Below are 131,144 nucleotides of genomic sequence, written 5' to 3'. Positions count from 1 at the left end.
CATCAGTAAACATTTCTCAAAAGACGACATACAAATGGCCAACAAGTTTAAAAAAATTGCTCAACATTCCTAATTATCAGGGAAATGAACATCAAAACCACAATGAGATATCATCTTACTAGAATGGTTATTATAAAAAAGACAAAAAATAATAGATGCAGGTAAAGATGTGGAAAAAAAGAAAACTCTTTTACACTGTTGGTGGGAATGTAAATGAGTACATTCATTATGTGAAACAGTATAGAGATTTCTCAGAAAATAAAAAACAGAGCTACTATTTGATCCAGTAATCCTACTTTGGGTATTTATTTAAAGGAAAGGGAATCAGTATATCAAAGGAATAGCTGCACCTTTATGTTTATTATAGCACTATTGACAATAGCAAAGATATGGAATCAGCCTAACTGTCCATCGGTGGACGAATGAATAAAGAAAATATGGTATATATACACAATGGAATACTATTTGGCCATAAAAAGGGATGAAATCATGTCATTTGCAGCAACATGAGTGGAACTGGAGGTCATTATGTTAAATGAAATAAGCCAGGCACAGAAAGACAAATATTGCATGTTCTCACCCATATATAGGAGCTATAAAAGTTGATCTCATGGAGATAAAGAATAGAATGATAGCTACCAGAGGCTGGGAAGTGCATGTGGGTGGGAAGGAGGGTGATCAAGAGGGATTGGTAAATGGGTACAAACATACAGTGAGTTGGAATAAATAAGTTCTGATTTTCAATAGCAGAGTAGGATGACTATAGTTAGCACAATGAATGTATTGTGTATTTCAAAGTAGCTGCAAGAGAGGACTTGAAATGTTTGTGACACAGAAATGTTACTCAAGGAGATGGATACCCAAATACTTTTACTTGATCATTACATATTCTATGCATGTAACAAATACTCACATGTACCCCATAAATAAGTAAATTATTATGGGGTCAATAAAAATGGGAATGTTTACCACAAGACTTGACTAAATTAACTTTATTATGTGTACTTAAAGAAGAAGAAAGTGGCCTTGGAATGACAGTCTGAGATACATGAAAGAATATGAGTAAAGAAATTGGTAAAACATATAGACAAATTTAAACAAAAACATTCTGCCTTTAATAATAATAGCATTTTAATTTTATGGTTTGAAAAGGAACGAAATAAAATACCTGACAACAATAGCCTGTCATTTAGGAGCAGAGGATCTTAGTCACACATTGTTGTACTTGGCTTTTTATATATGCATCTTTGTTGCATATACACTCAAGATGAAAAGTGCAAGAAACTGGGTATATTTGGTTTTCAGGTGGGATAGCATCTAGGAGATTATGGAGAGATGTGTGGAAGCCACTGCCTTTGTGGAAGCTTCTACCTATGCAGGCCAGGAGCCAAGGGCTTGGTGGTGTGCTTGGGGGTGGAACTGAACAGTGACTCTGTGGAATTGAACAGCTTGACTCTGTGTCCCCACCCAAATCTCATCTCGAATTATAATCCCCATAATCCCCATATGTCGAGGAAAGAACCCAGTGGAGTTGATTGGATCATAGAGGTGGGTTCCCCCATGTTGTTCTTGTAACAGTGAGTGAGTTCTCATGAGATCTGATGGTTTTATAGGGCAGTTTTCCCTGCTTTTGCTCTCTCTCTCGCCTGCTGCCGTGTAGGATGTGCCTGCTTTCCCTTCTGCCATGATTGTAAGTTTCCTGAGGCCTCCACAGTCATGCAAATCTGTGAGTCAATTAAACCTCTTTTCTTTATAAATTAAATTACCCAGGCTCAGGTATGTCTTTATAGCAGTGTGAAAATGGACTAATACAAACAATGAAGCCAGCAGTTGATATAAGCTCAGAGTAGGAAAGTAAGGATCGTCTGTGACCCACTGAATATGTTTGTGTCTGTCCATTACCATGTCTGACTGCTGTGACTTTCTGAGAGTAATAACTTCTGTGTGGTGCTTGTTTCCAAATGCTGCACAATTTCTTTCATTGGCCAATTCTAACCCTATAGAGAAAGGGATTCTGGGATGTGTTGTTTTCACTCTGTGTGGGGGTCCCCAAGACTATTCCAGGTGTGATGATTTGGCTAGCAGGACTCACATGACTCAGCATACAGTCATACTCATGGCTATGATTTATTACAGTGAAAGGATTCAAAGCAAAACAAGCAAAAGGAAAGGGCACAATGAGTGAAGTCCAGAGGAAACCAGGTACAAACTTCCAAGAATTCTTCTCCTGTAGAGTCACACACATACTTAATTTCTCCAGCAACAGTTTATGACAGCATGTTTGAAATGTTGTTTCCTAAGTCTGCGTGTTAAAGACTTAGTACCCGAGTTTTTATTGAGGGCTGGTCACATAAGTACCCTCTGCCCAGCATGAACCAACATTCCAGACTTCCAGAGTAAAGCAGATGTTCAGCGTAAATCATATTGTTTGTACAAGCAGTCTAGGCACAGCAAGCCACTCTTATCAGTTCTGGGAATGGTGGAAATCCTCTCAAAATCCAAGTCCCCAGACACCAACCCAAAGCCAACTTTTCAAGCAGGATTTTTTAAGGCAGCAGTTTCAGGTCTGCTGTGTTAACTATTTTCTGCACAGGGCCTTAGACCTGGTGCTTTACTGTCCAAGTCGAAACAGACAATCCAGCACATGGTGCTAATAAAAAGAGAGATTGGGTGCCTAGTGGCCAAAAATACCAAATCTTCAATACAGAGGTGATTATTATGTTCACTACAATTTGAGAGCATTAGGTGGATGCCACATTTTCTTCTGTGGGTTTGGAGGTATACATCATGTTCAGGAGAAAATTTCTCTGTTCTTGTAAGTACCCATCTGGTAAGCTGGGAAATGAAATTTACAGATATTGCTTTAAAAGTTGAAGTAACCAAATATTTAGCAGTTATGCCTATCTCAGCTATGTGCTTTTCATTTTGTTGTGACAGAGCTAATCCCCTTCATTGCAGGGTGGTGTTGGTAACCCACACATATATATGAGTTTCACACACTTTCAGCCAAAACAAGTAGTTGGGACTGAGGCTTTAAGTCCCAGTAATGTTGATGCTAACTTAGTAATGTTATGAGAAATTATGACTCACCTTTTAAAATACTTTCTTCTTTCACTGATAATAGTGCAACTAATCCAAAAATGCCTGGTGAAAATGTGAATAGGTATTATTTTTTTTACTTTTCAAATTTAATCCATTTTAAAGTATGTAAAGAAATACCAGATTCTTTGATAAACATGATCACAATTGGCCATTTGTTGTGTTGGATCTCTGCCTTTGTAATGTCTCTGACAAGTAATTTTTTTGCATAATTGTATATTCCTGGTGAACTTCATTTGGTTGGAAATTGCCTTTCATTTAATTTCCTTTTTTAAAAAAGGAAACTGGAAATTATCCTTTAAAATGTTTTTGAAGCAACATTGCCACATAAAAAAGTACTTAAAAATTAGCTTACACAGTGAAAACAGCTGTAGAAGTATCAAAATAATGTAACCAAGAAGAAGGAATTTCATTTCATTCTCTTTTAATTTGGCTTATATTTGTAATGACTAATTTCACATGACAAAATACACTGCAATAAGTAATTTAATAACCTGTAATTGGCCAGGTGCGGTGGCTCACACCTGTAATCCCAGCACTTTGGGAGGCCGAGGCGGGCGGATCATGAGGTCAGGATATCGAGACCATCCTGGCTAACACGGTGAAACTCCGTCTCTACTAAAAATACAAAAAATTAGCAAGGCGTGGTGGCGGGCGCCTGTAGTCCCAGCTACTCAGGAGGCTGAGGCAGGAGAATGGTGTGAACCCGGGAGACGGAGTTTGCCGTGAGCCGGGATTGCACCACTGCACTCCAGCCTAGGTGACAGAGCGAGACTCCATCTCAAAAAAACAAAAACAAAACAAAAGCAAAAAAACCTGTAATTAGAGTCATAATGTCAAATGCTTGTGATACAGGTACCTGGAAGTTAAAAAGATATTGGGACATCTGAATCCAACACTTCAATGGAAAGGCTACCATGAAAGACCTTCTGATATACAAAATATCTAGTAATGCAGGAAAACACATAATAAGCATTTCTTTGAATGTATGGTTGATATCATAAGAAAGGAAGGGAAATCCCCCGGGGCTGAAAGACTGGCTTCTAGGGAGAAGAATGGAAACCAGAATGGTTAGCTGCAGCGTACATGATGACTTCCCAGGGTCTTTTGACGATGTTGACGTTCAAGAGACTTGTGTTTTAAAGGTAGTTGGGGAAACATAAGATTTTGGGTCTATGCAAAGGTGGGAAATTGAAAGTAAGACTTCTCTCACAGATAGAGCCTAAGATCTGGAGGGACTGTATCTTCAGGAAAAAGGTGAATTAGAATAAATTATCATTCCAGCCAAGGGACATGTTGAGGTTTCCCCTTTCTGTCCAGTTTCGGACTCTGAGTGTAGAAAGAAAGGCTCCCTTGAGGATTCAAGCATACTGTCGCGGAGTTTTAAAGTTCCCATCTACACTTACTGGCAAAGTCTGGGAAATTCCAAGTAAATATATTTTCTTAAAGTCCTGCATTAGTATAACTGGGACACCCAGAAAATGCAGAGATAAATCTCTGGAAAATGCACCCTCGTCCCAGACATCACAGGATTTCTTCAGAAAAGGCCCACCCAAAGGTGAGCAAGAATCAGCAGAATCACAAAAGAGGAGAATGATACTCCCCACCAAGAATTTCAGATAATAAAATTATTACATACATAATACAAATAATGATGTTAAAATGTTTAAGAGAATAAAAGATGGACTAAAAAACTATGAATACAAAACCAGCAATTGAAAAGGATCAGATGGATTTGAGAAGTAATCAAGTAGGCATTAGGAAAAATATATAAAATTAAAAACCCAATGGATAGGTACTTTAAAATCTACCTGCAATAACAATATCTATCTTAAATGTTTTATTTATATTTACTTTTATTTTTTTGAGACAGGGTCTTACTCTGCTGCCTAGGCTGGTCGAGTGCTGGGTTTAAATAGTTTTATAAGTAAATTGTATCAAAATGTATAAGAGGCCGGGTGTGGTGGCTCATGCCTGTAGCAATTTGGGAGGCCAAGGCAGGAGGACCGTTTGAGGCCAGGAGTTAGAAGTCAGCCCAGTTAATGTAATGAGACACTGTAAAAAAAAAAAAAAATGTTAGCTGGATGTGGTGGTGCATGCCTGTATTTCCAGCTGCTGGGGAGGCTGAAGCAGGAGGATTGTTCGTTGGTAGAGAGGTTTGGACCAGTCACTAAATGGCCCGGAGAAACTATTTATCTGCTTATTCACACTGGGGTGAGGGAGGGAGGAAGATCTACATTTCTGGGTGGTTCAAAGAACTTAAAATGAAAAGTAAAACTGTAAAACTTTAGAATAAAATACAGGATAATATCTTCATGAGCTGGTGAAAGTAAGTGTTTCTTAAACAAGACACAAAAAGCCATTTGGCACTATCTATTCAAGTGGAGGATGTGCAGACCTGCGTACCCTACCCTTTAGTAATTCCCCTCCTGGGTGTATGACATAGAGAGAATTTCATCCATGAGTCCTAGGAAATTCTGACATGAACATTCAGAGAAACATTCTTTAGGATAGCAAAAATATTGGGAACAATCTAACATGGCCTTCAATTGAAAAATAGAAATATCTGTAGGTTAGTAATTCAATAGAATGAGATACCTTTTCCAAACATAAGGAGGAGCAACAAAAGCAGGATGCAGAAAAGTACATACAGGCTGGGTGCAGTGGCTCACACCTGTAATCCCAGCACTTTGGGAGGCCAAGGCAGGCAGATCACTTGAGGTCAGGAGTTCAAGAATGGCCTGGCCAACACGATGAAACCCCATCTCTACTAAAAAATACAAAAATTAGCTGGGCGTGGTGGCAGATGCCTGAAATCCCAGCTACTGGGGAGGCTGAGGCAGGAGAATCACTTGAACCCTGGAGGCGGAGGCTGCAATGAGCTGAGATCATGCCACTGCATTCCAGCCTGGGCGACTGAGTGAGACCCTATCTCCAAAAAAAAAAAAAAAAAAAAAAAATTTAAAGATAAAAGAAAACTACATACAATATGATACTAGCTATATAAAATTTTTTAAAACACCAACAAAATAATACTGATAAATTTCCATATGTAATGAAAACATAAATAAATGCATGGAAATGATAAACAGTAAAATTGGATGCTGGTTTTCCCTAGGAAGGAGGGAAAGAGGAAACAAAGTGTAATTGGATGAGGTACACAAGTAGCTTTAAATGTATTCGTAACGTTTTATTTAACAAGATAATTATTTTTTAAAAAGTGGCTGATGGAGACGGAAAACTGTTGTACTATTATTATAAATAAAAAAATAAACATTCAATCAAATTTATCTTCCAATACTAAGAAAGGTTAGGGGCAGTTTATGATAAACAAGAAACTATCATTAATATAAGGTCACAGCTTAATTTCACAAGAGTATTGCCTTGCTTGTTCACCCACTTTATACATCATATGTGACTCCGAATGGTTTTTGGCCGTTTGCAAAAATAAAATCTACTTTCAAAGGGTAAGCATTTATTATATTTTAGTAATGAAGATATTAAAAATCAATTTTCCTTAAGTACTAAAGGCAAATTTGAAGATACAATCTCTCTGCACCCCCTTTTTTGGCATAATAAGAAATCCTAATAATTTTTATTGATACGTAATATTTGTACATATTCATGGGGTACATGTGATATCTCGATACATGCATGGAATGTGTAATGATCAGGTCAGGGTGTGTAGGCTATCCATCACCTTGAATGTTTATGTCTTTGTATTGGGAACATTTCAAATCTTCTCTTTTGGCTATTTTGAAATATACGATGAATTATTGTCAACTATAGTCACCCTACTGTGCTATTGAACATTAGGCATTCCTTCCAGCTAATTGTATGTCTGTACCCATTCACCACCCTCTCTTCCTACCCTTCACCCCTCCCAACACACCCTTCCCGGCCTCTAGTATCTATCATTGTACTCTCCACCTCCATAAGATCAACTTTCCCAGCTCCCACATATGAGTGAGAACATGCAGTACTTGTCTTTCTGTGCCTGGCTTGTTTCATTTAATGTAATAACCTCCAGTTGCATCCACCTTACCACGAGTGGCAGGATTTTATTTCTCTTTTATGGCCAACTAGAGTTTCATTATGTATATATACCACATTTTCTTTATCCATTCATCCACTGATAGACACTTAGATTGATTCCATATATTTGCTATGGTGAATAGTGCTGTAATAAGCACGGGTGTGCACTATCCCTTTTGTTTTTTGTTTTGTTTTGTTTGTTTGTTTAGAGACAGGGGTCTCTGTCCTCAGGCTAGAATGCAGTGGGTGTGATCATAGCTCACTGCAGCCTTGAACTCCTGGGCTTTAGGGATCTGCTTGCCTCAGCCTTCCTGAGTAGTTGGAACTACAGGCGTGCCCCACCATGCCCAGTTAACTTTATATTTTTTATTTTTAGTAGAGACATGATCTTGCTATGCTGCCCAGGCTGGTCTAGAGCTCCTGGCTTCAAGCAATCCTCCTGCCTTGGCCTCCCAAGGTGCTGGGATTACAGGCATGAGCTGTAGCACCTGGCCAGGTATTCTTTTGATATGCTAATGAATCCTAATTTTATGCAAAATATTGAAATAGGTATACATCCCCTCATATTGACTACTTTGGAGGGAACAATACTATTCTGGATATGTAAACTTAGATAGGTTTGCTGAACAGTCAATCATACCATGTTGTCATCATTTTTCTTCAGTTATTTTAAACAGTATAGCTCATAATACCAAATTTATCTAACGTTAATTAAATGTATATATATTAAATGTATATATTAGATACCAAATTTATCTAACGTTAATTAAATGTATAATTAAATATATATTAATCTAACGTTAATTAAATGTTAATTAAATGTATATAATGTTAATTAAATGTATATAACTTCCTTTCTTAAAACTAGGCATTCGACCTCATTTAATATTATTTTTATTCTGATTGCCATCTGTATCATAATAAAAAAGAACTAACAATTTTCCTAATTTCTGCCTTCCTTGTGTCTCACTGATAATTTTCAAGCTTTTGTTTGTTGCTTATTATTATTATTTAGTGAGATAAGGGAGAAGTGTGTATCATATATAAAATGAAAGCAGGATATCACAATTAAGACCTTGTGCACAGGGTGTAAGCCTTATTGGCTTTGTAATTTGGGCAAATCATATATCATCTCTAAACCTCATTTTTTTCTTTTTTTTTTTTTGAGATGGAGTCTCACACTGTTGCCCTGGCTGGAGTGCAATGGCACAATCTCGACTCACTGCAACCTCTGCCTCTGGGGCTCAAGTGATTCTCCTGCCTCAGCCTCCCAAGTAGCTGGGAGTACAGGTGCCTGCCACCACGCCCGACTAATTTTTTTTTGTAGTTTTAGTAGAGACGGGGTTTCACTATGTTGGCCAGACTGGTCTCGAACTCCTGACCTCGTGATTCGCCTGCCTCAGCCTCCCAAAGTGCTGGGATTACAGGCATGAGTCACCACGTCTGGCCGCCTCATTTTTTAAAATGACTGAGTGGGAGGGTATAAAAGCCCAGCTCCCTTGCCTCAAGGTGACGTAATTCAGTGATGCCTTTCTTGCTGTAGAATCAGGTGAGACTGGGCTTTAGCTGCCTCTACGTGTTTGTCTAACTTCTCCTGTGCTCTCCTGCTTCCTCACTCCTTACGGGTTTCTCCTGAGAGCACACCCTTAACAAATCCCTTGCACAAGAATTCCTGTCTGGAGCTCTGCTTCTAAGGAACTGGACTGTTGTGGACTGATTGCTTGTGCTCACCACACCTCCAAGTTTCATATGTTGAAACACAATCCTTAATGTGATGGTATTTGGAGGTTGGTTCTTTGAGAGGTTGGACCTTTGGGGACTTAGGGATTGTACTGGGAGGTTGAGTCTTTGATAGTGAAACCCTCATGGGTGGGATTAGTGTCTTTATAAGAAGAGGCCAGAGAGCTAGCTCACTCTCTGCTGTAGAGTGAAGACAAGAACTAGGCAGTCTGCATTCCGGAAGAAGGCCCTCCCCAGAATCTGACCATGCTGGCACCCTGATCTTGGGCTTCCCAGCCTCTCCAGAACGGTACTAAACACATTTCTATTGTTTATAAGCCACCCAGTCTGTGGTACTTTGTTATAGCAGTCCAAATGGATGAAAACACCAACCTAAGATATCTTCCTAGTAAGTCTACTTCTGTAGATAGATACATTATGAATAGTGGAGATCTTTGGTTGTTGTTTCTCCTCTAGATGAATGCACAAACACCTATATGTGTTCTTTAATACCTTATGGTTTTGGTTTTCGTAGTTCTGCACATTTATTTAGATCTTGGAAGTTAGGTAGCCACTATAGCTTAGTGCACCTCTTTTAGATCCAGACATATTAAAGATGAGAAGCCAAAAGAAAACTCAGGTCCCCTGAGGCATGTGGGAGGATTTCAGTGCTTTACTTAACAGAGCTTCCACCATTTAGGGTGAAGTTCTGACAAACATATTGAATTTGCTTAAGTATAGTAACCTAAATTTCAATCCTAACTTAAAAAAGATTCCCTTTAGTACTGCTGCTAGAGACATGATGGAGAGCTAAGCTTTCATGTATGATTACATATGTGTTGAGATCATCAAGTTGAAAGGGAAGATGTGGTTTACATTACTAAATAATGAACTTAATATAAAGTTTTTGAAAAATATGACAATATTTCAAAGATCTATTTCCAAGAACCGAGATGAGAGGGCTTACATTGGTGGTCATTGCAGATATTTCTTCACTCTCCTTTGTTGATAACAACCTGGCCTCAGACAGCCTACATTATTATGAGAATATTATTCTCAGTTGAGCACATCCCAAACCACAGTTTGACTTTAGACTTCTGTTTAGTTTCAGGTGAGGGTATTTGCAACATTTCAGATGCTGAAGAATGTTGTGCAGCCACATTACTTTTTATGATCATATTCTTATTAGATCACTCAATGGCCTTTGGTGCTACTAAAAGCGATGGAATCTGGCTATTATAGACACTAAATACATCTTGTCCATCACTCATCTGTACATAAAGTTTCCACAATATTGGCAGGGTTGGATAGCTAGAGTGGCCTGTCCTTCATCTGATTTATTTCTTATCATAAATGGCAGAGGTTGCAGACTAACTGCGTGGGCCAAATCTGGCCTACGGAGATATTTTTTTTGCTCTGAATAGTGCATTTAAAAAATTGAATTTACGATAAAAACAAGTGGAATTTTTATATATAAACTTCGATTTCAGCTTCTCTTGAAAAGGAGGAGAATCAATACTGGGTTCACAACTCATCAGAGCTGAGTCATACATACATCAGCAGGACCTACGTGGGAAACAAATAGCAAACTCAAATTGGGAAATTTGAGGAAGGTTTCATTCAGTGATTGTTTACAAATGTGTGAACAGTATGTCAGGAAGCCACAAAGTAAAACGCAGTACCCTAGGGCTGGTAAACACAGGAAATGGTTGCAATCCTGAAGGGGCAAGTCCAGGGAGAAGCACTGGAACCTAGAGAGCCAGCACAATGTGGAAAAGCCTGTCCAACAGAGCTGTGGCCTTTGAGTGAAGGACACCGCCAGCTTGTAAGGATTTCCCTGAGAGGATGCTGAAAAAATAAATATCCAAACTTCACTCCCAGTCCCTCTCATTGAGTGCTATTGCTCCCCCATGGGCCCAGTGAAACTGGCAGCTAGAAGTCAAGGGAACCTCTTGAGTCCAGTCCATAAAGGTTGGTCTCAAGAGGCACAGAACAGGATGGAGAAGGTTGGAGAGGGGGAATCCAGAGGGCCAAACAGAAGATACCCAGCATAATTAGCAACTCATTCCCATGGACAGAGCTTATATTCTACAGTTTGCCACAGGCCCCTACCTTCTCTACTGTCTCCATACCAAATTACCATTTATCATCATGCCAATACGATGTTTCTCACAGGACAAAACTAATTTTCTACCAATATCTGTATCAAAAGTGAGCAAGGAATGATAAAAGACCAAATTATTCAAGAAGACTGAGGGAAAACAATACATCAGAGAAATATTAATATGTGTTTAATATGTAAGCAGAATATACCTTGATCTTCTTTTAAAATATTTTTGGTTGGTTCTGGTGGCTCATGCCTATAATCCCAGCACTTTGGGAGGCCAAGGTGGGTGGATCACTTGAGCCCAGAAGTTCAAGACCAGCCTGTGCAACATAGTGAGACACCCATCTCTACAAAAATAAAAAATTAGCCAGGACTGGTGGCACATGCCTGTAATCCCAACTACTGGGGATGCTGAGGTGGAGGATTGCTTGAGCCTGGGAGGTCAAGGGTGCAGTGCGCTATGATGGCACCACTGTACTCCGGCCTGGCCAACAGAGTGAGACTGTGTCTCAAAAAAATTTTTTTTATATACCCTGTTTCACTCATGAAGTCAAGTTTGCTTTCCCTGAATTTTTTTATTTTTTGAGGCAGAGTCTTGCTCTGTCGCCCAGGCTGGAGAGCAGTGGTGCGATCTCGGCTCACTGCAACCTCCGCCTCCTGGGTTCAAGCAATTCTCCTGCCTCAGCCTCCCAAGTAACTGGAACTACAGGCACATGCCACGACACCCGGCTAATTTTTTGTATTTTTAGTAGAGACGGGGTTTCACCGTGTTAGCCAGGATGGTCTCAATCTCCTGCCCTCGTGATCTGCCCGCCTTGGCCTCCCAAAGTGCTGGGATTACAGGCGTGAGCCACTGTGCCCGGCCTCCCTGAATTTTTTATTGGGAAATTATCTTTCCACCACTAAGTGTAGTCTTGTTTGGGAGGATAATTCTAGGTGACTTTTTGCTACTATGGGAGCTGAAGGGTTAGAACCCTCCCTTCCCCCACCACATGGTCAGGCACATGACTCAAGCACAGTCAATGGAGTTCTCTCTGCAGGGACTTTGACTCATGAGTAAGTTACTTAAGGGCAATAGTAAATTTCTCTTGCTTGCTGCCAATCATGAATAATAACTGAATCATTATCTAAACTGAGGAGGGAGACCATTAATAGGTTGATATTTAAATATACTTTCCAACATTTTGGAAACTTTTCTAACTCAGTAGGCTGTGGAGAGAGTTATAGAGGAATTGCTGGTTGCAGATGAACCCCCAAAGATGAGAAGTACCTGTTGAGCATTTATTCATTTCTCAAATTTGCAAATAAAGATGAAGATTGTGCTTATGCTCCAGACTACTTTAGGAGAATGTACATATAGCCTACTGTTTTCCTGGAGAGAACAGAATGGAAACTGTTCATGATTGTGCAATGTCATCTTGTACAGGTCATGACCTTCCCAGGATGGCCCACAGATAACCACGAGCAAGGCAAAGTCACAAAGGCTGGCTGTGTTGGCCTGAAGGACAATAAGTATTTGGCCGCATTTACTCCAGAGGCCCCAGTCTGGTCGGCTGAATTTTTGTCAGGCTTGCATCATGTTCAATCTCTTTCTCTGACCAATCTTGCCTCCTCCCCTTCCTTTCACAGATATTGATCCTTAATAGACATCTCTTCCCTCAAACTCTATCCCATCTGTTTCCAGAAAGCCTGATGAGCGACATCATTGCAATCAGCTTGGTCTTGATTGCTTCAGTGAATCTTTCTCAGGTGGCCAATGACTTACATGTTGGTAAATCAAATAGAGATTTCTTGGTCGTCAATTTATTTAACCTCTTATGGCATCTGAAATAGTAATTAAGAAAAAATTACAGTGGCAGCCCACAGGATTAACACAGTCCTTGCAGACACATCATTCATTGATTCTTTAATTATTAAATATATAATGAAGGGCTTCAAATATGCCATAAAGTAAGAAATATAAAAACAAATAAAACAAAATCATTTGTTTTCTAGGAGCTCTGTTTAATGATATTTCATCAGATAGAGAGTAAAAGAGGAGAAAGAGAGCAGCCTCCATGTTTTGAGCTTGGATGACTGGATGATTCAGATGTCACTGAGGTAAAATCTATAGGAGGGATAATTAGTTTTATGGGGAAAGAGAAAAGGTTCCTTTCTGAGTTCCATGAGTTACAGGTACCTGTGGGATATCATGTAGAGATGACTTTAGAGTAATCGTAGCAGAGATCGAGTTGCAGTAAGTTGACGATTGAATATACCCTGAGCATATGGCAAAGGATGAACAGGGATGGGAGATTCTCAAACGTGGCTGAGCATTAAACTCATATTTAGAGTTAAGGAAAAATGAACTCCAAAGTTTCTTCCCTAGAGATATTTATTTGTTGATCTGCAGAGAAAAAAAAAATGTGTATTTTTACAAACTCTTCAGATGTCCTGTGTTCAGTTTGGATTCTCTGGAAAGCAGACACCAAGATGGAGTGAAAATGGGAGGGGAGGAATACATGTGTGGGTGGGGAAGAATACATGTGTGAGAGAAAATGGGAAGGGAGCTGGAGAAGGCTGGAGGAGCTGACAGACTGCTATGCAAGTCTATACCAATAAAGGCAGGAGGGAGGATGGTTGGAAGTGTCTCAGAGCACTCTGCAGGTTTAGCAAGCTTGTCAGGGAGTCCTCAAACTGAAGTTGGCCATGTGAGGAGTTCTGTGTCTTTCAGGAATAGGCCTGCCTCAGTATCCCTGCAACACTCAGTCGTTAGCTAGAGCAGCCTGATCTTGGCACAAATATTGCGATGGATTTCAGAATGCAGCAGCTGGGGCTTTTGGACAATTAAATGCCCCATAGTTGGAGGTCTTTGAGGCACATTCTCCTGGCTGCCACATATACCCTGCCATTTTAAGACAATGAAATGAGGGAAAAAAAAAATCCAAACGGGCTGTAGCTGGACAGGTTTTTGGGCCCAAGGCAAAGTTTCACGTTGCTTTTTAGATGGGAAAGATTTCAGTGTTTGTAAGCCTAGAGAAAGGAATCTGTACAGTGGGAGAACTTAAAGATAAAGAAGAGGGATAGCCAGAGGAAAGCAGAAAAGGAGAAGGAGAATGAGAAAGAATGAACTGTAAAGGACAAACACTCCAGAAAAGGCAGGAAGAAGTGGGATCCAAAGGTTATGGCTTTGAATTTAAGGCATGACATCTTATTCTCTGGGACAGTGTCTGGATATGGGTTAAGGTCAAAGGTTGTAGGGAATTGAAAGGAATTGCGTTTAGTTATCTTAATTTCTGACACAAAATAGGAGTCAAAGTATTAGGAGCCTTGGTAGAAGGTTTGGTCTTGAAGAGGAGATATCCCGTCTTCTGAGGCTGAAGCTAAAGAGTCATAGTTGGATGCAGAGAAAGACTCTTTTGTAGATGTAGGATCAAGTTAAGGGAGAGGAAGCCTGATGGCCTCAATATTAAAAAAAAGTCTTTATTTCTTTTTGTTTGAGGCAGGGTAAATTTTTTTTGAGACAGTGGCACAATCATGGCTTACTGCAGCCTCGACCTCTCAGGCTCCAGTGATCCTCCCACCACAGCCTCATAAGTAGCTGGAACTACAGGCATGTGCCCCCACACCCAGATAATTATTTGTATTTATTGTAGAGACAGGGTTTTACCGTGTTGCCCAAGATGGTCTGGAACCCCTGGGCTCATGAAATGTGCCCTCCTTGGCCTCACAAAGTGCTAGGATTACAGATGTGAGGCACCGCATCTGGCTAGCCTCAATTTTTTTAACGAAGTAGGAGGCAAGGTTATCCATTGAAGGTATTATTTATTTGCAGCTCATCTCCAGTGACAAAATTCCATACAGAAGACTATAACAGAAATCATATTTAATATATTAAAATTAATACTTCAAATATATCTTTCACATTAAGATGATTATCTATTGTGTAAATCTTTCCTAGGTGTGTGTGTCTGTTTCTTGATGTGTAAACCAAAACTCTGAAATATTCTCTTGATCTAACTTTGACTTTTAAAAACTGACATTGTATTGAATTTACATAATTCTCAATCAGAAAAAAAATTACTGTCAGACTGCAATGCGAGTCTGCCCCAATGAAGGCAGGAGGAGGGATGGCTGGAAGTGTCTCAGGGCACTCTGAAAGTTTAGCAAGCTTATCAAGGAGTCCTCAAACTAAAGCTGGCCAAAAACTTCAGCATAAAAACTATCCTGTCTGTGTATTATATATATTTACTACCAAATTTAATAAACAAAAACCACTTTTGATCCAGGTAATTTTATCTAGTGTGAAAAGAAATTCATCACATGGTCATATACTGGCTAATGCTCTCTAAATTAGACATTAAAATATTTCATAATTGGAGGGAATCTTTGGAGATTAGTGGCATCTAATCTTGGGGCCTCAGACACCCAAAATCTATATATTGACCAGTGGAAGTTGATGATTTGTTATCAAATTTCAAAGCACCTAATGGAAACCCCACTTCATCTCTGTGAAGATTTTCAGTTCCTTTACAGTTATTTGAAATTATTTCAATTCTGTGGAGCCACTTCAGAAACTCCAATGGGCCTTTGCAATATTAAAATGTGGAGAATGCATTAATCATTATTTAATCAATGAGTTTAAAAAATAGACAAAAGCTTCTGAAACATGGGACTGAAGTAGGGGGAGCATTATAAAAGCCTAAGGTAATTGGTAGTGAAGAGTTGGGAAAACTTACTTAGTCTAATATTGTCATTTACAGATGAGGAAACTGAGAAGATAAATAATTTATTCAATATCACTCGATGGTTCATTAGGAGAAGAGCCAGCATTATGATGTGCTCATTTTGTACTCTAGGAGTTGTTAAAAAGCACTTAATATCTTCTTTTCTTGGGTGTTAGCATTTTTCATTTTTTAAATCATGCTATTTAGTGTTCTTAACATTTGAAACCCAAATGGTTCACATTTTGTTTTTGGATTGCTTTGGGAATGAGTATGTACTGTTAGAGAAGAGCCCAATCCAAACACTAGAATTGTAATAATTTCTACTCCCTCTGCTGGCCAACTTTCCAGTAAAATGGATTTTAAAAAAAGAGAAAAAAAATCTAGCGGTAATTGAAACAAAAACAAAAACTTTAAAAAGTGTCTTCATTATAAAGAGGTGCCATGCATAAAAGCCTAGGTAGTTTCAAGGTCCATTCTTCCATTCCTCATGATTTTAGGGTTATCCTCATTCAGATCTACTCTAGTTATAATAGTACTTTAAACAGAGCACAGAATTAAACCATTAGCATGTGAATCTGCAAAAAGAGAACTTGTTTTAGACTCTTCTACAGTTTAGACTTCAATGTGCATACTAAATGCATAACATTTGTATCAAATAATTAACATTTATATACAATTAACAAATAAGGACAAATTTTATACAAAACTTCTACTACTTCTATAATTTTTGAAAACATTTAACCCACCAGCAAGAGGTAAGACAGCACTGCCTTTTTAAAAGACAGGTCACTTGAATAGAGAATATAAGATATAACCATAAGTAGAAGTATAAACAATAATTTTTCTTCTTGTGGAATGTTTTAAAATTTCCTTTCTTATATTATTACTCTCCCTTAGGTTTTTTTAGACAGGTCATTTCTTCTTGAATGATTTTCCTTTTTCTTTTCTTTTTATTTTTTGAAGGAGGATTATTTACTGATGGTCTAAAAGAAGTACTTTCAAATTCTTCATAATTGTAGCCAAAGCGGAAATGGAATATTTAATAATTCTTACATCTCACTGATATAGTCTTCTGAGATAACAATTAAGCAGAGAGATCATTTTCTATGTTCAAACTTTAAACACTTTGTAAAGATAATTGGGATTTCATAACAAATGATAAGTGGTTTTGTGCATTAATTTTCTTGATACCCAATAACATGCCAATTAAAATCCAGACTTCACACTGGCACCTAATGAACACAGCAGAATGACCAAAGTTGAGTGCTAGTCATTGTCATAGATGCAACCTGAAAGGAAAAAATACAAATTTAAATATAGTTATTAAAAACATATTCTCTAAGTATTCCAAGTTTGGAAATGTGGGTGATTCATACTCTCCTGGTTAAGGATTAAAAAAAATAGAACTGGCTCACTTTATAAAAAATGAGTAAAACGGAAGATCATATATTTAACTTTTATTATTTAGTATGTAATTCAACAAAATTTCTGGACAGATTTATTCTCTATTAAAATGAGACTCAAGATTATTTTATGTGGCACTTAATCATATACTTTTTGGTAGTCACTCTGAACGAGGTTGAAGATATTAAAGAGCAAGACTCGTAAGTTTCAAAGACTAAAGGAAATCGTGATCAACACTATGCATCATTTCAGTTAGATTAATTTTTTAGATTACAGTTTGGAACTATATGATGCTTAGAGAATATTGGTATTACTGGTTATGAAATAAGTACCTATTTATTTGCCAAAAATGTTTATTTGCTTGGATAAAAGAAATTCTTATTATGAGTCACAGTACAATAAAAAATTTCCCAAATATTTTTATACTTCTGTTTTCAAAGAAATAAATGAGGTTTTTCCTTAATTTTCCATCTTGTGGGAAATGCGGTATTTTCCCCCCATTATGCCAGGGCATTTACCTTTTCTAACATTTTCAACTGATTCAAATTCTGATCAGATTGGAAGTCTCTAATCCAACAAGCTATTTTTAGCATTTATAAAAACAGTAAATTCACCATGACTGTTCTCTGGGGTGGTACTACGTAAGACTTACCATCAGCAATATCATCATAGATCTCTCCATCACTGTAAATGTAAAAAAAAAATTTTATTTTAAAGAAACTATGTTCTTGGCATTAGAGCAATATATAGAAGAATAGAGTAACAGTATAATTTTATATGACACAATTAAGACTTTTAAGCATAGTATGCATTTATAAGTAGAAATAAATTTGATATTCATTATCTCTTCTTTCATTGACTTAATCTAGTCCTCTGTTTCATTTTACATACAGAATAATTAAAACATGCTTCAAGAGCATAGACTATGCCTTACTCATCTTTATAAGACATGTTTGTTAACAATGTACTAAACATCATGGTACAATACTCCCATTGCGGACGTTAATTCAAAGCTGCAATGGACTTTTATGTCTGTTAATATCAGATTCACACTTTCACTTGAATTTCGAATGGTTAATTAAATACAATAATAATTGGCATAGGAAATGGTTGCATCATTTTCACATGTTTCTAATTATAACTCATACATATAATAAAATATATAAATATTAGTTACAGAATAAGTAGCCAAGATATGATTATTATGGTGATTCTTATGTAATTTTAAAACTATTACTTATGATTATAGGCAGCATCCATAATAGCAATTTTGGTACTTTTACACATTTTAGGTTTTGCCTGGACCTGAATCTTTGTGATATTTTTCTATCCGACAAACATACTGAATCCCTTCTATGTACCAGGAGACATAAATTTGAGTAAGAGACAAGCTTTGCTTTTAAGTACCTTATAATCAAACAGGAGATTATATAAGAAATAAAAATAGAGAGCATTATAAACATGAACATTGCCTTGAAATGTAAGATATACTTCTAAAATTCAGAAATGTAAGGTGGCTTTGTCACTTAGACCAGACCTACTCTTTGCTGTACAATCTCTGTGCTTTATCATGGAAGCAGCAGCAGGCCCTTCAAACTGCTGCCAACTATGGCAGATGCTGTGAGTTCCCTATGTCTTCTGTTTGGATCTTTTCTCTGAGATGGAGGGAGGGTTTGGCTAACGGAAATCTCATCCAAATGCAAGGAGGACAGATTTTTCTGTCATTTATACAATAAACATTTATTAAGTATTCGCTTCAATAGGTGGTGAACCAACAATTACTTACAGAGTATGCTTTCTAAATTCTCTCAATCAGCCTGTAATAATCACTGATGGAGATGTTGTCCTATTATTTGCCACACATTCTGTCCTTAAAATTTGTATCTTTCATAGAGCAAAACCTATTGAAAGTCTCTTGCCTCCCACTGTGATTAATGTGCTCAGGAGAACAAAGGTATTATGATTATTTTTCTTTGGCCTTTACTAGTTTGCCAGCAAAGTTCTTCACACTGATTTGTGTTTTTCTGATTGGTGTCAGGTTGTTGATGGGTACACAGTTTGTGACTCCTCCTGGATCTTTTCATTGTGCTAAATTCTGTAAATCTTTGCATTGGCATGTGACCTAACCTGATAATGGAGTTCGTTTCTTGCACTGGGTTACTTGGGACAGAATCTTATGTTTCGGGGGACTCCAAAGGCACACTAGTACCACACTGTGACAGACTGTGACAATGTCTTATTCATAAGAATAGAAGAATCATTGATGACTGTCTTTTTTTCTGGCATGCTTCCAAAAAAGGCAACATAGTACTCTACTATGCCTAGTGTGAGTGAAGCAAAGCCCTTAATTAAGGGCTAAATTATGAACTGTTAACAGGTGATATTAGCACCTACTGTGAAGTCACTAATTGGTCCCAAATTAATTCCATTCAATCAATTGCATTAGCAAGTAAAATGCAAAATATTGATGAAAAGGTTACTGGCTTTGACATGTCTTCAGTGTTTGCTGAGAGCCTAATGAATATACAAAACTATTAACTATGAGCTGTACAATTTTAAATGAGAAGGGCTCCTCGCCTATTTAAAAGAGTAGCACTTCATGGAAACCTAAACTTTATTACGGATACTAACATGTTAACATTAGTATAGCATATTGTTTTTAAATTTATTTATGATAGTTGAGTAGGTTACATTATTTAAGTAATATTAGAAATATTTTAAAAAGAAAGGCACAAAATTCTTTTCACGAGCATAGTAGTAGAAGAAAATGGGCTTACTTGTCCGCTAGGTTACTCCGAAGGACATAACCATCTATGAAGGAAAAAGGAAATAAATTGTATCAATAATACAGGTTGAAAAATCTTTAGTACTTTTTTCAGGAAATCAAAACACAAGAGAGTAATCATAGTATATTGAATAATTCTATCTATCTCTGGCAATGACCCATTTTTCTTACTTGTGTCTACTTTTGTGTCCTTCCTTTCTTCTCCTTTTCTCCCTAACTTTTCTCTTTCTCCAGTATGTCTCTTTTTTCTCCAATTTCAATCTTTCGTCCTTTCCCCTTTAAATAAAAAAGCAACTTTTTCATTAAGCTACTGTAGGCTGTAGCACAGAGTTCAGTGTGTTACCCCCATGATCCAGTTTTAGGAAGAATTTAGTAAGCATAGATTATAAAAGTCGTTTATTGGTAAGTATTTTAAATACCGCGAGATCTAAGACTTACTTTCTAAAATTTTATTATATTGAGCAGAGAGAGAACTGTATTCAACTCCCCTTTCAGATCCCAGCCAGCTATTGACTACTAGGGGGACTATGCATTGTAAATAGTCTCAAACAGGTCTCTTTTACTCTGTATGGAAGAAATTCCTCTACTGTTTTGCTATTGGACAGTATCAACATTTGCATTTCATCACTCATGGAGCAAAAGCATTATTGGAAGAACACATACTATGGATTCTATGATGCCTGGTTAAGTAGAAAATAAGCCATATTTTATGCAAGAAAGCTAAGTTTTGTTGTTGTTGTTGTGTGAGGGGCACCTTATATTTGCCCATCATTGTGCAAATGTTTCTCAGGAAAAATATGAACTATTTTTCTTAAGAAAATGCCTGCTGATATCTAATTAATATTACTAATCTTTGGAATTGTTAGTTTTGTGTTAGTGCCTAAAATCTGTTGTATGCTTGAGATTAGTACCATTTATTGCTTCCTCAATACAATCTCTAAATAATTTCTCTCAGTGAGTCAATCTATTGGTTTTGGTCCACTTTAGATCTAATTTTAGTTCTGAATCAAAGCAAATGTGTTACAAATTATAAGGAGAAAGCTCATAAGCAAAAATTAGTAATACAAATGATAAACTTACTTAAATGTATTGATGTCATATTGCCAATGATTAAACATGAAAATATTTTTTGAAAGTTGGAATCATAAAACTGAATTTATACATTAAAATTTAAGAAAATGAACTTTCCCTTGAAGTGTTATAGGGTTAAAAAAACTCCACTAAAATATTTTATCAAGAAGCTCACTACTTTTTAATAAAAACAATTTATAAGTATCATATTTGGGAAAGAAAGAATCAAAGTTATCCTTGAATTCTCATAGTAGGAAAATAATGAGACATGTGCCAAGAGAATAAAAGCACAATAACATATTACTCAGAGTATAAAAAATTAGAAGTAGGAAAAGTAATGAAACACTAGGAAAGTAGGAAAGTAATGAAACATATGTCAAGATAATAAAAGCACAATAACATATTACTCAGAGTATAAAAAATCAGAACACGTTGCACCTTCCTTTATATTTCAATTAATGCAAAAGTAGCAAAAAGTATTAATGTAAGAACACCTACAATTAATATCTATAGTCCGTGGGTAGGCTTTGATATCACAGTTCATTTCATGTTAACAGACTTTCTTTTTAAATAAGGTATACATAATAATTTAATGTAATTTTTAAAAAGGGATAAGCTCATGTCCAACAAATTCAATTCTACATGTGTCTCTCAAAAGAGAAAAATCTGTGCAAATAACAAGCTTTTAGAACAAATTGTGGATTTTGTATCAGGGTTCTCATAACTGAAATAACTCTTTATCTGTACCTACATAGGGCTACACTAAAATTTGAACAGTTTTCTGCAGATAGTAATAGTCATTGACTTCTTTTTATCAGTTAAAATTGGGGGTTCTGCTTTCATTTTGGATTTTTTCCTAAAACAAATTGGAAAATAACACAATAGCAAATGTTTCCATAATATACTCATGTTGATGTTAATAATTTAAAAATAATGATGTATATGAACTGAAGCTTTCAACACTGAAGTCAATCTCATATGATTTGGTAGGGATTCATACAGTCTCTGAGCTAAAATTGGAAGATAAATTAGAAAAATATATAAGAATTATAAACTGTTGTTAGAGACTGAAGTTATTCTGGCATCAAATATAAAGTTCAAAATGAAGAGAATGTAATCACCATTTTTAGAAATTAAAGATCTTTATTTGCTTACGCTTTTAGGTAATCTATTTTTTAAAACTCATTTATGCTAAAATGTTGCAGGTTTGGATAAAACACTAAATGAAAAGAGAGCTAAAACAGTGCTTTACATGACCAAAGTTAATCATTCATGATAGACAGCTTAATACTTACTCCAACTTTACAAATTACTTATAAAAAACACATTCTCTTAGATTCTCAACCTGTATTTCCATTCCCTCCTGTATCTGTGTGTTCAAGAGTTCTAAGGAACAGCCTTCTCCTGTGTTGAACACTTTGTTGCTGTTGTTGTCTGTTTGTGTGAAATACATAAACATCAATAATTGGGATTATTATTTAAGAAAAATGTATTAGGGAGATGGAGTGTGAGATGGCACTGTGCTGCAAAAATGATGTGATAACACGGGGCTTGTTAGCTATAAAATCACAATTATATAGCATTTTTACAGGGTAAATGACTTTTAATACAGCACAGATTTTGCTGTCTAGTACCTTTAAAAATCTCAGCTAAAACTTCACTCTATTAAAAGCATGATTCATGACAGTGTCAAACCAAGCGACTTACCATAAATTTTTATAGAATCTCTCCATTATAGGTCCTAGAAATATATATATTTTTTGCGGTAGGAAAATCTCTTTGTTCATGTTACACGTGTACATTTATTATAGGGAATGTTAGTGAAAAATATAAACACATGAAATAACAACAACAACAACAACAAAAATCTCATCATGGTCTGTATCATGTAGAAGGGCAGCTATGTTTAGCGCTGTAATATTGTGAGTGCGGTCACACCAGGGATTCTCACATACAATATGAAATTATTATTTGGAAACCTCACATTTATATAGCAGAACATAATGGCTTGAAACAAATGTTTTGAAATATGTGGTGGGGTAGAGCTAGTTAGGAAAATAACACCCACCCCACATATGTGCCAGTTAATTTCTTCCCCAAACGTTTGCTTGCTACAGTGCAGATGTGTCTCAGGATGAATGACTCACCTTTTAGAAGGGTATTGTGAATACAGATTAACCAAGGAAATAGAAAATAATCTTTGGAAAAGTGGAAATTATCTTCACTCTAATATTTTCAAATTTTTTACTTAATAAAAATGACAACATACTATTTCATCATTATTTCATTTGTTGTGGGTAAATCCAGAAATAAAGTTAAATGTACTCAATTTGGCCTCATGCAGTTTAAAAACAAGAAAATCATATTGCGTAGATTTACCTAGGCAAGTGGAACAATGTCCAATTTCAGTGGAAAATGCTCGTAATATAATAAAAGAAAAAACAGAGCGTTGTGTATAATACTGAATATAAATTATTATCCTAGTTTTATAAAAAGGTTCACTCTTCCCCTCTTCTCTGTTTATATTGTTATTTCTGGGGCTTCATATTTGGACGACATTTTAACTCTCTAAATTTTAAAAATTTTCTTTCAGTGTGCATGTGTTGTTTTAAAATTGAAAAAAAAAATATGTAAGTTAAAAAAAAATGATCAATTGGATTTGGGAAGATCGAAAGCACTTTTAAAATCCCTTGGTCTTTGATGCCTAAAGAAAATGGAGAGCATTTTGGCCACAAATAACTCAGACAAAAAGTATCTTATTCTACATCTTTTGTAGAAAATTTTTTTCAGTGACAGGAGGTGGGAAAACTCACAGCTTATGAGACATAGAGTTGTGGAATACGTATAAATACTAGCAAGAAACTCTAAACATTTGGAAATGTGCCAGAAATTTATATTTAAGAGTTCAACGCCTACACAGTAGGAGCTTCTACAAGTCAATGGGTGAGACTTGATCGAATGTGATAATGCCTGTAAAAGTGGCTGATGTCCCACTGCGTAATGGTAAGGGATTGTTGTTCTTACTTTAGCCTTTAGTTGCTATCATTATGAATTTAGGTTGAAGTAAGCTATGCGTTTCTTTCTTTGATGGATTAAAGAAGAATGGAGGGTAAGGATAACATTAGTTTCACCATGGTGCTGGGTTACAAATGCAAAGGCATTTGTAATCAAAGATGCAGAAATAAGGAACCAAAAGATTCAGAGGCTCTGCAATGGCATATAACAAGCTAACTACATCACTAAACCCAAGGGGAGAATGTCTGTCTTCTAACCAGTTAAACTATTCAGCAGACTTCTTTCTGTGAGTATCTGTATGTCAGACTTTCATCTGGCTATCCAACTGCAGTTTCCAAATTGTTTCATTCAATCCAGCAAGCCCCACGCAAGGTGCAAGGCATTGTGTAACGTGCTGACACTACGATGTTGAGAACATTTCATTGAAGTGACTCTGAAGCTCAGAGTCTAATAAGAATAATAGATTGGTAAAACAATAATGACAATGACAGTAGCAAAAGAAGTATCATGGTAGATTTGGGGAGACATTAATTGTGATGGTGTGGCTGGGAGTAGGTACTGGGGGTGCTTCTAATTTTAGATGACAACTGAATTGTTTTTAATAGAGAATCATGGGCATTCTAAGTTGAATAAAGTAGCGTAGTAGGATGAAACACATAATTTTTTTTTGTTTGTTTGAGATGGCGTCTCGCTCTGTCACCCAGACTGGAGTGCATTGGCGCAATCTCGGCTAACTGCAAACTCTGCCTCCTGGGTTCAAGCAATTCTCCTGCCTCAGCCTCTCTAGTAGCTGGATTACAGGCATGTGCCAACATACCTAGCTACTTTTTGTATTTTTAGTAGAGATGGTGTTTTGTCATGTTGGCCAGGCTGGTCTCAAACTCCTGACCTAAAGTGATCCGCCCACCTCCGCCTCCCAAAGTCCTGGGATTACAGGCATGAGCTACTGTGGCTGGCCAAAACACCTAATTTATTCAGGGAATGACAAGTAAATAGTTTATATTTCTGGAGTGTCAGTTGTAGATGGAAAACAGCAGTGGATGAGGGTAAGCCTGGATGATCAAAAGTTTTATGTGCTTGCCTAAATACTATATTTTTAAAAATAATATTTGGGTAACATTGTGGGGAAGTTGATTCTGAGTGTAAGGGCAAAGATAGACATATCACTAGAAAGGCTATTGCAATCATCTAGGAGAGGGAGGGTTAAAAAATCTTATAGAGGTGTGCCAAGAATGAATTAGCTATTTTTAAAAATTGAGAATGTCAAGGACCCAGTCCATGGAAGGAGTAAGCAGATTTGTACAAATTAAGAAAGGCAGGAAGTTAGGAAAAATAAAAATGACATTAAGCAGATAAGGTGATTGAATCATGAAATAATACTTAACCCGAAAGTCAGTAACATGCTCCTGGTGCCTCTCCCTTACACCCGCATCCTTACCACCTGAGTACTTGCAAATCCAGCTGACAGTACTTGCATGTAAAAATTTCTTCACTGATGGCTTTTCTCGGGCTTCTGGAACTCTGTCAGCTTGCTGAATATCCTGAATTACTCCCTACCTTCCCAGGAATAGACTTCAGCTCCTGAAGGACAGGAGTTGGTGTATAAATACCCCAATTTGTTTCCCACTGGATGGGATAACACTGACACTTGGAGGTCTCCAGCATGATCAAGCTCCAATAATCCAAGTGGTAACTTTTTTGATAATAAGTCTTTATTGGCTGCCTTCGCTTCTCTATCTCATTCACTTGCCACTGGCATTTTTGCAGAATCACTTTATGGGGAAGCCAAACTAAGACAAAATCCAGCCCATAGAAACTCTTTACATAAAAAGCAACATTTATATAAGTGCTACCATATAATCGTGTGGTTTCCATCCTGTCTGAGATGTACCCCAAAGCCATCTAAGAATTTAGGTAGTTAACGATGAACTTGGAAACTGTAAAGTGCATTGGTACTGCAGCAGAAAGAAAAAAGATATTTACATGAAACTCTTGATTGTAATCTATCAGAAGTTTATGAAACATTTTCACCTCTCATTCTTAGAAGATGACACATTCTAAGAGGACAGGAGGCCTGTAGTATTTGTAATAGTATGTAGAATTATTGATGTTCAAATAGAAAATGATATTAGATTATGCAGTTATTCTGAATGGCTACTTATTCTTAAGGTCAGCTTGTTCCTAGGAAGATAAGAGTCTCTTCTCTGAATTTCTCTCACTGGTGCCGTATCTATTCCTGTCCATCTATATCCATACATGTTTGTTGATGAGATCATAACATCCTTGTTACTCAGGATATGTGAAGATCTATGCTGATCCAAAGACCAGCAGCATCAATTACCTGGAAGCTTGATAAACTGTAGAATGTCATGCCATTTTTATAAATGTAAGGTGGAAAAAAATAAGCAAAAAAAAAAAAAAAAAAAAAAGAATGCCAGACCTCACATCTGCATTTTCAACAAGATCCCCATTGATGTGTATGCACTTCAAAGTTGGAGGAGTGTTGCTTTAGATAAGATTTGCTGCTAAGCATAGGAGACTTAGGTCACTATGGCAAGATTTTCTTCTACCATACCAAGGGCAAGATATGTAGAAGCTTCAGCTTGTGCCCTGGAGAGAGGTCTGTATGACAACTACTAGGACAATTCTCTGTTGTAAAAAATGTGAAATTATTTGGAAAGTAGAGGGCAGAAAATATATCATTCAGACTCATCACCTTATTGAGACTGATTCCTATTTTGGTATTTAATTATTTTTTAAGTTTAGCTTCTCTTATTTGCATGATTTTATAACATGGCTATAAATCCTACACCAAATTAAATAGCTTTCTTACTTTTTCTACCATATGTCATGAGAGATTCATCATATTACTATCATAATTTTCAATTAGAACATTCAATTGGGTGTATTCATCATAACATTTAATAATTTAAAAATCTTTGAACTTTTAAACATTTTTTGATGAACTTTTGATGCTTATAGATCTTCTAGCACTTATGGCTATTCCTTAAGGTAGATCCTCGCAAATCCTAGTCTGAATGGGGGTTTTCCTTGTCCCCTGGGTATCTTTCTACACATTATCTTCAGTGAACTTCCAATCTTAATATTACACTGCCACTGCCCTTTATCTTTTGTACCCACATTCTGTATTTTCCTTTGAAAAGCCAACCACACCTCCTCCGTGATAAACTTTACATCCATTTCCTCCACCCTTGAGTCACTGTGTTTTATTCTTGAAACTCCATTTCAATTCCTGTCCCTGAGTCACCTTCCTCCCATTAAAATTAAACTTAGAGTCCATGTTTTCCATGTAGATTGACCAAGCTGATATGGGGCAGCTGTAGTGGCTATCCAGTTTCAAATATAAGACAATGTAATTTTGAATTACTCTTCTCGGGATTTAAATAAGCTTTCCTTTGAAATTTGACAAAAATATTTCCATCTGTCAGCTTTCTTTTATTTTCTGTTTTTTTTTCTGTTTGTTTGTTTCTTGAGTCAGGGTCTCACTCTGCCACCCCAGCTGGAGTGTAGCAGTGTGATCATGGCTCACTGCAGCTTGGAACTCCTCAGCTCAAGTGATATTTTTCTGCCTTAGCCTCCCAAGTAGCTGGGACTACAAGGCGCACACCACTACATCTGGCTAAATTTTCTTTGATTTTTAGTAAAGACTAGGTCTCGCTGTGTTGCTCAGGCTGGTCTCAAACTCCTGAGCTCAAGCAATCATCCTGCCTCAGCCCCGCAAAGTGCTGGGATTACAGGCATGAGCCACCGCACCTGGCCCCCATCTGTCAGCTTTAATAGCTGATAAAGTCAAAGGAGACGGGAACTTTTTTGGATTTATTTGGAATAGTATGTTGCACTAAGTGTGTTCAAATAGGAAATGAAAACAAGTGAATTTGTAAGGTAAGAAAACTGGAAATTCTAGGTGTGAAATATCCAGAATTCTACACAATTCTGTATAATTTGATATTCTCCATAATTTTAAAACCAGGCCAGAGCAAGAGACACTGTCTACTTTAGCACAGTGGTTCTGACTTTAGTGTATACATGAACAAGCTAGGGAAAAAGTTATCATCACTGTTTTTACCTGATTTCTAGAACTCATGTTTCAGCAAGTCAAGGGTGGGTACAGGAAACTGTGATTTTAATACACACACAAGGGCTTTCTGATGCTGATGGTCTGTAGTACTGCATTTTGAGAAGCAGTAATTTGGCATTATCGTTGACACCGAGTATATAGATAGTATATGGTAAATAAAAAGACATTAAAATACATTGATTTCAGCACAGCATAATGACCAACTTCTGAACGTTTGCCACAATTTACAAAGGATAGAGCAAAAAGATAGATAAGAGTTAGTAAACACAGAGTAGTCACTAAAACTTGTTTGGTTGTTAAATTCTGGAGTGACATATATATGCACATATTATAGTATAAGCAGTGACTTACATTTCCCTTCTTCATTTCTGCAGAGAACTTTTGTGTCATCTGTGTTTTGTATAACTTCTAGAGATTCACCAGGTTTTACCTGTAGATCTCTGGTTCCCCACTTTTTAGAAGTTATGGAAGTTGTAACTTTAGTTGAATATAGGACTCTAATTTCACCATCATACTAAAAAAAAAGAACAATATTTAAATTATTGGTTTATGTGCATTATTGAAACAACTTATTTATGGATGAATTTATTAAAAAGGTATTTGCTAAAGAGATAATTCAGTGTTTTCAAAATATAATGTAGGAATATTAAAGAAAATGTTGAGGGGCAAACATCATTCATAACCTCACCAACCTAATATAATAATTATTTTTAGTACATTCTTATTAAGGTTCAAAGGACAGCTAAATTTAGGTGATTATCACAGTGTGAATACTGTGCATATTATAGCTTGCTTAATCTTTTATAAAAATAAATTTAAATCTAAAATAAATTTTGTTCAAAATAAAACAGTTATAATGGCTAACTGTAATATTGATAATTACACTTTAAAGTGTGCATTTTGGTACTTAAAAATCATTGGATTTTTCAATAGTGCTTTGTACTTTGTATAATATTTAGATATGACATACTTTAAATTTTTTCCTGAAGTCTTTTTCTTCTTTTTCCTGCTTTTTTAGCTTCTTAAGGTCCTTTTCTTCTGTCTTAGCTTTTCCAACATTAGTTCCTTGACTAGGACGGCAGAACACACATAAAACAACACTTTGTTTAGAAAATTAAAAAGAATAGTCCATAACAGAGACGATTCATAACATTATATTTTTAACTTTTTGTTTCAGTTAATTCTTTTTGTTAGAAATCCAGTAACTGTCATTGTAATAAATGATGACATTCCATAATGTAGGAGGGTTTCCTCAAGCAAATATAGATTATGAGAATTAAGATGGAAGTGAGAGATTAGATTCGTTCTTATACTGAACCATATAAAATCACTGAGTCATGGTTTAAACTTGGTTGCATGTCAGCAGTTTCATATGACTTAATCTATTCTCAAACCTCCCTAAATTATCAACCCTTTCTAGATAATTATGTAGCTTGGCCAATGTCATAAGAAAGGCTTTTTAAAAAAGAAGACTTCAAAAAACAATCAATTTTTATGGTTTATAACATTTATATGTTGTTTTGTTCACATCTACTTAAAATGCAGCTAGAGTTTTGGTTAATAAAAAAACAAGTAAAAGTTAAGATTTTAGATATTATAAGAAGGAGCTTTTTAAAAAAGATGGCTATTACTGATCTTTATCTTCATCCCTTTATCAATTGTCTGTGTGTGTGTGTGTGTGTGTGTGTGTGTGTGTGTGTGTATGAAAGAGAGACAGAGGCAGAGAGGAGGAGAGGGAGAAAGTAAGAAAGATAAGCACATCCTAAGTGTTTAGATCAGTTAATGGACTTACTTTTTTTAAAACTGCTAGGATCCAAGTATAGAAATCCACTATATTTTGTAGATACCAATTACCCTAATATAAGTGAACAAGCCTAAAACAGTGATTTTGTAGCCTGTCCACACACAGGATCACCTGGGAAGCTTTTAAAGCATACTACTGCTCTTGCCCAATTCCTGGACATTCTAATTTAAATTAATTTTAAAATTTAATTTAGTCTGAGCAAGGTCCAGGTAGTGACGGACACATTTTAAGAGCTTCCCGCATGATATTAATTTGTAACCAAGGTTGAGAACCATTCACTAGCGTTAAATTATGGATGGTAGGGAAGAGCTATAGATATCTTTAGTGAGCATTTTAAAAATTAGAATATATTAATTTTTATTTAGATGATCTAAGATAAAGTTTTGTTTGTAACCAATTTATTTTAAATGTTTAATTCTCAATTTTGGAATCTTAGATTTTAGTTCATTCATTGTGGAGAGAATTAGCACAATATCTATCTCAGGTTCTGCGTCTGCCCTCAGTACTGCCTGCCTATGGTAGTCTGCGCATTTGTGGAATTACTGCCCCAGATTAACTCTCTGGGGCAATCAGAATGTACGTGAAAGTTAGAAATGCCCTACAAGCTATATTTTAAAAAATTTATTGAAGTTTATTTAAAAATAGAATATGACATTAGAGAACACAAACCTGCTTTAAACTCTGAAAATAAGCAAAATGGGGAAGAAAATTGTCCATATCACATAAAGCTTAGTTAGCTGGGGTTTATTTTGTTTGAAGAATAAGGCCAGGATGTGACTCTTGGTTCCTAGAGAGTGATTTTATGGAATGTGATGTACAGTAATGTAAAGCAAAAAAAAAAAAAAAAAAAAAAAGCATTAACAACTGTCAAGGGTTGAAACACCACTAGTGAGAAATAGTAAAACCTGAACATATTACTGAAGATTCCATTTTTGTTTCATGGAGAATTAAAAAAAGGGCAACGGCTCTCTTTTCATCTTTCTTATTTGTTTTGCCTGTGGAACTTGATCTTCATATATGAATGATGGCATATTTTCCCTTCAGAGTCTTTGATCTTGATACTCTCTCTAGTTCAATAAAATTAGTTTAACAATTTTAGTAAAAAATAAATACTTAGCGTTTACTCATGCATTTTTACCAGTACAGCTCAGAAGACACAACCTACTGTGTTCCATTTATGTTACTTTCATCCTTTAATCAAATACAGGATCTTTTGAATCATCTTTCTTTTCTCTTGAAAAAGCTAGATAGGTGTTCTTGCTTTTATACTCAGTATGTATCAAATCATTTCATGTATTTATTGGATTATGAGAAAGCAACCTACCATGTTATTTTCTATTTAAAAAAAATTCCAAAAGGCACTCCTTTTGTATTACTTGATCTGAACTGATTTTATACAATTTTAGCCTAAAATTAATTTTTTAAGATTTGAATATAACCTACCTAAAAGTCCTTTTAAAAAAATAAATCTTTTTTTTCTTTTTTTTCATAAAGGAAACTATCTTGTAGAAGACGGAGGTGGCTTGAACAAGATGGGTGAGTGCTGAGATGTAAGCTAAGAAGTATATTCAAGAAAAAAAAGGTTTGGGGAAAACAGTATGAATAAAGAGAGGAGAAGAATCAGTGAGACTGGTTGTGACCAAGATCTTAAACATATTTCCCCAGTGAATGAATGAATAAATAAACCAGACATCAGTGAGTCACAGGCCCAAGGTTAATCAGGAAACAAGAAGCAGAACCAGGGGGATGGAAGAGAATGAGGGGAGGAAGGGGTGGAGGTGGGGGCAAAGGATTTGGCCTATCTACTCACAAACCTCGCAGGGAGGGTAGAGCTGAGATCGGAAGGAAACATAGCTTTAGAGAGGAGGCCAGAGCCAACAGGATCGCACACAGTAGACACACATCCCACTGGGTTTTTATTTCAGTTGAATTTTCTTGAGTATTCTCATTTTCATTACTTCATTGTAATGAAAGCATTTTAATTACCTCATCTCTGCTGATGAAACAGGGAAATCAGAGGTATCCACATCATCGTAAACTTCATCTCCCATGTCTAACAAAAGACAGAATATCAAAGGTTGAAACACTGTTAGTTTAGATTTTGATATGCGCATTCAATGATGTTTTTTATATAAAGATTGCTTCAAGGACAATAAAAGAAGTTTTCCTAGTGTCTCGGTAAATTTCTCCCGGAAGCATTGTCTGCTTCTGAAAGGGGAGAGGTTATTATTTGCCAGAATGCATGTGTTAAATTATCCTCAAAAAACCAGTGACCATAATGATAATCACTGTTATCTGGAAAAAAACTCATGGAACAGTGACTATGATTATCTGAAGATCTACAAGTGCAATGAATGTCAGGAGTGGCAAATTGCTGATAAACAAATCAACATTACTGGCCACTGGCAGCATGAAGTAGAGACAGAAATTGAGATTCTTATGGGATTTAGGGTGCTGTGATAATATATATCATCCTATTTAAATGTCCCTCTCCTTCCTTCCTCCTTTCCTTCGCCTCACTGATCTGTTTCCCGTTACCTTTTACCTTACAGTGATATTAGGAGTGGCACCACCTTTAAATGGAAAGATTATTTCTTTTAATTAAATACTTCTGTTACCAACAGGTATTGAGAAACAGTATTGGCAGAAAAGTTGTCATGATCTTAACTGGTTCAATGACTTTTCCAATCATTAAAGCTTTTTCTCCCTTCTAGACTTCTTACTAATAAAGTCAGGAATAATGCTTCCTCTCTGCACATATTAATTACTCTACAGTAAATGAAGCTGAAGAGATTGAGTTGAAGAAATTGCAAATATTTTAAGGAGTTATTACCATAAAAAGTTTAAATACTCTCTGGTAGTGGCAAGGAATTTATTTCCTTTATAAAATCCCCCCCTCTATGTCCTCCACCCTCGTGTGTATTCAGGTTAACTAATTTCACACGATGAAACTTGCTCAGCTGCGTGAAAAATAAATACTTTAAAAAATATCATCTAGAAGGGTCAAAGTTACTACTCCGTGCACATGCACTTAAAACATATTTAAGAACAACAAGCAATTCTAACAAAACCTTATTTTTGATTGATTACTTCTGTTTCATTTTATCCCCACTTTTTGAGGAGTTAATTTTTTTGAATACTTTAAAAATATTATAGATTAGAACACAAGCTTATTATCAGGCACTGATCAGTTTCAGTTTGTCCCTTACATATTTTCAAATTGATAACTGAAAAGAAAGTTCTAATGTCAGATAAAGTGTCTATAGAAGAATAGATTACCTCTGTGTTGGTTTGCTCTTTTAATATACTTATAAGTTAAAATAAGTAAACTTTTTGAAAGCCCCTGAATATTCTTAAGACAACATTTTATTTCATTCAAAGTAAATTTTAAAAACATCTAAAGATCTGTCTCAGCAGGGATGAAAAAATAGTAACTGATTGAAATTTTATAAAGAAACTGTTATATTTAACATTTTCCAAATACAATATAAACTATCCATTTAAATATTCAAAGAAATTAGATTTAGAAGAGGCTTACTGGCATGTAATCTGGCATGTTTTTAGATATCCTTATGCAGAGGTCTCATATATCAAGCTTGGACTGAATTGGGGCTGGGGGACATAGGGAAAATTGGTGCTCATCCCTTCCCACTTATCCCTAATCCAATAGTGGCTCCTGGAAGAACAGTTTAAAAACTATCGGTCTTTTTAATTTTTCTCATCTTGCTATTTTATCATTGAGCACCTGTGACCACCGAAGGTAAAGTTACTTGCTCAAGGTTACACAATTTATTATTTTCAGAGTCAAGACTTTAATGCAGATACTATATCCAGAGCTTTCCCACTACCACACTGCAAGAAATGAAGATACAGAACAATCAGTTTTTATTACTTACCCAATTGTTTAGGAGGAGCAGGGAAACTACAAAGAAAGTGAGAACACAATTATAATCAGACTAACATGAACACAGAAATTGATTCCGTTATATAGGAGAGTATAAAGGGGCAACAGCCTGGAGGCATATTGGGTTACTTCATCTGTTGACCATTATTTCTTTCTCATCCTCCATTTCTCCACTAAGTCCATTTCTGTTTATCAGTTTGGAACTTAGCAAGACATTTTTTGAACCCCAAATGTTTGCCAAAATGTCCAGAGTCAAGATACTCAATTGGTTTATTTTGCCCACAGCCATTGGATCAAAATTTCCAGATTTGCTATACGAGGTTTGGGCATAATATCAAGCCAGAGTAAATGAAAGGGACTCAGTATTTTGGAGTCATCGTGGCATACATATTCTGCCTCCAAACTGCTTATTTGAATTAAAGAGCAGAAATACAGACTCAAAATTAATAGAGGTCACAGGAATATGACCATGTTTCCCAGTGTGTGCATATATACCCCAAAACAGGAAAATGGTGAATAAGAGGAATATTTACTTAAACCAGAGAGTGAGAGCTTATTAATTAAAGTGATCTGAAATCAGAATTAAGTGGCATTTAGCTGCAACAAAGAAGACCCATGCTTCTATTTTCTGAAATATGACTTCTAAATACACTCCACACACACACACACACACGTACACACACAAACACACCACGGAAAGAATGGTGCACAGAACAGAAATGACTGGTTAGAATAGAATGTGAGGGATCATTAATTCAAATGATCCCAAATCAGATTTGGATAGTATGTAATTGAAGCAGAAAAAAAAAACCCCTCTCATTTTTAAGTAAGGGTTATATTTGGGTAATGCTGCTCAAGAGAAGGTTTCTTGTGTTTTCCTAGAATTTCAAGTGTACTCTTTATTGACTTGTTGCTTTGGTGTTTTAGAAGCCAATTGGGAATGCTATATGGAATTAACATCTTATAAAGACTTGAGCTAAATGTGGTGAATTCATGAGGTAAATATAAAACAGAAAGATTTTCTTGTACCAGGGAATACGATTAAGATCTTTCAAATTCATATGTATGGAATTTATACTAAAGGATTATTTTCGGAATGGAAAGAGAATAGTTATGCCTTAGATTTTATTTGGACAAACTTAAGATATTTAGAATACTTTTAGTATAGGAAAAATTATTAATATATCATTATAGTGTAACAGAGTTAAAAGTCTTTAATTATTGTACTTAGAGAAAAAATTCAAAATTATGTTCTTTATTTCAAACTATTAAAAAGAATGTATATTTTGAAGAGTATTCAATATAAAATACTATGTAGTAAAATGTGGCATTGGAATTGTGAGTTTTCAGATGTAATGCTATATTTTAAAAGGTCCTAGTAAATGGGTGTGTTAGTGTTTGTGTTTGTGTGCATGAGCGTGAGAGGGTATGTGTGCAATTGTGTGTACATGTGTGTTTTTGTGAAGAAAGTAAAATATATCTTTGAACTATATGATGATTTCTGAGTACTTGGCCTTCTTTTATGTAATGCAGGAGCTTAAAGGTGACACCATAAACGGGGCTAAGATGATTAACGGAAAATTGCATTAAGATGATTTAAGTCTATCAGAATTTGGTTATTGGTTATAGAATATTAGTAGCATTTGATTCCATACATATTAGTGTAGTTATTGTACACTGGATTTGGTTGGTTGACTCTTACGATGAACCTTCATTACTGTCTGAGTCAGAGACTTTAGGTTTCTCTCGTATACTTTTCTTTTTGTCATCTTTTCCCTTTAACATCTTCAAAATCCCCCAGGACCATGTATTACTCTTCTCTTGAACCTGTAATGTGGAGCTTTGGAGCATGCAGGCATTGATCAGAATGTAATAATCAGCGGCAAGTAAAGACATTGTGTGGACATTCAGATTCTTTATAATCGTTAATCATTACTGCCACATTAATCATTCAGGCAGTGAATAACTCATTTTATTGGACAAAATAGTGTTATTAAGTTTATAGATCATGGTGATTGAATACTGCTCCTACGAACTTGATAATTTTTTTTTCTATCAAGTGACAATTCTCCCACTTCTTAAAATGTGAAGCAAGTCCATAAGGATTAAGTTTTAAAGAACTGGATGCGGTGGCTCACCCCTGTGATCCTGGCACTTTGGGAAGCCAAAGTGGGAGGATTGCTTAAGCCCAGGAGTTTGAGACAAGCCTGGGCAACATAGCAAAACCTCATCTCTACTAAAAATAAAAAACATTAGCTGGGTGTGGTGGTGCACACCTGTGGTCCCAGCTGCTCAGAGGCTGAGGTAGGAGGATTGCTTGAGCCTGGGAGTTTGAGGCTGCAGTGAGCTATGATCCTACCACTGCATTCTAGCTGGGGCAACAGAGTGAGACCTGGTCTCAAAAAAAAAAAAAAAAAAAAAAAAAAAAAAAAGCTTGGGCATCAATTTTGCTTTATTTATGATTAAAATGAAGTAATTAAGAAATCTTAGGCCAGGCACAGTGGCTCACGCCTGTAATCCAAGCACTTTGGAGGCTAGGGCAGGCAGGTCACCTGAGATCAGAAGTTCGAGACCAGCCTGACCAACATGGAGAAAACCCATCTTTACTAAAAATACAAAATAACCCAGGCATGATGGCACATGCCTGTAATCCCAGCTACTTGGGAGTCTGAGGCAGGAGAATCATTTGAACCTGGGAGGCGGAGGTTGCGGTGAGCCGAGATCGTGCCATTGCACTCTAGCCTGGGCAACAAGAGCAAAACTCAGGTCTCAAAAAAAAAAAAAAAAAAAGAAATCTTAAACTTTTAAATATGCCATTTAAAATGGAAAAAGAAAATTTATTTTCTTATTGACCTAAAATATTTTTATTTTTATAAATTGTTATAATTATCATAAATGAACAGATAATTATTGTTAATTTAAAGGATTAAGTATTCAATACTGGTTCTGCCATAGGTAGCATAGGTCTCAATTTATTTGGGTTGCCTATATTATAATCATGTTATTACACAAGGGATAGCCATGCAACTGATAAACTCTTCAGGGATTGTTGTAAAAGTAAATTATTGATCAATAAAGACTTTATTAGGAAAGACTTAAAAAATATCCACAACCGCCAGTGCACTCCAGCCTGGGCGACAGAGTGAGACTCTGTCTCAAAAAAAAAAAAAAAAAAAATCCACAAGACCTGTAATTTATCTTTTTTTTCATTTCACTTGTTTTGCTGTAGTTATTGAGGTTCTTCCAAACAACCAAACACTTCGTTTGAAGTGTGGTGAAATTACACTTCCTGGTTTACAATTGCTGTTAATTAAACATTCAAATCATTTGGGGTAATGTGAGAAAGAATGCTATTTTCCGCTTTTTATTTTAACTGGAAATCAAAACTAGATTTCAATGTATATGTAATAATTTGCAAAAAGCAGTTCACTGATTATTCTTACCCATCATCAGCATCTTCCTCTTCAATCCCATCATAAATGTCATCATCTGGTGGTGGAGGGAATATCCCTTCATTTGGATTGGAGGAAAATCTTCTGTTAATTTTATAATTTGGCCACGTAATGCTCACTCAGATTTTAATTATAAATCTTCCTTATTTAACTGCAGAGAGCATTTCACTTTCATATAAAGCATTTAAATAAAAACACTTTGTTGATTATTTTATAAAGAATTCTTAGGAGTGAAATTACAATAACAAAATGAGGGCTAAGAGGCACTGTGGACTTGAGTTGAAAGGAATAAGGGTGCAAAAACATGAGAAAAAGTAAACTTAAATAGGGGATGGAGTTAAATATTTATTGTGGAAAAAGAAGTGAGGAGGTGATACAAATCTAGCTAACTAGTTAATGGTGAGGAAACATTTAGGAAAAGATACTGATCAAGACACAAGTGAAGAAAAGCAATGGGATGAAAGGTGAATTTGTAAATATTGATGGTAGTTGAAACAGAAAGAAATGAAAAATGACTTTTAAAATACATATTTTTGAAAGTTAAACTGTTTCTGGTTTCATTTGTTATTCTATGCTCTTCAGGAAACTTGCTATTTGACAGATATTTACTTAACAATTGTTTTTTGAGTAGTTTCTATGTGCAGGAATATGTAAAATGACCTTGAAATTTGACTTTTAGTATGAGAACTTTAGCACTGCAAGTGTTAGATCTAATCCCTTATTTTGTTGCTGGGAAATATAGGGGCCATTGAACTACAGTCAAGGTGACTAGATAGGTTATCATCTAAACAAAAACACTTCCGAAAGTGAAGGAGAATGCTGTTATTAATTGTGCTCTGATGACTGGCATAAATCAAGACTGTCCTGAACACATTGGAGAGGAGTCACCATACCATCTGTCACAAACTTAAAAGAAAGAAGTGGCTTACTCTGAGTCACTTGGTGGCTAGATCTAGAATCCAGTTTATTGACTCTTAAGCTAGTGTTCTTTCCATCGTATTAAGATCTCTCTCATTATTTGTAAACTAAAGCATTTTGTTCATTAATATACACAAACATGATGAAGACTTATGAAGAAATTATTGATAAAAGTGCATGGTTTCCCATGCTCACATATTAGAATAATTAATATTGCTAAAAGGACCATATTACCCAAAGCAATTTACAAATTTAATGTAATCCCTATCAAAATACCAAAGTCATCTTTCACAGAGTAGGAAAAACAATCCTTAAATTTGTATGAAATAAAAAAGAGCATTAATAGCCAAAGCAATCCTGAGCAAAAAGAATAAAGCTGGAAGCATCACACTCCCTGATTTTGTGTTGTAACCAATCAGCATACTGTTGGTATAAAAATAGAAACAAAAACCAATGAAACAGAAAACAGAACGCAGAAATAAAGCCACATATTTATAGCCAACTGATTTTAGAAAAAGGCACCAAGAACATACACTGGGGAAAAAACACCCTTATCAGTAAGTGGTGCTGGGAAAACTGGATATCCATATGGAAAAAGAATAAAACTAGGCGCCATCTCTCACCATATACAAAAATCAACTCAAGATAGATTAAGGATTTAAACATAAGACCTAAAAGTATAAAACAACTGTAAGAAAACATAGAGAAAACACTCCAAGACATTGGTCTAGGTAGAGATTTCATGACTAACACCCCAAAAGCACAGGCAACAGAAACAAAAATAGACAAATGGGATTATATTAAACTAAAAGCTTCTGTATGGCAAAGCAATCAACCAACAGAGTGAAGAGACGGCTTGTTGAATGGGAGAAAATATTTGCAAACTATTCATCTCAAAAGGGATGAGTATTCAGAATATACAAAAACTCAATCAACTCAACAGCAAAATTCCCAAACAATCCCATATAAAGGTGGGCAAAGGATCTAAAAAGACATTTCTCAGAAGAAGACATACAAATGGCCATCAGGTATATGAAAAAATGCTCAACATCACTAATCATCTTACCCCAGTTAGAATGGCTGTTTTCAAAAAGAAAAATAGTAGCGGATGCCGGGAAGGATGTGGAAAAAAAGAAACTCATACTGTCGGTGGGAATATATATTCATACAGTCATTACGGAGATTTTTCAAAAAAACTAAAAATAGAACTATCATGCAATCCAGCAATCTCACTACTGGATATTTTTCTGAAGGAAAGGGAATCAGTATATCAAATGGATATTTGCACCCCCAAGTGTATTGCAGCACTATTCACAGTAGCAAAGATATAGAATCAACCTAATTATCATTGGATGAATGGATAGAGAAAATTTTGTCTATACACAATGAAATACGATTTGGTCATAAAAAAAGAATGAAATCATGTCATTTGCAGCAACATGGATGAAACTGGAGGTCATATTAAGTGGAATAAGCCAGATATAGAAAGACAAATACTGCACATACTCACACATATGTGGGAGCTAAAAAAGTTTGTTTCATGGAGGTAGAGAGTAGAGTGATTGTTACCGGAGGCTGAGAGGGATGTAAGAATGTGTTTGGGGGGACATGAAGAGAGATTGGTGAATGGGTACAAGCATACAGTTAGATAGAAGGAATAAGTTCTAATGCTTAATAGTAGAGTAGGGTGACTATAATTAACAATAATACATTGTACATTTCAATATAGCCAGAAGGGAGAACTCGAAATGTTCTCAACACATAAAAATGATAAATGCTCATGATGATGGATAGCCTAAATACACTGACTTGAACAATACACATTCTATGCATGTAACAAAATAATACATGTGCTCCATAAATACATGCCAATATATGTATCAATTGTAAAATGTCATTTTAAGAAGTGTGTGGCTTACCTCCACTTCCACTCTGACTGTGGCTAGAAAAGAAACCCAGAAATATTAAGTTAATCTATGAATTACTTAGCTATGAGGAAGAGAAGTACATATCCTGATCAGTTATTCAAAAGAGAAATAACATTCCAGTCGAAAGTTCTTAGAATGCTATATGTAAAGAGGAAAAAATGTTCCTTATCATCATAGATGGGTAATGACAAGGCAACAAAACAAAACAAATAAAAACAACAAGAATTAAGTTAATTACAGCACTATATATGATATAGAAAATGATGATATTGTTTGCTTTTGACATTTTTGTATGAGGTTGTTTTCAGATGATACATTATGACATCATTCCATAGATGGACCATTAAAACAAGCCCCAAGGGTATTATTATTCCATGAGTCACATAGAGCAATTATTGTTGCATTAAATTAAATTGTCTTTCAATATCTTTTGACCACAGCATTTTACTCCTAGTCTAATAGCAGTCATTTTTCTTTAAAGGGAGAACTTTAAAAAACTTGAAATCTCATTCAGGGGGCTTTTATCTGGTATGACTGCTGAATCTGTAAATCCAGATTGCCTGTGTTTCTTACTTTCACATCATTCTATATTTTCTCTATTTTAGCATTTATGTTATAATTGTCTGTTTTCTTGCCTATATCTCCCACTAAAATGTGATTTCTGTGAGATCAAAGGAAATGTAGACTGTGAGAATGGAAAAAATCCCAGAAATCATCTCTTCAATTCCCTCATTATACAGAAAAGAAACCAGGCTCTGAGAAATTAAGTGACGTGACCACGCCCACTTTTACACCTAGCTGCACTCACTATACCCCCAGTTTTCTGCCAGCAACAGATATCAGTTTAATGTTAGTGTCTTAGAGGACAATTATATAGTACTCATATCTGATTTCCTAACGTTAAAAGTGGGTGAAAGAAATTGATCTGATGCAGATCTCCTGTTAAATTTGAAATAAAAACATAAAGTTGCTGTCAGGAACTTTGTAGGAAAACATGCTATAAATGTCTTCCTATATAAATAAGGAACTGCTTTTTGAAGAAGTTGCAGTACACTGTCTGCTTGCTTATGTACCATTTTGACATTTATTTTTCCTGACTCTTCCCTCTGAGCATGATGCATGAAGCAGGCAGTTGGAATTATGTGAAGAGCTGCATTCTGCTTGGCTGCCACTCTTGGCAGATACTTTTCATCTTGGATTTTTATACCAATTTCCAAAGAACAGGGTTGTTGGAATAAGGAGCAAAGCTCCTGCTTTATTTCATGTCTAGAGCAATTATTCAACTTCCTAAAATGGCCTGTTTAGAAGGTAAAACATTTGATGAAGTGAAGAAGAGGTAGAGAGAGCAGGATGTGACAGGAGACGAGAGGGAGAGAGAGAGATACACGGAAGGAAGAAGGTTTACCATGAAATGGTAGAGGGGTATTTGCATTTGCAATTCCCTTTTCTTCAATGTTTCATATTCACTGTAGTTACTGCTTTAGTGGAGAAGGAAAAGAGAAGGACAGTTGTCAGGGGCTGTGCTTTGAAGCCTCAAAACTGCTCCCGGAGTTTGAAGCACTCACAGCCATTGCTCTTCACTCTAGGGAATCAGGAAAGGGCTGGTAGAGTGCCTGAGCCAGGAGTCATGAGCAGGAGGGAGAAGATAATGCCTTCTCTTCTTATTCTTGCCAGGGCAAGCTGCCGGCTACACTCAGCATCTTCCCTTTTCCTAAGAACAAAGCATGTTCTGTTATGAGATCTCTGCCCGCAGCAGCTGCAGTTTCAAAAATAAAACATGTATAGAAATGGCTTCTTCTTTAATTTTCTTAGTAAGGGTGCATAAGAGAGGGCTAGATGCTAGTAAATATTGTGGGGCTATACTTGTTTAAGATACTGAACATTAAAACCCTACAACTCTTCCAACTTCCTGCTTTTACTAAATACAAGATTCTTTTTTTGTTATATGTTTACTAAAGTAGAGCAGGTTTTTAGAGTCATGGTATGTATGGACTCAATAAAATGGAAAAAGGTGATAATGCTAGTTTTGGGAAATATTCACCCAGTATGGTTAAACAAAGTTTCATTTTAAGAACATCATTGTTTTTTCTGGATTTTTTATTTTTTTCTTGAGTATGCACATCCATGTAAATATGCGTCAATAATGTAACTGGAATTCTTTCACCAAAAATTAAGGGAATGTGCTTTTTAAAAAACAAAAGGCACACACAAAGTATATACATTGGTAATATGCTTGACATGGTTATGAAAATTCTGGAAGTTACAGAATATGATGATTTGGAACTTCATCTGGCCTCAAAACTGGCATTTACTGACTCACACTAGGTCGATGTTTGACTAAAGTCAGTTAATGATCTCCAAACTCTAGTGCATGCATTGTATGTTTTGGTATATGTTGCATAATTTATGTTTAGAACATGGTAAGAAGGCATAGCTGGCTGTAATTCATTTTAGAAAGACAAAACTGCTAGAAAGCAGCATAACAAGCTTAACTGATACCATGATATAAAAGATCATAAGAGGAAAATTTAATTCTTCATGTGCTTTATAAGTGTATTACTAATTTGGTGTTTTAGAAATGGCTGACAATGAAGATTGTTTCCTTTGAAATTTGAGTTATGAAGAATGCAGACACAGTTTTACCCAGGTGAAGAGCTAGCACAGATGATGTTTTTTGGGATCACAATGGAGGTTTCCTAGTTTTATAAGGTAGTCATCAAAAAAATAAAAGTTCTGAACTGGACTAGAGATTTTCCTCCTTTCAACTTGAGGGGATTATGGCTTTAAACTGAAAAGGGAGGTGTTGGAGGAAAGAAGGAATGAAAGGAGAAAGGGAATGGAAAAGTACAAAAGAGACAAAAGAATGACAAAAAATCAGAGCTGGAACAAAGAGAAGAAGAGGAGAGATGGAGAGAGGAAGGAAGCAGAAGACTGAGAAAGGAAAGAAGAGAAGGAGAGGTACAAGGGAGGGATGGCCAATCTCCTCTCATTCGTCCTCCAGAAAGGATGTTCTATTCTGTTCCTCTATACCAGGAAGGTGTTCCCATAATTCTTGAAGTGAAGGTCATTTTAATCTAGTGGAATGGGCCATGGAAAGTTGGACCCTTAATTGATACCTAGGGATCATAAAAAAATGGAGTTTTGACTTTTAAGGAGCAAACTGGGGTGGCCATAAAAATCATTTTTTGTCATATTTTCAAAAAATAACAACAAATATATTTAGAATCAGAGATTTATGAGAAAAAATGGGCTAAATTTTATATTTTATGCTTCATATTTTACCAAATCATATTTCATTAGGCATATCCCTAAGATCAAGTCATAATGAACATTATAAAATTGTTTTAGAATGACAACACATCTTACAAGATCTGGCAAATGGTCCACTATATTTCAAGTAGTATTTGATGCATAGAATCAAAAGAAAGACTATGGAGTTTCAAACGACCTTTCACCCATGTTGGGGTTATTGTAAGTGGTCATTTAGTTTAGTGATAGAGAGCAGTAGGAGTTATGGAGGGTAAAATTCTAGGATCTTAATATACAAAATTTCTGACAAGGAGACAGTTTGATCTGTTCTACAATATGTACTTGCACATACCTGCTAATATCATCCTGCTCTGCAACATCATCATATACTTCTTGGTCATCTTCAATAGGTCTCGAAGGGGCACCAAGAGAGTCTTTTTTCAGTTTCAAAGAATCATAGTCAATCTCTACAGCAGTTGTTTTAATATAGCCATCTACCAAAAAGGGAAATATTTATGTTCAGGCAACTGTAGTTTAAATATTTTAAAGTTGTGAATAAAATATCAATTGCACATTTTCTCTTTAAACTTTCCCCTGATTTATTTTCTTGTAGTTCTGATTTGTAGACCTCCCAAGTAGGCCCACATTTTACTGTACTCTGTCAAAGTCTAATTCTGTTGTAGTTTAATGTAAGCCTACCTTGTATTTTAAATATTCTAAAGTGATTCACATGAAGCATTTTTTCTTTTTAACACCAATGAAAAACCTAATGCTGTTTGTTCCTCCTGGAATAATATAAAACTGTAAGTTGTTTCCCACAATATAGATAACAGATGAGGTGAAGACGGAACTATACCTGCCATTTAACATTTTGCTCCCTTTGTCCACTCTGTAAAGTACTCCTAACTCGATGCCTATGACGAGTTCTGGAGGAATATGTACATTGAATATTGCCTCGCAAAGAAAATACTTTGAAGCCATAGAGAAATTTGCACTCACATGAACCCCTTGCTGTTCTGCCCAACCATTTTCCTTCTGGGTTGTCTGTGATGCGGATGATTTCAATTTGCTCTCCTTGCTTGAAGCTCAGTTCATTCTTTCCTCCTTTGACATCACAACAAGCTTTTGCAAGATGGATGACTTGAATAGGGCCTGTTAGCTGCAAAGAGAAAAAAATAGTCACAAAAGATTTCCTTATAATTTAGAAAATCTTTAAGGAATGCAATTTTGAAAGATAGTAAGTCTATAACTTGCTAAGCTACCTATAACCAACATTTACAGGGTTTAACTAGAAATTGAGGGTGAATGTTTTTCTTATAGGAGGGGTTAGGGAAAAATCACAGGGGCCAAGCAGGACCAGCTAAGACAGGTGAACATGTGCATGGGGTCAGGAGAGTGAGGCAGGGATCTGTTGGCTAGGAAGTCTGCAAGAGGCCTGCAAAGGCAGCCCCCAATAACTGAACAGCGTTTATGTACAACAATCCATGCTGTGTGCTATGTATCTTTATGGAATATGCCAGGATTCCGTTTGGAAAAGGGAGTTTTTTCTCCTTCGCATTGTTTGTAAAATTGGAGCAGACATTACCTGCTATAAACAAGATAAAATTTCAGAAATAAGCTTGTAAATCAAAAAATAGCAAGCAAATGTTACACGAGGTTTTTCAAATTAATATTCTGAACAGTATGGTGGCTTATTGATAGAAGGGTAATGATCTTGGTTAGACTATGAATCCTAAACTCTTAATTTTCTAATCCTAAATTGGTGTCTTTTCAACAGAATTTCTTGAATCTTTTGATATGCAAATATGCATGACGACTTTTGAAGAAGCTCTACCTTTAATTTATTGAATTTATGATGGCATTAATTATAAACATTTATCATTATCATGTACCACTAAGAAATAAAGAAAAGAAAGTAAGTTAAATTATGATATGCCATGATGCTGATGAGGCTCAGTTCTCATATTTATTTAATTTTTTTTTTTACCTGTTATCTATTATCATCTTGTGAAAGGAATATGGCTGGTGAAGTCCTAGTTTTGACAGACTTTTGAGTTCATATTTAATGGTATGATTTCCATATCCTATCTTTTCTTACTAAAAATATTATTTGAATGAATGAGATAATGTAAAGCTGAATTCTCCAAAAGAAACATGGAAAAACCTCACGTAATTCCTTTAAATCTACAATTTCTTCATGGAAAGTATACTATATAGATTTATTTATTTATTTATTTATTTTTTGAGACGGAGTCTCACTTTGTCGCCCAGGCTAGAGTGCCGAGACCCGATCTCAGCTCACTGCAAGCTCCGCCTCCCGGGTTCACGCCATTCTCCTGCCTCAGCCTCCCGAGTAGCTGGGACTACAGGTGCCCGCCACCACGCCTGGCCAGTTTTTTGTATTTTTAGTAGATACTGAGTTTCACTGTGTTAGCCAGTATGGTCTCAATCTCCTGAACTCGTGATCCACCCGCCTTGGCCTCCCAAAGTGCTGGGATTACAGACCTGAGCCACTGCGCCTGGCCTACGATATAGATTTTCATAAATTAATTGAAATTAATTTTTCACTTGAAAAATATAAAGATTGGTAGTCATGCATTCTGTATAAGTAAAATGTTCTAATATTAATACTGTAATCATAATTTTACTTACATATAGCAAGCTTTTTCAAAATCAAATGAGAATCTTATGATACAGTGCCTGCTCTGCATTATTTTAGTTCCATAACAAACTTTCTGGAGTAGTATCGTTTATCCTTACTTAAAAGATTAAGAATCAGCGGCTCAGAGAAGTTAAGTGAGAAGCCCAAGATCACATAACTTGTATGTGCAACTGGAATTTGAATCAGTTTGTCTGGCTGACTTGATGCTATACGTTTTCCTTGCACCATGCATTGAACCTTTGCTTTAATACAATAAATATACTGGGAAGTTATATATAAATCATTTTTTAAGAAATTTGAACCACATATTAAATGCTCCAGAGGAATAAAAATATTTAAAGAAACCATACAGTGAATTCTTTTTGAAAGAATAATTTTGTAATTCAGATAATCACCCTAAATATGTCTGACATGCCAGACCAATGCCAGATGAGCCATGTCATCAAAGATGGTGTAGCCAGGAGAAAATAGCCCCTGGGTGTAGCGTTTACTGGTGGTAGTAATGGTAGAAAACACACAATTACCAGAGATCAGAGAATACAGAGGTCAGAATCCAGATGGACAAAGAGGGATGAGAAACAGCAGTTATCAGAAGTCAGCATGTACACAGACTTAAAATAAAGGCAACAATGTAACTCATGTATAGATACTAGCAATTAGAGTAGATCATGGAAATCTTATTCTGAGACAGGTCTGGTTCACCCTGGAGACACTTGTGTCCAATGCCCCACTATAATACATACCACAGGGATATTTATGTGTGTGATGCTAATTCATAGTATAAGTAGGCTAATATGAAATGCATTATGGGGAGAGACAAGATGGGTTTGAAAAGGTAAATATTCATTCACTCAATCAACATAAAATTTCCTGGGTGCCCACTAATTATGAACCAATATATTTATTTAAATTTTATTATATTAGTTCAGGGATAAAATGGTATATTGGACAAAAAAGTACTGTTATGAAGATAATTACTCTTTAGAGAACAATGAATAAGTAATTCTTCAACTATGTAAGGTTTCAAGAATGGTACCCCTTTTGTGTGAAAGGTATAAAAAGATGTTATTCTTTCACTCATTAGCAAGCAAGCCCTTACTTTAAATTTCTTCTTTATTTCTTGTTCTTTCTTTTCTTTCTCTTTCTGTTCCTTTTTCTCCAGCTCTAACCTCTTCTTTTCTTCCTTTTCCCTTTTCTTCTCTCTTTCTTTGGATGCTTCTCTGTGAATAAAAATTGTTAGGTTGTTTTCACATCTGCAGGTGTTGATGCGTTGGAACTCCCTACCTAGAAGTTTCTACTCACAACAGAAATGTGGTATCTGAAGTACAGTTGAAGGTAAAAAGCAAAAGTTTGTCAAAATCCGGAATGTGTGAGATTATTTTTAAAACCAGTAGGAGGCACACTGCTGAGGATACCTTCCAAAGGCTCTGCTTTCCCTGACAACTTGTGCCAGCAAGTGGAAGCCACCGTTTATAGAGGCCCCATTCTTGCTGTATGTTCGCATAAATAGAATCCATCTCTTTTTCTCTCTTTCATATGCACACGTGCCTGTGCATTCACAGGTACACATACAAACCTTGGCTCTGAAACTTGAGTCAGAATTGGTTGAATAAACAGTGGGTAGAGAAAATTAAGGTATCGGAGATCAACATATGATAAAGTAAGATAATATATTCATTTCTACTTTCACCCACTTTCCAAGAAATTTCGTTTCCAAGAAACTTCTTTTTTTAACATCTTTCCACTTTAGCAGCTGGCACTCTGACATCTGGGCGCCACGATAAATTATTTTTCATAACACCCCTGTGGGTGGAGCTCTGCTCAGGTGAAGAAGGCGTAACATAAATGAACTCATCTGCCCAAGGATACACTAAGAGTAAGAAATCAGATTTCTGTCTCTGATTCCCTGACTGTGGTTTATCTCATAGGCACGTCTCTGGCCTCTCACACGATAGCTTTTTGACAGAGTCCTTCGTAGAATTCTTAGATAACTAAATAATTTTGGGTCCTTTAAATTGAAATAAAAGTTATTATATGCCAGTCACTTGAACAAATCAAGCTTCCCTCCTAGTGTTGTTATATACCCACTCTCCCTCATACAAAACATTATATTCATCTTTGAAGAAAACTGTCATGGTAAAAAATGTAATTCATACATGTCTTCATATGTTTCTCCTTCACTGTCTTGTTCCTGTAAAGAAAAACATTGATAATGATTAATTTTTATTATTGAAAAAGTTGACACACATATTACATTGCTTAGACTTAAAATAAAGGCAACAATGTAAATTTTTATAATTTGAACCACATATTAAATGGTCCAGAGGAATAAATACTTAAAGGAGCCATACTGTGAATTATTTTTGAAAGAATAATTCAAATACTCAGTAAAACAACTATTGTATGTAAGTTTGGCTTGTTTAAAATATTTTTTTTCTCCTTAGAAATAGACTGGGAAAGCAAAAACAAAATTTCCTTTTCTATCTTGCTATATAAATCAGACGTGTAGTCAGACTTAAGTTTGTTCAGCACTACAGCATTATAATGAGTCAGTGTGATGACTAGTGTGTAACGTCTTAAGCATTTTAGATGAAATAAGACTAGAAATGGAAAAATATCATTGCTCATAAGGATTTTCATTTGTTTGTTTTGTACCAATACGGAGTGAATCATAATACTTGTGAAATATTCTGATTATGTCAATATAATATGAGAAGAGAAAAAAGTCTGACCTCATCTAGATTTCCAGCACCTAAAAGATTAAAAAAATAAAATTTAATACATTTGTAATAAGGAAGCACTTTAATGTAAGATTATTGGATATGATATAATAATATTCAAAATAGTTCATAATCTAACAGAACTTATGCTTTATCAAAGATACAGAAATAGAAAATAAAATACGTACTTTAGGTCTTTACTATGGCTTTTATTTGTGCTGGTGACTTAATTATAAAATCATTTCATTGGCTTTCATAAAATAATGCAAAGGGCGAAAAATAATTAATACACTGTTTATTACCTTTATGAAAATGGATGTCCATTTGGTTTCATGGGCTTGTATGGAAAAAGGTATTAAAAAAATCACTGTTTCACACCTTTTTACTTATTAGTTCCCAAGGATTTGTTTTTATGTATCAAACAAATCAAGTTAATTGGATGAAAAAAATTTAATACTCAAGAGTTCAGTGTAATATCAAAACTAATTACTGAATATTGAAACAGAATCCAATATTAAGAGCAATAATATAATAATATTAATAATAAAAACAGTGTGGTGTTGGTATAAGAGCAGGCAAATAGACCAATGGAATAGAGCAGAAAATTCAGTGACATACACAAATGTACATAAACACACCCATGATATACACATACACACACATAGAGCTGATATAATATAAAGGTAGCACTATAAATTAATGAGAAAAGGATAGATTGTTTAGAGTACAGTAAGGAGAAAACTGGCTCCATACATGAGGCAATTCTGGATTTCTACTAACTCCTCAAAGGGGACTGCAAAGAGATCAAAGACCTAAATATATTTATGTGATAAAATCTACAGGAAAAAAATGAGAACATTTTTATTTTCTAGGAAAAAAGACCTCTTAAATAGCATGAATTACAAGGCAAAATTAATACATTCGATTATATCAAAATTTATTTACGTTCAGTGAAGGACAGCATGGGCTAAGTTAATAGACAACTGACCGAATGGGAGAAGATATTTGCAATGTTTGAAGTTGACATGACATTAATGTCTGAAATATAAAGGAACTCCTACAAGTTAACTAGAAAAATATACCACTCCCAATACAAAAAATGGTCAAAAGGTAGAAACTGGCAACTTACAGAAGAAGAAACCACAAAAGCTTATAAGCAAATAAAGTGCTCAAACTCAAGAGTAAGCAGAGATATAGAAATTAAAAGGAGATATAATTTGATTCACATAAGAAAAAAATGGAAAGCTGAATAACAGGACCGATTGATGAGAGTGTAGATAGATGCATCTCTTCTGGAGAGCATGCCTGTCATACTTGGTCAACCTAAGTATTCCACAGCTCTTAGCAACCATTCCACTTCAGGGTATATATCTCAAGGATAAGTCTCTGAGAGGTCCGCATGGGGATGAATACAAGAAGGTGCATTGCATTGTTGTTTGTGGTACCAGTGAGTTTGAGGAAAGTGAAATGTGGATGCATACCATGGAGTACAGTGCAGTCATTAACAGTAACAGGCTAAACACACACATGGTGATATGGATGGGCCCCAAAACCACATTATGCTGACTGTACAAAAAGACGAGAGAAACCTATAACATACTCTTTCTGTGAACTAAAAACATGCATACATGTCACAATATGTGAAGAATTTGTGCAAACACACATACACATTAAATATATTAGAATATTTGTCTGTAGTAAGGAAGGAGGAGAAAGGAAGTGAGTCATGAGGGTAAGAGGGAATAAACAAATAAAACAAGAGAGGGGCCTTGCACAGACCAATGATGATAATGACCCATTAATGAGCCTATAAGAATGAATAGCTCAAACTTCTGTACCTGAGTTTACAAATAAATAAATAAATAAAATATGTTTTTGTCCTTTACCATCAGAGTGCATGACACCATCTTGATTGACTTCATTGACAGGGCTTCTGAAAACGAGAAAGAAGAAACAGTGAACATGGAACAAGTAGATGCTCACCTTACAATGAAAAAGGGAAAAGGATTATTTCGTGAATTATTCTTTTTTCTTGAACCTTTGCTCTGATTTAAAGCTTCAGACATCACTAGCATAGGCTTTGGCCTTATACTTCTGCTGCTCCTGTGGCAGAAAATGGAGAATTGGGAAACTGGAGCATAGCACCATCCATTCATAGTAGACTCATACAATTAATCCATTGCTTCTGGAGGGTAATATGTTTCCCATTAAATTAGTAGTAAATAAACACTTCAATTCTGGGATTATGAGGGCATTTAATTGGTTCTATGGTACACACACAAAAGAGAATTAGTTCTAGGGCTGGGCACCATGGCTCAAGCCTGTAATCCCAGCACTTTGGGAAGCTGAGGCAGATGGATCACTTGAAGTCAGGAGTTCCAGACCAGCCTGGGCAACAGGGCAAAATGCCGTCTCTCCTAAAAACATTAGGTTGGTGCAAAAGTAATTATGGTTTTTGACATAAAACAAATGATAAAAGTCACAATTACTTTTGCACCGACCTAATACAAAAAATTAGCCTGGCATGGTAGTGCACGCCTGTAACCCCAGCAACTCAGGAGGCTGAGGTAGGAGAATTGCTCAAGCCTGGGATGCAGAGGTTGCAGTGAGCTAAGATCGCACCACTGCACTCCAGCCTGTGCAATAGAGTAAGATTCTGTCTCAGAAAAAAAAAAAAATACTTACATAGTTCCAATCCCTGACTCCTTCCTTTTCTCCAGATGCTTTTGTCTTGGCTTCACTTTTATCACCCTGAACTCCAAGGTGCTTCATTCCAATGGCTTCACTCCAACTGCCCTTAATAGCATTATCAATATCTGGGCCTTACAAATCCCTAATTATGCATATGACCATTTATATTTTCTATTCCTATTCTCAGTTAATTAACATAGCTGGAGAAAATTGCCGTCAATTTTACTGACTCTGGACATTACAAACAATTGGTATTAAATCTCAGCTGTATCCCCCTCTGCTTTTCTACAATCTCATCACTCTTCTTTGTGTAGTGAGCCTTCTCTTGCGTTGTCCTTCTCCATACCTATTAAAAATGTTTACCACTTTCTTCAATGTGTGATTCCTCTCCACTCCCCTATAATCAGATGACCTTGTTTCTTCTTTCACTGATGAAGCAGCAGTCATTAGGTGTGAGCTCTCTTAAGAAAATACATTTTCTTAACCCACAAACTCATCTGCAGTTATACTCATCCTTACTTCTGTCTACTCTCTGCACCTGTGTTCTGAATTTCATCTGAATTCTCAGTAATTTTACTCCATTGATTACCCCATTTCTTCCATGTGTTGCTTTATTACTTATATTCTCCTTACTTCACTCTTTGCCCTTAAATCTCTCATTCTTTGTTTTCTCCCTCAGCCCAAGTTACTGCCATTCATAAGAAACAAACACTTCACTTTACCTCTGTGAATTCTTCACATTACCACAAGATAGTCTTCCTTTATCCAGCCAAGCTAAGAAAAAATTGTCTTTATTCACTGACTCTACTTCCTCTTCTCTCATGCATTTCTTTCCCGACTGCAATCTTTCCCCTATTGCCACTTCTTCCCTGAGACTATTCTTAAAAATACTAGCTACCAAATCCACTGGACCCTCTCAAACTGCATCTTACTTGATTGCTTTGTGGCCCTGGACAGTATTGGCCATTTTGCCCTCTTTGAGTCTCCTTTGTTTGTTTCCATGAGAAATAGCTCCTGGCTCACTTCTTGTCTCTCTGGCTACTACCTCACAATTTTCTTTGTGGTTTATTTTCTTTTGACTTCTCTTAAATTATGATGTTCTGTTGTGTTCTGGTCTTGGTTCTCTTCTTCTTTTTTCACTTTGCAGTTTTTCCTAAATGGTTTTATGTACCTCCATAGCTTTATATACGATCTTAATGTTGGCAAATTCCATGTTGAAATCTCTAGCCCAGGCTTCTCTTCTGAGATTCCGATTCAAATATATACATCTTGGGTGTCCTACAGCCAGTTCTATATTATCATCTCAGAAACTGAGGTTTCCTCCTTTTAGCCCAGCCTAAACCTGCTCTCCCTACTAGGTTTCTTTTCTTGGTGGATGGCACCACAATTCACATATCTATCAAGCAGCAACTCATCCTTTGTTTTTTCACTCATCTTCAGTCCCATGTCAAATCAATCATCAAATTACACCAGTTCCCCATACTAATTTACTTCCCTCTTCCATTTCTCATCTCTCCCGCTAGACACAAAAATAGGATTATATTTTCTCTGGAGTGGACTTTTGCAGTAGTCATCTGGTCAGTGTCCTGGTAATCAGAATTACTCCTTCTCTTCCCTATCCTGATAGTCCCTTCTCCAACTTTTGCCATCTTTCTAACACAAAAATATGATTATATCACTCTCATGACCCATAGTCAAACTCCTTAAAGAGTTAGGAAAGAATATTACTTGAACAAGAGATGCTGGTTGCAAAATGTGTGTTTCACCACATTTGAAGAATGTGGGCTGGAAATGACTTTTTAACACTAAAACCATAAAATGGGCTCAGTGGATACATTTGTAACTGAGGAAGAACTGTCATGGATATCTGTCTCAGTCTCTACTTGAGATGGTAAATATAGGTAGGGACTAACTGTTAATCTAATAAACTCACTTTAAAAAAATAGAAAATTAAAAATTTAACTTATATATGCTTAGCTTTCTATTTGGGTAAGTGTAAAGGCCCTGTTAATTAACTCATTAAATTTGTCATGACAAGACACTTGTTTTCTTTAGTGAGTCTTTTTCATCCTTGGAACATTCAGAATTAAATACAGACATGATGGAATAAGCCAAACTTATAGTAAAAACAATTTGTGGAGTAAGTTTTATAACCATTGGGATAATGTATGTACAGTCAATTTTTTAAGTATGTGTAATATTTAAGAGATTTGTTACATTAGAAAATATTCAGTTAGACTTGTCACATCAATTTAAAATTTGTGGTGTAGACTTTCTAAATTTTAGTTGAAACATTAAGGAGTCTGGGTATTGAGTGTCAATGGCTGCTCACATCAAAAAAGGAGAGTCAAGTGAACATTATTAGTTCCCGATCAAAGAATACACCAAAAAATAAAAGAACTAAATTTGATCCAGCCACCTCTACCTCTCACTGTCATTGTATAGGAAATACAGAGGAGACAGGGACATATAGCTATATTATAGAGAGCAATCAGCAAAATCTAGATGATGGGGAACTATAGTATCCACAAACAACTTGATATCCTCAACAAATAAATTGCAAAGAATTAAAAAAAGACATGGAGAGTGAACTTATATCTTAAAAGAGAATAACAGGCCAGGCGCAGTGGCTCACGCCTGTAATCCCAGCACTTTGGGAGTCTGAGGTGGGTGGATCATCTGAGGTCAGGAGTTTGAGACCAGCCTGGTCAACATGGTGAAACCCCGTCTCTACTAAAAATACAAAAATTAGCCAAGTGTGGTGGCGGGCATCTGTAATCCCAGCTACCTGGGAGGCTGAGGCACTAGAATCTATTGAACCCGGGAGGTGGGGTTGCAGTGAGCCAAGATCGTGCCACTGCACTCTAGACTGGATAACAGAGCAAAACTGTGTCTCCAAAAAAAAAAAAAAAAAAAAGAACAACAAAATACAAAACATATATGCCAACATAGATGTGTATACTTTGGATTCTTATTCAAACAACTTAAAACACATACATGTTGTAAGAGATAATTGGAAATTTGAACACTGACTTGGTATTTTATATTAATGCACAGAATCTATTTTTTTAGGAATAACTACTGAAATATTTATAGATGAAATTATATGATGTTTTGTATTAGTTTCAAAATAATATAAGAGGCAAGTGGGTGAGGGTATAGATATGACAAGATTGGCCATAAGTTTATAGTTGTCGAAGTTGGTGAAAGGAACATGGAGGCTTGTTATACTATTCTTCCTGCCTTTTATATGCTTAACATTTTTTACAATAAATATACTTCTTAAAAAGCATAAGAAAAATCTAATTGCAAATGCTATTGGATATTTAAGGGAACTGGATATGGTTCAATTTAATAGATTTATGAGAGTCATTTAAATTCTTGGGAGGATTTTGCTTAGTGGGGTGATTAAGCGTGTTCATTCAGATATTTGGAATGTTTACAAATGAAATTAAATATGTTAATATACACACGCAATATGAAACATCGCAAGAAGTTTCATTAACCACATTTATAAACAGAACTATTGATTTGAAAGAATTTAGTTCGAGCCATGTGAGTTGTCCAGTCATTAATCAAAGTTCCCCTGAAAATAATTCTAATTTAAGTACAAATTACTAGATGTATAAATAAAATAACAAGTCACATAATATAAATTTAAGTACTTAAAGGAAAATAGGCCTTTGCATTACTAACTTTGATGAATTGAATATTAATTAAAAAGATGAAAATACCTAAGACATTAAAATACACTGACATTGTACAGAGTAAAATCCATAGCTCTTTTTATGGCATACAAGGTTCTTATGATCAGTCTTGCCCTGTAAAGCTTTATTTCTCATATTTCCTTTTCTTACATTATCTTCTCACATATTAACAGTAAACTCACATGCTGTCTGAACTCTCTCTGGTTTCTTGTTCCTTCATGCTCAGCCCACGCTTCCCTTCTTTGGAATAATCCTCCCTTCTCAGCATCCCCTGCTTGTGGTCCTCCCATTCTTTTTTTTTTTTTTCTTTCTTTTTTCTTTTTTTTAAGACAGAGTCTCACTCTGTTGCCCAGGCTGGAGTGCAGTGGTGCAAACGTGGCTCACTGCAACTTCTGTCTCCCGGGTTCAAGGGATTCTCCTGCCTCAGCCTCCCAGGTAGCTGGGATTCTACAGACGCCTGCCTCCACGCCCGGCTAATTTTTGTATTTTTAGTAGAGACAGGGTTTCACCATGTTGGCTAGGCTGGTCTCGAACTCCTAAACTCAGGTGATTCACCCGCCTCAGCCTCCCAAAGTGCTAGGATTACAGGCGTGAGACACTGCACCTGGCCTCCATTCTTTAAGCCTCTCCTTAAACAGTCCTTCCTTTGTGAAGTTGTCCCTGATTTCCTTAAGCCTAATCATTGCATTGCTTCTCTGCATCATCCATCCATTCATCCATTATAGTGAATATTCTGTATTCCTTCGTAATTATGGGGTAATTGCTTCAGGTCTCTCTTTTCACTACCAGGCCATACACTCCTTAAGGAAAGGGATTGTCACTTTGCTAGTTAATTTATTATTATGATTATCCTTTTAGAGAGTTATTAGAATAATTCCTGTCATGATAGGCTTTTGATTTTTTGATGAATTAACAATATTCCAGTAATACCAAGAGACTAACTTTTATTACTAAAGCAAATTATCATTGGTGAAAAGGATGTTAAATCAAAAAGACCACCAGATTTAAGCAATTTACTTCCTAAAACACCTGTATGAATAACAAATACTTCTAAAAGGAAGGGTATTTGCATAGCACATTCATACACGTGTGTCTGCACATTTATGCAAAGCATTTATTACTTGTAGACAATGTTTGCCTGCACACATTTGTTTTATTTATGGACCCAAAATTATAGTATATGAATCTTAGTGCCAATTTATATAGGCCTGAATTTATAATATGTATATTATTAATATTCAATAAATATGAAATAGTGACTATAATAGCAATGATGGTGAAGAATAAAAGGAAAAGAGATGAGGAAAATAAATAGGTGCAGGTGCCATGAGTAAATCCAGATCAAACTGTCAGCAAATTCGCTAAGGGTTCCAAGCATTGAGAAAAGCCCCATACAGAGAGTAAGAGAAAAACAATGGAACCAGTCACAGCCCAAGTCATAAGAAACTGAGCAGAGGGAGGGGGTGAATGAGAAGAAAAGGAAGCTTATCAGTTATGATAATAGGTCTATTCAATAAGGCCTCTCACTATAGATCTTTGTTTTTATGCTATAGCATGTAGAATTAAATAGGAAAAGTAAAGTTAATGACTGTCATTTTTAGAAAGCTTATTAGTGCTTTATTTCCTGATGTATAAAGATGTAAAACTGTTGACTTCTATACTTTTCTTTTCTTTTTTTTTTGGAGACAGGATCTCACTCTGTCCCCCAGGCTGGAGTGCAGTGGAGAGATCATGGCTCACTGCAGGCTGGACCTCTTAGGCTCGGGGATCCTCCTACCACAGCCTCCCAAGTAGCTGAGACGACAGGCACGTGCCACCATGCCCAGCTAAACTTTTGTACATATGCGTGTGTTTGTGTGTGTGTGTGTGTGTATTTAAATTTAAATTACAATATAACTTTGGCCTCAACTACTTTATTTTCAAAGTTATTTGGGATTTCTGATTCTCACCTGTCTCGAATCTTTTATGCTCTTAAGACATCCAGACTTGAATGATATGATTGCAAGTTACTTCTGGGAACAGCTTTAGGAGTAGGCAGAACAGACTGCAGATGATAAAGTCCACCTTGTCTTTTTTTTTTTTTTTTTTTTCTTTTTTTGAGACGGAGTCTTGCTCTGTCGCCCAGGCTCACTGCAAGCTCCGCCTCCCAGGTTCACGCCATTCTCCTGCCTCAGCCTCCCGAGTAGCTGGGACTGCAGGCGCCCGCCACCACGCCCGGCTAATTTTTTGTATTTTTAGTAGAGACGGGGTTTCACCGTGTTAGTCAGGATGGTCTCAATCTCCTGACCTTGTGATCTGCTCTCCTCGGCCTCCCAAGGTGCTGGGATTACAGGCGTGAGCCACCGCGCCCGGCAACTCCACCCTGTCTTCTAAAATTCCTTCGTTGATCCCAATTAGAGATTCCACTCTATACCCTAGGGAGAATTGTAAACCTTAGTGAAGCCATTGCTCCCCGCCGCTCTAATGCTCGGCTTCTGCAATTCTCCCCTCTCTCCACCCTCATCATTATATGTATATTATACGTATTATATATATATATATTTGTAGACGCAGGGTTTCATCATATTGCTCAAGCTGGTCTTGAATTCCTGGATTCATGTATTGGCTCACCTCGGCCTCCCAAATTGCTGGGATTATAGGCATGAGCCACCATGCCCAGCTGGCCTTTTACTTTATTGGCTATTCATGCATTTAGCTTTTAATTATCAGCAGGTTTTTTTTTTTTTTTTTTAAAGAAGGAGGAAGAAATCTACATGACACATTAAACTTTGTTCTATACCTGCCTTACTGGGAGTAAAATCTTGCGGCCTTTTCTCTGGAACATGTCTTCCTATATTTAACCCACGAGGAATTTGAAAACTGACTTGTTTAAGCCAACACTTTCCAACTGGTGTGAGAGAAGACTATCTGGCAGCTGGCTACTGATATGGCAAGTCTCAAGTTTCAGAACATTTTAAGCATCTCTAATTAATAAAAAGGTTATAATGGTAAATTCTTACTTTTCCTCCAATTTTACAGAAAAAAATTAAACACACACATAAACAGAAACCAAAAAACCCTTTAAACTAACTATGAATGACTTCAGGGTAAGAACTGTTGAACCTTCCCTTTTCTAACCTTAGTCATTTCCCATTACTTATTATTTTTTATTACATCACTTTTCCTGTCTCATTACTATTAATAACCATGTAATTTGTTTGATATGCCAAAACACTCAACCATTGATTCTGTTTCAATATGAAAAATTATGATGTTAAAATTATAATTTAAAAAGGTACCAAGAAATGTATTACACTAAAAGGTGTTGATTTGAACATTAAAAATGATAAACATGCTCTTTTGACCCATTTCATTTTCTCTTCAAATGCCTGAGTAAAAATAGCAGAAAATGTAACAAACTGATTTCTGACCACTAGGTGGGGAAACAATACAATTTAAAATACAATATAACTTTGGCCTCAACTACTTTATTTTCAGTTATTTAGCATTTCTGATTCTCACCTGTCTGGAATCTTTTACACTCTTAAGACATCCTGACCTGAATGATATGATTGCAAGTTACTTCTGGGAACAGCTTTAGGAGTAGGCAGAACGGGCTGCAGATGATAAAGTCCACCCTGTCTTCTAAAATTCCTTCCTTGATCCCAATTAGAGATTCCACTCCACACGCTAGGGAGAATTGTAAACCTTAGGGAAGCCATTGCTCCCTGCTGCTCTAATGCTTGGCTCCTGCAATTCTCCCCTCTCTCCACCCTTACCATTTTTCCCTCTTGACTGGATCTTTCCATCAGCCTACAAAAGTGTTGTTATTTCCATCTTTAAAAAGGCTCTTGATCTCATTTCTCCCATCAGTTACTGTCCCATTTCTTTGGTTGCCCTTTCTTTGTAAAGGAGTTGTTTATATTTGCTCTGTCCAATTCCTCTCCTTTCATACTCTTTTAAAGCCATTTCAATCAGCCTTGTATCCCCACCACTCCTGACAACTTCCCCTGCACTGACCTCCACAGTCCTCACTTTTTGGCCTCCACCAGCACCTGACACAGTTTCTCACTGACTCCTCCTTGGATGCTTCCTTTCCTGGGCTTCCAAGACCCCTGCGTTATTGATTGCTCCTGTTATTCTCCTTTGCCCCTTCTCCTCCTCCCAGGCCTCAGAGAGTTACAGTGCCCCAGAGCTCAGTTCCTTTCTTCTCTGTTTACACCCCCTTCCTTGGTCATCTTAACCAGCCTTATGACTTTCAGTGTGGAATGCGTTCCTATTTCTCTCCTATTTTAAACCCAGAACTTCTTACCCAATTGGATGCTTAAAAGGTACCTCAAACTTAACATAGCCATCATCCTTTGACATCTTCAGCCTCCTCACGGTGGTTCTTGGGCTGATGGAAGCATGATACTTACAGTTGCTTGGGCCAAAAACACTGGAACCACCCATTCTAGATTCCCATTTTCCTTCATACACTAAATCCAAATTCTTTTGTCTCTCTCTTCAAAATACACCCAACATATGGACACTTCTCACCACCTCCACTGTTCCCATCATGGTCAGTGCTACTGCACACCTTGCCTGCATTTCTGTCATATCTAACAGATTTCCCTGCTTTGACAATTGTCTACCTACTGTCTCTTCTCAGCATAGCCATTAAGGTGATTTTTATAAAGCACAAGTCAGAAAACATCACTGCTCTGATGTAGCTCTTTGAGTGGTTCCCATTTCACTCAAGATAAGCGCTGCAATCTCTATCATGGCTTACAAGGCCCTACATAAGCTGACTCTTTCCCTACCATTCCTTCCCTTGCTCTCTCTACCTGCGCTCTGTGCCTAGAACAGTCTTCCTTCATGTCTAACTCCCTTACTTTCTTTGAATCTTTGCTCAAGTATCATTTTCTATTAGGTTGGTGCAAAAGTATAAATATATACTTCTCTCAAGCAGCAACATGCTGTCCCCAATGCCACCCTCACACTCCACCTCCACCACTTACCTCTGCTCCGTTTTCCCTTTAGGAAATATGTTAGGAAGTATCAAGTGCTAATACCATATTCTTTACCTGTTTATTATTTATTTATTTTTGAGATAGGGTCTTGCTCTGTCACCCAGGCTGGAGTGCAGTGGCACAGTTATGGCTCACTGCAGCCTCGACTTCCTGGGCTGAAGCAATTCTCCTGCCTCAGCCTCCTGAGTATCTGGGTCTACAGGCATGCACCATCATGCCCAGCTAATTTTCAAATACTTAGCAGAGACAGGGTCTCGCTATATTGCCCAGGCTGGTCTCAAACTCCTGAGCTCAAGCGATCCTCCCACCTCTGTCTTTTGAAGTGTTGGGATTACAGGTGTGAGCCACCATGCCCAGCCCTGTTTATTATTTTCATTTCTTTAGTCTCTTGGTCCCTGCTTTGCAGGGGTCTTTGTTTGTTTACTAATATTTCCTGAACTCCTATTACAAAAGCACAATGTAGTGGCTCAAAAAATACTTGTTGCATGACTGTAAAGGAAATCTATTAGATCTTGACTTGAGAGTGGTCTTTGATTAGAAAAGGGAGGAACGTTTGCAGGTTGGCAGAGGGAATGTTTGGGAAATACTCGTGTATGTGTTTTGAGGACTGGTGCTGTGAGAAGCACAGAAACACCTATATCTTTCACAATTCTTCTTACAGACTACCCCATACATTGCCCCTTCATGTGAAATATAAGCTTTTGAGCCCGAACATCAAGGCCCATTTTGGTTTCATTTCCTCTGTGTATTTCTAGCTTCCCCTTCTTGGGGAAAATTTTCTAACCCAGAGATTTCTTCGTTGTGGAATTTACTTGAGCTTTCTGATGGGAGCTTGAAAGTCTTTCATTATACATATTTTCCCTTTTGAAAAAACAAAGTAGCTGGATATCATGGAGGATTAGAGGCTTTAAATTGACATCCATAAATTCAAATGCCTTGAAGGGTGTGCAGCCCGTTAATATAAATGCACAACGCAGGTCATATGTAAGATAATAGCCAGGAAGCTGCTCTAGCACCTTCTACTTACTATTCTTAAACCCCCAAGAAAGCACATTAAAGTTAAAAAATGGTGGTGTTTTTCCATGACAAATATGTTTTCTATCCTTTCCCTAAATTGTAGTCATCAAGCATGTCAGGGAATCTGTCAATCCAATATTGTTATTAACAGTTTCCATTACATATTATGGATATTAAGTATTTTGTTGTAAGGAACGTCAATCTGGTAGGGGAATTTAAGTGAAGGAAAATCAAATTGTACTAAATATGTTGAGATATTACTTATTTGTGATAAAGGAGAATCATGTTAAACAATTTTCTACAAGAAGAAAGGGAATATCTAGTCCATTTTGTCTTAAGGATTTATGCTTGCCATTGTCTGAATATTCTTCTTAAAATGACATTCCATTTTATTCCAACCTGCCACTTGCTTTTTCCTTTACCAACTATTCTATTAAATCCTGGATAAAGAGCCCATGCATAGCAACCCCTACAGTGCTGACATTTCTGAAAAATATCATCTAAGAAAATTCAAGCAAGAGCAGGCTTGAATAAAAGTTTCCTAGATTTTAACGCCCAGCCAAAAATTCTGATGGACGAGAGAAAATCTGTATTATTGTTTAATTAAAGGAGGCTATTTAGCATAGTAGTTTAAAGCACATTTACTTTGGATTCAGACTACATTGGTTGAAATTTTTATTCTACACTATTTTGTGATCTTGGAGAAGTTACTTGGCTTCTTTGCAGAGCTAAAGTTCCATTTCCTCATCTGTGAAATAATGATGACACTATCTAATCAATAAGGTTATAGAGATGATATATGTAAAAGTCCTAGCACATCATAAGCAGTCAGTAAAAATATGGTGATGGAGTGGTGGTGATCGTGTTAGTGGAGGAGTTGGAGATGTTGATAGTGGAGGAGTTGGTGGTTCTCAAGAAAGCTTCAGAACTTTTTAAAAAACAGTGGAAATTTTCTTCTATAAAGGCTTAAGGGGAAACCCAACATAAAACAGATAAATAAGAATGGCTCAGAACTGAGCAATTCTAGGGGTATTTGCACTGCCAGCTTGGCCAGCTCAGCCAGCTCTTCTCCCTGCCAGCTGCCCACTTTTGTAGACCCAGAAGTTTCCCATGGAACTCTCAGCATTCGACCAAGCCTAGTTTGCAAATCTACGGCAAGAGACTAGGAAAGAAATCGCAAGATAATCTTTTGCTTACTTTAGGTCAAACGGAGGTTTAATGTTTCTGGGAGGTAGGCTTGGGACTGGTGGTTGTGATGGGTGAGATGCTGGCAATGGTGGTTGGCTGGCCGGATGGGGTGGTGGAGGTGGTGGCAGGGAAGTTGTTGAGTAAGACGTCTGGCCTTTGCTAGTACCTAAGAAGCAAAGCAAACAATACCATGAATTAAGACAAATCTTCAAAAAGAAGATTGTTAATTGCAAACATAGTTGGCTACAGATAAAATAATTTGGCAAAAATTAACAACTGGCTATATGGAATTTTCAATAAAGAGTATGTTTATTTTATTATTATTACTACGTTGTGTGCTATATATCTTTTGTGAGACAGGGTCTCGCTCTGCTACCCAGGCTGGGGTGCAGTGGCTCCATCATGGTTCACTGTAAGCTCAGACTCCTGGGCTTTCGGGATCTTCCTGCCTCAGCCTCCTGAGTAGCTGGGACTACACGCGTGCACCACAATGCCCATCTAAATTTTTTTTTAAATGTTATACTTTTTGTAGAGATGAAGACTTGATATGTCGCCCAGGCTAGTTTTGAACTCCTGGGCGCAAGCAAACCTCCCCAAATGTTGGGATTACAGGTGTGAGCCACTATGCCCGGCCTTATTCATCCTTTACATCAATAAGATGTATTACATATATGTATATACGCATAACACACATACACACAGTGTTTTTCCTGGTTGTTAAACATTTATCAGCATACCGTTGCTGGTACCTAAAAAATTCCTGGGTTCTATCTGCTAAATAGTGACTAGAATCAGTTGTTTCTATATCTTTCCTCTTTGTTTTGATCCTGTTCCTCTCACTCAATCCTCCATCGACTTTCTGGTTTCATATATTGGGCTTTGGAATTACGCAGGTTGCCTTGTTTTCCTAAATATGGAATTTTAATTTCTTTTTCATTTTGGGGTGATTTTCTGAGAGGAAAAGAGGATAATATCTTGACAAACATTTTCTTTTAATTTTACCTGCCTTTGAGCACAAATGAGGTCATTTTTTCATGTTTATAACCATTTTCCTTTTTTTCTTTTTTTCCTTGTCAAAGGGAGTCTAGCTCTGTCGCCCAGGCTGGAAGTACAGCGGTGTGATCTCGGCTCACTGCAACCTCTGACTCCCAGGTTCAAGTGATTCTCCTGCCTCAGCCTCCTGAGTAGCTGGGATTATAGGTGCCTGCCACCATGCCCAGCTAATTTTTATATTTTTATTGGAGACGGGGTTTCTCTTTGTATTTTTAGTAGAGATGGGATTTCACCATGCCCGCCGCTGTGCCCATCTAATTTTTGTATTTTTAGTAGAGACAGGGTTTCACTGTGTTGACCAGGCTGGTCTTGAACTCTTGACCTTGTAATCCACCCACCTTGTCCTCCCAAAGTGCTGGGATTACAAGCGTGAGCCACCGCGCCCGGCCTCCTTTTAATTGTATTATTTATTCAAATACTTTGCCTATTTCAAAATTAGTATTTTCCTTTTCTTGGTTTCTAAAATATTTTTATTAAGGATATTAATCTTTTTGTTTCTTAACTGGACCAACTGAATGTAATTAGGCTGCTTTGGATCCTGCTTTTGGCTGTCCATACATTAAAAATATAACACAACGAAGAAAGCCTCTCTTTACAAACTTCAAAAAAAATACGGCACTTCACTGTAAATTTCCTTAGAAGGGTAATGCCAAGGTTTTACACAGCATATGACACAAACACATTCATAATTTCTTCTAGATATTTCTCCCTCTTGCCAAAGCTCTTCACTTAGGGTAATTGCTGACCATATTGCCCTCTCTCTTCATTCTCTGACCTCACCCTAGTGTTTCCCTTCTTCCTGGAGTCTTAAAAACTGCTCAGGCCCTGCACTGCAGACTCGAGACCCTCTAGGCCAGGTTCAGTTCCCACAAGAATAGTTCTTCTTTTGCAGCTATTTTTTGGGGATGGAGGTAGACAGAATTAGTTCCCCTATAAATCTCATGAATAAAAAATTCTAACTCAAGATATTTATGTTAGAAATGTTGAATCCGGTTCGTTTTTGTCCTAACTAAAATAAAAATTTTTGGATATATCAGACTTTTCCTTTAATCTATTCAGTCAATCCTTTCGTGTACAATTTCTGTCACTACATTATCTTTAGGAAGGCCTTCCCTAATTTGAGAACAGATAATTATAAACAGTATATTTTCTCCTACTTCGCTGTGGCTTAGTTTTTTGTTGTTGTTGTTTTTTGTTTTTTACATTTAACACTTTAAAACTATTAGTAATTTATTTTGGAGTCTGGTGTGAGATAGAGATTTAATTTTGTGGTGATTGTTGTTGTTGCTCCTAAATCATTTAGCAAATGTTCTGCACCATTTGTCTGATAAGCTATTACTTACCAATTTGACATACCTCTTTTATCATAGAATAAACATTAAAAAGTCTAGTGAATGTGACAGATGAAAATGGCATCCAGTTATTTTAATTCATAAATAATATGGTTCAGTAGATTCATAAATGATTTAAAAGCTGTACCCAAAGAGAATATGCCTCTGTGAGTAGATGTTAATAAACCGTCCAAATAGAGAGAAAAATACTTATTAGCCATCTGTGACTTATCCTTTCATGGAAAAGATTTTGACAAGCAGGAGGCATTACCCTGGGATAGTGACTTAAGGCCAACAAGTGAGAAGCTATAGAAATGGTGTAGGGAATGGTGAGTCCTTTGAATTGGAAACACTGAAAACTGACTTTCCCAAACCCAGGCTTTCTCCCTTTACACCGGCTTATGAGACTCTAATGGGCCCTCTGTGGTTCTGCTTACTTGACATCTATTCTCCTTTCTGTGGTTATAATAACTTGAGAAACCCAGGAAGGGGTGTGCTTGCTCTTCTACTGGACTTGGAACTAAAAGGGGGTCCTCCTTGAGTTGCCAGTAGCAGTCTTGCCACTGCCAGAGTAGGGCTCGCCTGAGAGTGCAGCAAAACCAGAGGGAAGCAGGGCAAGAGATGGAAAGGGACTGGTTAAATTTTTAAGAAAAATTAGTTTTGGACAATTGTCAAAGATAATTTGAAAGACATAATGAGGCACTAAACTAATTGAACATACTCTTCCTCATCAAGCTTGGGAGAACATGTGCTGAAGTCTTCCTATGTTACACTACTATGTGGCAGTGAAACACTTTGCTTTGCAAAACGGGTGGTCACTTTCAAATACTGCTAGGAATACATTTGCATGTATACAAAATAATTCTAAGGAAAAGCATCTTAGTTTTTCTGGAGGAAAAAACCAGTTAGACTTACTTTAATGTCTAACGATTGACATTAGAGTCTAATGATTGACTCTAAAACCTCAATCTGGACTTTATAAAGTGTACTAAATATAATTAAAAATATTAACATCCTCAAAAGCAAAAATATGTTTTTATTCTGATGGAAAGAAAGGGGATGAATATTGAACTGTAGTAAAATGAGCAAAGAAACAGAAACAATAAAGATAAAAATATCTGGGAATAATTATATTAAATAATATTAATTAATCATGCAATTTTTGGCAAGCACCATACTTGGCATTCTACGTATGTAATCTTATTTATTCTGTATAACAGCCCTATGGGGGTATATGTTATTACTAGCTTCCATTTGATAGTTAAGAAAACTACCCAAGTTCAGAGAATTAGTAAGCCGTAGCGGTGGGTTTCAAACTTGGCCAGAATTTGAACTCTAGTCATTTTTTTTTTTATGATGTCTATGCACTTTCTGCTATGCTCTACTGCTTCTCAAGGTAATTAAATGAAAATTATTACTAAGCTAAAATAGACATTAGCAAACTGTCCTACAATCTGGGCATAAGTTCAGCTTTTTCGATTTGTATTTTTCCTCTTAGTGTGATTTTATGAGTGTTTTCAGTTTAATGCAGGAAAGACCTGGCTCTAGAGACTGTAAGGCTCACATATCGGGGTATTCTGGATGCTAAATTCAGATGCCTTAGAATTTGATTTTGGAAACTAGAAAGCAGGGATGTAAACATTCAAGCTAGTAGGAAATAGGCTCTTAAAGATGAATGACTGATACTAGCTGGCTGGGAAAAAAAGCTCTCAAGAACTGAAACTGGGGAATTTTGAAATAGCATAAAAGAACTTAGAAGATACGAAATAAGGGGAAAGAGCAAAAAGTTTAGACCTCAGTTGGCATTACAAATTGGGGATGTGCAATTTGAGAGCTAACACCTAAAACTCTGATCTACTTATGGATCTCATCTCCCAAAGCTCAGGGGGAATGCCTGGATATCTGTGATTTGAAAGTACTGGAAGTGAAAAGACCATGTGGAATGTTTTCCTCAAAGAAAGACAGGATTGTGCAGGGATATGGATCCCTGTAGTAGTGGGCAGAGCTGGTCTTCTGGACAGTGCAGGATGGTTCAGTAGCAATGAGCTAATCAGATGAGTTTGCAACCTACTGCCCACTGTTGTCCTGAGACAGACTGAGGAACTGTGCTCTGAGCATTTTAACAGGAGATCAAGGCTTCAAGAAGGACATAATAGGCATCTTGCTAATAAGTCAAGTGGGAGCTTGAGTGACTAATGACAAAAAAAATTAAGGAAAATTGGTTATATTTATATTAGGGAACAGTTTATACCAGTTACAGAAAAATGGGGAGAATTGCGAATAACAGGGACTGAAATTGCAATATCTTCTAGAACACAAACACATTCTTAAAAATCTAGGCAGTTAATAACCTCTGACTCAAACTTTTCATCCTTTTTAATTTTGGAAGTTTGGAAGAGATCTTGCACAAGTCACGTTCCCCTGCTCAGGCATGCTGGAATGGGCGGAGCACCGGGGCCATTTTATCACGAGGAAATGACCAGGAGAGACCTTCCATAAGTCAGTGGGTGCTCAGTGGTTATCTGGCCCTGCCTTGAAGAATGATTCCAGGTTCACTGAAATGCAGGCTACCCAAAATGGTGAGATTTTGTCAGGATCTAAAACTCTATAAACAGAAAAGTGGATTTGAGGGCAATGGAAGATGGAGCAGGGACAGAAGAGGTGGAAATGAATAGAGAGGACCCAACGAGGGTGGTGGTATACTCATGGGAAATGGAAATTGTATTACTTCACAAACTTTGCATTTTATGTATTTCTGTTGGTCAAAAATGCTGGTTCTGGATACTTTTACAACATTCTGGTAACAAAGATCTATGAAGACTTAGGATATCTACCTTGTAGATTCTAATGTTTGTGACTTTTGACTAAGAAGGTACCTAAAGTCTTCATGTCCCGAGGGGCATAAGGAACATGTGGAGATCTGGTTCTCAATTTCCTTTTTAAATCCATGGATTCCTTAACAACACCAAAGACGTTATACCATATTGCTGCTCCCAATTGCCACAAAACCCTGACCCTAGACTTGGCATTTCTAATTCTGGTTTTCTTCGGGTATCTTAGACCAGGCATTAGAAAACTTTGATTTTATCTCCAGCTCTATCACCAAAGAGCTATTTGTCTTTGGCAAATCACTTAATCTCCATGTGATTTAGTTTCTCCATCTGTCAAATGGGAGTAATCGAGCCCTAACTACCTCAAAGGGTTTAAGGATGAAATAAGCTAATACATGTGAAAGCATCTTAAAAAGTCTGAAGCATTGCATAAACATAAAAGATGGTCACACAAGGCTGAGGGGTGCCACATATAAAATCATTTCTAAGTTACTTTAACTTAAGAAATTTGGAAATTATTTAATTTCATCATCTATTTGTTTGAGAATTATTAAGCATTTGTCTCAGATTTTAGCCGTGGGCTGGCAACTCGGCATATAGACTTTTATTTTCTCTGGGCCAGTATAGGTACATAGTATTTCCCATTCAAACAAGAAGAAAAGCTCTAGCAACCACATGGCGCTGCCAGAGTCTATACTGGTGAACTCTGCATGAAGTAGTTTGTAAAACTATTTGAGTGGACACTTAATGGAATCTCTTATGGTTGCATGGCCATGTACAGTCATTTGCACCTAAACTAAACACAGAATTTCTCAGGACTGAGTCTCACTGAGATCTTACCACATTTACCGTAAAGGTTGTTTGTAATCCCCTTCATTCCCAGACCCTACCCTTGCCTTCCTCATGTACCACAGATGACCTTACCTCTTATTTTACTAAGAATATGGAGAATGCCCCATCTGACTATCTCCACTTGCCCTGCATTCTAACTGAAAATCTCCTGATATCTTGCTCTCCCGTTTTTCTATTGCTCCAGATTCTTTGGAAAGATGGCATTCCTCCTTGCACATACTAACAATGGCATTTTAGTTCCCATCAGTGCCTGCTTCCTTGTACAGCCCACTCCCTTTATTATTAACTCCTTCATTGCATCAAGCAAGAAACATTCACTAAGCACTTACTATGTGCTCTGAACTGTGTGTTTCATCTTTTCAATGCACTTTCCATCTTAAACATGGTCTGATATCTTCAACTCTATAGAAGAACAACAGTATCCTTTTTTAACCTCTTCCCCCACCCTAGATACCAGCTGATTTTGTTCCTCTTCTTCATGGCCAAACTTCTTGGAAAAAACCCTTATATTTGCTACTTCTATATCTTAAATGTGTTTGGATGGCCTCATGGAGAAGTAAAGAATGAAAGGCTTAGGTTTAAATTCAGATTCAACCACTTTTATATCAACCTTCCAGTTTTTATTCCTCAATATGAAGACTTGGTTAAGTTGCTTGACATCTCCAAGTCTTCATTTTCTCATCTGCGAAATGGTCACACACGCGCACTCTGCAGAAGCATCTGACACATGGTATGGTAGTTCTTAATAAATGGTCCTATTCTTCTTAGCTACTAATTGATCTGGTTGTCCCAGTCATACACTACAGTCTACTCCCCTCAATTGCAAAGAAAACAACAAACAAACAGAAACCACTTTTTCCTCAAATTAGTCATGTCTAATCCTAGATTTGTTCGAGAATCTTAGAATAGTCTAAGAATGAAGAAGTTTAAATCCCTGGATCTACCCCAGTAGGCAGCAAAACAACCAAATACTACTTTCAGATTCTTCACTCCAAAACACACCAGAAACAATTTTCAACATGAGAATTTGAAAGACTGGCAGAAAGAATGTTTCTGCTGGAGTTATTGAGGCCTGGGTTTGACTACTAATCCCACCCAGTATTAACTGTAAGACACTGGGTAATTTATTTTGCTTCTCTGGGTTTTAGATTCTCTGCCTATTAAAATGGGACTACTGACTCTTAACTTGCAGAGTTGCTATAAGAATTCAAAATATGTCTGTCTGCCAAGCACACAGTAGGTATTCAGTGCTACTTATGAATTACTCTAGGAACTAAGACGGTTGTGTTCTGTATGGGGTAGGCTCTTTAAAAATCAATTTTTTGATGTTTATTTCCATCCGTGCAGAGAGATTGGGATCATCATACTTCAGTAACTTTTATTAGAAGTTTTCTAAACTGCCACCTGTGCTCGAAATGACATGCTAATTGCCACACATCTGACCATTCTGTTAAAAGCAAGATTTTAAAAAACTGCCTGCCCTTTTGAAGTGTGGTGTGGCTGTCCTGTGATTCCCTGGTGTTAACACCTAGCTCAGAGAGCTCTCTGTTTGTACGCAGAGCACTGGTATGGGTTTTCTCACACCATTTTTATTTTATTTAAAATTACCATAAATTACTTTCTCATTTATTTATTCATTTTCTTCCTAGCTAAACAGTGAGATTCTGAGGTGGGTCTCCACTGTCAACACCTGCGTATGCCCTATGACACTGCATGTATCACACATTTAATGTTTCACTGATTGATTTTCTTTTTCTTTTGTCCTTTTTCCCTTTAGAAAACAAAAATAATTTTAAAAAGCAAACTGTAAAATAAATATCTGCACAGTAAAACATTTAAGAAAATATAGGAGGGAATGCTGAAAAGAAAAACCCCTGTTCTAGACCCCCATAGTCTAGTTACAAGCCCCAAAGACAACAGCTGTTACTAGTTTCTTAGGTATATTTCAAGAAATATATTCTATGTATTTTTTTACAGAAATGGAACCATGGTATATACATTATTCTGTACTTTGCTTTCTTAACTTAATTTTAAAAAGATGTTGTATATTGGCACAAAAAGAGCAATCTGGTTTTTTTTTTTTTTAAATGACAGTGGAGTTCTCCATTGCATGGATTTACCTTATTTTATGTGACCAGTCTCATTATTTCTGGTCACTTAGGTTATAAAAATAACCACTGAAGTATAAGTCATATAAATAAACTGGTTTAAAATATACAACTCCATGGTATTAATATATTTACAGTTGTGCAACCAGTACTATAATCTAATTTTAGAATATACACATCACCTCAAAAATAAACCCCTGTACTTACTGGCAGTCACTCCCCATCCCTATCCCCAAACTTTGCTGCCATAGGCAGCCAATAATCTATTTTTGGTTTCTTACAGATTGGCTTATTCCAGATATTTCATATCAACAGAATCATACAATATGTGGTTGTTTGTGACTAGTTTCTTTCACTTAGTTGTTTTTGTAGTTCAGTTATATTGTAGCAGATATTAATACTACTATCTTATGGCTGAATCATATTTCATCATATGTCACATTTAGTTATCCATTCATCAGTTGATGAACATTTAAGTTATTTCTACCTTCTGCCTGTTATACAGAATGCTGCTATGAATGTTAATGTATGTCTTCGTGTGGACCTATGTTTTCATTTCTCCTGGGTAAATACCAAGAGTAGAATTGCTAGGTAACTCCATATTCAACCTTCTGAGGAACTCTAGATTGTTGCTTATTTTATGCTATTTTAGACAATTACAATTATAAAATTTTTCTTGTATGTATGTCTTTGACCGCAAGTATAAATGTACCTGTAGGATAAATTCCTAGAAAGTGAAATCGGTAGGTCAAAAGAACTGAGCATTAAAATATTTTGGTAGGCTGGGTGCTGTGGCTCACACCTGTAATCCCAGCACTTTGGGAGGCCGAGGTGGGCAGATCACGAGGTCAAGAGATCCAGACCATCCTGGCCAACATGGTGAAATCCCGTCTCTACTAAAAATACAAAAATTAGCCAGGCGTGGTGGCGCTTGTCTGTAGTCCCAGCTACTCGGGAGGCTGAGACAGGAGAATCGTTTGAACCAGGGAGGCGGAGGTTGCAGTGAGCCGAGATGGTGCCACTGCACTCCAGCCTGGGCAACAGAGACGCCATCTCAAAAAAAAAAAAAGTTTTGGTAAGTAATGCCATTTAGTGATTTTTTTTTTTAAACAAGTGGGAGAATACCTGTTTTACCATAACTTCACTGGCATGTATATTATCACACATTTTTGGTCTTAATAATCCTGATAGGTAAAAAATAAATGCTATATCAATTGGATTTTCATATTTATAAGTGAGACTGAGCATTCTTTCATATGTTTATAAGACATTTTATTTGTGTGAGTATGTCTTCTTTATGAAGAATATTAGAAGTACAGCATCCTATTTAATTAAATAGCTGGAAAAATGAACATTCTCTTTTATGATTGGTATTTGATATAATACAGAGTTTCATATACAATACAAACATATTAGTAGATATTGTTATGTAGGTAAAAGTATCATTAAAAATTTTCAATCCTCAGCAGGCTTCAAGTCTAAGGACTTGAAACGTCTGGGTCACAGACTTAGAAAATCTAGTTTTACGGAATTTTTCCTTGCCCTAATTCAAAGCCATCTGCTCTTATCTTCAAAGGATTTGTAAACGATTGTGGATGGGAAATTTTGAAAACCAATTTAGTTGAAAACAAAGCACTGTAATTATATTAGTATGAAATCTTTTGCTTTGAATGCAGACTGCCAAGAAAATGTTAGGCAGCTTAGAATAGTCCAACAAAGTGGAAAGAAAAGTAATACTGAAACATCAATGTTTACATAGACAATCAAAGCTGAAATTAGAATGGAGGTGAAGAGGTAGAGATCAAAACAAATCTAATGATCAATGAGAGGAAAATAAGTACAGAAAGGCTTTGATCACTGTCATAAACTCTTCCAACTCAGATCTAACTTTAACATTCAATGTCTCTGAATAATTTTTTCAACTGTTAAAAATTCACCTCACCAATAACTTTGTTGGTTATTCAATTATATGTAATCATGAAAGGTAAATTGTTTTTATAAATGAGTTTATTCATTTTCCAGTCATAAAATAACATGAAAATCAAATTAGGCGGTAATTTGACAGGAGATTGCTGACTTTTGGATCTTTTTTTGGAAGGTTAAGTGTGACTTTAAAAAGGAAAACAGTCAGCATATAAGAAAAGTCCTTTGTCAGATGCTCATAGATTACAGGGTGCCTCTTCCCTCCTCTAAGATACAACATATTTGGGCATAAGGCAATAACTGAATCTGTATTCTTCAAACATGAAAAGTTATTTTAAAAGTGTACTAATAACTTCTATAGGAGCAAAGAAAGCACTAGAAATCAAGTTTTAGAAACATCTTCAGGTGAACTGTTTTAATTTTTGAGGGAATAGTGAATGTTTTGGCTAAATCAACAGTAGAAATCTTTTGAGAACACTTTTAGGATAAAATCAATATAAGCCAGTAATATAACATCTATAAGCAGAGAAGGAATAAACCTTGATGTGCAGAGGCAATAGCACATCCTCAGGGAGAGAGACGGGCAAACAGAGGAGAAATAAAGCATGTGCTCCAAATTCAGCTGTCTGTGGGTGCCAGGCAGGAGCATGCCTGTGTGCACTGAGCTGGGAGCACGTGACCATGGTGAACAGGAAACTAATGCCCTGTCTCAATGGGTGGTCACTGTGGGGCTCCAGCCCACTGTAAATATGTGAAGAAAAAGACCAGATTTTTCTATAAAATCCTCTACTTTTTGAATGTTGGCAACTATTAAAACAAAAGAAATCAATCAAACAAAAAACTCTGCACACCCAACACAGCACATTTTTGGGCTACGTTCTTTTTTTGTTGTTGTTGTTGAGACGGAGTTTTGCTCTGTCACCCAGGTTGGAGTTCAGTGATGTGATCTCAGCTGACTGCAACATCCACTTCCCAGGTTCAAGCAATTCTTCTGCCTCAGCCTCCTGAGTAGCTGGGATTATAGGTAACCACCACCACACCTGGCTAACTGTGTATTTTTAGTAGAGACAGGATTTCACCAGGCTGGTCTCGAACTCCTGACCTCACGTGAACTACCTGCTTCAGTCTCCCAAAGTGCTGGGATTACAGGTGTGAGCCACCATGACTGGCCTGTGCTACATTAATTTATAACATACACCCTTTTTAAGTAAAGAAAGAGAAAGCCTCACAAAGAAGTTTTAATAAAGGAAATTGCCTGACCAGTGTGGTTCATCCAGGAAGCAAGCTTTTCCTTGCTAAAACTATGAAGTTTTGAAAAGGACAAATTAGACCGTTAGACCAGGCAAAGAATTGTAATGCACTGGAGAAAGAACTAGAATTGCCAACAAAGAAGGCAGAGCTTCCCTGTAGTGCCTGGACAGAGCAAGTGTTCTTAGCATGACTCAAAGGGAGATAAAGTGACTATGACTCAGTATATCTGTAAGAAGCACAACTACATATATAAACATGTGACAAGAGAAGGTACTAAGTTAAGTTAAATATCTGCTACTTTTGCTATGACAATGACTATTGTTGCCATTGCTTACAAAAAATAATCGTAAAATTCATATGGAAGCAAAAAGAGCCCTGAGTAGACAAAGCAATCCTAAACAAAAAGAACAAAGCTGGAGCCATCACATTACCTGTCTTCAAATTATATGACAAGGCTATAGCAACCAAAACAGCATGGCACTGGTATAAAAATAGACACAGAGGTCAATGGAATGGAATAGAGAGCCCAGAAAGAAAGCCACATACCCACAGCCAACTGATCTTTGACAAAGTTGACAAAAATGTACACTGGGGAAATGACACTCTATTCAATAAATGGTGCTGGGAAAATTTGACTGCCATATGCATAAGAATGAAACTGGACTCCTATCTCTCACCATACACAAGAAATTAATGCAAGATGGAGTAAAGATTTAAATGTAAGATCTGAAGCTATAAAAATACTAAAAGAAAACCTAGGAAAAACTTATGGACATTAGCCTAGGCAAAAATTCATGGCTAAGACTTCAAAAGCAAATACAACAAAACCAAAAATAAACAAATGGGATTTAACTAAACTAGAAAGCCTCTGTCAGTAAAAGAAATAATCAACTGAATAAGCAGACAATCTGCAGATTGGGAGAAAACATTTGCAAGCTGTGCATCCAACAAAGGACTCATATCCAGAATCTGCAATCAACTCACAACCCCCAAAATAATCTCATTAAAAAGTGGGCAAAGGACATGAACAGATATTTTTCAAAAGAAGACACACATGTGGCCAACAAGAATATGAAAAAGTGCTCCACATCACTAATCACCAGAGAATTGCAAATTAAAATCGCAATGAGATATCATCGTACAGCAGTCAGGATGGCTATTATTAAAAAATAAAACAATAAGAGATGTGGGCAAGGATGTTGAGTAAAGGGAATGCTTATACACCATTGGTGGGAATGTATATAAACTAGTACAGCTTCTAGAGAAAACAGTATGGAAATTTCTCAAACAACTAAAAATGGAATTACTGTAAGATTCAGCAATCCTACTACTGGATATTCAACCAAAAGAAAAGAAATCGGCTGGGAGCAGTGGCTCATGCCTCTAATCCCAGCACTTTGGGAGGCTGAGGCAGGCAGATCACCTGAGGTCAGGAGTTCAAGACCAGCCTGACCAACATGGTGAAACCCCTTCTGTCCTAAAAATACAAAATTATCCAGGCCTGGTGGCAGGTGCCTGTAATCCCAGCTACTCGGGAGGCTGAGGCAGGAGAATCGCTTGAGCCCAGGAGGTGGAGGTTGTGGTGAGCCAAGATCGTGCCATTGTACTCCAGCCTGGGCAACAAGGTGAAACTCCGTCTCATTAAAAAAAAAAAAAAAAAAAAAAAAGAAAGAAATCATTTTACCAAAAAGACACCTGCACTTGTATGTTTATCACAGTACTATTCACAATAGCAAAGTCATAGAATCAACCTAAGTGTCCATCAATGGATGAAACTTATAAAATGGATGACACTGATAAAGAAAATGTGGTATACGCGGAATACTACTGAGCCAAAAAAAAAAATAAAATTATGTCTTCTGCAGTAACATGGATGGAGGTAGAGGACATTATCTTAAATGAAATAATTGAGAAACAGAAAGTCAAAAAGCACCTGTTCTCACTTGTTTAACTCCCACTTAGAGTTAAATTAAATATAGACGCGGACATAGAGTGTGAAATAATAGACCCTGGAGACTGGGAAGGGTGGGAGGGTTGGCAAGAGTGAGGGATTGGAAATTAATTAATGGGTACAATGTACACTATTCTGGTGATGGTTATAATAAAAGCCCAGACTTCATTACTACACACGGTATCCATGAAAAAAAAACCCTGCACTTTATCCGTTAAATTTATATAAATAAAAAAAGAAAGGAGGGACCCTGAGTCAAAATATAGCACATAAACATAAGATGATAAATCAGGTTTTAGAGGAGAGAAAGATATATAAAGTTGGTGCAAAGGTAATTGCGGTTTTTGCCATTACTTTTGGTAAAAGCTGCAATTAACTTTGCACCAACCTAAAAGAAGAAAAGACACAGAAGGAAAAAAATATAAAAGCCACAAAGAAGTAGTGGGGCACAGTGGAGAGGGCGAGCGTTTTGAAATGAGATGATCCGGGGATCAAGCTTCTACTAGAGGTGTGATCTTGGGTAGTTCTCTCTCTCTCTCTCTCTCCCTTGTTTTTGTTTTTGTTTTAAGGTATTTTTTATTACACAAATAATACATGACTCATTTCTGGAAGAAGCTTTACAACACAGATAAAGTGGAGTTTCAGATGACCTCTCACTCCTCCTTGCCCTCCCTTTCCCAGAAACTACCATTGTTTACCTTTGCAGAACTTTTTCTAAGTATTTACTGACCTTTGTATGTATGCACAGGAATATCTGATTAAAAACCTAAATTGCTCTGCATGCTGAATATTGTGCTGCCTATTCTGGGCCTATCTTGTTCTTTGTAAATGTTCCAGAGTATTCTGTGTTAGGGATAGTCCAGGTTTGTTCAGTCTTCCCCCTTGACTAAAAAGAATGTAATGTTAAGCATCTACTTGTGCTTTTCTGTGTAACTGCAGGGCAGTGGTGGGGGGAAGTGTTCTAGGACAGAGATCTAAAAGTAGAATTGCTGAGATGAAAGATTTGCATATTTTATTTTCCTGTAGGATCTGCCAATTGTCCTCCAGTGAGGCTTCAGCAATGTGCCTCAATGAAGTCTTGTCTCCTCACACCCTCTCTGTCACTGGACGTTTGTAATCACTTTTTAATTTCATTAGCACAATCACTTAATCTTCCAGGGCATCAGCTTACTCTGTAAAAAGGCAAAAATTCTACTCCACAATAAAGTTATGACAATTATATTATTTAACAACAGTGCCCATCACAAACTCACAAAAGATACTTTATAAATGTTAGTTCTCTTCCCTTATTATGGATATTTTAGTGAAAAAAAATTAGTCAAACTAGATGTGTCTCTGTGTAACTTTCTTATGGTGCTAATAAACCTTTGCAATTGGTAGCATGTGTTTAACTGTTGAGTAAGCCTATTTTTTTCAAAAACTTTTAGCCCACATTCATATTCCATTTTTAATTAAAGTGCTGTAATCAGGAATATTTCCCTTGAGTTTAGCATTGCTGTATTATCATGTCATGTATTATAACTCAATTTTCCCACTACATTTCTTCTTTCAATTACTGTAAAACCTTTGTTTCTATAGTTCATCATGACAATGTTTGGCCTGCACTTGTTAGCCTGAGACAAGTAAAGGTGTATTTTAATGACAATTAACGAAAAAGTTATTCTTCCATTAACTTTTTTTTAGACTTTCACTGAATGAAAACATAATATAAAAAATTGTGTAAGAAATTTGTGGATTTCTGAGAATGTCCAAAGACCTCGGGTTGATCTATACTGCCCTAATTGCCACAGTTAGGTTATCAATTGCATGTAAAGATACCTCCACCTTATTTATCTAATCTGTATACTTTGCTTAATAATTCTAACTATAATATCAAACAATGCCAGGTTTTACAGCTTCTAAGTCTAATTCTTAAATCTTGTCACTATATTATAAAAATTAAGTTAAAAACCGTAGTCACATTTACTGTTGTGCATATAATCGTGTATAAAGTCCAAACATAATAGTCAATTGGTGAAATGAACACATAATTAATGAATATGTAATAATCATTCATATTAATTCCTCCTTTTTTCTTTTTTTAATCAAAATAGGAAATTTTTTATTTTTGTCACTAAATACAATTAGTTTCCCTGATTGTAACCCATTATCAATGTCACCTAACATATAGATGGTCTGTACAGAGGTGAACACCACCAGCATCTTTCTCTACATGTATATTAGGACCACTGAACTCAGAAAAAGCAGAGTTGAGCTTGTTAAATTATTGTCTGTTTTAGAAACTCTTACCATTTAAAGGAAATAGGAAGATTTAGGTAGCAGAATACTTGTATAATAACTTAAAAAGTTAAAAGCTTGTAGTGATAAAATAATCTTGTGCACATTCTCAGAAATTTTAGGCAATTGGCCTTCTTGCATATCCCAAGTTTAGAAAAAGACAACTAATCATTGCAACATCTGGGCTCAGTTCATTTGCCATATGGTTGGTCGTGGTGCATTTCTGGTGTATAAGTCAACAGAACAATCATGACCCAGAGGTGAAGCAAAGCCATATATATAATCACAAAAACTCGTGCTATGGGGTATCTTTGGAGAAAAATTCCCAGACGAATACTAAATCGGTCAATTGAACTAGCTTTGTGAATTTCTCCGTACATTCCTGCCAGATTAGTTTCTGTGCCGTTAAAAAGAACAGGAACATTTCCCAGAAGAGTGCCTTCACCATTGACAATTTCAGACATATTAATCGAAGACCCGTTACTACTACTTCCAGAGGCAGAGTTCATCTGCCGTTTGAGGTGCTCCAGTTGAAAGACCAAGGAGGGCCAGATGCAGTGGCTCACGCCTGTAATCCCAGCACTTTGGGACGCCAAGGCGGGTGGATTACCTGAGGTCAGGAGTTCAAGACCAGTCTGGCCAACATGGTGAAACCCTGTCTCTATTGAAAGTACAAAAATTAGCCGGGCCAGTCGAAGGTTAGATAGTTCATGTGATTTGCCATCTTCATTAGGTGTTGGGATGTGCTCAGTGCAGGCAGCATTTGATTATGCATTTTCCAAAAGAATTTTCTTCAGTGGTTTTGATGGTGGTTATACTGGGGTTCACAGAACTAACACTTGACGTCCAAGAACTCTGAAAGACAGGTGTCTTTCCTTTTTCCTTTTTGATTTCCACCCTCCCAGTAGGCTCCTTCTGTGAACTATTAAGGAAATTAAATGGCAGCTCATCATCAGGTTCTGCCTTTCTTGTTCACACAAATTGGGATGAAGGCCTAGGAACAGATGAATTTTCAATAGGATGAGAGGCCTCCACTGGTGTCCTAGATCTTACTTTCACATTTGCAGTGCCAGCTAAGATGGTGGCTTTTTGATTTCAAATGTTATCAGTTGCTGATGAAGTATAAGTAGCTACAGGTCAAGTCTGATATGTCAAATCTGTATTTGAACTTCTGTGAAGTTCAGTATAGTCAGTATTTTTGCTATATATGATGTTGCTGGTGGTGGTGTCTTTACTACTGAGAGCTGTTGCAGCCCCTTGATCAACTCAGTTTAAAAGATCTTCTGTCTTTCCAGCAAGATCAACAAACCAAGACATGATGGCAGCAGAATAATCCTATTGGCAAACCTGAGGACTCTGGGCCAGCTCCACCGTGGTCTTGTCGCCGTCCTGGGCCGGACCCCCTCAGCAGCAGACCTGGAGGGGGCCCAAGCTGAGTAAACCTCCCTCCTTTTTTCTTATTCCCTACATCCAATACATGAGAATTCCCCATTAATGCTACAGCTCAAACGCTCTAGATTCTAGATTCATCCATTTCTTTCTCCTCCATTTGACCTCCCTTGTCCAAACTTCATCATCTCTTATCTGGACTCTTAACAGTAGCCTTCTTACCAGTTTTTTGATGTCATTATTATTTGCCTACAATTGATGCTCTACACAGGAAAAAGAGGTCCTAAAATGCAAACCAGACTATAACATTCCTCTTCATTATGGCTCCAATTTCAATTTCTTCCTATCATAATTTCCAAACTGTGACCTTCTAGGATCTATGGAATTTGGTCAGTGCCTACTGCTCTAGCCTCATCTGGAACCATTATTGCTCCTTCATCTGTGATATTCCAGCCCATCCAAGTCTTTCTGTTTCTTTAACCCCATCAAGCTTGTTCTTTCCTAAGGAATTTGTACTCCCTGCTCTCTGATCAGAACGCTCCTTTCCCCTATTATTGTATTACCATTCATGTTTCTCCTTAAGTAAATTGCTTAAAAGAATTTTTAGGCTGGGCACGGTGACTCACACCTGTAATCCCAGCAGTTTGGGAGGCCGAGGCGGAGGGGTGACATGAGGTCAGGCATTTGAAACCAGCCTGGCCAACATGGTGAAACCCCGTCTCTACTAAAAATACAAAAAAATTAGCTGGGCTTGGTAGTACAAGCCTGTAATCCCAGCTACTCGGGAGGCTGAGGCAGGAGAATTGCTTGAACCTGGGAGGCAGAGGTTCTAGTGAGCCGAGATCGTGCCACAGCACCCTAGCTTGGGCAACAGAGACTCTGTCTCAAAAAAAAAAAAAAAAAAAAAAAAAAAAGTAAACCCTGAAGATAGCATTTATACATTTTCTTCTATTACAGTATAGAACAGTAGTTTTTAAGTTGTGGAATCAGGACTCGCAGCATCAGCATTACCTGAGAACTTGCTACAAATGCAAGTTCTTAGGCCCCATGCCTGACCTACTGAATTAGAAACTCTGGGTCTGGGGCCAGCAATCTGTGTTTTAATAAGCTCTCTAGTGATTCCAATGCACACTGAAGTTTGAGAATCACTGATATAGAATAAATGGTGGGTACACATTGTCTCATTTGAAGTTCAACATAAAGAGGCAACAGGCAGGCTGTGAAAAGACCAATAACTTCAGAAGGTATTGCACTACTGAAGTGCAATATTGCCTGGTATATACTATCGTCACCTCCCATTCTTCTGTTTTGAAACACAACTTATTTATTTGCAATTCTTAATAATACCACGTTAACTACCAGCTGACACTTTCAGTTCGTATTTCATTCTCTGAGAGTTCCTTCTGGCTATCACTTGCCCTTTCTGCAAGAGCCAAAGCATACGTGGGCCAAACATTTGCTGAAGTAAGAGAACCTGGGGATTGTAAGGTGGGAAAAGCCTTGTTAGGATGCCATGGCATTACCTCTTTTGTAATTGGACAAACAAGGAAGTGACAAGCAGGGGTGGAGGATGGTAAAGACAATGAGGAAAATCAGAAGTCAACTTTAGGAAATAATATATTGAAAAGATTGGGGAAAACAAGGCAGCATGGTGAGGAGCAGTCTTTAATGCATTCTTTATATAATACGAACGACCAATTTTCTACACAGAAAGGGAACAGAATCAGACAAAGCAGACCCACTGAAAGGATAGAATCCCTTTTTAAAAAAATAATTTTGGCCGGGTGTGGTGGCTAACGCCTGTAATCCCAGCACTTTGGGAGGCCGAGGCAGGTGGATCACTTGAGCTCAGGAGTTTGAGACCAGCATGGCCAACATGGTGAAACCCTGTCTCTACTAAATACACAAAAATCAGCCAGGCATGGTGGTGTGCACCTGTAATCCCAGCTACTTGGGAGGCTGAGGCAGGAGAATCACTTGAACCTGAGAGGCAGAGGTTGCAGTGAGCCGAGATCATGCCGCTCCATGCCAGGATGGGCGACAGAGCAAGACTCCATCTCAAAAAAAAAAAATAGTAATTTCAACTTTAATTCTAGATTAGAGGGTACACATGCAGGTTTGTTACATGGGTATATTGTATGACACTGAGGCTTGGGGTCCCAGTGATCTCATCACTCCACCAACAGGTGGTTCTTGAGCCCACACCTTTCTCCCTCCCTCCCGTGTCTAGTGGTCCCCAGGTTCTATTGTTCTCATCTTTACATTCATGTGTATTCAGTGTTTAGCTCTTACTTATAAGTGAGAACATAAGGCATTTGGTTTTCTGTTCCTGTGTTAGTTCGCTTAGGATAGTGACCTTCAGTTCCATCCATGTTGCTGCAAAGGACATGACTTCATTCTTTTTTGTTGCTGCATAGTATTCCATGGTGTATATATACCATATTTTCTTTATCCAATCCACTGTTGATGGGCACCTAGGTTAATTGCATGTCTTTGCTATTGTGAATAGAGCTGCAATGAACCTACAAGTGCATGTGTCTTTTAGATAGAATGAATTATTTTCCTTTCGGTATATACCCAGTAGTAGGGATTGCTGGGTTGAATGGTAGTTGTGTTTTACGTACTTTGAGGAGTCTCCAAGCTACTTTCCACCGTGGCTGAACTACCTTACATTCCCACCAACAATTTATAAGTGTTCCCTTTTCTCTGCAGCCTTTTCAGCATCTGCTGTTTTTTGATTATTTTAATAGTAGCCATTCTGATTGGTGTGAGATCATTTCTCATTGTGGTTTTGATTTGCATTTCTTTGATGATTAGTGATGTTGAGCATTTTTCAATTTGTTTATCAGCCACTTGTACAACTTCTTTTAAGAAGTGTCTGTTCATGTTCTTTGCCCATTTTTTAATTAGATTTTTTGCTTGTTGATTTAAGCTTCTTGTAGATTCTGAATATTAGACCTTTGTCAGATGCATAGTTTCTGAACATTTTCTCCCATTCTTTAGGCTGTTTACTCTGTTGGAAATTTCTTTTGCTGTGCAGAGGCTCTTTAATTAGGTCCCACTTCTCTGTTTTTGTTACTGTTGCAATTGCTTTTGGGGACTTATCCATAAATTATTTACCAAAGCCTATGTTGAGAAGGGTAGTTTCTAGGTTTTCTTCTAGGATTTTTATAGTTTGAGATCTTATATTTAAATCTTTAACCCACTTGAGTTAATTTTTGTATATGCTGAGAGGCAGGTGTCCAGTTTTATTTTTCTGCATATGGCTAGCCATTTATCTCAGTATCATTTATTGAAAAGGGAGTCCTTTCTCCATTGCTTATTTTTGTCAGTTTTGTCAAAGATCAGATGGTTGTAGAAGTGTAGGTTCATTTCTGGGTTCTTTATTCTGTTCAACTGGTCTATATGTCTGTTTTTGTACCAGTATCATACTCTTTGGGTTACTGTAACCTTATAGTATAGTCTAAAGTCAGGCAGTAAGATGCCTTTGGCTTAGTTCTTCCTGCTTAGTATTGCTTTGGCTATTCAGTCTTTTTTTTGATTCCAGATGAATTTTAGAATAGATTTTTCTAATTCTGTGAAAAATGACATTGGCATTTTGATAGTGATAGCATTGAATCTGTAAATTGCTTTGGGCAGGAAGTATGGCCATTTTAATCATATCAATTCTTCCAATCCATGAGCATAGGACATTTTTTCCATTTATTTGTGTGGTCTCTGATTTCTTTCAGCAGTGTTTTGTGGTTCTCCTTGAAGAGGTCTTTGACTTCCTGGGTTAGATGAATTCCTAGGTATTTTATTTTCTTTGTAGCTATTGTAAATGGGATTGTGTTCTTGATTTGGTTCTCTGCTAGAACGTTGTTGGTATATAAAAATGCTACTGATTTCTGTACATAGAATCCCTTTTGGGCCTATCCTATATCACTTATAGAACAAATGACCAAGGAATTAGAATTTCTGTTCCTAGAGATAGAACCATAAAACCCTAGGACTGAAAGTCTTATGAATTTACTGTTCCAGTGCTTTTTATATAGTTTGGCATAAACAAACCAGTTGATTATTTGTGAAGCCATCTTCCCGGTTCTGCACAGGACTTTAACACATGGAATAAGAATATCATTTAGACTTAGGGATGACATAGCATAAGGAAACCCTGAAAAACACTCTCCCTTTTTATCAAAGATGAAAAATCCAAGGTCCAGATAAGTTTAATAAATGATTTACTCAAGGACACAAAGCTTAAAAACATGAGCTCCAGGACTAAAATCCTGTTTTTCTTCTTTAAGTCTGAAGTTCTTTTTATCATGCCATGAAACCAAAATAAGCTCTTTCTCTCTTTTTAGTTTGTTAAAAAACCTTAAAAAGATAAAACATAAGCATCTTATTTTTGTTAGTGTTTTCAGCTTCTCAATGGTGAAATAACTGAAAAGGTACATGTTACTCTCTAAGATGAAAGAGGAAGCTAAGAAGAGACTAGGCAAAATGCAAAGTCAACAACTAATAGACTAAGGGCAAACAGAAGCAGGGAGAACGCTTCTCCCATAGAGAAACCAGTGTCTCAGCTTTTTTTTGTGATGAGGAGTACTGTAAAATTTCTTAAAAGTTATGGTTCTATTTGTTTGCTTGCTCTTACCTGTGTGTGTGCGTGTGTGGTGGGATGATTATTTAGGAGTAAGCAAGATTGATATATAAACAATAAGGAGGAGGGGAATTGTTGATAGTCAAGTCTCTAAGCTGGGGAAAGGGAAAAGGGGCATAAGGTAGGAAAGAGAACAGAATGGAGATCCAGCCAGGCAGACACTACATTGGCTATTCAACCTTCTTTAAGGAGAAACCAAGAATATGTCAAAGAAGGAGCCCAGTTGGTAGGTGTAGGGAGTTTGACAACAGCAACTGGGTTAGACATCTATCAGACAGGGAGACAAGGTTTGGAGAAGACTCCGGTTGATTGATGACTCTGATATAAGTGGTGAACATTGTTGGATTGAGTTGACACCATTCTATCAAGAAAATGACTCACATGGGCTGGAGTATGCCAGTGTCCAGTGGTTGTAACTAGCTGGGGGCTTCTTTTGACTCATTGGGGAAAACCTTTGCCTTCTTCTGGGACTTATAAAAGAGAAGTGACAAAACTTGCTGTGAAAGCAGGTAGAAACGCTGCTGTGTAATTTAATAATAGGCTCAACAATTTATATGCCCTTTTCATGTAGGTACATGTTGTGTGGAATGTTTCTGCGAGATTTTAAACTGCAGGCTCCTGACTACCCAGTATTCTTCCTGGCCACTCCTTAAAGAATGCTGGGCAGAAAGGAATCTCAGAACTCATTGTCTGGTGCCTCCAAATGGGGGTAGGCAGTACCAGCTTTCAAGGAAGTGTTTGGAATTGAGTGCTGGTGTTGGGGGAAGGGGTTGCTTTTGGTCATTACAATAGTGAATAACCTAGTGAATGCTACTGGCTTCTTAGGGGCTCAAGGTCAGGGAGTCTAAAATTCCTGTGATAGGAGAATTCTAATGGATAAGAAATAGTGTGTCCCAGACATCAGTGACATTCAAGAATATGGAATCACTCATTTTATAGCTGAGGTCCAGAAGGGTTATGTGCTCCAGGGGCCGGTACAGAGCACAGATCACCTCTCCTCAAATACAGCCTCCCTTCTACGGGAGCTCATTCTAGTGCCCCACAGTGGCCTCTTCATATTTGTTGTCTTGTGTTCAGAGAATCCCAAGTCATTTTTTTTTCTGTTTTTTTTTTTTTTTTTTTTTTTTTTTAAGACAGAGTCTCACTCTGTTGCCCAGACTGGAGTGCAATGGCGCGATCTTGGCTTACTGCAACCCCCGCCTCCTGGGTTCAAGTGATTCTCCTGCCTCAGCCTCCCGAGTAGCTGGGATTACAGGTGCGCACCACCACGCCCAGCTCATTTTTGCATTTTTAGTAGATACAGGGTTTCACCAGTTGGCCAGGCTGGTCTCGAACTCCTGACCCCAGGCGATTCACTCACTTCGGCCTTCCAAAGTGCTGAGATTACAGGCATGAGCCACCATGCCAGGCCCCAAGTCATTTTTATATTTGCTTAAGAACAACATGTTTAGAAAGGCACACTGCTGCTATTACAATCAATATCATGAACAAAAGATAATCTATACTTTGAAATAAAACAATGAAACATTTAACAACCTGCAACTTTGGATGATCATATGATTGGTCTTCATTTCTCAATTATTCTGACTGGTGTTACTTTAAAAGCGCCAATCTTTAAAAAGATAAATGCTGTTTGTCTCTCAAAACCGTCATAAATTGTGGGAAAGGAAACAAAGACGAAAACATTAGTTTTTCAGAAATCAGGCTTTTTGTTAAAAGTAAAATAAAAATAGCAACACAACTTCCTGATTTTCTGAGTGAAGTTATTTCGTGTGCTAGTTATTTGGTTTGGCTCCCCAAGCCCATTTTAATTGAGATGGTGTAGGCAGCTAAAAGAAATGCACTGGTAAAACCACAACTAGGTTTCATCTTGATAGGCAGGAGCAAAAACAGAAAGGAAAGAGGCCAGCCTAATTTCCAGAGACTGGGGGGTTACAATTTCAATTAGGCATCATGGGTGTGTGGGAGGAAGGCAGTTATCCTCATTCTCCTGTATGTTGTTTCTGACTTTGAAAGATGTAGACTATCTCAGGAACTTTTGTCCTGGCAACAGTAGAATATAACTTTTTGATGGCTTTCATTATTTCCAGGCATTCGTAGCTCACACTTATTTCAGTACCATCCTGAATTTAGTAACATTATGCAGTGGCCCCACAGGCTGGAGGCTAGACACCTATCTTGTTTCCTGAGGGCTGTGGCTAACCTCCGAAGTTTATTGTTTCTGTTGCTGCCTTCTTACTATTGTGCCCCTGTTACTTAGAGAGGACTCCATTTCCTTGGGGGAACTAATAAACCAAAGAAGTCCGTAACCTACCTGTTCCTTTAAATTCACAGAGCTATAGAGCTAGAAGGTTTCTCGGGGTGGTCTAACTCAACCTTCACATTCTGCAAAATGAGAAGGTGGTCAGAGAAGTTATTTGTCCCAGGTCTCCCAAAGCTGACAGAGTTGGGCCCAGGACTGAATCTCTTGACATTAAACCTAACCACATTGCTCAATGTAATAACTGCAGGCTGATTCAGTTCTCTACGACGTATTGTGCTCAAACTACTGATTGTCATAGAATCATTTAGAATGTAAAACTATTTTTTTCCACAGTGAGTTTTACAAACTTTGCCATTGTTTTACTTCAAACTTTTGAGCCTCAACATTTTATATATGAAATGGCACCAACAAAATCTGTAACTCTCTTCATTTTCTTTTTCACGTCCTGGAGATTACATGTGTACGTGTGTATGCTTTGTGAGATAAGGTGTCTTGCAGCTCTGGCTTTGAACAACAAAGTTGCTGAAGCTGTTAGAAGCTGCAAGAATACCCACTTCCTACTTTACTGGTGACATATTTTTGCAAAGCTGTTCTCACTCCGCTTCCCCATCTCAAGCAAATTAAGATTTAGAACAATGACTTTAAGTTCCCTTTTATTCTACTTCTGCTCTTGTACAGTAAAATAGCTTTCCTGCAAACACAAAATATTTTCCACCGGTGAACTAGAATTGTAAGTATTATCTGTTACCTGCATTGACCTCATGCAGCATTTCCCCCAAAGTTAATTCCTGTGAACATTGGTCCTACTTAGATATTTTGGGAGAAAGAACAAAAAGGTTCTGTGGTCAAATATGATTTGGAAATTGCTGTGAATTATACTTTTCCTTTGATATTCATAGTATTCATTACTGTCTCAAAGACTTTATAATAAGAGAACGAATTTAACTTTGCTTAACCCAAGATTTTCTGAATGCATTTGAATCATTTTTCCTCTGCAATATTCATGTGTGAACATCCTGCAGAAGGCTTAGTAGATGAGTCATGATGAGATTACAATAGCGTTTATTGAGTGTGTACTGTATGCCCTACAGTTTTACAAGCACTTTAGTGGGACGATGCCTCTGTCAGGCTCAAATATCATAGAACAAATTCGGACTCTATAGTCGTCAAAATGCCCATGGTTTAATTTTGGCTGTCCTTCCTATGAATTATATAACATTGTATAAATCACCTAATCTCTGAGCCTCTGAATCTTCACTGTAATATGGGAGAATAAAGACAGACTATGAGGTAATGTAGAGAGAGACGAAAATAAAGTTACTGGTAAAATATCCAAATAAAGTGGAAAAACATGGGCAACATTGAGGTTTTTTTTAACTGCAACAAGATTCAAAAAAATGCATAAGTCCTCCCATTATGTTTCTGATGACAACTGAGGTGAATTTAAAAAATCTTTAAAGAAATATCACCTGGGAAATTACCATTGTGTGTACTAGACAGCTTCCCCCAACATCTTTTAACACATTGCAATAGTTTTCTGATAGGTACCGGATAATTTTCTTATAATCTTAGGAAATCCTTTATGTTAGGAAATGTATCATCTTGTCAAGCACATAGAAAATTGGCTAAGTTTGAAAATCTTCTATCTAGCCCTGACTTTCCGCGGGCTGGGGCACAGAAGAGTCCATACATAGTTTTGCATGTAACTGTCGGCTTGTTTGTTCCCACACTAGCTAACAAGAGTCCTTTTAAGCCCATGATAATAACAGATAATATTTTTAGAGTGCTTCCTGTGTGCTAGGCACTGCTTTGAGAGCTCTACTTGTGAAAATATCCATTTAATCTCTCAAAAACCATATATGGTAGGCAGCGCTATTGTTCTCATTTGTAGATGAGGAAACATGCAAATTGTTAACTTGCCCAAAGTCTGGCAACTATGGAGGGACAGAGCTCGGATTCAAACCCAGATAGCCTGGTCCCAAAGCTTGCTAACATGACCACTGTGCACCCCTCCCGACGTGGCAGCGGAACAGCAGGATGGGTCTGGGTTCCAGTGTGGGAACAAGAAAATGGGTAGAATAAGAAAAAAAATAATGAGACGATCTTTTCCATTTTCAGGAGTCAGGGAACAAGTACATACAGTTTATCTTTTCAGTAGCTTTTTACTTCACACCTCTCCATTTCTCCCACGGATGCTCTGAGTTACAGAAAAGTCCACTTTGCTCCATTTCCAAGCTTTTTTTCTTTTTTCTTTCTTTTTTTTTTTTGAGACAGAGTCTTGCTCAGTTGCCCAGGCTGGAGTGCACTGGTGTGATCTCGACTCATTGCAACCTCTGCCTCCTGAGTTCAAGCGATTCTCCTGCCTCGGCCTCCCAAGTACCAACGTCTACCAGGCTGGTCTCAAACTCCTGACCTCAGGTGATCCTCCCACCTTGGCCTCCCAAAGTGTTGAGATTACAGGCATGAGTGACCATGCCCAGCCCTGCACTTAAAGCTTTTACTTCTCTCCAGGGGCCTGCACATGCAAGTCTATTCACCCCTACCTCCTCTCCTCAACCTATATCCTCTTCCCTCACCTGCCTGGTTTATGCCTACTCTGTCTTTGGGGCTCAGCTTAGGCATCAGTTCCAGTAGGAAGTCTTCCCTATCTAACCCTCCAGGAATACTTAAGCCTTCAAGCACCTAGTACCCCATACTCTTCTTACCTTGGCACTTAACATGTGGTAATGTAAGTGCCCATTTTTCTGACCATGACTCCTATTAGAAGGTAAACTTCAGGAGAACAGAGACATAACTGTCTCATCTCTATTGGGTTCCTGAGGTCTACAACAATACCTAGCACATGGTTGGTGTTTAATAATTGCTATCCACTACTGCACAATTCCCCAATGTTTGCCATGTCCAGAATAATATTTATATAATTTCCTTCTTCCTAGTGTATTAACGGGAAAGTAATTTCAGACTCTAGAATGCTGTCGGAAGAAGTGAGGAGGAGTGTTTCTACTCAAGCCTTGCCTCCTTTGCTCTTTTCCATTTTCATGTACTCACCATTCCCCTGATGCCCTTTACCAGGGCTTAATTCCTATTTCATTCCTATTTCTTTTCCATTCCTCCCATCCTTATGTGTTAGGAGGAGATCCTTTGTAACAGCATATGTGATGAGCATATGCTTTTGGGTGTTGGACAAGACCTGTTAGAAAAGTCCCTATTGAAAGGCTGACCAGACCAACCCAGGAAGACTATGTGGGCAGAACTCTTACCCCTACTTTTGTTCTCTGGCCAGGTATCTTGGCTCCTTAGGGGAAGAAAACAGTTGAGAAGGAAGCAGAGCTATTTTAGCAAAAGATGCTAATGCTGTTGCTGCTGCCTCCACGAAGTGGTAAAATGTGGTTGGTATTTCCCACTAAATGCTGGTGTAGCTAAGATGGAGAGCAGTAGGGGCAGAAGGCAACTGGAGAGGAGGCCATCTACTTTCTACTTCTCCAGCTTCTACCCTATTTATATTATAATTTTGTGAATAATAAACCCTTTTATTGAAGCAGTCTTGTGACCAGGCTATATTACCACCGTACATTTTTTATTTTTAATAGCTATTTTGTCAGTATAAGCCTAAGAGATTATATAAAAGATTACTTTTCCATATATTTCTAGAACAGAAATTCAGGGATTTGCTCACTCAGCCAGTCACTCACTCATTCATTCAACCAATGCTTGCCAAGCACACAGTTCAAAGGTGTTTTGCTGGGCATACAGGGAAACCTGGGGAAGAGTAGAGCATGGTCCTTGCTTTTATGGAACTCATGATACATATGGATTTGGGGACAGAAATAACTGACACCATATAGAACAGAATACGTATGATGTTGTGGGAAATATTAAGTAAGTTTTAGAGGTGTGAGAATTGAGGTAGCAGCAGATCATTATATCAGTGCTGTCCAAAAGAATGTTCTGAGAAGATGAAAATGTTCAAATGTTTGTGCTTATATAGCGTATATAGTATACTTATATACTATAGCTACTAGCCGCCTGTGGCTATTGAATGTTTAAGATGTGGCTAGTGCAACTGAGGAGCTGAATTTTGAATTTCAATTTAATTTAATTTAAACATCCACTGTGGTTAGTAGATACTATATAGGACAGTATAGAACTGACAGATCTATAGTCTGTCAGGCAGGTAGAATTATAAAAACTCAGAGAAGCATCAGGTCCCAAGAGGTAGGCTGGAGTGTCAACAATGTAGCGAGAACTGAAGCTCCTGTGAGCTCTGGGCTCTTGCACTGCCTGCTTATTTGACATCTCCAAGGTCTCAAAGATTCCTCAAATTGAACATGTTCAAAATAAAAATCATGGTCCTCCCCTGAATCCTGGTTACTCTCTCAAAACCTGTGACCCTCTAATTGTTTAAACTAGAATCTTAGGCATCATCCTTGACATCCACTCCTTCTCACCCACACAACCAATCCATTATTTTCTAGTCTAAGTATCTCCAAACCCAACCTATTTTCTCATCTCCATGTCTACCTCCTTAATCGAGGCTCATGGATTACTACATGATCTCCTACTTCCTTTTTTAATTTTTTTTTAATTGTGGTAAGAACACTTAACATAACGTCTACCCTCTTGACAATTTTTTATGTGCACAATACTTAATTGCTAACTAGAGCTGGATTGCTGTACAGTACATCTCTAGAACTTATTCATCTTGTGTAGCTGAAATCATGTACTGGCCTCCTCCTGCTGCTAGAAGAATTTTTCCCAAACATCAAAACCTGACCAGGTCACCCTCATGTTTAGGCTTAAGCCCCAAGTCCTTAACATGACATATAAGGTTCGGTTCCTGCCTAACTAACTCCCCAGTACCATTTTTTATTGCTTTTCCCTGCTTTCTCCTCACTGCAACCTCATTCATCTTCTTATCATTCCTCAAATAATGCCAGTGTGAATAGAGTGCAGGTGGCACATACAGATGCTTTGTGTGTGTGTGTGCATGCATGTGTGTGTGTGTGTGTGTGTATGTGGTCAAGTATCATGTACCGGTGCTATTTGGTTATGTCAAATTTTGAGGAAGCTCCCAGAGGTACTGTGCAGGTGCCTCAAAACAATAAAATAATTCTTTTATTTAGACCTGAGGTCTACCTTTGGTTAATATAAAATTTTAATTACATAAAGGCTTTCAAAAAGACTCAGGTCATGCATGTCATTTTAGCTGGGTTAGTAAGTGTGACCCATGCAGGTACGATTTGGGAAGGCAGAGCTTCTTTTAGGAGCATCATCTTCCTTGCTAGCTAGTTCATCACAGAACCAATAGGTAAAAACAAGGAGCTATTATTTAAGGTCTTTGAAAGTCAGAGTACTTGGCACATGGGGGATGTCAAATATATTTAGTAGAAAAAAGTGCCCAGTGGAGGCAGAGGAGTTAGTCTCTCCTTGTGCTACTACTTTCCTTACAACAGTTGGCCCTTCTGCCCTGCACGGCATTTGTGCTATTGTTTCCTTTTCCATTTGTTGTTATTATTAATTTTTTCAGGTGTTTCAGAAAAAAATTCATTATCCTCCAAAGTTGTTCAGAGCAGGGTTGTCTTCTTAGGAAAAAGGAAATAAGCTACAGACAGGTCTCACTCTAAGCAAAACTAAGTTGACAAAGTTTGTCTTCAAAAGTCCTTGTGTCTCCTATAGGTGTCTTGTTTCTTTTTTGGGGGGTAGGAGGGATGGAGTTTCACCCTTGTTGCCCAGGCTGGAGTGCAAAGGCGTGATCTCGGCTCATCGTAACCTCCGCCTCCTGGGTTCAAGCGATTCTCCTGCCTCAGCCTCCCGAGTAGCTGGGATTACAGGCATGCACCACCATGCCTGGCTAATTTTATATTTTTAATAGAGACGGGGTTTCTCCATGTTGGTCAGGCTGGTCTCGAACTCCCAACCTCAGGTGATCCACCCGTCTCGGCCTCCCAAAATGCTGGGATTACACACATGAGCCACCACTCCTGGCCTTGTTTCCTTTTTTTAAGGTACGATTAAGCTCTAATCCAGGACTGGTTGTATGCAAGTCATCTTTAATTGCGACTAAAACCAAGTGTGATAGATACATTGGACCTGTTAGTATCTATCCCAAGGGTACTTGCCTCTTAGAGAAGCACTGGGTAGAGTGTCGAGCATAAAGGGAGAATGAATGTTGTCCCAAAAGTCTTGTATGCTTCTACACAAGTGAACTGCCAAATGCTAGCTCTAGTAGCACTTGAGACAAGCCCAGCATCTACAGTGAGATGTTCTAGAATGATTCATACCAACTGCCTGGTTTACAGGAAGTTGTTTTCCTTGATATCTCTATTCTTCCATTCCTACTCTCTATGTGTCCCTAAAAAAATGAGTTTCTATAACAACTCAAAACAAGCTATTCTTGACTTTGTAAAAATCAAAAAGGTATTTGCCACTTAAAGATGGACTGATTTGAGTTAAAATTTTTCTATTGTCAGTATACATAAGAATCTCCTGGGCAAGTTATTAAAAATGGAGATACGTAGGCCTCAAAGCAAGATGTTCTGATTCAGGAAGGGGGCTATCGTGGTAGTGGAATAAGGGCAGGAATCTTCATTTTTAAAAAGCATCTAAGCTCATTCTGGTATAGATGATCCACAGGCCACATTGGGAGAAACACTGCCTTGAGGAATGATGGGTAAAAAGGAAATTTTATAATAGGTATCAGGTGAAATAATTTGAGATGATAAAAATTTATATGATCTACTGGCAAACCCAGTATTATATTACTATTTAGTAATTTAGAAGAAAAGGCAATTTTTGGTTTTTAGAAAGAAAGTAAATAATTAAAAATTAATTTTCTAGGTTAATTTTGTGATCTTATAAGAAAATGTGATTATATTATTCACAAAAACTATCTAAAGCAGATTGTTGTCAAAGTTTTGAGGTAAATTATAATTCAACCAACTGATCAATGAAATCTGAAATATTTTGAAGTGCTGTTATTGAAATAGAAGAACAATATCTTAAGACAATAAAGAATTCAATTATTTAACAAAAAATAAGTTTTCTTCTATGAGGAGGTAGGTACACTTACCTTAATAAAATGAATAATGTTGTTTGACTTTATATGATTTCAAATTACTACAATGTGCAATTTTGAAAACAAAAGTTAAACAGGCTATTTTGGTGAGTTTGAACATGAAAATCCTAAACCACTGGGTAACACTCACAGACTACAAAAAGGTTAACTTTCTTGCCTTTTCAAGAAAATTTGCCAGGAATTCTCACATTGAATGGCTAGTTCATTTGAAGGAACAATTAATTTCATATTTGCAGAATATGCTATTGAATATGCTACTGCTTTTGAAAACTGGACTTTAATATTCTTTGTTGAATCAAGATGCTGAAGTAACTTCCATCAGTTTGTTAGTGTTACTTAAAAAAAATCTCTTCAATAAATGTATACATTTCTTGATGATCCATCCTTTGCCCCCAAGTTCATTTTAATGTTGTAATAGAGATCACTTGTTGGATACAGGTTTTAAAACTAGTATGCTCTCAAAAGCAAGAGATGATGCACAACCTGTTCTTAGTTATACAATTTTACAGAAATTATATGTATTTTATAATAAAATATTAATTCATTAATTATATGCTATGGACATCCTTCAGCATCAATATACATTCATTCTTTTCCCTAGATACAAAGTACTATAAGTGAAAACAATTTTGACCCAGCTTTAGTTAGCTTTAATTTTAGCTTATATGTTATTAGCGTTTGTACTTTAATTTTGGAATCTAAGTTAAAATTCTCTTCAGATTTTCTAAGTCCTATGGATAGGGAAGAGTACTCATTAGACCAGGTAAACACTGCTTTCTCCTTGACCTATTTCAAGAATTGAGAAGCCCAGATAAATAATTAACTTCTTTAGGATGGTTGTCTTATTCTTACCATGTGCACACTCTTCATTGTTATCATAAATACACTGTCAATACCTGAAGATGACTGAATTTTTCACTGTTCTTTGCATTGTATAAACCTAAGCCTTAGGTGATTCTTTTAAGATAACCCATTATTTTTCTGATATTGATGCTTTATAGCAGTTAAATGTCTTACCAATGTTTTCCCCCTTAGATATGTGATTAAAAGTTCCCAGTCAAGATGGTAGGCTGAGCTTCGTGTGGCAGCAAGCTCTGCTCACCCTAAATCTCTAGAAAGGATAGAAAAGATAATTGACTAAAAAAAAAAAAAATATATATATATATATGATATATATGATATAATTATGTGTGTGTGTGTATATATATATATACACACACATAATCACACTGGAAGTAAGAAAAAAAAGCAAACCCACAGTGTGTCAGAAACCATGAGGAATCCCTAAAAGATTTGAAGAGAGATCAGATCAACGAGGTAATAAAAGCCCAAAGAGAGCATGAGAGAGAGCTATAAAAGTTGGAGCCACTCCGTGAGAGTTCCGCACTCAGAGATGGAGAATATTGGGAGCAGGTAGGGGCCCATGGGTGACCACTTGAGGGTATGAAGCAGGGGCAGCCGGGCACTTTTCACTTCTACACAACAGAAATACTGAGAACTACGAGTGAGCCCTTGAGTGGGTGAAGCTGAGCAGAGTCCCGCTGGCTGCCTTGTCCAGGAGGAAAGAGGAGCACCTGGATTGAAGACTGGCTGTCAAAATGCCCCATGTCTGGGCACACTAACCCCGCCCCTCTCTTCCCTCAAGCGGGCTGCACAAACAGAAATGGTGGACGATTGAATTCAAGCTCCACTAAAACATGAACACAAAATCAAGAATTTTCAAACATTGAAAAGGCAACACGGACACTTTGGGAGGCGAAGACAGGAGGTTCACCAGGTCAAGAGATCGAGACCATCCTGGCCAACACGGTGAAACCCCGTCTCTACTAAAAATACAAAAATTAGCTGGGCGTGGTGGCACGTGCCTGTAATCCCAGCTACTCAGGAGGCTGAGGCAGGAGAATCACTTGAACCTGGGAAGCAGAGGTTGCAGTGAGCCAATATGGTGCCGCTGCACTCCAGCCTGGCGACAGAGTGAGACTCCATCTCAAAAACAAAACAAAACAAAAAAGGCAACACCGAGAGAACAGCACTCTGAAGTCAACAAAGAGTAGAACTTATACCTAAGGAAACAGAGTAATACAGCAAGAGAGGCACAGGAAGAGACTGCATCTACAAGAAGATCAAGTTGATGTGATAATGAAAATCTTTATGTTATGTTTAAGCAAAACAAAATGTGATTGAACACCTGCAACAACAATTGGATGCTTTTTTTTTTTTTTTTTTTTTTTTACTATTATTGATCCCTGAGGCAGCAGCTGATAGCTATCATCTATTATTCATCTATTTCCATTGGGTCTTTATTTGAGTTTTTTCTCCTTTTATCCTTTAAAAATATTAATTAAATTGCTGCCAATTATTGTCTTTCTTTATGATGTACTAGGAACTGTGCTACGTGTTTTTACTACATTTCCTTTTAATCCTAACAATAATTCTATGACATAGTAGACTTATTATCCCCATTAGCAGATGAGAAAACTGAGGCTAAAAGAGGCTGAGAACCCTCCTTGGGGTCCTACAGTAATTGGTACAGCTGGTACTGGAACCCAAGTCTTTCTAATAACAAAGCAACTGCTCTTAACTCCTGATAAAAAAAAAATGATTGTGAAAACTCCTACATTCTTCAAAACAAAAAAGTGGTCCTGTCTTCATAATACACCTCACTTCTCACAGATCGTTAAGTGCTCATTGCGCTTTTTGCAGGTTCTCCTATCAACTTCAAAGCAAGCTTAAAAAAAGCTTTCAGCTTACAAAAATACAGTGACATACTTGAAAAAAATGTTTTTATCAGTGCCACATTCATCCTCTTCTTTTATCATTAGGCTCACAAACACAGGAGTCTGTCTACAGCGTGAAAACTTGAGAGTGTTTTTCTTCAACTTGCTTATCTTTGAAGATCCAATGATAAAGCATCATAAAAGAAAGGCACCTTGATTTTAGGACAGCTGCCTAGCTTGCTTTTGCATTGGTCTAATTTCTTGTAAGTACTGTATGAGGCCTATTTTGAAGATTAGGTACTTACCATACTAAAACATCACTGAAGAACAAGATGAACATTGCTACTAAATCTCGATGAGACATCTAGATAGTGGGGTAACTAGGCCAGTACAGTTGCACTTGGGCAAAGATCAGTTTGGGAGCATAAAAAGATGCAGTGCTTTTAGCTCCTCTCATCTCTGAGACTTCCTGGTCAGTTTGGGCAGGTGGGAAGGGGTATCACCAAGCATGGAGAGCTCCTAAAGGAACAAGTGTGGTCATCTTGGGCAGGACTGTGGGCTCCATTGCCATTACGGCCTTTATCAACATAGAGGCAGCTCTTAGACTGACACCCAGTTATTCAGATTTTCAAAGTCTATTTGTTGTAGTGCTTCCATTTTTTTTCTTTGCCTTGCATACCACCAGTACTGCTAAGTATTTTTTTTATATTTAATGAATAGTAATTATATGTGCCACCTGAAAGCACTGTGTGGAACAAACCTCAAGCCAATGCAGGGCAGAAGGGGGAACAAAGACATGAAAATGAAAGGGAATAGAAAACAGGAAAAAGAAAGAAAGGAAAGAGAGGGAGAGGGTAGCAAGAGTCGTTGATTACAGGTGTTCTGTGGGTAGAACACGACACCACTCTTCCAGGCTGACGGTCAGTTGGTGTGCACTATCTACCAATTATTGAAGTAGTGAAGTTGCTGCAGCCCTCCAAAGGCCCCGATATCCCTCAGGAACCCCTGGACCTCTTTGTGATCCAGTAACTGAAAGGTTAATATCTGCCATAGCAAAGAACTTGTTCAGCTACTCCAAGTGGTCAGAGCTATGCCATGGAATATGTTAGATATTTGAGTAACACCTTTGCTCTTTCCCTCACTAAGCAAATTTTCAAGAACAACCACAGACCTACTTGTTTGCTTAAATGGATTATTCATTCATTTGCATGTTTTGATGTAATCACTAACTGCTAGTATCTTGGCTCAGTGTTACAGCATTTCTTTTAAGAAAACTATCTATGGCTTAGAAACCCTTCATCTCCCCACCAACCCTTGCACACCTAACCCCACCGTACCACCCCACAGTCCCTGTAGCCCCACTGCCCCCACTCTAATCCTTCTCATCAACTACAGTACTTTTTTTTTTTTTTTTTTTTTTTTTTGAGACAGAGTTTCGCTCTTGTTGCCTAGGCTGGAGTGCAATTGTGCGATCTTGGCTCACTGCAACCTCCGCCTCCGGGGTTCAAGTGACTCTCCCAAGTAGCTGGGGTTACAGGCGCCTGCCACCACGCCCGGCTAATTTTTTGTATTTTTAGTATAGATGGGGTTTCACCAGGTTGGCCAGGCTGGTCTCGATCTTCTGACCTCAGGTAATCCGCCCGTCTCAGCCTCCCAAAGTGTTGGGACTACCAGCGTGAGCCACTGCGCCCGTCTGACTACAGTACTTTTTAAGGTGATCCAGGAACACCTTGCATTAGAATCATCTGGTGAAACTTGATAGCTATTCCAATTCCTGAGTTCCATCCCAGACCTCTTGAACTAAAAACTTTGGGGACATTCTTATGCAACTAGAAGTTTGAGAACCTTTGAAAGATGAAGGCACAATTTTGGTGTTTTTTCTTTTGCTTCTTCCGAATATATGACACATTCACTGTTAGAACCACTATCTGTCCTGGTCATCTTTCTCCTCAGAGATCCATTTAGAGCTCACAATGATCAGGAAGACAAGTAAGAGATGCTGGTTGTCTGGGGTATCCTTGTAATATTTTAACTCAGGAAAGAACCTGAAAGCTTTCAAATCCTAGGTCTGGCAGAAGAATGCCTTTTATGGAATTCCTTTTTTTTTTTTTAGGATCTCTGTTTATTAGGCATTGAAAATAAACAAAAAAGATGAAACAGCCTGACTCTCACATCAATTTGGGACAACTCAGTTTCCGTACTTGCATTGGAATTGACCAAATTGTCCTGAATATATTCTATTCATCAGCAGTTCATTTCTAGTAATACAATGACTATCAATAGCAACAGAAAATAAACCCACTTCCTCCCCTGGCCATCTCTTCCCACTGACTTCTTCTGGGAGGAGGCCTTTGAATAAGAAACTTCTGCTAATATTCAGAGGAAGACCACAGCTGTGTTGAAGGGTTCAGCTTGGAGATAGCTGAACTATTCTGAGTAATAAAATGGAAAGAGTGGTTCTGGCTTTTATTTTTTTGCCTTTGGGAAGGATGGGTCAAAGAAATGAGGAAAAGAAAAAAGGGTGAGCTACAGGGAGAAGGCAGGAGTCTGAGTTGCAAAATACCTGCTGTTTTGAAGGATGGAGACTGCCAATATTTTACTTTTCCAGCTCAAGGTGCAACGTAAACCCCTCTGGCTCCTCAAACCTTCAGTGAAGCCTGTCCTGCACACACATGCCTTTGATAAGTGGTCTGCAGTGAAAACTAAGGGAAACTGCTGAGTCCTTGTTTAGGTTATTGCAGTATAGCACAGGGTCAGGGGGGCAATCCCCAAACCCATCCAAGTTAGAAGAAGCAGGAGCCGGAAGCTAGAAGTGACCTTGAGAAATTGAGCCAGTTGCTCCTTCATAGATCTGCAGAGAGCATCAGATTTTTTGAATAACACACAGGATGATGTTTGGAACTAACTTTGTCCTGATTTTAAGGAGCACGGTAACATAGCTTTTATATTTCCTACATTGGCTTTTCTACTTTAAAATAATGTTGATGCTTGTAATTCTCTGTGCTTTCTCAGTAGTTCAGAATTCAGCAATCTCTTCAAATGCATTGCTCCATAAAGCCCAGTATTTTCTGTGGGTTTCACTGACCGAAAAGAAGGGAGATTTGCAATGATGGTTGAAGGAATAAAAAAGAATTAAGATTTTTGAGAAAGAACACAGTTTAGAAGATGAGAAAGAAGAAGAAAGTGGGAAAATGGGAGGGAGAAAGTTGGTTGGGGGCAGGTGATGGAATGTTCCTTGCTCGGTTTTGTAGCACAGGCTGCTCCACCCAATCCTGAGGAGCTATGGACAATCTTAGGGTTAGTGGGGAGAGCAGGGCCCCCAGCTGGTAGGTACAGACCTAGTGGGAGAACTGGACACCGTACCTGGTTGCATGCCACTCAGCTTGAGAACAATTAATTTCTCCCCATGAGGACTAAGAACTCCCGGATTCAGAGAAATCAAAGGCAGCCCCTTGCTACAAAGAAATGAAACTTGCTGCTTGTTAAATGGCTTGTATCAGGTCTAGAAAATTCTCTTTAACTTAAAGAAACAGCGATTACTGAAATGCATTCTAAAGGCTTGCCTTATTCTCCTTCCGCATAAAACTGCTTTTTGAAAAATGACTGAGGAGCGAACCATGCTTATTTGTGTGTGTGTGTGTGTGTGTGTGTGTGTGTGTGTGTGAGAGATGTTGGCTTTGTCACACACATACATCTCACATCTGGTTTCTAGATGAACCAGAAGTGAAAGGCTGGAGAGGTGGGAGAAGCAGAAGTCCTGGGGAAGCTGCAATCTAGATCCTCAATGACTGAGAGCACATGAGGCAACCTCAACTTTTTAAAGGTGACAATTTCAAAGAGAAATAGGAAGTACTGTAGGATTGTAAAACAAACACTAAGGGAGATTCTTTTTCCACAAATACAGGTTTCTTTCTCCTCCCAATAATTGTCGATTACCTTCTATTCCAGAGTAAGAAAAACAAATACTCAAACATGGTATGGATGTCTGTCTGAGAGCTTTATCTGCTTTGCCATTTTTTGGGGACAGATTTTTAATTGTCTGGTTGTAACTAATCATATCGCCACACAGGTTGCTTTTGAAAACCAGGGGAGCTGTTTTATTCTTCTGATAATTATAAGAAAAACAAGAAAAGAGAAGAGAAGCGTGTCCCTCTTTACCTCCATAGACCTACTGCCACCCCTGGAAACACACAGGCTCTGTTGCCAGGACCAAGGCTGAAAAAGCCGTTGTGGTGTGCAGTCGTGCAGCTGCAGAGAGGTGTGGACTGTTATAATAAATACAAACAGCTGATTCTACAATGTAGGTTCTTACTTTGGGGAGAAGGAAACCTCATATGGTTTTTGGCTTTGATTTTTTTCTATAACCAGATGTCTCATCTTCGGTTACTTTTTCCTGATAATATCTATTGCTATTGAGTGTTCTAGATGTTTTTTTCTACCTTTGATATGCCAGACAGAATGAAGTATAATCTTTCTCCCTTGGTGGCAATTTAAACAAAGAGAGACATATTTCTTATCTATTTACTAGTGGTTAATATAGCAGTTAAATGTCTCCAACTTTTTAACTCTTTTTCTCTCCCTTATTCCTCAGATGCTGGAAAAACAAATAATCTATTGTTCTAGATGATTCCCTGGACTTTAAAGCCACGCCATAAATATCATTATTGTGCCTTGTCTGAAAGGACAGAAAATTTCCAATATTTTTGTAAAAATAGATAGCTGGATTTTTGCTCATGAGGCATAATTTTGTTCTTCCAATAGCTGGAATTACTCTTTTGGTAAAGAAGTCAATTTCATTTTGTTTTCAAAACAAAAAGCATGCACAAAGACATTCTTTTAGCATAGAAATCCATCATATCAGAAATAGTTTTAATCAAGGCAAAGAAGAAGCCTTTAATGGCAAAAGCATATTCATCATCTAATCATTTATAAAAGGGTTTTATTTGACTTGGCTTGGAAATTGTTTTAGCAGATTGTATGAAACAAGGCACCTCCTGCAGACTGAATCATAACACATACATTTGTCCAATATTCTTAGCTAGTTTTAAACATTTGATGTGTGTATGCACAATCGAAAGTAAGTCAGAAAGAGCCTTTATTTTTAATTATGATACTCATATGTATTTGCATTTCATTAAAATTTCTTTTCGCTCTCCTTTTTTGAAGTAAATAATAATTTCATTTTAATGCTTTTAATATTTTAGAGGTTATATAATTTTGATCAAATTAGGTAAATCATCTCACAATGCATCTCATACTTTATTTGAGGGTAATGTATTTCAAATTTTATTTATTTCAGCAACTGTAAAAACATTTATTTATATTACAAGTGGTCATATCTTCTTGTAGGCTACTAAAGTTGATACAATGCCAGTTGAATGGGCAATATTTTCTTATTTTTTGAGATGCTTAAACATATATCAGTTTTATCCTCTTGATTGCAGGAAGAGTTCTTATAACAAGGGCAAATCATGGCATATTGCCCTAAGCTATGCTATTTGGAAACTTCTTTTCACATAACTAAGAAAAGCGACAGTTCCTCTTAAAGCAGGGTGAGAATAACTATATTAAGGGAACTCTTCCCTGTAAACTAAATGATAAGTATGGACTATTGTTGAGCTAAAGTTAATATTAAAAGAATAGCTGGTGCCTGAGCAGAAAGAATCTTGAAGGTCAAATTGAGTGTGCAGCAGGGAACCAGGACCCTAAATGTGCCAAGGGAACTTTTCAATGGCAAAGTCTCTGAAGTTGAGGAATCTACCTTTCTCATAGGCCAGCTCCAGGGGCCTTCCCCTTGTCATGGCTCACTCTCCCATCCAGTGTTCTGTTCACCTCCTCCTCTAAGTGGATTGGCTGATTAAAGGCTTACACAATGATGGCCCTCAAAGCATTTGCAGGTTAGGAGAGGGCAGACTCTATCACAGTCCAGGCATCCAGCCCTGGAACTTCCCCATACCCCACTGGGATCATGTCCACAAGACTCCTCAGAGTAGGAGACTTGGGGAGGGGTTAGAGGACACCTGAGTGTCCTTGACCAGTGAGCATGGTCCAGAGAGCATGGAACAAGGCTTGGGGTGGGCACTCAATGCATGTTATTAATAGTTCTGCCATCTTGCTGTCTGCCTTGTGAGAGAGCAAATCGATGATCTTTTTGGAAATGTTGATCCTTAGACTATAATTTAAGTATTTAGTTGGTATTTAAAAATGAGGATGGGAAATTTCAGAGTGTCTTTCCTCCAATTCCCAAGGAAAAATACTAAAAAAGAAAATAAGTCAAGGCAAACATTATCTAAAACTCACTAGCGGTCACCTCACAAGAAAGGGAAGATAACATAATGCATAAACTTCAAAAAGTCATGGCTAAGGGAAGAAACAGAAGGTTCTGGTGCCACCAGAGGAAAGCTAACCTTCCCACCTGTTCTCTACGTCCAGAAGCAATACTGGGGGAAGACAGTGGTTCTAGACAAGCCTGTGAATTCTCTCTAATACATTCCAGGTTGGAGAAGCAAACTCTAAGGTGAGTGAGCAGCCTGGGAAGGTCAAGGAAAATCCTTCAGCATAAAAGTCCTGAATACCACAACAGGATCACACGAGAGGCAGAAGGGGGATGAGCTGCCAGGGCTGGCCCTGCCCTGGTACAGGGCACTGAATGAGATCTCAGGAAATGGAACAGAATCTGGGTCCCCAGTAAGGACTACCCTGGAGACGAGCACAGCTAACATTTATGCCACAGAAGAGTGGATTCAAAGTCACACTCAGAACTCAAATCGCAATTCTGAGGGGAAGGCAAATTTATCACACTGGATTAGAACTTGCAGATGCACTTGTCATCCATCAGCCAGATCAAAAGAACTAGTGTGACCCCTATTCATATAGCACAGTAAATTCCTGAGAGCCTGAGAGAATACTGATAAAATGATTGACACAGACATATCCTGGCTAAGATTCTTAACCTTAAGGACAAAGATTTCTTTGGAAATCCAGGCAGAAAAGCAAATCATTTTCAAAGAGGGAAATTTAGGTTGTCTGCATACTTCTCCACAGTAAATTTAAATGCCAAAATCTTGAAATAAAGACCATGTAGATTGCTTATAAAAATGAAACATTAGCCGGGTGCAGTGGCTCATGTCTGTAATCTCAGCACTTTGGGAAGCTGAGGCAGGAGGATTGTTTGAGGCCAGGAGTTTTAGACCATCTTGGACAACAAAGCAAGACTCTGTCTCTACAAAAAAATTAAAAAATACTAAAGCTGGACGTGGTAATATGTGCCTGTAGTCCCAGCTATTCGGGAGGCTGAAGTGGAGGGATTTGTGCCCAGGAGTCCGAGGCTGCAGTGAGCTGTGATTGTGCCACTGCAGTCCAGCCTGAGTGACAAAGCAAGACCCTGTCTCAAAAAATAAAAAAGAAAGAAAGAAAAAGGAAGGAAGGAAGGAAAGAAGGAAGGAAGGAAGGGAAGATATCTTGTATTAAAAAAGACCAACGGATGCTGCTGGGATAGGAAACAAGAGGGAACAGTCTGTTTGCTGGCTTATCTTAGAAGAGCAGAAGAAAGAAGTTTCAAAGAGGGAAGATTAATAGGGGTAGTTCATAAAATTTGACCAGGGACAGTGTGGTTAAGGGAGGAGAGTCTTTCTGAGGCATTTCAATTATGGGGTTAAACCCAGGTAAGCTGCCTGATTAGTAGTAAGTGTGTTCCTCAGACATGTCAACATGCACTAGAAGGAAGAATCCCTGGAGGTCTTCTGGGCAACTGCTTTTTCAGGGATTAAGGAGGGTGGGTGGAATAAATTGGGCTCGGGCTGGAGTAAAAAGAAGAGTGACACCAGCCACAAAGTGTGCACCAGGCCCGGGGAGAATGAGCGTGCCGGGTGTGCTGAGGGCCTGGCTGTTACCCGAAGCTGAACCACGCTGTTGAGTAACTCCAAATTCCAGTCTATGTATGAGAGAGCTTTGCCTCCAGTGATTCAGTGTCCTGTAATAGTCCAGTCTGTGAGCCGTTTCAGTCAAAGCATCCTGGGATCTCTTCTTTTTGTATCATGTTCTTACGTTCCCAGTGCACAGTGACATATTAATAATTGGAGAAATCTTGCTTTAAAGAATAGCACTTACCGCTACGTTTCTAAAATGTGAACATAGAATCCTTTTTCCCTGTGGTGGCTAGGAGCAACAATTTGGAAAATACTGCCACATGCTGATATAAAACAGTTTTCAATATGTAAATATCTAATAAGGTCATGTTAAGAGAGTACATATAAAAGGAGAATGGGGGGAAAGAGAAAGGTGATAGCTTTGGGGCCTGTGAAGGAAAATCTTACCCACTCCTGGAAACAAGTTATTTGCTGGTGAAAATAGCCCAGGCACCTTTTGGTTTCAAGTTGTTGTAGGCTGGATTAGTTAAATGATACATACACAGATGAGGAGGGGGCCATCAGTCTTTTGTTAATGCCCTCTGGCGCCCTCGCCTTACACCTGTTGCTGTCAAGGTGCTTAACAGATCATTCCTATGGCTAACATATGGAAAAAATCAGTCTTGGTCTCTCAGCAGTATTAAGAACAAGACTAGAAAAAAGGGTCAAACTGAATATTTCCCAGCAGGTTTTTACTAAATCATACATGCAAACCAATAGTCAGGCCAGGAATTCTTATGAACCCAAACTTTGGTGAGGCATTGTGTTGACACATGGGAAGAAGCCCTTTCAGAACTGGCTCAGGACCCAAAAGGAAGCAAAGGAAAGGTTAGTTCAGAGAATATTTTGATATTTTGGGTTTTTTTAAAAAAACGTTTAGTCTTTTGTAACCTTAAATTGTTCTTAGGAAAAAAAATTTTAGCTTCATGATCAGAAAAGCAACATGTTAGAGTCAAGCTTACAGTTTACAAGGAAGGGAGCTCAATAGATCTGCAAGATAGACCCTCTGTTATAACATTTATTTTGCGTCCAAGCTCCATTCAGTTGAGTACAAGTCTATTGGCAGGGGTTATCTATTGTGTTAAAACAATTGCTAAGCTATAGAGTATTAAAATCTAATACTGAACAAAATCTGGGAGTAAATAAATTCTAGTTAAATATAATTCTTTCTTTCTGTTTTTTTTTTTTTTTTTTTTTTTTTGAGATAGGGTTCGCTTTGTCACCCAGGCTGGAGTGCAGTGGTGCAATCTCGGCTCACTGCAACCTCCACCTCCTGGGTTCAAATGATTCTCCTGCCCCAGCCTCCTGAGTAGCTGGGAGGTGTGCACCACTATGCCTGGCTACTTTTTGTATTTTTGGGGTTTCATCATGTTGGCCAGGCTGGTCTTGAACTCCTGACCTCAGGTGTTCAGCCCGCCTCGGCCTCCCAAAGTGCTGGGATTACAGGCATGAGCCACCGCACCCGGTCTGGTTAAATAGAACTCTGTGAAAGAATAAACTTGAGAAGCTAACAAAAATTTATATTACTTCTGTACTCCAAATGAGAGAATGGCAAGCAGACTGGCTTCTGTCTTCATGGAGCTTATAGTGGTATTTACAAAACAGACAACAAACAAAAGGCATGTTTCAACCAAAGGCCACAGAAAGGGAGAGGAATGAGGATTTTGGGAGTTTCATTTATGCTTGATTCATTGTCTTGTGATATTCTGTGTTTGAAGAGAGGCAGCCCAGCATGAGGAAGTGGAATGCGGGTGGGAACACAGTCTGCGGAATCAGAAAGACATGAGATTGACCCCAGCCTTGTTTAGTCATGTTATGCCTTTGGGCAAGTTACCTAACCTCTCTGAGCTTTAGTTTACTCATAGAATTCCTATTCATGGCTTGAGAGGAATAAACGGCATAATGTGTATGTGGTATATAGCAAGTCCTCAATAAACGGTGAATATTTTTAACAGTTAATATATTGGGCAAAGATGATGAGATGGAGGGTATATCTGGGGAAGAGGTTTAAAGAATTGGATGAGAACCTGGAAAGGAAGAAATGAGCTAGAAGGCTATGAAAACAGTATTAGTTTAAAAGGCATATAGAGTTATTAGATGAATGTTTGTTAATTTGAACACTAGTATAATTACTTCTAACAAGAAAAAATAGTCTTTTTGGAGTCTCTGCATTCACCGAGCAAGGCATTTCATTTTGCTCCCGTCAATATCTATTAAATCTTAGTGAATAAATATTTAGTAATAGAATCTCATTTTTTCTAAAGCATAGAATCTCTCTTCTTTCCCATTTTATTACAAGCAAATAAATAAACTTTCTAATTATACCATGCAGCAAATAATTTATCTGGAAGCCCTGTTATATGAAAATTCATGCCTAGTCAGGTGTGTTTAGGGCATTTTTTGTTGGAGTTCATGTAAAAACTCCAATCTCAAAAAATTTTAGGGTCTGTAGCAGCACACTCAGAAGCATTTTCCCTGGAAGTTGCCAATCTAAGCAGCTGTGGCCAATCATAATCCATAGCAAATCCATTGGCCACATTTATTTATTTCTTCCAGGTTGACAGGTAATGGGGAAAGCAATGACCTTCGAAAACTGCCTTTGATAATACCAGTGTCTTGGGATAACAGCCATCTATACTGGCTTTGCAGCCTCTCCACCTCTGCTTGGCTGAGTCAGATGCCTTCGCTTGGTTTCAGCCAGTAGGAGATGGCAAAATCTGGGGGCACTTGTGACCTAGTGCCACTTGGGTGCCGCCTACTGCTCTCTACCAGCCTTTGCTGTAGGGAAGGAGGCATCTGAGGGCAGAAATTTCATGGACTTCTGGTGGGAAACCTCTCTTCCAACAATCACTGTTTGACTCTGGCATCATAAATCACAAATACATTTATATATTACAAACAGAAGTAAGTAAAATGCAGTTTCATGATTCCTAGAATAATATAATATAATATAAAATGATTTATAATATAAGATGATCAAAATATCATGGGGCTGGTAATAAAATTTTAATGCTAATAAAAGTAATAAAATTATAGACAATGCTCACTTATTTTGATATTATTATATGTCAAATTCTGTATTGAGCACTTACAACGAATCTCATCTAGTGATTATAATGTGCTGGCGAAGTAGGTGGTATTATACTTGTTTTTTCAAATGAAGAAAGACATACACGGAAAGAGGTAAAGCGAAGGTCACATAGCTAGTAAATACATTAGTCATGCTTAAACCCCAGGTCCACTGACTTTGAAGTCTAGATTATATGGCAAACAACTCTCTTGTTAGGCTCTGTACCATTAATAACGTTACTAATGGATAACCTGGCAACTCTGTACATTGGTTTAAAATGGGTTCATTAAAAGTGCTCTATCTAATTCATGGGACATTATAAGTAATAAAACACATAAACATTTTGAAAGTCCTTTGAAAAAAGTTGAAATCCTATGTACATATTAGTAATAATATGTATACATACACAGATGGTGCCCTATTTATGACAGTTCAAATTAATGATTACTTGACTTTATGATGGTACAAAAGCAATATGCATTCAGTAGAAACCATGGTATAGTATTCAATAAATTACATGAGATAGTCAACACTATATTATAAAATAGGCTTTGTGTGAGATGATTTTGCCCAATTGTAGGCTAATGTAAGTGTTCAGAGCATGTTTAAGGTGGGCTAGGCTAAGCTATGACATTTGGTAGTTAGGTATATTAAATGTGTTTTCAGTTTATAATATTTCCAACTTAAGAATGTTTATAAGGATGTAACCCGATCACAAGTCAAGGAATATCTGCATATATATTCTATATAAACAAATAATACACTTATGCTTTAAACATAAATATGCAAACATACATACAGGGGCACGATGGTACATGGAGAAAGTATTAAACTTGCAATCTGAAGACTTGGATTTTAGCCTCAGATATACGATTTGCTTATGTCACATCTCAACACTCACTTGTGAAATGGGGGCGATAATTACACTTAATAAAGAATTTTCCCATCTAAAGACTGTACATACAATATACCACATGTTTATGTATATGTATATTATTATTTAATTATTTAATAATTATTTATTTTCTACTTACATACTCCAGAATTATAAAAAATTGAATTTCAGAATTTTAAAAAATTTTGCTACAACAGAAATTTAATTCTTTTCTTTATATTGTTTATCCAGTTATACAAAATGAACATATACTTTCTAATTCTGATATATTTTAACCTTCCTAAATGAAATGGTAAATTACTTAGTATTTCTAGCATTGTTTAAGAAAAATAGCAGTGGCAGGATCAAGAGTCAGCAGACCTGACTTAAAAAATTTTGTGTTCAGAAAATAAATGCTTACTTTATGACACATACACGAGTTTATTTTCTGCAGTATTGTTCCAAAAGAATGCTTTTGGAAACAACACAAATTGTTAAATTGATTAAGCTTGTCACCCATTTACTGAAGTATTATGCAACTCTAGAGAATAATCAGTTACTCTTTATTAAAATGTGGAAAGATATACAGGATTTATTTATTTTTAAAAAACAAGGATCAGAGCATTGCACATAATATTCTACTTCATGAGTAAAAAGCCGGGGTGGGGGGTAGTATTTATGTTTGTATTTGCTTCTGTGAACATAAAGAAACTTCAGATGGACATATAAGAAATTAAGAAGAGTGGTTTCTATGGGGTAGGGGCTGGAAAGACCCAGAAAGTGGCAGGCAAGGGTTAAAGGTAGCTTCACTGTACACCATCTTACATTTACTGCTTTTTCAGTCAGAATGTAATTTCTACTTAAAAGATGAAAGAATTCAAATGCTTTTTAAAAAGGTGAATGCTTTAAAGGGGTATTATTCAGAGTTTAAAGTTATGAATCAGATTGCTTAATCCAGATATCAAATGAGGTCAATCTAGATTAAGAGGGATTGAGTTTTGATTTGTGGAAGAGGTGAATGAAGAGAGAACAGGATACATTTTGGAGCATAATACATCTCGAGGCATCAGATGTTGAGGGGGTTACACTGATGACAGGATTTAAAATGTGAACTGTGGCATGGGCTACTGACAGTGAGGAAGCATTCAGGAGCAGGGGAGGGTTGCAAAGGAGAGGAGAAGGAGAACAAGGATAAACTCCGTCTGCTCTGCAGTTCTGCCTGGGTCCCTTGCAGCTTTACTTCACTAAAAATCAGACCTTGTCAGGCCTTCAGAGTCAGAAAGAGGACTTGGTTAGCATTTGTGGCAACTCACTGAAAAGCGTGACACCGGGCAACGTGTGTTACCACCGTGCTCTGCCACCACCCACACTGGAGCAGGAGTGAAACAAAGATGGAAGAAAGTTCCCAGGGATTTCTGCCTAACATCAGAACTCCTTCCCTGGTGTGAAGTCGCAGCCATAAAATGGAGGTTATAATACTAAATTTTTTATCCGAGGTGAAGAAATAAGAGAAATAAGGGACCTTTTAGAAAGTCTCACAAAAATAATAGTTCTGAATTATGACCTGGTAATGAAACAAGATGACAGATGAGGAGGAGGTGCAATGTGAAACAAGGATGAACCTTTCTGGAAGACAGATGGTCATGGGGTCATTCCAAACTTGCTTTCTGTGTGTTTGAATTAGCAGAGGACTTGATCACTAAGCTGTTTACGAACAAGGAGAATACTGAACTCAGGAAGATAACATATCGCAAGATGTTTCTACAGTGCAAAAACGAAAAACAACCTTTAGGCTTAGAATTGCTTTAACTAGACTATACTTTGGTAAGGAGAAAGATGCGACTACAAGTAGTGTGGTCACTTGTAGGCATCTTGTTTCCCCCTCACAATAAACAACAGTTGCACATCATTTACCTAAAATATTAATCATCTCAGGCATGTGTGAGCTTCTTACATGCAGTCACTCAGTACCACATCCCAGAGAATTGCAGTGATATCTCTGGTAGAAATTTAAACTATTTACCCGAAAGGAGAGTAAAGTACTCCTTTGTCTGGCTCATTTTCCTAACTATATATTACTTTATGAATCAGAAAAGTTCAGAAAACTTTATACTGAGAAATAGAAAATAGCTAAAATGTGAAACACAAAGTGCCGTTTCATGAGTCCTGTTCCTTTCTCATTTGAATACTGGGCTTAGGAAACATGATGAATTGTGTGGATATTTGCAGTCACTTAAAGGAGGGCTTGTCATCTCTGTACTATTGACATTATGGCCTGAATAATTCTTTGTTGTGGGACTGTCCTGGGCATTGTAGGATGTTCAATAGCATCCCTAGCTTCTACTCACTAGAGGCCAGTAGCACCCTCCAGTTGTGGCAATCAAAAATGCCTCCATACATTGCCAAATGTCCCCTGGGGGTCAAAATTGCTCCCTTTGGGAACTGCTGACCTACAGGATAGCTCATTTTCTGTCTAACTCCTCTGTGTTGATAGGGGTAACATACCTCAGTCTCATTCAACAGAAATGAAACCCAACAAAGGAAGTAAATACAATGGTTATCATTAAGCAAAACCACGTATCAATGAAGTGGATGCATTCCCTCTCCCTTCCCCCAACAAAACCCCAGCTGACCAAGGCATTTTCTCACAGAATGAAGACTTCCTACTTTCCCAGACCTCCCACATGAAAGAAAAAAACAAGACAAAGAAAATTCATTATACACATATGAGTACCAGATAGAGAATCATTTCTTGTTACGAAACTTTCCCCAGAAGCTAAAACATTCTCTGCCTTGGAGTAAACCATACTGAATAGCAAACGAGAAAAGAACTCACTGTTTCCAGAAGAGGTTTTGTGGAATTTCGTCAGGTCAACATTTGGTGGTCTGTTGGGTTTTGGTGGAGGTGGACCCAAGGTAAACAAGGGAGGCAATGGCTTCTGTTTTGGGGTGGCTGAATTCTTGTCTCCCTTTTCCTTTTCCTGACTTTGGCCCCATGGCCCCCCCACTGTCAGCTTAGAAGGGGCCTTAGGGAACCTGGCAGGAGGAGTCCCTGAGGCCAACTCTTCCTGATTTATTTTGCTCTGGAAGGTGTTCTTAGCAGCATCTATCTTCCTATCTTCCTTTTTTTCTTCACCATTTTTGGAGAGACCTGGGCCTCCCCTGCTCGCAACAGGTTTCAAAACCACTCCAGGAAAGGGCGAACTTGAAATCTCCCCTGCATGGTCTTTATTTTCTGAGTCTTCCCTTGCTGGTTTTAAAGGGCCACTTTTCGACCTGACTCCCAGGGGAGTTGGGGACCCTTTTGATGAAGACACATTCTTCATGGGGCTTTCGTCTTCATGGGAGTTCTCGGTACTTAGGGGCGGCTTCTGGCCAAAGGCAGGTTTGGGGAAGAGGGGCTTGGGTTCAAGATCTTGTGATGCTAACATAAATTTCCCTTTAACCCCAGTCAATTTGGGGAACGCTTGCTTCTGTTCATTTTCCGGGGTTGGAGGAGTAGGCCCAGATTTTGGGCCTAGTGGCTTTAAGTCATGGTCTTGGTTTACACTGTGAAGAGATGGCTTGTTTCCAGGAGGCCAGGGAAACGTAGGTTTGGAATCTTCTTTGGGCAAGTTGATGGGCTTGGGGCCTACAGGTTTCGGAAATCCCACTTTCGCCTCGGGGTCTCTGGTGGTCAAGCTGGCTGGTGTTCCGAATCTTTGGCCTGCTCCAGTGGGCTTTAGAAATGGGGGCTTGGGTTCCTTGTCAGGCTTTTCCTCAGAAGAAGGTTTGACTGCCACAGGTGGCTTTGGGGACCCAAACTTAGGTACATTGCTGGGTGCTGCAGGAGGGCTGGCATTTCCTTGGTTGTTGAATAAGTTCTTTCTTGCTTGTATTCCTGAAGATGAGTTCGGCCCTGTGACTCTGAAGGGTCGGCTATTGACCGAGACATCCTCTGTCGGGTTGCCCCCTGTGTTAAATTTCGCCATGAGGGACTTTACATCTGCCTTTCCATCCTACAAACATAGGGAACAAAAACTAGCTGAGAGACAAAAGTCTTACTTGCACAGTTTAAAATACTATACCTTAAAGAGCTTCCTGGTTTGAGGCCTGCAGCGTTGCTGATTGGTTAGCAAGATATTGTAACATTTATCTTCCTCTCTGGCAAAATAAGTTGCGAGAGTTTCTTGAAAGAGGAAGGCTATGGTTGTGCATATACTTTTTCTTTTGCTTATCTCGGACTGACTTGCTTATTTTTACTTAAGGAACAAATCCTTTCTTTATTCTCACTGTTTCTCTAGCTATCTTGTTGGATTTACTCTAACTTGGTATTATTTATTTTTAAAGTTTCACTTGAAAAAATATGGAAGTAACTAAAAAAAGATTTCTTCCATATTTTATAATTGAAACTCTTAAGTAGAAACTACCTTTAAAAAATGAAAGTAAGTTCTTCTGTAAATTGAGGCTGTGTGCTTCATACAGCATGGCCATGTTTAACATACATCTCTGTGGTTTGCGAGAGTTTTTTTTTTTTTTTTTTTTTGCTTCTATCCACATTGAAGTTCTGTTTGTTAACAGGGAGATGTGGCAGAAAAACCTTGCTCATTTTTATAAGTAAGTAATAAAATGACTTCTTCTCCTTATTTGTAATTATTTAGCACTAATGACTCACGTGTATCCATACTAGCAGGCGATTGTACTCACTTTCAGAATTGTTCTGTTTAGAGGTCATGGTCTGGAGGCACAAGGGGGAAGATAAGGAAGAGGTAATAGGGACAGGCTGTCAGTCTTATTTCCAGACCTTTCTTTCCACAGTCATCCCTTTTTCTCAGAGGTGCTTTTACTGGGTCTCCCCTGCTTGTCTAGAATTTAGGTATTACTTAGCAAAGATAATAGGCATTCATTTTTCTCTGTGAATGTAATCCCATTTTACCTGGGAAAGTTAATGGTGTGTTTGCTCTTTGTCTCAAAAGCAAGGAGTTTAAATTTTTAGTTCTTTTAGAAATATTTCAAAATTGGAGGCTTCAAAAAAATCACTGAAATTAACCAATGTGGCCATGACAATTTCCCTTTTCATGCTTTAAAATTCACCCATAACATGCTTTCCCACTTCTCACCCCTCACTTTTCATTGCCCCATACCCAGGCACATTTCATCTTTCAAGGTGCAAAACCAGGTCCCTCCAGCTGGGAAGGTTGCTCCCACCTCCTGAATCATGCACACTTCAGGTGCTTCTACAAGCCCCTATGTTATTTCCTCTTAGAGTGATGAGAACTACCATTTAGTGGGGGGTAAATACATGTGCTTTGTTCTATATCATCCTGTCTCGTTCTTACAGTAGTTCTAAAAGAATGACATTATTTAACCCTATTTCACAAGAAACGAAAATGAGGCTGGAACTGCAGGAGGATGGCATGGCCAGAGCATGAGAACTGGGTTTAAATCCTAGCCAGAATTGTCATGTACTTTAAATATGGAATTTGTAAAATGCCTGTCTGGTGTACCATATGGGTTCAATACATGGAAATTATTATTAGAACTGTTAGGTAGCAACTCCAGGCCTTGAATATGCTACCTAACAGTTCTAGGAACTGTGAGCACAGGCAGGCAAACTCAGGTGTCTCTGGGGCTCTGAAGTCCAGAAAATGTCTCATTTCTTTTTGTATCCCTGCATCACCTAGACCAGGGCCTGGCTCCCTCAGAATTCTAATATATGCTTGGAGAATGAGGGCAGGCACTCAGATTAATACTGTGCATAGTGATTTTACAAGAAATGGTGCCCTCAGCAAGAGTTTCTCTCCATACCAAACTGTAGGGCATGTGTATTTGCAGGGTAGGAGGCTAGGGATTTAGGCAGGAGCAGAAAAGCTAACAAAAGCAGCAATTTCCAACTTGAATTTTGTAACTTTAATTTACCTCCCTTATCTGAGTTGTTGGAAACTGCTTTTTTTCTACCTTTCCTCCCTTTGCCACTTTTCTACCACCCCTGACTTCCTCAAATCCTCAAGCAATTCCTGATGGCAAGAGGCAGGAAGACAGCAGAACAAGGGAGAATTTGGGTGCTTGGGGGAGGGAATAGGAGAGAATGGGTTCTTCCCTGAACCTTCAGAGAGATCAGAGTTGCAGAGGACCCCAAACATCACTACAAGGGGCATAATTTTGGCAGTACCAAGAACAAAAATTTGCCCCCTAACTGAAGGAAGTCTGTCTCTGTGGAAGATGCCTTTTATTCTAGACTTAATTCCATATCATATAATGTATATTCCAGATTTATAACAGGAGGCTACATAGCTGAGTGACTAAGCACAGACTTAGGAACCAGGTGGCCTGGGTTTGAATCTTACTCGCTATGTAACCTTGGACAAAAGGCATCAAAATTCTTTAGGCTTAGTTTTCTCACCTCCCTAATGGGAATAATAATGTGTAGCCATAGGACTGTTAGGAAAATTAAACAACTTCCTGTGTGTAAAACACTTTAAAGAGTACCTGGCACATTGGAGGATTTCTGATTTTTATAAATCAAGTGAAATGTTAGACATTCTGTAGTCCCTTCTCTCACTGCATCGGTGAGGAAATGGAAAGCAAGAGTTTTAAGTGGTATCCTACTTAGGTGGCAACTTTATGTCTTGGATTTCATGGGGGAAAACCCATGAAATACCCTGGCCCATGATCAAACTCAATGTCCTGGTTTTGGTTTAGAAAATATGGAAGTGGTAGATTTGGATTGGAACGTAAGTCTCTCAGCTGCCAACCCAGACCCAGGAAGCAGTGCAATGTCAAAGTTAATAGCACAGGCTCTGGGGTTATGACTTGAGTTCAAACCTTGACTTTGCCATTTTACTAACCACGTGATCTAGCATGGTAGTTATCCTCTCTGAGGCTCAGTTTTCTACATCTTTAAAATGAGAATAATAACAGTACCTATAGCTCACAGGGTTTTTGTTTTAAAATAAGGATTAAATGGGCAAAGCCATGTAAAATTCTTAGATAAGAATTGCATGTAATATATATGTAATAATTATCTGCCATCTCTGTTTTTCTAGTTTGCTAGTCACAAAACATTATTTTCTCTATGTGACCAAATTCCGAAGTTACAATCATTAATGTTATGTCCTAATTTTAAATCAAAGTACTTAGAACTAATGTACTCCTGAATAACATAATAGAGTTATGATATTTAAGTTTGGTTTACCTACACTGTGAGACTTTTCACTGGATGTTGAAAGACAGGGAAAGAAAGAACAACATGTTCCTATGCAGGACATCTTAGAGCCCCTTGGCCACTAATATGTCTGGCAAATCAGTAGCCTGAACTCTGCAACTATCTAATCACTAATATCAGCTTCTTAGCTTTAGAGATTATTTAATTATGATCACTGTTAATAAGTTTAGTAGATAAAATGTTCAACACCCAGACTCACCCTTAATCGTAACAATAATAGGTAGATTTTTTTCTTCAAGCGTAATGATAGAAAAAGCAAAAATGATTTTTAAAATGGACACTCTCTCATTCTGATTTCATTGTAGATTGAATATCTATTCAATTATCTAGTACTCTTATTTTTACTTAAAAAAGGGTAGGGGTAATATATTCTTGAGTAATAGAGTGAAAAGTAAGCCTTCTACAGCTCCTTAACTTAGTTCCCCAGTTCTAGGCTAGGCTGATGTCCTCATTTACCAGTACAGTATGAGTTTATACCTGTTGTTCTGGAATAATGATTAGCAATGTTCCTTTTTAATCTCAAACTGATCTTCCTTAAATAATAAACTACATGGTGACCTTCCCTAGTTCTCTCTAGAGGCAATCACTGTCACCAGTTTCCTATGTATGTTGCTAACCGGTGCATATGCAAACATAAACACACACATATTCACACACAAACACCCTTCCTTCTCCCACTTTTCACACAGATGGAAACATCTACTCTGCACCTTGCCTTTTTCTAGGGCTGATATTTGGTAGACATACACCAGTACAGGTGGATATATGATCAGCAACCATTGGGATTGTTTGGTACCTATGTCAATTCCAGTTGTTAGATATTTTCAATATTAACCCTACTTTTTCCCCTTGCCAGTTCGATCATATTGGTGCGTGTTATTTGCAGAATCTTTTTAACTTAATGATATCAAGATTGGGCTTCTACTTATTCATCAGAGGATGTATTTCACAATCTGGAAGACATCAGATTGTGAAATTCAATTTGCAATTTGCAATTTGAATTTGCAAATTCAAATTCATTTGCAATTTCTTTTCCAAAGCCATTTGAAGCAATTTGTTATTATTTCTACCTGCTATGTATCCATATAATGCTTAGTCCAGATTACTCACAAACATTGCTCACAAACACAGATTTAATAGTAGAAAATCTCTTCATAGAAATTAATTTCCTTTAGCCCCCATATATTTTGCCTTTCCTCAGAATTCTGTCTCTTCAATGGTATAAATTTTTACATTTGCCACAGACCTTGGGAAAATGTCTGTTAACAAAAATGCTTTCGTTACAACCTCCAGATTGACAGTTAACAAACCCAGTTTTCAGAAAATCTTTTTGAGTTTTAGCAATCTGCATAAAAGTAATGAACCAAGTAAACAGTTAAAGGCTGAGATGGCATGAAGGACAGACATCCCATCTTTTCTGTTCCTAGAAAGAAAATCGTCCCTTTTGTAGTCAGTTCATCTACATAGTTTCATTTGGAAAACTAAAAATATATTATCTCTATTATTGGGAACAGGATTTTGTTTTGTTTTAGTTTTATTGTTATATTACTCATGGTTTTAAATATTTCTTGGATATTATGCTAATCTACTGGTTCTTAACTGGGGTGCGGGGGCAGGCCGGGGAATTTCCCCCCTGGGGATGTTTATCAATGTCTGGAAGCATTTTTGACTAAAATGACCAGCCAGGGAAGGGGTTGGGTAGAGGCCAGGGATGCTGCACATCTGTCCTATAGGAGAGCCTCCCACAAGAAAGAATTATCAGTCCAAAATGTGGATAGTGCCAAGGTTGAGAAACCCTGAGCTAATTCTATTGCTCTTGAATTACTGAAATTAACTTACCAGGAAGTCTGCTTTTAATTTTTTTTTTTTTTTTTTTTACCATAGACTACACTCTAACACCTACAAATAACTGTATAGAAACTAAATGAGCCACTGCTAGCAATGGTTTTTAAAGTTGCCCACCTTTGAAAGTCTCATCTTTAGAATGTTCTTTAAAATACAAAAGAAACAAAACTTCCATAAACCATGGGAAACTAATGAATTTAAAATGACTTTGAAGCCAGATTTTACCTCCTTAAGATATGTTTGTGTCACTTTTGCAATTAAAGCAAGAGGAGAATGAATCTCTGCTGTGGCTGCTGTTACTCTTCCCTATATAAAGCCCATAAAAAAGGGAATAAAATGACTTCATTTGATTGCATGTAATGCTTCTAATCATGGTGGAGGCAGTAAATGAATAAAATAGTTTACCCAAATCGGTTTTTCAAAAAATCTTTGATAATTTTTTACCATACGTGGAGTTTCTTTATTGTTAGTTATGTTGAGATAAAGTCGTTTGTTACCCATGACTTATTCGGTCTCAACTACTGGTTCTTCTTATGGAACAAAATTTGTTTCTGCCACTGCCATCATTACCCATAATAGGACCCCAGTACAGTGACATCAGAGGACAACAAGAGGCTGTGAGGGCGCTCATGAGTACAGGAGAAAAGGTTCCGGGAAGCCAGCCCTCGTCCTGCCTAAGGCTTCGGAGATTGTAGCCAGGGCGGGTGAAGACGGTGCGCTGGTTAGGAGACCCAGCTTCTGTGGGGGTGATGCCTTTTGTTACTCAAACTTAGGACCTGCTCTACGAAGGCCTGACCAGGAGGTGTAACAAAAAGACTGAGGAGACAGAATGTTCTCCCCTAAGCTGGAGAAACTTACCATCCTTGAGGCAGGAAGCACACTGGCAAAAATTTGTAATAGATTCAAGCAATTCAAATTTTTATAGAGCAATAGGATTCTGCATTACTGGTTTGCATCGCCTAGATTAAAGAAAATAACACATACGACCCCCATGACCAAGCCCTCCATCCCTTCTCATCACACACAACACACACACAATGCGCACACACACACACAAACACACACACAGTGTTTTCTCTTTAAAGAGACTTGATCTGTTGTACCCAGTAAACCTGGAAAAGGCAATGGTTTTAATCTGAAAATAAACTTTCATAAAAGTCTTTACTATTAGAAATTACCTCAAAACTACTCCAACTTAAGAGTTAACGGTTGCTGGCTGAAAATACAGTACTCCTGACGAGACCCTTCACAAGCATCGTAGATAACAAGCTCCTCTATCGATAATAGAACCGCAGTGATCTTTTTTATCCCGATTAACACTGTTTAAATATGCTTTTTCTTTTTTTGAGACGGAGCCTCCCTCTATCACCCAGGCTGGAGTGCAGTAGCGCGATCTTGGCTCACTGCAATCTCTGCCTCCTGGGTTCAAGCGATTCTCGTGCCTCAGCCTCCGAGCAGGTGGGACTACAGGCATGCACCACCACGCCTGGCTAATTTTTGTATTTTTAATAGAGATGGGGTCTCACCATGTTGGCCAGGCTGGTCTTGAACTCCTGACCAGAGGTGATCCACCACCTGCCTCAGCCTCCCAAAGTGCTGGGATTACAGGCATGAGCCACCGCACCCGGCCTATTTAGATTCTTAATGAATTATAATTTACATGTGTGTTCTCTGTTTCCCTAAGGAGATGTAAAAGCAGGAACCTGGTTTTATTTTTCCTCCTCAACAGCAATTCCCTCCCCGGCAAACAAGCAGACACATCCCTGATCCTGGCGCATCTCTTTCCATAATATGCATTGAATATACTGGCTGATGGACTGCGTTTACTTAAATTTCGCCTTGATTGGTCATACAGATGGGAGTGGAGGAGATGATTTTCTTAGCTCCTTTGTTGACCTGCAGTTGTGATTTAAGCACTTGCCAATAGAATATCTATTTCATTGCAAATGGGCTGTGATGCATTCCAGTGGGCTGAGCCTCGGAGGCTGGAGAGAGCACCAGGCCCCTCTTCAACAGGATGTGGGAACTTGACTCTCGCCGCAAATTAAGTTCTTGGGGCGGGAGCCCTCTGCTGCAGGCTCTGGGCGAAGGCATGGGTAGGAGGACCTGGTGGCGGAAGCAGGGGTGGTAGCCCTGATTGTGACAACCCCTGTATGTTTTTCTGTAACTTGTGAAGGTGGAGGTGGAACTGCAACAACCCCAGCGATGCTCTGTCTGCTATGGCCTTGCATTGTGAGGTGTCATGTGGAAGGAAACACCTGACTTAAATGGGGACTTTCTGGGTGGTGTGTGTGCCCCGCCAGGTCCCCTCGGACCTTGGCAGAAAAACCACCACAGATGTCGCTGTGCATTATCTCCTGGTCTGGTGTTATTCCCAGCACTGATGATCCGGACCCTTCTCCTGTTTCTACTGTGTTCTCTCTTCCAGAGTGAATTAGAGCAGAAGAAGCAAGATAGCCTAGCAAGTAGTAAAGCTTTGATGGTGATGGTCCACCTCCCAAATGCTGGCGCCTTGTATTCTCTATAAGGCATGTGCATCAGTTGGATTTTTGTGTACCCCCTGTTTTTAGAGTCAGGAGCGTGACAATCATCATCATTCTACAAATTCGAACCTTCAACATTCTCTTCCTGGTTATCCTACAAAATAGCTCCTGTACAAATAGTTTTGACTTTGCCATGGCCTCTGAGGGCTTAAGCATAAATGGATAAGGAAGTTAAATACGACTTTCTAGCCAGGCATGATAGTGCATTCCTGTGGTCCTAGCTACTCAGGAGGCTGATGTGGGAAGACCGCTTGAGCCCAGGGGTTTGAGTTCATCCTGAGCAACGTGGCGAGGGCCTGTCTCTAGTATAAATACATACATATAAATATATGTGAGTTTCTATGTGTTTCTGAGGTTTGTTTTGCTATATGTTTTTGAGTTCTTGATGTGGATAGAATGGCGATAGGATGTAGAGAATATAGAGTGAGATGTAGATAGTACAGAACAACAAATGGTCCTAAAACCGCTTATTTTTCTTATTCTATTTTATAATTTTTTATAGCAAATTTAACTTACATTTGTTTAGGATAATTCACTCAGCCTGCATGAGCTGAAAATACCAAATTAGAAAACAGTTTTTCAGGAATTTACATTTTGACTAACGAACTTGTAGATAATTGAAACATGTTTTCATAGATATCTTATTAGTGGCTTATTTGGTTCTTAGGCTAATAGTTGATGTACACTTCATAATACGATATAAGTTCTTTCATTTTTTCTGTTCCTCCAACCTCAGAGAGAGACCTACATTTCAGCTACTATTTCTTTTTCTTTTCTTTTTTTTTTTGAGAGGGAGTCTCGCTCTGAAGCCCAGGCTGCAGTGCAGTGGCGCGATCTCGGCTCACTGCAAGCTCAGCCTCCCAGGTTCACGCCATTCTCCTGCCTCAGCCTCTCCGAGTAGCTGGGACTACAGGCGCCTGCCACCACGCCTGGCTAATTTTTTGTATTTTTAGTAGAGACAGGGTTTCACCGTGGGCTAGATCTCCTGACCTGGTGATCCGCCCGCCTCGGCCTCCCAAAGTGCTGGGATTATAAGCGTGAGCCACCGCGCCCGGCCTATTTCTTATGGTTGTTCTATTTTCATGTACACCCCAACAAAAACTTTATTTTGCTAAGGACATTTGAAGTCTGAAATAAAAATCCTTGATGTCTGGGAAAGATACTGTTTGTCAAGGGAAAAATAGAAATGTTATGCTTCCTTTTTTCCCTCAGCCTTCGTGTCACTCCCAACAAACACGAAAACATAGACACACACAGACACACGCTCCTGGGTGGTAAATTTCTTTTCTACACTCAACATGATGTTAGAAACTGAAAGCTTATTGTCTACATGGAGTGAAGTGGGGGTGGAGGAATGAGGCTATCTGTGGGGTTTTCTAGAGACTTCCTTCCCAGCATGTGAAAAGATCTGTGTGAAAACTGCTAAGAAGAGGAAGAACTCAACGAGCTAACCAAGACAGGTGGCAGCAGCTGGGCACAATGGGTGGCTCAGGCCTGTAATCCCAGCAATTGGAGAAGCTGAGGCAGGAGGATTGCTTGAGGCCAGGAGATTGAGGCTAGCCTGGGAAACAAAGCAAGACCTCATTTCTACAAAAGAATATGCAATATTAGCCAGGCACAGTGGTGAGTGCCTGTAGTCCTAGCTACTCTGGAGGCTGGGGTGGGAGGATTGCTTGAGCCCAGGAGGTCAAGGCTGCAGTGAGCCATGAATGCACCACTGTACTCTAGCCTGGGTGACAGAGCATGACCTTGTCTCAAAAAAAAATAAATAAATAAATAAAATAAGGCATGTGGCAGCTTCTAGTCAATGAGAGATCCAGAGTTCGATTTGAGGAAAGTGAAAGCTATGCATTAGAAATGGAAAGCTATGGAAGAGTCCACAAAGAGAAATAGATAATATTTTGAAACCTTACTCTAAGGAATATGACAATGTGGGATATCCTCCCTGCCCCCAACCCTCCCCCTTGTTCCCATTCCATTTCTTCTCCTTTAGAACTTTGAAGAAAATGCATTTGGTATTTAGTAATCAGGATTAAACAATATAAGCACTTCACACCTCTTAGCTCACTTTTTCTGATAACCGCACAGTAACAAGACTCTGTCATAAGATGAACATCTTTTCTCACCTTTGTTATAATGGTGCTCTTCACTTTGGGTTGCACTTTTTCTCATTAAAATTGTGATGTTTTCAATTTCAAGTTTTCCATGGTGTTCACCCTGCTCTTAGCACCCAGCCACTCTCTTTTCCCAGGCACGCTTCTCTTTCCAAAGCACTTCATGGCTTCAGCTGCTCTGGGCTCTCACTTGTCCATTCATTCATGGATTCATTCATTTTCTTCTGAGTGTTCTAGAGACTCCTTGCTTATGTGCTAAATCTAGTGTGTGGCACTTTGCCATGATCTAGATTAACATCTGTGCTTTACTAAAAGCGCTTTTCTTGGTGAACAAATCACCTTTACACGCCCCCTGCCAAAAAAAAAAAAAACCCAACTCTACATATACTCATATAATTATCAAAAAATTCTAGAGTTTAGTAGTTTATACCCATTCCTAATTTCATTATTAAACTAATAATCACATTTTAAAAGAAAATTTCACATATAATATCTCATTTGATCCTCCCAAAGCCCAATTAGTTTTTAGTGTTATTAATATATAACCTTAAACTGAGTCACCTAAGCTTTAGCAAGTGGTAGGATGAGAACCAAACCCAGGTTCTGATTCTAAATTCTGTGCTCACCCTATATGCCAAGGAACCAGGGTTTTCATTGTCTTTCTCGTATAGTTACTAGTTTAAGTTCTCAGCTCACACACAAAACTTTTTGGCAGTTTCTTATTCTAATCCAAAATGTTTTCCACCTAACTCTAGCAATTGACCTCCTGTCCAAAATCCCTTGTCATTGCAAGGGATGTGATAACATTTGTCCTACTTATGGTTGTGATCCTGGCAGATCTGAGACGAGCAAGGAAACAGAGCAAGGCATGGGGTTTATAGGGCTCAAGGCCAAAACATCCTGATTGACTTTGCAACATCGTGGGCAATCTGAAAGGGGAAACAACCAAGAGAAGACAAACAATTACGTTTGTTTTAAAAAACATTTAGTCTCTGTGTGTGTGTTGGTGTGGGGGTGAGGTGTTTAGGTAGATGACTATATTAGGGCTTTTTTAGCCCAACCCTGGCTCCAAACAGCTGCCCCTTAGAGTTGGTTACATGAACCATCTAACTGGTAGTTTAGGGGCCCAGGACACCATTCTGGTTCATTCATTGTCTGCCTGAGATGGTGCTTATTGTTCATTTGGCTGCAGCCTCAAACTTACTACCAGGGGTGGTTGAAGAGGGGCATAAACAGATACTACGGGAGAAAGAAGTTATAATTTGGGAAGTCCCATGGCAAAAATCAGATTGATAACAACGCATTTATATATAACAACTTCGTCTGAATGAAAAAGTGAAAAAAGTGTTAACATCTTTGGTTAGTTCAAAGAACAAAAAATGAAACACACCAAAACCCTTTCCTGTGTTATGCTTTTCTACATACTAAATGGTTTTCAAAAGATAGTACCACAGAGAGAGTCATCTATTATTTCTAGACAGAATTTTCTTTTAGTTAAAAATGTAAACCAAAATGAGATACTACTTCACATCCATTTGAATGGCTATAATAAAAAAAAAGCAGAAAATAACAAGTGTTGGACAGGATTTGGGGAAATTGAATGCTTGTGCACTGCTGGTGGGAACATAAAATGGTACAGCTGCTATAGAAAACAGTATGGTGGTTCTTCAAAAAATTAAGCATGGAATGACCAAATGATCCAACAATTCCACTTCTGGTGTATACCCAAAAGAACTGAAAGCAGGGACTTGAGCAGATATGGGTAGATCCCATGTTTATAGTAGCATAATTTACAATACCAAAAGGTGGAAGCAAACCAAGTGTCTGTTGACAGATAGAGGGATAAACAAAATGAGGTTTATAATACAATGGAATGTTATTCAGTCTTAAAAAGGAAGGAAATTCTGACATTCAAGGAGAAACCTTGAAGACATTACGCTAAATGAAATAAGCCAGTCACGAAACAACAAGTATTGGCTGGGTGCCGTGGCCCATGCCTGTAATCCCAGCATTTTGGGAGGCCAAGGCAGGCAGATCACTTGAGGTCACGAGTTTGGGACCAGCCTGGCCAACATGGTGAAAACCCATCTCTACTAAAAATACAAAAATTAGCCAGGCATGGTGGTGCAAGCCTGTAATCCCAGGTTACTTGGGAGGCTGAGGCAGGATAATCACCTGAACCCGGGAGGCAGAGGTTGCAGTGAGCCAAGATCGCACCACTGCACTCCAGTCTGGGCAACAGAGCGAGATTCTGTGTCAAAAAAAAAAAAAATATATTGTGTGATTTCACTTATATGATGTACCTAGAGTAGTCAAATTCATAAAGGCAGAAAGTAGAATGGTGGTTGCCAGGGGCTGGAGGGAGGAGGGAACAGGCAATTAATGTTTAATGGATATAGAGTTACAGTTGGGAAAGATGAAAAAGTTCCTGAAATCAATAGTGGCAATGTTTGCACAACAATGTGAATGTATGTAATGCCACATTTTACCCTTAAAAATGGTTAAAATGGCACATTTTATATTATATATATATTTTACCATAATTAAAAATTCAATAAGAATGTTAAAAAAAGTGTTTGAAGAATTATAAATTTAAATTAAATGTAACCGTGGATCAATGTCAAACATCTAATATGAATAAAATAATAAAAAATCCATTTGAGAAATATAAGCACAACTCTCACTGACTACTTTTTTTTTGACTGATAGGGTAAATAAAAATATTTTGAGTGGTTTTCATTGCGATGACGATGGGGAAATGATGAGAAGCACATTGTGTGGTAGGATCACCCTGGGGGAAGTTTTTTTAAAGCAGCACTTGCTGTGTGGCCCAACCCACCCTGCTGTGCTCCTCTCAGGGATCTCTGGGGAGACTCACCAGCCCAGCCAGCCAGGGGTGCAAGGGGGAGGGTGTGGCATCCTGTGGTGTATTCAGAAGCAAACATTATTAAAAACCAGTGGAATCCTGGATGTGTCTTATCCTCACATTTTTCTTGATCAATTACTACCAAAAGAGTGGCAGAAATTCAGTGGCAAGGACTGGGGCACCTTTTGGTGGAGGTACCCTGATTTAGCACGAGTGAATGGGATTGGAATGCAGATGTTGGTTGCTTGTCTATAAATTATGCCCATGTATATGCCAAAAAGATACGCCCATGTATCAGAACCTCTGAATGTGACCTTATTTGGAAAAAAGGTCTTTGCAGGTGTAATTAAGGATCATGCAACAGAATCATTCTGGGTTATGTAGGTAGCACTACATCCAATGACAAGTATCCTTATAAGATAGAGAAGAAGAGAGAGCAGAAGAGGAGAGGGCCATTTTACAAGAGAGGTAGAGGTTTTAGTGATGCAGCCACAAACCACGGAATCCCTGGAACCACCAGAAGCTGGAAGAGGCCAGAAACGAATCCTCCCCTAGAGCCTCCAGAGGGAACATGGTTCTGCTGACACCTTGAGTTTGGACTTCTGGCCTCCAAAACTGAGGGAGAATAGATTTCTGTTGTTGTAAGCTGCCTAGTTTGTGGTACTTTGTTACAGAAACCACAGGAAAATAATACATGCCCTTACAAAACTCCCAAATTAAACTTTTTTTGTGTGTGTGTATAATACGATTTTTAATATTGCATATATTTATATTAGCATATATTAGAAATCTCTAATATAAAAATAGTGGTATGCATGTTGTTAAAATTCTACCCGCAGCTCCCTCCTTTGTTCACTCTTTTGTTTATTTGTTTCTAAATTTTATTTTAAGTTCTTTCTGGGATACATGTGCGGGATGTGCAGGTTTGTTACACAGGTAAATGCATGCCATGGTGGCTTACTGCACCCCTCAACCCATCACCTAGGTATCAGGCTCCACATGCATTAGCTATTTATCATGATGCTCTCTCTCCCCCGCCCTGCAACAGGCCCCAGTGTGTGTCGTTCCCCTCCCTGTGTTTGTGCCGGATTTCTATAAATATCCAACAGTCTATGTGGATGAAGTTTAGGAAGAAGGGAAGAAAGACTGTTTCATGATTATTTTTTGCTGCACCACCATTTGTTGCCATATTAGAGGTGACATCCCAGCTGGGATTATCCCTGGCTTGGAAAGACTGAGTTAGGCATTAGTCACAGGCAGCATGTGAATTTGGTGGCATTTCACCTGCACTTAGAAGCAAAGTCATCCACTGCTCTGACCAACTCACAAGGCACAGGCTGCAGCAACGTGATTAACAAGGTTATGTATTGAATTTATATAGCTAAATGGTTTTCCTGGTTTCTTATCTGTTTAGAGAGGCTGATTAGCAGAGGTAGAAAAACAAGACAACCACTGAGCTTTCCAAATTTATCAGAGAAACCCCAGACCAGCTTCTGATGGGGGAATATTCCTTGACTTCCAGAGCTTCCCACTGGATTTTCATTCCTGCCCAAAGACATTCTTGGTTTATTCCCAGTGACCAATAGAGAGCATTCCAACAATCACTTCTTATCAGTCAGCAACTATATAATAAACACCTGGGACATGCTTGGCCCTGGGCTGTGGTAAAAAGGAGACAAATGGGCCTTAAAGGTAGAACAATTTCAATTAGAAGCCTGTACAAGGTTTAGAACACAACGTTTGAGAAAGGAAAAAATCCTTAAACATTAGCGAACCAAGGTCCTTCATTTTACAAAGAAGAAATTGCGTAAGGGTCACACAGTTGGGCTGAAATCTGGGTCTCTCCCTTGCTCATCCTCTGAGCTTTCCACTGCGCTATGCTGTCTGACCTGTGGGGTGCCAGCTTCTGCAGCAGCTTGCTCTTAAAAAACAGTCACAACAAGAACAGAGGGCAACCGCGATTGCCTTCTGGGCCAGGTGCTGTGCTAGGAGCTTTTCAGGGATCACCTCAAAACAGGTCAATGGAGACGTTACTGTTATCCGCATTTGACAGATAAAGAAACTGAGTCATGGAACCATTTAGGAACTCACCCAAGGCCCACAGCTGGTGCGTGGCAGAGACCACCTTCAAGCTCAGGATCTTGATTCTGGAGTCACAGTCTTAACCGCAACCTCTGGAACCACAGCCCCAACCCGCCAGCGAGCCACGGTTCACTCTCTTCACTCTCTTCACTTTCTTGTTTTTAGAAATGTTCCTTTAGAGCAGCCTCTAGTAACACCTCAGACAAATGAAATATCATTTCTACATCCCTGACCTCTCTCTCTTGTTAACGTATTGTGTAAATGGTGGAAAATGTGGTTTTTAAAGCACATTGAGGCTGGTAAAAGCTTCAAAGCCACCGCCTGCACTTACTCTTTGGACCACTAGATGTCAGTGTGATTGCTCTATGAAGCAGCCGTAACTTGCAAGGTGCAGCATTGCACCAGAAACCAGCTGCTGCGAGCTTCCAAGCCTCTGGACTCCAGCAGAAGCTGGGGGGAATTTGAAGCCCAATGGTAGTAAACAAATGATGGACATGACAGTCAGGCAGTGTGGATTTCAACCTTTACAATAATTTCTCAAGGGAAATGGAAACCTTTTTAGCCTTTCCTTTTTGAAACAGATGGTCAACTTTTCCATGGGGTGCCTTAAATGCACCACAACGCCTTTGATATTCAGGATCACCTTTAATGGTACATCATAAAACATGTGGTTTTATTGGAAAGAGCACCCTTATCCTCCTCCCCCTCACCTATCACTTATGATTAATTTCTTAAGGTATCGGACTATTTGAAGTGTACGTGTCTCACATTGCATGGGGACGTTTTACTCTACCTAAAACCTCCGGTGGCATTCCCGTAGCACGGGCAGAAAAATCACAGCCACAACTTCACCCTTCCGGTGATAAGCCCATCTGTTTCCCACGCAGAATTATTTGTATTTAATGAAAAAATATTTAAAATGGTGAATATTAATTATTATTTTACATTAGTATTCAAAAAGTGTATATAGTTTTATCCCCTCAACAACTCCATGAGATGAGTTCTATTATTATACCCATGTTTAGATGAGGAAACTGAGACACAGAGAGGTTAAGTGGCTCTCCCAAAGTCACACAGCTAACAGAAGGCAGAGTCAGAGGCCCATTTCTATTAATTACTTCACTGCAAATCAAGTTAAATGGGGGGAAAAGACCTTGTGAATTTTTCAGAAGAATCAGCAATGTATACAAGAGAGCCAAAGGCTCCGATGAAAATTTGGAGTTGCTGGTTGCTCTGAAAGGCCTCCTTGGCTGATCTGCAGCTGTTTGTCATCATGTATCCAGTTTGCCAGGATTCCTTCTGAGAAGGCATAATTCATGGCAGTATAGTCCCTTTCTTTAGTCTATGTAGAAATCTCACGTGAATCCTCACCTCCTGCCAGGTTTGGAGGAAATTGAAAGTTACTCTTTCTCATCAAAAGGATGGACACATATTTGTTACGAACCAGGATGAAATAAACCATCTGTGCCCAGCTCTGTTGGCAATAAAACCTTGTTTCTGGTTTCACTGCAAGACGTTATTTAACGCTAGTGGCACCAGAGGTTCCAACAAGAACACATGAGAGGTCTTATCCAGTTACGAAAGAGCAAGTGACAGACACATTCCCGGCCACATTTTTATCTGCTTATCATCCTTTTGGCTACCGTGAGGCTGAGTTTTAGTGTCTCCTGTTCATCTCTTTTGCTATTTTCCAACAGAACATGCGTTTCCTTCAGTTATTCAGCTAACACAGTCTGTGCTGCCAGAATTTGGAAGTGGTGCTTTTTTCCTGCTATAAAAAATTACACATTTATTTGAAAGAAGAAACCTAGGCATAGCTGTTACCTGACTCCTGCAGAAGAAGGTGGAAGGATGGCCTCCTTTAGTGGATCTTCCTGGGCCAGGGTCTGGGCCCCACTCACTTCTGGCTGTCGCATCTGCTCTGCATGTGGAACTCAACAACTGCGGAGCTTTCTGATGCCTGGCAGGGTTTTGTCCAGGGCAGTGGTTGAGTGAGCCACACCTCCCTCCCCTGACCAGGCAAACTTAGACAAGAAAAGTTCTATTATGCCCTCAGGATATTGAGTAATAAGGAGGAGAAAGGGGAACTTAAAAGTGTCTGTTCAGCCTGGATACTTCTGCTAACATTCCCACCAAGCATGCGATATTTAAAAGGGTAAAACCAAAACAAGATTCTCCTGCCTGCCACCATGTTTATTCAAGAGGAAGAAGCTGTAAGTTCTTCGGGCCCATAATCTTCCCACACACCCAGGAGTGTCACCTGCAATGGGGGCCAAAGGGGGATGCTTACAATTAGAAAGGTCCACTGGAGCATGTGGAATATTTGGAACCTAATTGCACCTGAGGTCAGGAGGTAAAGTGGGGTGCTTGACCATATCAACTGAAGGGTGGTCACTCATGTGCTGGAAAGCCCACTAGACTCACTCTGTCGGCTCTCTGTTAGACTATTCTTGAGGCTGGAAGAAATGGAGTATTTAGATGATAATCCATGTGAAAAGACTACCAATGGGGCTGAGTGTAGTGGGTCATGCCTGTAATCCCAGTACTTTGGAAGGCTGAGGCAGGAGGATTGCTTGAGAACAGGAGTTCAAGACCAGTCTTGACAACATGGTGAGACCCTGTCTCTACAAAAATAAAAAAAAATTAGCCAAGTGTGATGGTGCATGCCTGTAGCCCCAGACATTTGGGAAGCTGAGGTGGGAGGATTTCTTGAGCACAGGAGTTCAAGGCTTCAGTGAGCTATGATTGCACCACCATTGCACTCCAGCCTGGGTAACAGAGCAAGATCCTGTCTGAAGGAAAAAAAAAAAAAAGAAGAGAGAAAGACAGAAAAAAAAGAGAAGGAAAGAAAGAAAGAAAAGCAAAAAAGACAAGAGAAAAAAAGAAAAGACAAGACAAGACAAGAAAAGAAACCCCCCAAAACAGAAGCTGCCATTGGGACTAAATGAGATTTTAACAAATTGTGATTGTGAAATTAACCTCCCCAACCTTCCTTCTACTCATTCATTCATAAACATCAAACACTTACTGTGTGGGTCAAGCACTGGCCAAGACTAGAAAGATGGAGAAGACAAGGATTTTCCACTCAGTGGCTTATAATCTTACAGACGTTATGCCAGAGATGGTCACTTTCCTCCCCGTATGATTTTCCCTTCTTATAGAGTAGTAGGGTCAGCAAACTATGGCCCGCATGCCAAATCTGGCCTGTGGAATGTTTTTTACAGACCTCAGGCTAAGAATTTACATTTTTTAAGAATTGTAAGAAAAGGGAGAAGAAGCAAAAGAAGACAATGATGGTAACAATGATGATGACAACAATGATGATGACATGGCTGAGACCGTATATGGCCTGAAATATTTACTATCTAGTCCTTTGCAGAAAAAGTTTGTCAAAAGTTTAGGATGCTTATTCTATCCTAAGAGATCTCTGGCTTTTTACCTGGCCCACAGCTACACAGGATAAGGCATTTTCTAGTCCCTCTTGACATTAGATTTGGCCATATGGTTAAGTTTTAGTCAATGGGATCTATGCAGAAGGGATCTATGTAGCTTCTTGGTGTGTCCTAAAAGAGGGCCGCATCATGCTTTCCCCTCCCAGCTGGCTGGGATGCTGTGGGGGCCTGAGCTCTTCTGATCCAGTGATGACTAAGGTAATACTCTAGGCATGACAGAGCCAGGAGATAGAAGGACCTGGCCCCCAACACAGGAGACAACCCCATCGTCGCTGGATTTTGCTAGATGGTTATAAAGAAGGGAACAGGAGGACAGACACTTAACTTTTAAAAATCAGTGTTATGTTGTGTCTCTTTTGCTGCAACCAAACATGTATTATAACCACTATAGAGATAGACACTGTATAACTAACCATGACACACTGTGATGAGTATTAAGCTCAAAGTATGAATAAAGGCCTCTGGAAATACCCAGGAATATGTAATTCCTTCTGCATGGGGGCAGAAGAGTTGAGGAATACTTTACCTAACATGGGACAGTTGATCTTGGGCCATGAAGGAAGCCTAATTGGAATTTGGGATTACTTGTTTTTCTTCTCCTCTCTGCCAACCTCTCTCAGATGGCCAAAACAAAATAAAACAAAATAATCCACTGCGTGAGGTGGCTCACGCCTATAATCCCAGCACTTTGGGAGGCCTAGGAGGGTAGGTCACCTGAGGTCAGGAGTTTGAGACTAGCTTGGCCAGCATGGTGAAACCCTGTTTCTACTAAAAAATCCAAAAATTAGCTGGGCGTGGTGGTGGTGCATACCTGTAATTCCAGCTACTCAGGAGGCTGAGGCAGGAGAATTGCTGGAACCCAGGAGGCGGAGGTTGCTGTGAGCTGAGATTGCACCATTGCACTCCAGCCCGGGCCAACAAGAGCAAGACTCTGTCTCAAAAATAAAATAAAATAAAAATAAAATAAAATAAAATAAAATAATCCTCCAAAAGCAAGCAACACGCCCTGTCTTCATGGAATATACTGCCCCCTCTCCTTTTTCACCTGGCTAACTCCTGCTTATGCTCCAAAACCCAGTGTAGATATGATCTCCTTTTGAATTTTGTCCCACAAAACTGGGTAAGACCTTCTGAGCTCTGGCGTCTTGTACTCTGTCTTAGTTGTTGGAGATATGTCTGTCTTTCTCACTAGATCATGAGTTCCTTAAGGCTTGGCGGTAACTGTGGCTTATTTGTCCTGGATTTCTAGCTTGTAG

General features: G+C 38.0%; 1 protein-coding gene across 2 annotated transcripts; it reads right to left on the bottom strand.

Moving 5' to 3' along the window:
• Window positions 1-14,714: 14,714 nt before the first annotated feature.
• FYB1 (FYN binding protein 1) lies at window positions 14,715-128,385 on the bottom strand. 2 transcript variants are annotated; one of them, XM_004058931.5, is made up of 19 exons: window positions 128,261-128,385; window positions 110,619-111,780; window positions 62,281-62,437; window positions 50,564-50,610; window positions 48,690-48,709; window positions 48,114-48,148; window positions 47,057-47,177; window positions 44,295-44,454; window positions 43,648-43,789; window positions 40,038-40,060; window positions 37,192-37,258; window positions 35,451-35,588; window positions 33,741-33,766; window positions 31,831-31,897; window positions 29,011-29,110; window positions 28,392-28,554; window positions 19,848-19,881; window positions 17,723-17,754; window positions 14,715-16,955 (listed from the first exon to the last, which is right to left on the bottom strand). In XM_004058931.5, exons 2-19 carry the CDS (start codon window positions 111,751-111,753, stop codon window positions 16,933-16,935), a joined length of 2,490 nt encoding a protein of 829 aa, XP_004058979.5. In that variant the 5' UTR covers window positions 111,754-111,780; window positions 128,261-128,385; the 3' UTR covers window positions 14,715-16,932. The 2 variants fall into 2 exon arrangements, with proteins under 2 accessions (XP_004058979.5, XP_055222878.2); XM_055366903.2 differs by lacking the exon at window positions 35,451-35,588.
• Between the last annotated feature and the right edge of the window lie 2,759 nt (window positions 128,386-131,144).

Source organism: Gorilla gorilla, chromosome 19, assembly GCF_029281585.2.
Source record: "Gorilla gorilla gorilla isolate KB3781 chromosome 19, NHGRI_mGorGor1-v2.1_pri, whole genome shotgun sequence".
NCBI classification, from domain to species: domain Eukaryota; kingdom Metazoa; phylum Chordata; class Mammalia; order Primates; family Hominidae; genus Gorilla; species Gorilla gorilla.
This window is presented reverse-complemented; position numbering and strand designations above follow the sequence as displayed.

Bases quoted from the DNA above. Each gene is read 5' to 3' on its own strand.
- FYB1 (XM_004058931.5), bottom strand. From the start codon at position 111,753: ATGGCGAAATTTAACACAGGGGGCAACCCGACAGAGGATGTCTCGGTC. The intron at 47,178-48,113 runs GTATGAATTACA...TTTTATTCACAG, and splicing joins GGAGAAACATATGAAGACAT to AGAAGCATCCAAAGAAAGAG. The intron at 16,956-17,722 runs GTAAGTCTTACG...TTTTCCTTTCAG, and splicing joins CTATGATGATATTGCTGATG to GTTGCATCTATGACAATGAC.